General features: G+C 38.8%; 8 protein-coding genes across 11 annotated transcripts; 3 read left to right on the top strand and 5 right to left on the bottom strand.

Annotated features, from left to right (window-relative positions):
• The first annotated feature begins 490 nt into the window (after positions 1–490).
• cry-dash (cryptochrome DASH) lies at positions 491–7,663 on the top strand. The gene is made up of 14 exons (XM_008396200.3): positions 491–705; positions 2,302–2,474; positions 3,656–3,749; positions 3,954–4,084; positions 4,194–4,342; positions 4,623–4,711; positions 4,817–4,890; positions 4,991–5,080; positions 5,232–5,311; positions 5,399–5,458; positions 5,555–5,712; positions 5,869–5,988; positions 6,156–6,332; positions 6,886–7,663. The coding sequence occupies exons 1-14, from the start codon at positions 643–645 to the stop codon at positions 6,991–6,993; spliced, it is 1,566 nt and encodes a 521-aa protein (XP_008394422.1). The 5' UTR covers positions 491–642; the 3' UTR covers positions 6,994–7,663.
• A 178-nt stretch (positions 7,664–7,841) lies between these two features.
• On the top strand, positions 7,842–12,082 carry myd88 (MYD88 innate immune signal transduction adaptor). Its single transcript, XM_008396199.3, has 5 exons — positions 7,842–8,289; positions 9,100–9,231; positions 10,270–10,447; positions 10,719–10,810; positions 10,909–12,082. The coding sequence occupies exons 1-5, from the start codon at positions 7,980–7,982 to the stop codon at positions 11,061–11,063; spliced, it is 867 nt and encodes a 288-aa protein (XP_008394421.1). The 5' UTR covers positions 7,842–7,979; the 3' UTR covers positions 11,064–12,082.
• A 1,944-nt stretch (positions 12,083–14,026) lies between these two features.
• On the top strand, positions 14,027–59,291 carry oxsr1b (oxidative stress responsive kinase 1b). Of its 2 annotated transcripts, XM_008396197.3 has the most exons (20): positions 14,027–14,435; positions 26,620–26,732; positions 32,826–32,934; positions 39,162–39,303; positions 45,980–46,035; positions 46,246–46,355; positions 48,469–48,531; positions 48,749–48,808; positions 50,102–50,203; positions 50,298–50,431; positions 50,680–50,728; positions 51,282–51,347; positions 51,426–51,548; positions 53,886–53,921; positions 54,074–54,253; positions 54,739–54,794; positions 54,906–54,958; positions 55,165–55,233; positions 55,760–55,824; positions 56,133–59,291. In XM_008396197.3, the coding sequence occupies exons 1-20, from the start codon at positions 14,366–14,368 to the stop codon at positions 56,205–56,207; spliced, it is 1,731 nt and encodes a 576-aa protein (XP_008394419.1). In that variant the 5' UTR covers positions 14,027–14,365; the 3' UTR covers positions 56,208–59,291. The 2 variants fall into 2 exon arrangements, with proteins under 2 accessions (XP_008394419.1, XP_008394420.1); XM_008396198.3 differs by lacking the exons at positions 48,469–48,531; positions 48,749–48,808 and having other exon boundaries at positions 14,029–14,435.
• Positions 59,292–59,780: 489 nt separating this feature from the next.
• LOC103456561 (solute carrier family 22 member 13-like) lies at positions 59,781–65,702 on the bottom strand. The gene is made up of 10 exons (XM_008396195.3): positions 65,306–65,702; positions 64,227–64,330; positions 63,207–63,355; positions 62,876–63,047; positions 62,647–62,767; positions 62,455–62,549; positions 62,163–62,377; positions 61,959–62,067; positions 60,909–61,103; positions 59,781–60,798 (listed from the first exon to the last, which is right to left on the bottom strand). The coding sequence occupies exons 1-10, from the start codon at positions 65,699–65,701 to the stop codon at positions 60,735–60,737; spliced, it is 1,620 nt and encodes a 539-aa protein (XP_008394417.1). The 5' UTR covers position 65,702; the 3' UTR covers positions 59,781–60,734.
• A 781-nt stretch (positions 65,703–66,483) lies between these two features.
• Positions 66,484–72,687, bottom strand: LOC103456560 (solute carrier family 22 member 13-like). The gene is made up of 10 exons (XM_008396193.3): positions 71,519–72,687; positions 71,315–71,418; positions 69,983–70,137; positions 69,625–69,796; positions 69,423–69,543; positions 68,520–68,614; positions 68,216–68,430; positions 67,945–68,053; positions 66,666–66,860; positions 66,484–66,569 (listed from the first exon to the last, which is right to left on the bottom strand). Exons 1-10 carry the CDS (start codon positions 71,891–71,893, stop codon positions 66,506–66,508), a joined length of 1,605 nt encoding a protein of 534 aa, XP_008394415.1. The 5' UTR covers positions 71,894–72,687; the 3' UTR covers positions 66,484–66,505.
• A 3,713-nt stretch (positions 72,688–76,400) lies between these two features.
• On the bottom strand, positions 76,401–80,877 carry LOC103456559 (solute carrier family 22 member 13-like). Its single transcript, XM_008396192.3, has 10 exons — positions 80,437–80,877; positions 79,476–79,579; positions 79,223–79,377; positions 78,432–78,603; positions 77,829–77,949; positions 77,663–77,757; positions 77,375–77,589; positions 77,124–77,232; positions 76,825–77,019; positions 76,401–76,760 (listed from the first exon to the last, which is right to left on the bottom strand). The coding sequence occupies exons 1-10, from the start codon at positions 80,809–80,811 to the stop codon at positions 76,685–76,687; spliced, it is 1,617 nt and encodes a 538-aa protein (XP_008394414.1). The 5' UTR covers positions 80,812–80,877; the 3' UTR covers positions 76,401–76,684.
• Positions 80,878–84,449: 3,572 nt separating this feature from the next.
• Positions 84,450–95,696, bottom strand: LOC145547520 (LIM domain-containing protein 2-like). Of its 3 annotated transcripts, XM_081601643.1 has the most exons (6): positions 95,533–95,696; positions 93,604–93,755; positions 92,928–92,975; positions 86,127–86,260; positions 85,109–85,273; positions 84,450–84,967 (listed from the first exon to the last, which is right to left on the bottom strand). In XM_081601643.1, exons 2-6 carry the CDS (start codon positions 93,670–93,672, stop codon positions 84,964–84,966), a joined length of 420 nt encoding a protein of 139 aa, XP_081457769.1. In that variant the 5' UTR covers positions 93,673–93,755; positions 95,533–95,696; the 3' UTR covers positions 84,450–84,963. The 3 variants fall into 3 exon arrangements, with proteins under 3 accessions (XP_081457769.1, XP_081457768.1, XP_081457767.1); XM_081601642.1 differs by lacking the exons at positions 84,450–84,967; positions 85,109–85,273; positions 86,127–86,260 and adding exons at positions 86,285–92,059; positions 94,740–94,798 and having other exon boundaries at positions 95,533–95,693; XM_081601641.1 differs by lacking the exons at positions 84,450–84,967; positions 85,109–85,273; positions 86,127–86,260 and adding an exon at positions 86,285–92,059 and having other exon boundaries at positions 95,533–95,693.
• On the bottom strand, positions 94,785–98,531 carry LOC103456558 (uncharacterized). The gene is made up of 5 exons (XM_081602019.1): positions 98,070–98,531; positions 97,887–97,974; positions 97,431–97,790; positions 96,261–96,339; positions 94,785–94,798 (listed from the first exon to the last, which is right to left on the bottom strand). The coding sequence occupies exons 1-5, from the start codon at positions 98,195–98,197 to the stop codon at positions 94,785–94,787; spliced, it is 669 nt and encodes a 222-aa protein (XP_081458145.1). The 5' UTR covers positions 98,198–98,531.
• Positions 98,532–123,614: the final 25,083 nt, after the last annotated feature.

Here is a 123,614-nt window from a genome sequence, read left to right on the forward strand (position 1 = left end):
TTTTCTGATCTCCCAGGACGCGGAATCCTGGACGCCCAGCCTTATGACTGAAACTTTTGTGGATCCGCTTGAACGGACTGCCATACAACGTATTAATGCGCAAAAAAGAGCTGTATTTGTAGATGTTTTGTTTAATTTCATTTAAATAAAAACCTGTTTCACCCGTCTGATAATGTTTCATTCTTACAAATACCTCTGTATTTAAAACAGGATGTTATCATAAAAAGATTAGTGCAAACATCTGTGATAGCTTTTCATTTTAAACGGATAGGATATTCTGATGAAGGAAGAGATATTTTGTCTCCATCTCAGAATTGAGATTAAAGTCAGATTTTCCAGTTGCCCTAATCCTCTTCCGCACGTTAGTCTTAAGAACACAATCAATAAACAAATATCAAAGACAGAGTATTACAAAGGCAATTTATATTGAACTGCGCCAACAATGATGCTCCTCAGCAGCTGTTAGAAAACCGTCTTATAAAACCTGAGGTTTTGTAACGTCGTGCCTGAAAACGTGACGTGAACGCAACAGCAGCCACAGCAACACCGAGAAGTCAAACACGGACGAAGCGCTTCCAGTCAGTTACTGGAGTTTTATTACTTTTCATGTAAAACTTCTGTCCGTCTGTAAACTAAACTACAATGTCAACCCCTCGTACTGTAATATGTTTACTGAGAAACGACCTGCGGCTTCACGACAATGAGGTAGGAATGTAAACTTGCAAATAAACGTGTGGTAATGTTTTGTTCGGACTTGAATGATTAAACTGTGGAGCAAAATTAAATGCTAGCAAATATATGGCATTTATATTTGCCATATTTACCGATGAGTTTACAAATCTACACATTTAAGACGGCATCAAATTGCACAAGGACTTCAAATTTTTTCTTTACTTCCGGCACAATTTCCTTCAGAATAAAAGCCTCAACTTCAGAGTAAAATCAAGATAATTTTTTTCTATCAGCGAAACTGCCTTTATAATTCGTCACTTATAGAACAACCTATCATTCTGCTAATTTGATATGTCAAGATGAAGTCCAACAACTCAAAAATAAGCCTCCACACACCTTAAGAAATCCTGTTGGTCATCTATTACCCTGCTGTTTTTTTTATTATTATCAAGTTTCCTTTATTATTCACTTTTTTCAATTTTTACAAAATTTGTATGAAAAATAAAATAAAACAAAAATCAACAGGCATTCTAAATCAACAGGCATTAATCTAATAAATTCTAGATGATGACATTTTATGTATGAATTCTTCTGATATTTTGGTTTGGATGTTTCCTTTTAATAACTGCACATTAAGGATAAACATGATGCAACGTAAACCTAACATGGCTACGGAGTGAATATTTTTCAATTATTTTAATTGAAAAACATTAAAGCTTCAACTATGATACCAAAAGAAATGTATCATTAAAAGTCAGCGTTTGTTTTCCCTCGACTGGGTTATTTAAACCACCATATTGAAGTAGTATTTCATGCTGCAAAATGATTCAATATTTTGATAATTTCTATTTTAATTAGGTATAACCTAAGTTGGACTTACGTAAAATTACATAGTTACATTTAATACTAATGCAATTAGGTCTTCTTCATTTGCCATAATGTTTTTCATAACATTTAGCAATTATTTCAATACATAGACTTAAACAAAAACTATATTAAAAAACTACTACTATGCAGTATCTCTATGTATTTTTGCTGTTCTCCCTCTGCATGCAGGGTTCTCTCCTGGGAGTCTGACTTTTTCCTACAGTCCAGAAACTTGACTGTTTAGTTAACTGATTACTCTAATTTTCCATTGCACGTGTATGGATCTTCTGCTCTCCACAAAGCAACATTTGTAAAATTATTACTTGACACTCGCTGGATAATTTGAGCAGCTATGTCACTGTAGGTAGTCAGCTAACAAACATGCTGATCATAGCATGCTGACTGACTAGAAACAGCCGTTTTGAGAGTGTTGGGTGGCACTCCATTAGTGTCCATCACATGTGTGCGTTTTTTTGTTTGTTTGTTTGTTTGTTTTTTTTAAAGATGGAAAATAGTTCCTAATAATCAGTCAGTTTGTCTCTCTTGGAAGTAGTGCACATATGTAATATCCTCCTTTCAAACATCCAACAACCTGTCTGAAATGGGAAAAAAATTAAATAATTCTAGATTTTGTGTTTTAAATACCAGCAGACAACATGATTTAATTACATTTGTGGTTTTTATGTTTTTTTTTTTTTTTTTTTTATGTTGCTCTTTTCCCGGATTTATAACAATCCTGACATTGTGCTCTTTGATTTCCAGCTTTTCCACTGGGCTCAGAGAAATGCCGAACACATAGTCCCTCTGTACTGCTTCGACCCCAGACACTATGTGGGTACGTACAACTTCAACCTGCCAAAGACGGGACCTTTCCGTCTGCGCTTCTTACTGGAGAGCGTCCAAGACCTCAGAAACATGCTGCTCAGCAAGGGCAGGTTGGCTATTCATTTTATAGCTTTATATGATTTATATGGGCTGGAGATTTGACTCAGGGTTCCCAAACAGTCTGGAAAAGTATGGAAATATAAAATAAGTGCACAGAAAAGTCCATGTATTTCCAGTCTTTAATCCCTATCCCAGAAATGTCCAAACTTTTTGTCACATGGGCTGAAATCATCACGTTGAAAGTTTTTAAAGGCCATAAAAATGTGATTTTTTTTTTTTATTTGTATAAAACTTTTCCTGTCTCTTCTTAACAACACCAGGATATGGATCACTGTTTCTTTTAAAACTTTTGTTCTTAGTTTTTAGGAGTTTTATAAATCAAAATAAAATGAGGTCTTTCTGAGTAAAAGTTGATGGACATTTTTGGTTCTACGTGCTCAAACCAGATTGAAAACAAAATCCGTGATCATAGAACATAAATAATTTGTGTTGAACCTAAAATTTTCCTTCTGGAAAAAATGTGTCTGTAAAAAATTTCCATCTACATTAATTGTGTTGTGCTGGCCAGCCAAATATACCATTCTTCATTTGTGGTTGTTTCTTTTTTTCTTGTTTCCTTCTTTAATTGGTTCCATAATTAAGTCCTTGTGTCTGTTGTTCCTTTCTTTCCATCCATGTGTTCTAAATACCTTCTTACATGTTTTTCCATTCTTTGTGTCCCTACTTACTTTCCTTCTGTTTCTCCTTTCTTCTTTTCCTCCTTGTGCTGTTCCTTGCCTACTTCATACCTCAAGTACCCTTCTGTTTTTTCTTGTTTTGAGTTTTTCTAGGTTTCACATTCATTCATTACTTTAGAACTATCTGCCGTACATTCATAGTCAAGTTGAGTATTTTCAGTTTGAAAATGAGCTCAAAGAACTGAGAATCCCGGAATGTTGAATCTGGAAAAGTCTAGTACTTTTTACACCAAACATTTGGCAGAACCCTGCTCTCTTGATTTGAGGATATATTCCAAGTCACACAGTGTGCAGAAAATGTTTTTTAGCTTTCTAGGACTACATTAACTCGTTTGTAACAGGATCAGGATACATCTGGGTCTAACATTGCTGCTGCACACATTGTTCCCGTAACTTTTTCCGCCCAGCGATCCCTCTGCCCAGGATGCAGCTGCGTGGTATTATGCCAACTGCGAGTCGTGTGTGTTTGTTTATTTTTTTTGTGTGTGTGACAGCAATCTGGTGGTGAGGAAGGGTAAGCCGGAGGAGGTGGTCGCTGACCTCATCAAGCAGCTCGGCTCCGTTAGCAGCGTGGCTTTCCATGAAGAGGTACTTTGATGTTCTCTTCATCTTTAATGTATTTTATTGTGATTTTATGTGGTAGACCAACATAAAGTAGTGCATATTTAGGTAGAAAGTGTCTGTTTTTTCTTATTTATTTTCTTTTTTACATAGGAATTGCAGTATGTATGTGGATGAATACCTTGTGTAAGGCATGAAAACATATTTTTACCTCCATGTACTCACATCCAGGTCGCTTCTGAAGAGCTGAACGTGGAGAAAAAGGTGAAGGAAGTCTGTGCTCAGCTGAAGGTGAAAGTTCACACCTGCTGGGGCTCCACGCTGTTCCACAGGGAAGACCTGCCATTCCACCACATGTCCAGGTGTGGGGAGGATGCTGCTCGGCTGAGCATAAAACAAATCGGATTCCTGCTGTAGAAGCTACTTCAGGAGAAAGAGATTCTAGGAATGTTGTTTAATTCTTGCTTGCAGGCTGCCTGATGTGTACACTGAGTTCAGAAAGGCGGTGGAGAGCCAGAGCAGGGTGAGGCCTGTGCTGCAAACCCCCGAGAGGCTGAACCCCCTTCCCCCGGGGCTGGAAGAAGGAGCCATTCCCACAGCGGAGGACCTGCAGCAGCCTGGTGAATGTTCAAAGAGAAGAGCTTCATTCCAGTGCTTTCCCCTCTACGTCTTCATATTCTTCCTTTCAAACTAGCCTGGACTCCTAAAGTTCCACAGTCTTGCATATTTACCATGCGTACGCAAACTAAATCCACTTCTCCACATCAAACTTCAGTAGAAAATGGTTGAGCATGAATCTCTTCACTAAAACCTCAGCTTTTGTTTAGCCGGATCCCAGTATATAGTTGAGCCTTTATGAGTCATTGTGTTTCATTGTTTTTGTGCTGTTTAATCATCCAGAGCCTGTGACTGACCCTCGCTCAGCTTTCCCTTGCACCGGTGGAGAAAGTAGCGCCCTTGCAAGACTCAAACGCTATTTCTGGGACACCGTGAGTGCAACCTGCATTACAGAAATATACAAACTTCGTTTTATTTACTGTTGATCAAAAAAAAATTTTTGAAGGAAATATAAAGGGTCCTGAATAATTTTCTAGGATGCTGTGGCGACTTACAAAGAAACTCGTAACGGCTTGATCGGGGTGGATTACTCAACAAAATTTTCACCTTGGCGAGTTCTTCTTTTAAATATCATTTTCACTGTGGATTATTTCTCAGATGTTCCCCTTCTTGTTGCTTCTCTAACATGTTTCTATGATACCGCATTGCAGGCTGGCTTTGGGATGCATTTCTCCGAGGTACATTTACCATCAGATCAAAAAGTACGAGAGGGAGCGGACAGCGAATCAGAGCACCTACTGGTCAGTATTCGTACCGGTATCAGTGCCTCTTGTTAAGAAGTTAATACACAATCTTTTTTGTAATTGTAATGTGACAAAATATTGAAATGTTAAAAAGGTGCACCCAGAAAACAATCTGGTCACCATTGTTTGAAATTTGCTTGTGTTGCAGGGTCATTTTTGAGCTCTTGTGGAGGGACTACTTCAAGTTTGTGGGCATTAAGTACGGAAACAAAATATTTCAGGTCAAAGGTAATGTTAGAAATTTTTTTATCTGTTGTTAATGTTGTAAATATAGTGTATAGATCTAAAAAATTCAGTGTTGCAATTTAAATTCAGGTCTTCAAGGAAAGTCTGTTCCATGGAAGATGGACACGAAGCTGTTTGATGCATGGAAAGGTTGGAGTTCATGGCATGCAGTCGATCATAAATTAGTCTCACACTAGAATAAAATTCATGTAAGTCTTGGTTTGTTTGTGACCTTTGCACTTACAGAGGGCCGTACAGGGGTGCCCTTCGTGGACGCTAACATGAGAGAGCTGGCGCTGACAGGCTTCATGTCCAACAGGGGGCGGCAAAACGTTGCAAGTTTCCTCACAAAGGATCTGGGCCTTGACTGGAGACTTGGAGCTGAGTGGTTTGAATATCTGCTGGTATGATGTGGAGACATTCAGTATATTACTGATCAGTTTATTTAACTGCACACACACAAAAAAAAGCCCATCCTAATGATTTTATTTTTGACAGGATTTATTTATTTATTTTTTTTACATTTCTGCATGTTTACCTTGATTCTTTTTCTTGCAAAGATTGATCATGATGTCTGCAGCAATTATGGGAACTGGCTGTACAGCGCTGGCATAGGAAATGACCCCAGAGAAAACAGGAAGTTCAACATGATCAAACAAGCTCTCGACTATGACAACAATGTACGTTTAAAAAAATAAAATAAAAAAATTAAGCTTATCTTATTCACCTTCTGTATTTGTCTGGATCTGGAAACAAAGTATCTGAGTCACACTTTGCTTTACGGTCACAAGTATAGATTTGTGAAAACCTACTGATGCGTAAACGTGGGCTCATGCTTCTGCTTCAGGGGGAGTACGTGCGTCGGTGGGTTCCAGAGTTGGGCGCCATAAGAGGGGCAGACGTTCACACACCCTGGAACCTGAGCTCTGCCGCACTGTCGCACGCTGGCGTGTCGCTCGGTGAGACTTACCCAAACCCCATTGTCACGGCGCCCGAATGGAGTCGACACTTAAGCAAGAAACCGGTAGGTGTTTTAGAGAAAAGGGAAGTGAAAACTTAAAGGGAATGGTGCTTTTTTTCTATAACAGCTGCAAACAATGGTGAGAGAAAGGGAATGCATTCCCTGAATCATTACATATAAGTAGAGTTTACTTATAGTTTTTATTAAGGGGAAGGAATATTTCATGAATTAGGTGTTGAATAATATAACTTACTATTTTTTTTTTGTTTTTATCTTAATGTCTCATATTTCTAATTAAATAGGATTCAGTATCAAGGTTCCTACTCTTCTGAAATGGTCTAAGTTATAATCAAAACTTCATCTTATGGTAAATTTTTAATATGCATGAATTATTTAATCATTTTACTGTAAAGAACATCAATTTTGGTTTGAAATTGTAAGAAACTGCAGTTTATTTTCAGTCCTGTTTTGCGTGTGTGTGTGTGTGTGTGCGTGCGTGCGTGCGTGCGTGCGTGTGTGTGTGTGTGTGTGTTTTCTTTACACTCTTCAATGTCGAACTATCTATGATAAAATCGATTCATACAAGTCAACGTTTGTTGACCTTTTTTTTATGCAGGGCGGTGCAGGACCATCACCAAGAGGAAAAAAAGGCCCGTCTCACACCCCCAAGCAGCATCGAGATAAAGGCATCGACTTCTATTTCTCCAGAAGTAAAAACCTGTGAAATGTCTTACTGCAGAGGATGGATGGTCTTTCAATCTAAAGACTGAGTCCAGCTGCAAATTCGGAGTTACATCTGCTGTAAATGTTTACACAATTACATAGGGAAGTTGTCTGAAGAGAATGTTGGTTTGTTTGCTACTGAAAGCTGAACTGATACCATCATGCCTCACAAAAGCATTCACACCCCTCAAACTTTTTCACATCAATGTATTTTATTGTTTATGTTGACAAACTAACACAAAATTTGCTTAAAATTGGACATATGAAAAATGTGGTAGTTGCAGTTGAAGTTACAGTACAATATAATTCTACAAAGTATCTCATGAATGAAAATGCATGCCATGCTTCTAAGAATTGTGTCAGCCCACCACATAAAATACATTTTTGCTTGTCATGTGACAGAGTGAAATAGTTCAGGGCGTAAATACTTTTGCAAGACACTTCATGTGCCTCATATACTCTTTTCACTGGGTCTCACAGCTGCACTTCCTGTTCTGCAGATGCGGCAGCTGAACCACTGAGAACTGTTCTCATTTTTATTTTTCATCCATCTTGTCGCCATGACTGTTACAACCAGAAGGACAATACGGGTTATTTTATCTACTTAATTTTGGTGCTGCAATGTCTTTGTTTGAATAAATCTGGATAATAAAGTTGGTTTTTCAAAACTCCACAGGAACAAAAAAAAAAGTGTCTTAAAGCTTTATTTTTTTACATATTTATATGAATGAGAACCTTAAGCAGTTCTGCCAACATTAGATTTTAAACATTTCTCTGCAGACGGATGAGCATATGAATCTGACTGAGGTAACTTCCTCCCAGATGTGACGCAGTCGGCCGCAAACACTTCCTTGTTCCACTAAAAGCCAGGTGGGCTGTGCCTAACTACACAGCCAGCCTTCAAAATCGCACAAGTCGCCACCAGAGGTTGTTTTCCTCTCATTTTAAACACGATCCAGATCGTGGGGAAACAAAACAATTTTCAACATGGACGGTACCGATTCCAAAGTCAATCTCGGTTCGATCCCTCTGGTTGCGCTTAATGTGACCGTAAGGAAAAAGTTGGGATTTTATCTGAACCCCAAACACACGGTGGCTGCCGACTGGACGGCTGTTGCGGAGACCATGGGCTTCTCTTACCTGGAGATAAAGAACTACGAGACTTCCAGGAACCCCACCAAGACCGTCCTAGACGACTGGGCGGCTCGGAACTCGGAGGCTTCGGTCGGGAAGTTGGTTTCTATTCTGGAGGAGGTGGAGAGGAAAGACATCGTGGAAGATCTCCAACCTTTGATAGGTGCGCAACTTGTACAAAATGTTAAAACACAGTGATGCAATTGACGTGATTTGGTAGACTAACAGAGCCGACCCACAGTTGTACGGGGCCAAAGGCAGAATGTGATTTGGGGGTTCATTTTTAACTAAGGCCAGATGCACAGATTAACGTTTTCGTAGTCGGTCTAACTTCCGGTTTTCTCTGGGGTTTGATCTCCCGATTAAAGTTTGGACACCTGTAATAAAGCAGAACAAATAATGGGCTGCAGGTTTCTTTGCAGGGTCATTAGTTCTGAATCCAGTCGAAAATGAAGCGAGCATGAGAGTATCCCCCGTTTTTGCTACCAACTACATCCTAATTTCATCTGATTCTTATTCTGTCCATCTAGTGTGTGAATTATTGCTCAACAGTATGTCACTAAAACTTAAAAACAATTGTCAATATGTTTTTTTTCCCCTAATCTAGATATGCAAATGGATTACAGTTAGTCATATCTACTTTATTAGATTATATATTTAAAAAAACAGCAAAAACATCAACAAACCTCTCACTTTATTCTTTATTATGACGCGTGACTTGGGGGTGGGGGAGGCATATTGCAAGAACTGATGGTTGCCCATTCTGCCTCCGGATTTTCTTCTTGAGAGACAAATTTATGGTTCCATCTCTTATGACAAGTGATTCAGGTCCTAAAACAGCAAATGTGTGTTAGTTCACTAAATGGTTGATTTCACCTTAGAACTGGGACATTTACTTTTTCACATTGAAGTTGCTTTTGACAGCTTTTTGTGTCTTCCCTATTTCCATATACATGTATGTTTTTGACACCAGACGAGGATGTCAGGAAATACCTTGAGACCCAAAAGAAGAAAGCAGAACCGCCAGTCCAGGTTCCTGAGGTCGACAGCTGTGTCCCTCGCACACCAGAGAGGTCTGGAATCACCGTGGACGACGTCCCAGGAAGTTTGTCTTTCTCTAAAGTCACTATTACACTTTTTCTCTGAGTAAAATATTTACAACAAAGATGTATTTGACACAGTCTAGATCAGCTGAGATGCTTGATACAAGAAGTGTCTTAGCTTGTCGTTTCAGATTCAGTGATCAGTTTGCAGGATGCCTTTTGTTCGTCACTATAGAGGCTTCATGTTGCTTATCTTGTACTGAGATGCTCAGCCACCCTACATAAGGAAAACCTTTCATCTAATAAAAAAGACAAGTGCATGTGCCCTTACAGAGTATCCATACTCCTTCAAGTTCTTCATTTTTATACATTACAACTACAAATTAATATATTTTTTATGTGTTATATGATAAAGTTGTCCCAAAATGTAAAGTGAAAGAAAAATTAAGCTTTTTTTTTAATATACTTTTTTTACAGATGAAGTTGGAAAAGTGAAACGTCTTGTCACAGACTCTGTGTGATTTCTGACTGTCGCCTTCTGACACATGAACATGCTTTTTTATGGAATATACCAACCCGAAAGCATGATGCTGCGACAGCCATGTTTCATTGTGCGGACGGTGTATGGCGTGTTACGCACCGTTTGTTTACTACCACCCAAAGCACTTTGAAAAAAGCTTAGAAAAAGTTTTGTGTTTTTCATCCCTATTTCATTCTTTATGCACTATAAAATCCTTCCTATTAGAGCTACTTGTTTCTATGTTCTCAAAAGAATAATTGTAGTAGTTCAAGTCTAACCATTGCTTCTGAGCAAAGCATCAACACAGGAAAAGCGCCAAGTTATCTCAGACTGATGCCTTATCAGAAAGTTTGTATCGCTCTCACTTTCGTGCACAGCCTCGTGGGTTTTCACGTTTTGCACATCAGTCATAAATGCAACAAACAGCTTTGGACTTCTGTGGAAATCTTTTTTTTTTTTTTTTGTCCATGATTGTGTGGGCGAACGTCTTGCATTCTGGTTGCATTTAATGTCTCTTTTTTTTTTCTTTTTACCCTAAATTAAAGTTTTGCTGAAACTAATCGAAATGCATTGACCCCAGGTATCACGGAGATGTTTGACGCCTTCATCTGCTACTGCCAGAGCGACTTTGAGTTTGTCCTCGAGATGATCAAGGAGTTGGAGCAGACGGAGTACAACTTGAAACTCTGCGTGTTTGACAGGAATGTGCTCCCAGGCTCGTGTGTGTGGACCATCACCAGTGAGCTGATTGAGAGAAGGTGGGCGTTGTGTTACCGATACAATGCTCTTTGTTTGTTTCCTAACTCTTAATTACTTAACTTTTTTTTTTTTTACAGCAAGATTCAACTTTCGGTGATTGTGGAGACTTAATTAGGCTCAAACAAGTTGAATTGTTAGTGTTTAAACATAAAAATGAGAAAAACAAAAAAAACAAAAACTTTTCACCTGCAGAAAGTCTTCAGATTTCCCCACTTTCCTTTTGTGTCACATTCAGGTCATGACCTGTATTGTGTGTGTTCATGTGTGCAGGTGTAAGAGGATGGTGGTGGTGATTTCTGACGAATATCTGGACAGCGATGCCTGTGATTTTCAGACCAAGTTCGCTCTCAGCCTCTGCCCTGGTAAATAGGATTTTTATTTTCTATTTCTTGCCAGTTTAAAACGGCGCACATTTGTATTTTGCAACAAACTCCGCAACTAAACCGTAAACATTTTCCAGGGGCTCGAAGCAAACGTCTCATTCCGGTGGTCTACAAGTCGATGACAAAACCGTTTCCCAGCATCCTGCGTTTCTTGACAGTATGCGACTACACCCGGCGCTGCACCCAGGCTTGGTTCTGGGTTCGGCTCGCCAAAGCGCTCGCATTGCCCTAACCGCAGCGCAAGGAGTGGATTTGTATCTGTGGGTGCCTTTTACTTTTACTGCATTGTAAGTTTTATGTTGGACAATGATCAGATCATATGCATTGTCTCCACATATATTGGCATGTCTGCTGAAGACGTGTGAAAAACCTTAAACTATGACCACACACTGAAAATTTTTTAGAAACATCAGACCTTCATTTTTTATATGTTGGATTGGTGAGGAAAAAGGCTGGAGGAAATGGACATTTTTCTTTTGTTTTGTTTTTTTTTAACCACTCCTCTGTGCTATTTCCAAGACGGTGTCATCTTTCAGTATTTGCCTGTGTTTCAGTATTAATTTATTTTGAATACATTATCAGCTTGAAGGGCAAAACAAACATTCAAAATCCCATGTGTGCTATAATAAGATATATCTCTGTAAATCAGTGTGAGATTTGCTACTGCGAAAAAAAAAAAAAAAATCAAATAAATATTTTAAGGCTTTTTACACATATTTACCAGGGATGCCAATAGATATTGTCGTCACTTTCTCCCTCTCTTTATGTGTGTACTGTCCTAGCACTGGAACACGCTAAGGATTTTAGCAAATTTTAATTTACTTCCCCTTACACTTCCATCATCATTCATTTCATGTGGCGCAACATTAAAGTTCTCAATATGTTACTAAAGTATGAAAGTTACATTGCTTGTTACTTTCCAAGTGTGGTATATCTTTTCAGATGCAGGGCAGGATGTGCTACGTTTTCCGTAAAAGTTTTTTTTTAAGTGTCTTATTTACTTCCTCTGTTGAGTCAACATTAAGACGAGATTGGAGCTGAACAGGAAGTGAAATTGTGACTGTAATTATTGCACAAGCTTAGCAGATCTTTGCCTCTTGCTTTTTATGTTTCAGATTAATATGTCTACAATTTTTTTTATTTTTTTTTAGAACTATTTAATTATAAATGAGTGCGTATTTTACCTGTATAAATGTTTAGAAAATGATTGTTTGAAATAATTATAAATAAAACCACTTTTTTTTTCTTCTATGCGGAGTTTTTGTTTTGAAAAAGTACGTGGGAACATCTGAAAGCACGGGATGCTCTGGAGTTACGCTTAATTCAGTGTGATTGTGAAATAAAAATACATTTCCAGCAGATGGCGCTGTTGAACCCTAAAATTACAAAGGGAGAGCTCACATGAAAGCTGTTCTTTCCTTGGCTTTTTTTTTCTTTAAGCTTTTTACCCGTGCTGGAAATTCGCCCTTTCGCTCTGCCGAGCCTTTTATGTTAAACAGAGAGTAGAAAGACGTTGAACATATTCTTATTTATTTCAGTCGAAAGGTTGATTCACAAAGTTCTTCGCAAATCCGAAGTTGGCCTCCGTTTCGGCACCTTCTTTTCGTTGAAATAAGGGAAGTTTCACTGTTAATCGAATCTGCAGCACCTTTCCACTGCTGTTGTTTAAAGTGTGAAATTGAATTAGATGTCAAAGTGTGGGAGCTGTCCGCTGGCTGAGATAAGGTCTATCCCTTATTCGTTGCTTAAAATACACACATTTTCTGAATGTAACTTATTCTGATTCCAAAGAAAGAAAAAAAAAAGATTACATGTTCTTTGTTACATTGTGAATTGGAAGTAGGTGAACAAATATGGACCTAATCCATCAAAAGGGTGAAATGGCCCTTAAAACATGAGTCTAACAAATAAGAGACCGACTTTATTGTTGTAACTCACATCCTCCTTTCAACTGCAGAAAAGTCAACAATAAGAACGAGCCGTGCTATAATCGGGACATATTCTACAATCTCCCTGTTTGTGTGAGGCAGACACTGACACTTATCGGCCCTTCCTGGAGTGTTTTCTCGGCACAGCTTTGCTAAGTGATGCTTATTTATTTGAGCCATGTAGTGTCGCACTTCCGCGTTTAAGGCAGTCCCGAGATGAATCAGCTCTGTTTCTTCCAAAAAAAAAAAAAAAAAAAAAAAAGAGAAAACAGATTTCTTTAGCGTAATCTCGGATTTACGGTGTGACGTTTGACTCATATGCCACATATGCCCACTGGTGGATGCCACACAAACTGGGGGTCCTGCGTGGGCAGATGACGTCCCCGGTTTTTACGCATATGTGTCACATCAGCTGCAGTTCTTAATATCACCAGAAAGCCCTGCTCTATACCAGGTTGTTACATAATCACAGTTTCGCACTTCATAATAGTTACAAATATATAAAGAACGGATGCAAATTTATCTAAGAGAAAAGTAACTGGACATACGTCAATAGTGTGCGTTATGTCAATGTGATGTTCAGATTAATTTGGAGAATTCTGTTGATGCAGGATAAATAGAAGCTGTCCTGCCTATGTAAAGTTAAAATAAATGTTTTTACTTTATTTTCTTCTTACTTTTGTACTAGTCGAATATTATTAAGAACTTTTCCGTCCAGCCACCGTAAGGCAAACTAGAAGTTTTAATTAAAGGAAAAAGAGCCTATGATCTAAAATATTTGTAAGAACTTTAATGCTGAAGAAATAAATTAAGATGAGTTTATATGGTAGCTACTACTTTTTCCACATTTTTACAATATTTCACAAAGAACAACTTCTAACTTCTAACTCAATGGGAAAATTAGAAACTTTAGAGAAAATTAGGAGAAATAAAAGAAAACCCATAAATCAATAGTTCACTTTTAAGTAAACGTCTTTTTTTTTTCAGTTTAGCATTACAAAAATCACCCTGAGCTCACAAAAAACATTAAAAAAAAACGTATAATCGGGTCGTCCATACATACAAGTACTGCTATTCTTGGCCTTTGTTGAAATGTGATATTAGTTAAATACCAAAAAATATATATTTATCGTCAACATGCACTGTACTTTAGGCATATCATGCAATAAAAAAAAATACATTGAAGAAAATAATAACTATAACAAATGATGAGGAAAAAAAATCTAATTTTCTTATCCCTCCACTTCTCTGATCTCACTTTAAGACGTACCGACTTCAACGCAGCACGCACGGAAAGTCCAGCCAATCATAACATGTAACCTCATCTTGAAGCGCAGGACCCCGGCTTGATCTGGCAGGCCGAGCCGAACCTATCTGGTAGCTGCAACCGCCACGAAGGTCCAGTATTTGCACGGGAGGAATGCGGTAGGCGGGGCCGCGCTCGGCTGGTGTCAAACTTTGGGAATGACAGGAGTGCTGCGGGATTCGCAAAGAAGGGGAAGTGTCGCCCTTGCTGGCTCTGTTTGGATTACTTTGACTTGTTCTCAGTTGCAGTTTCTGGCGGATTTAGCACCTTTTCCACAGATAGTAACAGACTCTCTCAGCCATGTCCGAGGACCCGAGCTCCCAACCCTGGTCCATCAACAAAGATGATTACGAGCTCCTGGAGGTGATTGGTATGTGATCATTAGCTTGTTAGCATGCTGTTAACCGGCAGTTTGGAAATGTCTCACTATTAGCTCACCCAAAGCGGAACTTACAGCGCTGAACTCTAGCTTAGATAGCCGGAAAACGAAAAGACAAGCAATAGGCTTTTATTTTTCTCCACCTAGATTGAGGTGAAGGCACCGAGAGAGTTGGCCAATCTAGCTGTGTTTTGACTTGGACACGGAATAATTTACGAGGCTGTAAACAGGCATTTTCACCGTTAACGTGCAGCCAGGATCAGACTATTTGCTGGAAAATAACCGCTTTCGTTTGTCCTCGTGATACTTTCTTAAAGGTCCTTTTATGTGCTCCATGCTAAATCAATTAGAGAAACCCGAAACAAGAGTTTTCTGCCCGACCTGGCCGTAAAAGTGAGCAACCACTGTTACACAGGGAAGGACGTTGCATTTTAAAGCTTCTGTATCAGCCGTGTCGTTAGTGCTGCATGATAAGACAGTAACTTAAACTGTGTTCACGCCCATCCCACTCATCGGGGGAAAAACCCGATTCACATGTTTCTAAGTTGGGAGTAGCTACGTGACTGAAAACAAAATGTACAACTTAATTAAGTAAAATAATATACACTAGCCAGTATAATTTTTTAAAAAAAAAAAACGGTATAAAAATGTAAGCACTATCTAAGTTACAACGCATGATCACATATTCCCAAAGTGAGGATCGTGATCCCACTGTGGGTCGTGAAATATCCCGTGGATGGTCTTCAGATGAAGTCACATAAAAGTCAAAGATGGTTGTTACAAGAGATTAGACGCACTGGCTATTATAAGAGAGCATATGCGGCTAGTGATTGAATGTTTTGGGTTCACAAAGAAGCTAATTTTTAAATGAAAACTGAAAATGCCAATATGTTTTTGTTTTTTTGTGTGCTTTTTTTTTTAACCACTGGCTTAAATGTTTTCAAAGATCACAAACTTAATTCTAAGGTGGTCCTAATTCAAGAAAAGCAAATAAATGTAATAAATCTCAAAGTTTTTTTTTTTTTTTTTTTTTTTTTTTTTTTAAGAATCTGTATTTGCTTTAGAATGATTCATTTCAGGTTTAACCCATCTAAGCAATTAGGATTTTGAAGTAGACGTGATTGAATACGGTCCAGACTCATTAAAAAATGCTCAAACACATCACTTTAGCACTAATGGGAAGCCATGCAGCAGATGCTAACTTTAGCATTGTTGATATTAACAGTTAATCAGCCATAGGTTTCTCACACTCTGGCTTGAGCCATTAGATTTCTTTTCCTACCAGTTGCAGATGGATAAAAATAATGTCATAGTTTGTCTCAACAATTAAGATCTTTTTTTAATTGTCATATTAGCAATACTTCAGGACTACAATTAATTACTCTTGAGATCTCAAATCAACAGCAAAAATCAATCAACAGTAATTTATTTTGAAGCACAAAATTCCGGAATTTTGTGCTTCAAAATTTTGGATTTACTGCTATGGTGCTGATGTGTTGTATAGCCAAGAATGATCTGTTTGTTAGCATTGGTTGACAGCCAAAATATTTTATTAGTTTAGCATTCAAATGCTTATTGCATGTTTTCTATCTAACATACTCTTATCTTTTTCTGAGAATACTTCTTCCAGGAGTTGTCAACTTGCATCTCTGAAGCTGCATGGGGCTCTTAATAACTTTAGAAAATACATTTTGTAGTGTTTTTATACATATAAACTGATATATAAGCTACTTTTAGCATATTCTTGGTTTCATTAAATATCTCTATAGAATTTTAAGATGGTGTCAGAAAGCGTTTTTTGTTCAGACGTTTTTATTTGTAATTTGGCCACAAGCTATTCTTCTTCTTCATCTTTTTTCCAAAAATACAGACTAGCCCATTAAAAACATTGATGTTTTTATTTGATGAGAAAACCTAGAGATAACTGTTTTCTAACTATGAAATAAAATGTATATAAGCAAGACATATTAATGCTGCACAATAACTCATAACGGTGTCGGTGAATGCAGCATTGCAATTGGAAAGGACTGCTTGGATGCAATATTTGGTGTTTCAATTGTCATGCATTCATATTCTGCATGATGATGACATATTTACTTAACTTGATAGACTCTAGTTGTCCCTTAATGTCCAAAGAAGATCAGAGGATGGCTGTAAAGATTGAAAGCTTACTGTAATATGTTTATCTTTCCTGATATCTATTATAGCCTCTGAGTTCTTCCCCACAATAGATTTTATGAATTGATGGAACCTCTTTGATGACAAACTGAGGAAAACTTTTCTATTGAAAACAGAATATTAGTTGACATATTGACACCTGACTCTGTCTTCTAAATGTGTGTTTTTAAAAGTTCTCCAGAAATATTTGGTTGCTCCATACGGACCAGTTGTGTTGTTTTCACAGAGCCCATAAACCGAACTTCCTGTATGTAGGTATTAGAGTTCAGATTATTGAACCGCTGCTTGAAATAAGCCAGTTAAGTCAGAGCATTTTTTGAATTTGCTAATCTGTGAAATGGAGCTTTAACCTGACTGGAAGGAATCATTTGACACTGAAAATTGAAATCATGAATGAGGCTTGATTTTAAAGTGTTTTACATTTTGAATGTCGTCTTTTCCTTTTTTCTTGAGAATACATGGCACATAGCAGATTATTTTCCTTCAAACTGCTGATCTTTCTCGCTTTTTAGACTGAGAGGAGAATAAAAGTAACGTATAAGAAAAGTGCTGTCCTCTAAAATGAAATAATTTGTGCCCTCTTATGCAGTTTACCTAACCGGCACATACTTCCTTTACAGAGGGTGAGTATGTTTTCTATAAAGGGTGCTTTTTCCAAGTCCTAGGTCTTTGCGAGTTTTAAATGCTTGTAATTTTTCCTTATACTTTCTTGGAAAATTCAAGCCCCTCAAGATAACAGCTTAAACTTTTAGCTTGCGCTCAGAGATAAAGACTCTCTTGTACAGAAACCGGTTCTGTGGCATTTTCCTGTGCTGCGTTAAGCACGACTTGCCCATATAGGTTTGAAGCTGCAGAGACTGTTGCAACTTTGGACATGTAGCATGCCGAGTTTAAGAAATATTTAGGGATAGGAATCACTGTTTTAATGCAGAGGTTTAGAAATGATTAGGGCAGTTAGCCTAGATTCTATTTTATTTTACGGATATGCTAAAACTAGCCAGAATTTGTTCCCTAAATGTAAAGAAGGTGGTTTGGTTTATATTTAATCTAAACGGGCACAGATCAGTTTGGCAATCTCCCTAAACTGGATTCAATTCTTGAATCTTGCAACCAGAGTTCTGAATCTCTCACAGATTTAGCTCCATTGTTCAACTTTCTAGTATTTTGAGAAGCGTATCATAATTAATTTAATGACTCAGTCCTACATGTCAATGCAGGGTTTCCCAGCTGCTTGTGTGTTTGAGGCTAAACTGAAAAAGTTGAAATTTCACTAAAGCATTATGTGCTTTACCTTAAATCAGGGACAATTTTACACATCATATCTACTCATAAAAAAAAACTAGATGTGAAGAAATAATTAAAAGACAAAAGTGGTAGATTCATTAACAAAGCTGAAGGCTAATGCTTATGATTTTAGCCTTTTAAGAGGCAGTCAAGTGCAAATGGTAAAGTTGAGCAACTTTCCTGTAATAAACTTCCAGTGCTCAGTTCTAGCAGCCTGAAAGATCAGATGACATGTCTCTGTAGAAATTTCTCCATTTCAGAAGGACTTTTGCGCTCCTGACTTTATTCTTTTATATTTAAATTTTTTTTAAAACTTTTTTGCTCAGTAATTATTTCTGCACTGAAGACTGTTGTCGCCAGTACCACGTGGTAGTGGTAGTTCATTTATCAGTGCATCTCCATTTTTAGTTTGTATATGTTTACAAAAAAATAAATAAATGTTAGAAACATGCCCACAATTACTGTCTAGAACCAGAAAATATTATTTAATGTATTTAAAAAAAATCTCTTGTTTTCTAGATTTTTAACAATACTTTAAGGTTTTCTTGAAGGAATACACAGCGTTCATGTGGGCATTGTTTTTAAGACAGCTAAACTACAATAAAAGTTTAGACATTTCTTACATTCCATCCCATCTCTCCACACATCTTCTTACTAAAGGCAACTCGCCTGCTTGGAGTTTGCCTTCTTGTGTGTGTGCAAGTGTTGGATTTGAGGATGACTTTGTGACCAGCAGAGCTATTGTTTTGGTAACTTCCCGAGGGAAAAGGGGGACTTGTTATTACACGGTTCACGCCCACTCTTTTTCACCCCACTGAGCTCCGGATCATAGCCGGACAGAGCTCATTGGAAAATAGCAGAGCTGTCTCTTCAATCCTGAATCATACTTTGCATCGTTGGTCTTGGCAAATCTGCTGTGGAAACTTTATGCTCCCACTGTTTGTATCCACTGGCAACCAAGTCTCCTCCCTGTTCTGTACTTGGCCCTCCTTATGGTTTTATAAAAGCCACAGCAAAAGGACTTGTGCTCTAATGCGACGGTTCAGGCCACATCAGGTTTTAACACACCGCATCCTGCGCAATCGAGGAACACGTGCTGTAAATCAGCGGGTGCTGGTGTGGTTGGTTGTTTTACATTTGGACACCATTTGGAAACTGAGGTCAGGTGTCTGAGATCGTATAATATGAAAGACGCATGACTGTCAAGCTCTAAACTGGCTTGGGGGTGAGGGGGAAAGAAACTAAAAAGCTGCTGCTTGTTGCTTATCTTGGAGGAAGCTCACACATGAGGCACAAAGTTCACTGCAAGTGTAATAAATAAAAGACCAGAGAAATCTGATATTATTATTTTAGTGGATTGATTGGGTGAATTTCCATTATGTGACTTGTGAGCTTTTTCTTTTTTTTTTTTTTTTTTTTTTTGTCGCTGTACATTATTTCCAGAAACCTTGTTTGTCAGTCAATAGCGTGTTTCTGCTTTGGGGTCCACAACGGAGCTTTTTACTTAAATCATGTCCTCTGACACTAAGAGGGTCCTCCTGAAAAAGTGTCACTGAGCTGGAAACTATGGCTGGAAACCGCTGCAACAAACCAGTGAGTCCAGCACGCAATTAAAAACGGTGAAATTAGACCAACGTACCATTAACATTAGCAGTTATGTGCAGAAATGTGCTTTTAAATCGGCTGCTTGGATCCTGACTCCCAAGCGCTTCCCATTAACAGCAATGAAACTTAAATGATTGTTTCACGAAAAATGACCCTAGAACTTATGTAGAGTCATTATAAAAGTTATGGAAACTTTAAAGTAATTTTGCCATAACCATCTGTGTTTACTTGACTTTCGTGGGTGATTAAAAGAAAGCTCAGTCAGAGATTACAATTGGGTGTGCTAAAGTCAAAGTTTTAAGTTATTTCACAGTGGTTGCATATGAAACCGAATCAAAATCACTCCTAGTCAAGAGGACCCATCCATCCATCCATTTTCTTCCGCTTATCCGGGGTCGGGTCGCGGGGGCAGCAGCTTCAGAAGGGAGGCCCAGACTTCCCTCTCCTCAGCCACTTCTTCCAGCTCCTCCGGAGGAATCCCAAGGCATTCCCAGGCCAGCCGAGAGACATAGTCCCTCCAGCGTGTCCTGGGTCTTCCCCGAGGCCTCCTCCCGATGGGACGTGCCCGGAACACCTCACCAGGGAGGCGTCCAGGAGGTATCCTGACCAGATGCCCGAGCCACATCAACTGGCTCCTCTCGACGTGGAGGAGCAGCGGCTCTACTCTGAGTCCCTCCCGGATGACCGAGCTTCTCACCCTATCTCTAAGGGAGAGCCCAGCCACCCTGCGGAGGAAACCCATTTCGGCCGCTTGTGTCCGTGATCTCGTTCTTTCGGTCATGACCCAAAGCTCATGACCATAGATGAGGGTGGGAACGTAGATCGACCGGTAAATCGAGAGCTTCGCTTTTTGACTCTGCTCTCTCTTCACCACGACAGACCGGTACAGCGCCCGCTTCACGGCAGACGCTGCCCCAATCCGCCTGTCGACCCCCTGCTCCCTTCTTCCCTCATTTGTGAACAAGATCCCCAGATACTTAAACTCCTCCACTTGAGGCAGGACGACCCCCCTGACCCAGATAAGGTATTCTACCCTTTTCCGGCTCAAGACCATGGCCTCAGATTTGGAGGCACCAAGCCTCATCCCGGCCGCTTCACACTTGGCCGCGAACCGCTCCAGCGAGAGCTGCAGATCACGTTCCGGTGTAGCCAACAGGACCACATCATCCGCAAAAAGCAGAGATGCGATCCTAAGGCCACCAAAACGGATCCCCTCAACACCTCGGCTGCGCCTAGAAATTCTGTCCATAAAAGTAATTAACAGAATCTGTGATAAAGGGCAGCCTTGGCAGAGTCCAACTTTCACCGGAAACGAGACCGACTTACTGCCGGCAATGCGGACCAGACTCTGACACCGGTCATACAGGGACCTGACAGCCCATATCAAAGGGCCCGGTACCCCATACTCTCAGAGTACCCCCCACAAGGCCTCCTTGAAGCTTTAATAATGTGCTGCAACAAAGCATAAAGTCTGTAAATTGTCACAGCGTTACTTTTTTTGTTCTCTAAAAATGGTTTTGATGAGCTCATTGTGGTATGTGCTTTTTATTACATTTTTATTGGGTATGCTACTTGGATGTTTTAATCTATTTGAGTACAAGCACCGTAAAACACTGATGAATGACATTAAAATCTAAACGATAGCAGTTGCTCCTGTTGTGCAGTGATTTAAAAAAAAATAAAAAATTGCTTTTGAAAATAGAATCTGAAGAAGAGTTTGATCTGAGAGGTGGCTAGAAAGTGCTCAGCTAATAGGAGTTATTTTACATCTTTCCATAACACAACTACAAGTGCATAAAAGTTACAGGCAAGGAACAAATTTTGCTACTTGAAAATAAATAAAATATGTGTCTTTTTAATAAACTCTAAATATTGATTATTGCAGCCTTTAATTCAGCAAATGACTATCCCAAAGGCAATATAACTATTTAAATTATGAAATTGGCCTAAGTTCTTCTACATTATTAATCCATCCATGGTCTTGCTCCCTGTCTCCAGCTGGCGTGCCGGGGTACACCCTGGACAGGTCGCCAGTCTGTCGCAGGGCAACACAGAGACACACAGGACACACAACCATGCACACACACACTCACACCTAGGGACAATTTGGAGAGGCCAATTAACCTGACAGTCATGTTTTTGGACTGTGGGAGGAAACCGGAGAACCTGGAGAAAACCCACTCATGCACAGGGAGAACATGCAAACTCCATACAGAAAGACCGGGAATCGAACCCAGAGCCTTCTTGCTGCAAGGCAACAGCTCTACCAACTGTGCCACTGTGCAGCCCTCTACATTATTAATCAATATGCATTATTAGAACACAGTGTGCGACTCTAGGTTAAAATATGAAACATGCATCAACAAAGTAGCAAGTAAAAGAATCATTTATTGTAGCCAATTGAAAATAACATTGAAACACTGAAGCTTTATTATTGGTCCAAAAATGTTGTCCTGATTATAAATCTTGCAGGATTTGACCTGCCTAGCCCTTCAAGGCTCTGTATTTGATCTGTACTGCAAAGTGCTAAAGATGTTCCCATGACTTTTGTGCCAGGAAAAATGAGTCAAGCTGCAGAGTTAAAGTCATAGAAAGTGAATACTGATCCATTTTGGTTCGCCTCACACTGTTTAATATAAGTGACAAAAATACTCATTATGCGTCATCCAATACATACTAAAGTTTCCCTGTAAGAAGAGTCATCTGCAGCTTTGCCAACCACTTGTCTTTCTTACACAGAACCTTTGAGTCAGATTAGAAATGTCTATTATATTTCATCATTGTGAGCCAAATTACAGAGTCTGGGCCGGCGACAGATGTTTTTCTAGACTTAAGTTGCGTTTTGTGTGCGGAGTGGAGCACATTGCTCTGACCAACAATGCTGTTGTCACTCAGCTTTTTAAAATAATGCTGCCTCATTCTGTTTAGGTGCGCTGATGTGACGCCAACCTGCCTCCTCTTTTTGGTCTGTGTGAAAAAGGCCATTGTTGCTCTAACTCCCTTATCTTACGGGCCATCTCTTCAGGTTTATCATTCTGATTTCCTTTCATTGATCTCTATCAGTGCTTTGCAGCAAGACTGCAGCTCTTAAATGCACAGACCTTGCAACACCTACAGTGCAGACCACTTTTGTTGGCATTAAAATAATGCAGGTTTTGATATATATATATAGCTGTAGCATAATAAGAAAATCCAACTTCTCATTTACATGCATTTTTCTGCTAGTAAAAAGCTGCAATTATTGGAAAAACATAAGTCACTGGTGGTGCGTTGATTTTTATTCTAGACTTTTCAAGATGTTCCCTTTTGGACAGAGGCTTGTGTGTGTTGCTATAGAGTTCTGGTTCATCCTGTGTTTCACACCTGAATTTTGCTCTAGACCTTTCTGAGCATTGCTGAGCAATATCACTGTAAGTGTGTGTGTCTGTGTGTGTGTGGGGTGGGATTTCTTGTGGTGAAAATTACTGTGTGAACTTGTGTGTGCTTTGCAATCCTCCCATGAAATTCTATCTCTTATAATAGTCTTTAAGTGCCTCCTTTGAATGTGTTTGCTGAGCCAGTATATTAAGATTTTATTCTGTTCATTATTCCTTTGGGTTATGCTGTTTACCCGGACAATAGGCGGCGTACAAAAAAAAAAAAAAGCAGAATAACAGGACCGCAAACTGACGACTCCCCAAACACCAAACACGTTAGCTGGGTTAAGCCCTCACCAGAGGGCACTGAGGTTGAAACCGTTAAGAACATTGTGGCTGTTGTGCACCAATCATGCAATGCCAGGTTATGATACAATGTTCTCTATAGGGTTGCCATGCCAAGCACGATTTGTTTGGGGAATAATTTGCTTACAGAAAACATCGACTGCTTTTTGAAAAGATCACGATTGTTTTGGCAATGTTTCTCCAATAGAGTTGTACACGTTGTTCACATGATCTGGAACCTTTTATTTTTTTATTTTTTTCCTGAATATCTGCACGTGAGGCAGGTTTTGGCAAAATTTGAAAAAAAAATTATTAATGGTAAAATTTGAAAACAAAATACCTAATTTGGCAACTACTCTTTCTTGTCCGTTATCACATATTTTTAAACTCTTAAAAATAATTTATTTTATTCTATTTTTTAAAGTAAAAATAAGAAATTGGCCTTCCACTTTGCTAATTACATATAACTAAATCAAAACAGAGTGGAAGCTTTGTGTTGTGACCTTGCAGAAAGAAAGAAAAAAAGTTTACCAGGGCGGGGTGGGTGGGGGGTGATGTGATTTTCGTCAGGCATCTGCAACAATGAGCACTGATTTCGGGAGTTCGGCTCAACTATGCAGAGTCATTTAAGCCCAACATTCCCATTCATTGTTGTGAAGGATTTTTTACTACCGGTGCTACAGGGAAACGGGCTCACGGTGGTTCTGCCCCATCAGCGGCCCGTCTCCAGGTGCTCGTTTGGTTTATTTGGTCCTGAGTAAAAAGGTGCTGAAGCTGGCAGATAAATTTACAGCCCATTAGTTCTTGTCTTGATAATCCTGTTGAATGCTGCCCCGTCAGAATCAGGAGAATGCCCGGATCACCTCACCAGGGAGAGGTCCAGGAGGCATCCTGACCAGATGCATTGATGGTAGATGTGATCTTGGGAAATAGGTTTTTAGATTTTTCAGATGTTGTTGGGGTTAAATAAATTATGCTTACTCTTTGGATCTTCCAAGGAAATTGCCGTTTTATTAGATTATTTGAATCAGCAAGCATTTCTTTTTACCCCCTGCCTTTTATTTATTTATTCTTTAAATAACGTTGGCCTCTTTTTTTTTTTTTTTCTTCCACTCTGCTGTCTTATTGCCTGGAGTCGTATTTAATTTGATTAAAAAAAGCTGGATTAAAATGGTACATATCTACAGGGACAGCTTTATTATTTCATTAAGATCTGCAGGCTTTTTTTAACTCCTCTTTTAAACCTCACTCCATTTTTGGACCAATTAAATCCTTCAAAAACAATGAGCACTTTGTAAATGTTTGGCTATCGCAGTTATGAAGTTAGGAAAAGCTTACTCTTGACAGTGAAGGGAGCCTCCTGGCACATTTCTACCAGAGATCCAGTGAAAACAGCCTTAAGCTCATGGTGTTAAATAAGAGCCATGAGGGGGAAGTTAAATGACCTCACACGAAGCAGAAACAACAGGCATGCCTCTCCTGCAGAGGGTTTTTATCAGCTTTTAACTCTATCAGACGGCGCTCCAAACCGAAGATCCCGCTCTTGCAGGATTTACAAAAAGCTTCCTTCAAATAATGTTGTCATCCTTTTGTTTTGCAGCTGTAACTCCCCATGATCACTTTTTCTGTTTAAACTTCATCAATCTTTCACCACAGTGTGGAGGAGTTTTGGCCTATCTCCTATTTGCATCATTTGTTTTCTTTCTTTTTTTTTTTTGTTCAAGATTTTCAGGCATTCTTTTCTGCACAGCTCCCTAAAGACCTCACCACAGCAGTACGATCAGATAGAGGTCTGACCACCTTGATTCTTTTCCTTGTCAGCCATTTTGTTGTGGACTTGCTGCTGTGTTTGGCATCTCATTGTTGACTCAAATTGAGCCACATTGGAATTCTTTATTAACTTGAGAGGGAAATAATGATGTTGCGGTATTTTAGTTTAAACATCCATCTGGGATGTAGAGATTTGACTGAGATGCAAGTAGAAATGACACTTGATTAAATGAATAAAACTGTTTCATGTTAGCAAAATGACATTGAGGACGCTTGGACTTTGGCTGGAGGAATATAGATCGATAGCTAGCCGGGGTTTGCTGTGATGTCTTGTGGTGCATCCTGTTGAATTAACTGAAGGAGCTCCTGTTATTGGCCATAATTTTTGTTATTAATTAAAATGTAATAATAGCTTTAATGAAGGTTGTTTTTACTGCTCGGCAATAAAATTAAACGCACACAATTTAATTAAACTGCTTATACAGAGGTGGTCAGCCCTCATGATCTGCCATTCAAGTACATTTAATAATCAGAACAAGACCAACACCCTGCCAACCAAATATGTAATTGATGTGCCATCAGACACTTAAGGATATATATATTGGAGGCATGTGACATATATTTATTATTTTTTCAACTGAAAATTTGAAGTTGGGGCGGAAAGATCTGACCTTGAGCCTCAGACCAAAACCTTCGGGCTCCGTCTTTGATTTAGCGGAGTCACGCCTCAATCTTTATGAAATAGGACTTGGAAGTGGCGCAGTTGGTAGAGCTGTTGCCTTGCAGCAAGAAGGTTCTGGGTTCGATTCCCGGCCCTGGTCTTTCTGCATGGAGTTTGCATGTTCTCCCTGTGTATGACTTCATCAACTGAAGTCAGATGAACTGTGGACAGAATTTGTGTGAACCCAAGCAACAACTATGTAGGAAAGCAAAATTATTCAACGGGTGTTTCTTATTTTTAACAATTCGCAGGATATTTGGAAACTTAAAGCTCTTTTACATTTTACAAAGGGGGTTTGCGTTTACCTGCAAGACAAACCAGCGACGCTACTAGATATCACTTTGGTTCAATGTCACGGCGATACTGTTTTTAGGAGAGACCGTGCATAAATATGCAGTCTGTTAAGGAATGCACAGACTGACTGCATGGATTAAAAAGGATCATTAGTGTGCCTACAGTGCGTTATAGGTTTTAGCCTTATTTACTCAATGAAAAGTTGTATTCTAGTGTCATTCTTTGCTTCTGTATACTTTTCTAACTTTACCTTTCGTTCCCTAGTTTGCCACATTAGTGGCGATGTTTGAGTTTAAAGACAGAGGTTGCAAACAAATATTATTATTATTTTTTTAAGAGAAAATAGTTTGAGAAAATGATGCAAAGGGGGATTCTAGGGCTCAAACACCTAAGACTCACCAATCATCAGAAGCATCAGTGCGTCTTACTGTGGTCTGGATCTTGTCACCTCTCTCAGCTGATGTGGAAATCTCACTTTCACTGAGCTACAGCGTCTTATATTAAGTGTTGGAATAAAGCCGTTAAAAGTTTTCATGAGATCCCGTACCGTATTTGTATTAAACAACTCTGCTGGAATAAAAGTAAGTGAAGAATTATAAGGTTGTTATGTTTTTCCCCCCAGGGAGTGGAGCCACAGCAGTGGTCCAGGCAGCCTACTGTACACCCCGAAAGGAGAAGGTCGCCATCAAACGCATCAACCTAGAGAAGTGCCAGACCAGTATGGATGAACTCCTTGTAAGTTGGTCCTTTTTTCTTAAGTCCAATTTTAGTTTTAGATTCAAGAAATCTGTATTCTTGGTACGCGTGTGGAATTTATTCTACCCCTGCTTCTCATTACTCACTTTCTCTGGGCATGCCTCCAATCGATCCTGTCACTTTAGACACTATTCCAGTTGTTCCCTTAAAGTGGGGCTCCACTTACAGACGGGGAAACTGCTGCAGCAGCCTCTCACAGCAGCGCCTCGTTGCGTCTTCATCCCAGGCAGTTCAAACCAGTGTTGCACTGCGGGTAAAGGCGTATTTTTACTGAACGACATGCGGCTGATTTAGCTCCAGAGGGGGTGACATTACGTCCCATTTCGTAAACGCTCTTTTGCACTTAAAAATAATCGGATGCTTGTTTGTGGCTCCGGTTCATAAACAGCAGGTGGTTTCATCTGTATTTGTCAAACCGTCATGCAATTAATTTCGTTGGCTCAAAAGAGTCTTTTCTATTCAAAATTAATCTTTTTTTATCACTTATGACTGTCAACATACAGTGTGATGCTTTAATTGAAATAGGTTTGGTTTGAGGCATTATAATGCAGTAGACATTAGATTTACCCTTTTCTTTCAGAGAAGGATGAGTAATGTGCTTTTACAGCCCTTCCAGGTACTCATCCAGAAATCCGAGATAGGATCTCGCAGGAAATAAATATTGTGTAAGCCTACACGCATCCTTCGAAGATCACGGCCGGACAAAACCGGCACCCAATGCTGCTCAATGCTCACCGGCAACACTAAACCCTTCCCCACCCCCTTGAATCCTGCAGAATGAATCAGGGGAATGTTGCTCCCAGATTCTCGGTGGAGGAGGTCACATGGAGTACTGCGCGATCGGATTTCCTGCTTGTGGTTTTCCTCCCACAGCTCCACAGTGCGCTGGGTGCCCACTTAAAAGGCGAGGATGCACGAAATTGAAGCCAGATTGTCCCTTCCAAGAACTCCGCTTTTAAAGCTAGGTTGCAGAAAGTTTTTGCCAGAGCTTGCAAGGTATTTAGCCTCGTCTCTGAAATTCATTGATGGTAGAGAAGCAATAGTGCACCGTCTCTCTGGGTCTACTTTTGTAGTTTTTCCCTTTATATGATAGCTTCCAGGCAGTGCTCCGGAGGGATGCAGTAGAGCAGATATTATGGGCACTTCTTTTAAAATGTAAGGTGGCAATATTTAAATATCCTCTTGCATTTATGGTACCCGGCAAAACTTTTATTCTTTCAATCACGTTAAAATCACAAGTTTGAATGAATTTTCTTGGATGTTATGTAATAAACCAACACAGAGTAGTGGATGATTTTGAAGTGGGGAAAAAAAAGGACACATGCGTTTAAAGTTTCTGAACCCAGATTAACTTCTCAGAAGTGTGATGTGCTTTGATGTCGGTAAATAAAAAGTGCAACTGTTCACCTTCAAAACTCAGCTACGTCAGTCCAACTGTGTGTTTTTTTATTTTGGTATAAATCCAGCTGTTCTCTGAAGGCCTGAGAGGTTTGTTAGAGAACATTAGTGAACAAACGGCATCACGAAGATCAGGGAACACGGCAGACAAGCTGTGTTGAAATTTAAAGCAGGTTCAACTCTAAACAGTATGCCAAACTTTGAACATTTCAGAGCACAGTTCCATTCTTTGTCTGGTGGATATGCAGAGATTCACAACTCGGGTGTTGACAGGACAGCGATTGCAAGTCACTGTATTACAGTTTTTTCAATAGAATTTAAAATGAGTTATGAGATAAAATGCAAAAAAAAAAAAGTAAAAAATCATACTTGAGGTGAGATCAAAAGATGAATAATTAGAAATGAAAGGTGGTTGTTTAACCTGAACAAGTCTCAGTTCTCATAAAATGATTAGTCAGCATTAAAGTTGCACTTGAGTATTAGGGCTACAGAGTAAAAATATTGTCCTTTATTACAATTTTTCTCTCCAAGTCCTTATTATTGTCCGACTATAAAAAATTGCTTCTCCATTTGAACACAAAGCGGAAGCAAATCAGGCGCTCTTTGAATCACTAATCTGAGTCAGAGGTTGCCTAGACTACTGATGACTTGGCGTTGATGTTTTAATTTTGCCTGAAGGGCCAAATCTACTGACACAATGCCAACCAGAATTGCCAGTTCTGCTTGAGTGTTTATTCTGGTCATTTGGTTTTCCTGATGCTGAGCGCACTCGCTTCACCGGGAGGAAATCCAACTGTGGGCGCCAAGCAGACGCCCGTGTTACAGGCACACATGTTTGTCCTTTAGTCTGACGCTCTTCAATGTGCTACCAGCAACTGTAGTGGTCAGGGGCTTCATTACTGGCAGTCAATCTGTGGTTGGTGACAATCTCTTGGTGATGACATGCCTTTATATTGCATCGCTCTCTTGCTTTGTTCAAATGATGGACAGAAAAGCAACACTGTGTTCCTATTTTTAATCAGTGATGTTTTTTTTTTTATTATCATTTAAAAACCTCTGGGCTATCTTCAGAACGATTAATCTGTGTTCGATTTTGTTTGTAATTATATGATTATATATAGTCAGTACACATTTAAATATTTTTGCAGTACAGCACCTTCTTCGTTTCCAAATAGTTTTTGTGTGTGCATGTGTGGAAGCTGCAGAGGGATTGAGTCATAGTGGATGTGAGGCACTCTGAGTAACCAGAGGTGATGTAATACTGCTTCTATAGAGGCCTCTCTGTGTGTGTGCCATCTCTATGGTTCTGTTGCACCAGTTTGTGACCCTGCACTCTATTCAGTTTGCTACAATAGGTCATTTATTTTCCGCTCACTTTCAAAGTTCTCAGACGTGGCAGCTTTTTAATAGATCTAAAGAGCTCTGCTGTAAAAAAAAAAAAATAGAAGTGGGAAGATTTTTTTATATTTTTTTTTTAGGTTAAACTGGCTCAAAGGCTGTGTTATCGTGCACAACACGATGTTGCAACGATTGGTCAGTTTCAGTTCTGTTTATGAAAATAAACACATCTCACACACATTCAGCCCTGCTAATACTATTGTAAATATATATAAAAAAAGCTGATTATTTTCTTGCATTTGTCCCTTCAGATCACATGGAACTGGAATTTTGGCTAGAAAAATATTATTAACAGTGAATAGTGTTTCTGTGTAGGATGGATGTCTGGAAATGATTGTGAAAGATTTGGTAGGGGCTGACTTTTAGCATGACCTCTCTCTTTCTCAACTGGAAACTACGAGTTTTATTATTGAAGTCATTGATATCGTAGCAGTCAGGTGATCTGTCATATAGAAATAAACATACAAGAAGCACAATAATAAAATAAATGCTACAGACATATAGAGGAGGAAGGTTTATGTAATAAATAAAGGATGAAATAACAAAAATTAATTAAATAAAACATTTTTGTAATGTCACAATAGGGGTTTTCTATAGGTTTAAAATGAGACACTTTTGTGGATAACTTTTCAGCAGCAAGGCAACTGAAACAGCATTACATGATTAGAAAGTAAATAAAACGACAAATAAGCAGTTGTCTGAGTTCTTATGAAGACCTGTGAAGACACTGATGCAACATGTGGTGGAGTTTCTCGAGATCTTGGAACGTTTTTCAGGTGATGGAAGGCTGATTTGGTAATTATCTTTATGTGTCTCTGGAGGTTTAGAGTATCGCTACACCCAGATTTCAGGTCTGATCGCTAGTTTCTTAGGTCTAAAGATGATGATTTAAGTTTTTATTGAAAAACGCATAAAATAAAAATAATTGATATACTTTAATGGAATCAAATGTTCTGTTTTTCTTTAAAAATACTTTTTTTGTGTGTCTAGATTGACAACAAAAGTGGGACACAGTTGGTCATTTTACTCTGTCCTGATGGCCTTCGGGTTACACAGGTTAATGAATGACTTTAAGTCCATAATTTAATCAAAAGATAAGAAAACTGTTTGCGGTGTGGACGTCTTTGTGTGCAGAGACGGAGAGGTGTGTCTGGTCTACTTTCAAAGTTAGATGAATGGGGGAAAACAACTGCTGAGAATGCCTGTGTTAGTATTCAGAGCAGTTGTTGCAGCACCCACCCATCAAACAAAAGCTGCGTAAAAAAAAACCAGATAAGATGTGTGGGAACATGTGTTATTGTAATAAAATGTTTATTGTTTTAATACACTGTCAGAACATCAGATTATAATGTAGGACATTTTGATAAAAAAATATTATTTCCATAATTGTTTTGTACTTGTTTAAAAAATAAATGTGTTTTAATTTGACAGAATTTGTCCCATTCTCAGTGTGTATGTAAAAAGATTGGGAACTCTGCCGAATAAGCTCCTTGTTATTCCATATTTAATTTTTCCGGGTTCTTCTCCTCTCACAGCTGTCCCTTTACAGCTGTGTGCGGGGTAGACGGAGAGGTCATGGTGATTTAAGAGAGAAAAGTTCAGCTTGTACTCAACCTTATTTTGTCTTGCTCCAACTTGTAGCACTCTTTAGTGCTGAATGTACTCTGAATCATGAAGTTATCTTGCTGAAGGGATTCCTTATTGAAGCACCAGACTGAGAGCCACAGATTCAATAGTGATGACTCTGCAGCAGAACCGCTCTGCAGCTAATGCACGATGTGTGAGCTAAGCATTTATGCTGATGGAGTATCTGACTTTGATTACATGCAGTTTTTGTTTTCCGGAGACGTCTATTGACTGATGTCTTTAACAAGTCTGCTTAGCTTGAGAGTTAAAATGCCTCTCAGGCCTTCAGTGCACCTGTTATGTTAAATTAATTATTTGGCCAAAAAAAAAAAAAAATTCTGATATTAGGAAAAATGTGGTAATGCATGGATCCATCAGTAATAAATAATATAAAACCAAAATATATTTACTCATTAATAAAGTTAATGTTATTTTATGTACACGGCTGGTGACACTGCTTTGTAGCATTGTTTCTTTCATCTAAAAAGGTTCTGAACTTGATTTTTATTTAGGGAATAGAAAGTGAAACACAGGAAGTAGCAGCATCACGCTGTGTGTTTTTACTCATGGAGGATCTGGTACACTTTAGAAAATAGATGGGCAACTTGAGTAAAAATTTCTGTAAAAAAAAAAAAAAAAAATCAAAGCAGCATCTCACCCAGAAGTTAATGGCTGGAGACTATTGGGTCTTTCAAATGAACACTGATGCTAAGCATGTCACCAGATTAGTCTAAAATTAGCTCAAGGACAGTAAAATCTTTGTTTTAGTGCCAGTGGTCTGCAGACCAGTTCTGTCCGTCGTTATTGTGGCCTTAAAATAAACAGTGTATATAAACCATCTAATTTCACCACCTGTGTTTTTTCTTTAGCCATGAGATCCATCATGTCTAAGTATTCCGGCACACAAACAAAAAAACAAAACCTCTTCAAATCAGTGATCCTACTGCCAAAAGTCAGCTGTGTTTTCTGTCTCAAAGGGAGCTCGTCTCTCCGTGAACAACTTTTGGTTTGGTGGCAAAGTGACGAATTAGTCCTCTATGCCAGAATTACCTCAGCTCTGCTGCTTTCCAGGCAGACACACACTCACACACACACACGCGCACACACACACACACACACACACACACACACACACACACACACACACACACACACACACACACACACACACACACACACACACACACACACACAACCCACGTACCAACACAGGCGATAACAAAGCTTTAAATCTGTTTAAAGAGCCAAGTGCTGGCAGTGTTTTTTATGCCTCTGCATAGCTGTGCATTGCAGTGACATAGCAGGTTTCTTTTGCTTACTGATGTCACATTAATCCCAAACATCACATGAAAGAAAAGCGGAAGCTTTGGTTTATTTCTCTCTTGCGGTAGTCTTACAGTGCAAAAATAAAAGTTTCCGCATCTGCTCTGTTCGCCTCCGCCCCCCGTATTTTATTTTTTAAAGTATTTTAGCATAATGCCCTGATTACATTAGGTGTCATTTTCTGTACACTGTGAGAAATGTTCAGATTAAGGATCGTCTCTGATTTCACAATGTAAATAACTGAATGATGACTGTCTTATGCCAAGACATTTCAGATTACTTATGGGGTTTCTTTGAACATGGATTTCTTTGTGTTTCCTCTAACAGAAAGAGATTCAGGCCATGAGCCAGTGCCACCACCCCAACATTGTGTCTTACTACACATCCTTTGTTGTGAAGGATGAACTGTGGCTGGTTATGAAGCTGCTCAGTGGGGGTAAGTGAACATCATTTGTCATCTCATATCTGCCAAATCAAAGTTCTTGCTACTCCAAATAATGTCTACATTATATATAATAATAAATAAATAAATGAATAATATATATAATCTATATATATATACAAAAAAAGCAGGATGAGGATGGTTCACTTTGCGTCGCTGGTTTTAATGTGATGATTCTTTTAGATGTCGTTCTCGTGACGATGGGGTGCCAGCCAGAGGAGCGGGTTGACTTGCTGCCTGTGATTTAACTGTTATTACAGGAAATGTGACGACACACGTTTTCATTGTGTTCCCTATGAGCTGCAGCTCTCTGTGGTCTTTAACTTGTTTCAGTGCTAATGACAGTGCAGAGGTAATAACAGCCCACATGGCAACCATGTGGCAGTGCTGCAATTACCAAGTAAAAGGAGCGTGAAGAGGAGGCCCCTGTAAGGAAGAGATCATCAAAATCAGACAGTTCCATCTATTTGCATCATTTAGTTCTGCTTTTATTTATTACATTTATAACATATGAGGGATATGAATCTAGTTGTGTTTTTTTTTTTGTTTTTTTCCCAAACTTGTGAAATACACTTTTTTTTTTTCCGATTTTAATTGATGATAGTCAATGGCCCTTTTATTTTTTTTTACACATTTTCTCATGTTATAAACACAAATTAAGTATAAATTATCTGTGTTTTATGTGATGGATCAAGACAGAGTAGCGCATACTAATGAAGCAGAACTAAATCGAGACATCCTTTAAGACTTTGCAATAACTAAAAGTCTGAAAGTGAATACAAAATGTCAAATTTCATTTGAAAAAAGATGAATGCTAATTCCCTCCTGCTTATTCACCACTTTGGTTTTGTCTGTCACACAAACTCCAAAACAAAGCACGTGCGATCGTACTGCTGATGTATGAAAACTGTTGCTGGCGTTCTCAGCCCCTCCCTGCGTTAACTTTGCCCCGCTCCAACGGCTCATGCCCAGGTGGCGCACCAGGCTTTCTCACATACAAGCCCCTTGGCAGCCGCTCCGCAGCTGGGCTCGGGGCGCCGTGCCCACCAAGCGACGCTTGAGCCGACAGCCAGCCTCACAGCAGGGGCAGACGCAGCCTAAGATGGCCTCGTTCCCTCTTATCCCCGTTAAACAGAAGCTCTTGATGTTGAGCTTTATTGAGTGGAGTAATTAAATGATGGCCGTGGCGACGTCTGCCATGGAAACGGACCTCGTTGAGGTCGAGTTTATAGAGCATCACTCCACAGGGTAGAGCATACCAGACTAGAGGGAGAACAGCCCCTGCCTGATTGTCCACCCTCCGACCCCATCCCGGCTTCTGTCTTTTGCTTTTTTTTTTTTTTGAAAAACAGCTCAACGGTTAGCCAGACATTGCCCAGACATTTTTTTTTTTTAATATTGAGAATGGCAGAAAGGAGCATTCCTTCAGGTCTGATTTCCGATTTTAAAAAAGAAAGGGAAAAAGAAAAAGAGTTGAACTGCATTTAGATTAGCTTTAATTTTTGCACAGATGAGTACAAGTTGAGACTCATCAAAATACCTCATCTTGCCTCAAAACTTGCAGTTTCTTAGAACAAATGCTGCCCACTTCACTCTTTTGAATTCTTCTTCATCAAAAAAATAAAAAAAATGTAATCTGTTTTTCTTTTTGCCCAGTTATATTTTCTTTTCTTTTCTTTTACTTTTTCTTGTCGGCATGTGGTGCCAATTTTTCCTCAAATTTCCACCATCTCTGCTGGAGAGAATCTTTTTATTTTTATTTTACTTGCTAATCTTTTGAACTGGTGTTGTATTAAGTGTTGATGCTGAACAGACCGAGTATCTCTGTGGGCTGAGACTAACACACTATTCATTCAAATCAGTCAGCACTACCTGGACTGACCTGCTGTCTGAACAAACTCATTCAAGTCAAAACCTGCAGAGCTGAATTTCGAAATAGGCGCACTGAGGCTTTTCAGGAAATTCCTGTTGTGAATGTGACATGTAAACAATAGTTTCATCAGAAGGCTCCAGAGCACCTCCACTGTGTGAATTCACATCTGAGATGTAGTCACTGAATCACCCACAGAGACTGATTATGAGTCACCGAAGCAAATGCATGCATTTCCTGGAGATCACAGGCGGCTTCTCTTGACCTTCTACCTTCTTTTTCAGAGATCAGTCGGATGCCTGTTTGGAAGGATTTCAATGAAAACACATGATCCTCAGCTATTTCAAAAATTCTGACTGGTGGCTTTCACTGTAAGAGTAACTGTAAAGATCTGGGTGTTTTAAACAGCGAGAATGTCCTGGTGATCAGAATAACGTTAAGACACTTTTACAATGGCTGCTTTTTTTTTTTGTACGCAATGATGCTGCCTTTGGAAGAGCTGAAAAGACCTTGAATCATCCAAACAATTTTGGCCGTGTATTTGCTCTCTTAGGGTTAAGCAATCAATACTCCAAATAGGCGCACTGCACATTTTAGTGATATCCTTGCAAATGATAGATTTAATGTTGATATTCTAAATTGCATAGACATAAATAACAAGATAAGCATATCCCTCCTGGAAGCGTGCCACAGTTGGTTTTAACACTGTTTTTGCTTCATTTCCATTTCTAGATCTTTGACTCGATATGCCGATGTCTTTTTTTTTTTTTTTTTCAGAACTAAGCTGTTGCACTTTTTAATGGCTCATTTAAAAGAGGAACCATTAAAAGTCAAACTCAGTTTTGATAAAGTATTCATCGTGCATACACTTTGTCCTCCCTGAGTAGCTTTTAGTGGTGCACATTATAAAGCAGAAACTCAAAGCTGTCGGCTGCTTTACACAACCGCAGAAATTGAATGTGATTTTGCTGTCTTCTCAATACATTCCTCCTGACGTGATCGCAAAAGTTAATTTTCCACTTTTAGACGGTGGCAAATAGAATTAGCCTTTTTTTCCCCTTTATTGGTTATTGCCATTTATCTCCTGGGTTTCAGACTGAATACAAATGCTAAGCTAATGAAAATAATCTTTGCATTCTCCTGCAGTACATCGGTCTCACCCCCTCAGAAAATGATGCAACTTCACCAGAGGCTTCCTTCAGTCTGAGCCAACAATGATATTTTTACACCCTCCACGCCTTGCTGCAGTTCCTCCAATGCCCCACCCTCACTTTCCTCCTACAGCTTCACTTGGCATTCCACAAAGGCCTTTAGCACAGTTGGCACCAGGTTTCATGTCCTTCATCTACTTCCTCATCCTCCCCTCACACCCCACACATTTTCCCTTTGTTTCACAGCTGCCGCTCTGTTTAAAAGAACAAAACAGCTAGGAGGCGATGTTCCCGAATGAAGCTAGAAGTTCTGCCCAGTTGGAGTTTGCTTAAAATTCAAAGAAACCAAAATATTTGCCTAATCCGCCATGTAACTGAAACTATGATTTGACATTTTCCAGAGTAATTTGCATGCTCTACGCCGCTCTGCCCTGTCAGGACTTAATTTGCTTGATGTGATTTATATAAACTCTTCCTCAAGGTTTTCGAAAGGCAGCTTTCAAATTAGGCTTGCGGGTGTCTTGCCTTTCCCATGCTGAATGAACCTTTCCACTGTTAACCCGTCGGTACGTGTCAGCTCGCTGAAACAGCCTAATGAGGCATGAGGAGTTCGATCAGATGAGTTTAATTTGAAGAGGGCTGACAAGGCTGGCATTTAGTGAGACTCCAAAACCTGCGTCATGCTGCGTATGCTTCTGCCACTGTAAAGGGGACGTCGCCGTTTACAGTCGGAAAAAAAGAAAAGAAAAAGTGTTTAGCCCGCAGAATGGCTCCTTGTTTACAGTGCCTTGTGAAAGTATCGCTTTTTTTCACATTATGTCCCATCAGAGTGAAAAGACTTCATTCAATTTCTCCAGGATGTTGCGATGTTTTTTTGGTGTTTTTTTTGTGATTGTTGTCGGCTAAAATACTACCCCAGTTTTGTGACATTCTTTTGAGAAGTTGCAGTCATAGTTGCACAATTTTAAGTTTCATTTTTGCCGTTACATCGTCTTACAAAAAAGTTTAAATTGCTGCCCTTAACTTTTCTGAATACAAACCTGATTGTAACATGGTTAATATTTAAAATGCAGGTAACATTCAAGTACCTTCTTGAAAAAGGACACTTCATGCAATTAAAATCATGTCCAGAGGAGTTGTCAAAGTGCACAAGAAGAATCCCATTTAGGTCATTAAAGTTAACATGAACATTATAAGCAGTGTAATCAAATTCTACAGAATATGTTCAAATGTTTTGTTTTGTTTTTTTTTTTGCAAAAAAAACCCCAAAACAATGTTGATTTATTAGTTTTTCTTGCCACACTTGGCATAAAGTAAAATTTACATTTCTCGTGTCATCTCACTATAGCTCATTTTCCACTGTTGTTGTTGCTTTGCCCCTACGTTTTCCTCCACAACGGAAGAGATATGTGGAGTACATGACTAGACATCATTCTCGGAGGAGTTTAAATACCTTGGCACCACACTGAGTTGGAGATGGACAAACAGATTGGAGCTTTATGTGCAGTAATGCTGGCGCTACTCAGATATGTTGCGATTAAGACAGAGATGGGATGCCACAAAGCAAAGCTCTCCATTTACCCGTCCATCTGCCTTTCAGCTCTCACCTGCGGTCTGGAGATGTCAACCGTGCCTGAAAGCATGAGATTATTCAAACATTGTTAAACATCTAGACTTCTCCTTCTACATTCACCACTTTAGTTCCTCTGATTAAAATAGACAGAAGGTTATAGTTAAAACAAGTTCACGAGGTGTGAATATGTCTGCAGGCCACTGTAGGGTTTCCTCAGCCTCTCCTTGTGTCTGGCTCAAAGAATGCCAGATCATGAAGAATTCATTAAACTCCCCTCTAGTTTCTCTTGTTTGGTTTGTGGCCCTGCAGTGACACTATCCAGTCTCAGGTGTCCTGGCATTAATGATGCTGTAAGTGCTCAATTCTGTGCTGAAGGTCAGGACATCCTAAAATATTTAAAATAAATTGAAATCTTCAAACTCTGAGCCAGACATTGTTGGTTTAACAAAAAAAAAAAAAAAAAACACAGTAAATTTGATCCTGGAGTTTTGTCGCCTCTGGCTCATTTCCAGGTGGTGTTTGTCTGTGCTGCAGACAAACACCAGGCAGACAAATGAGGCAGCAGTCGGTGTGATGTTTATGCAGTTGTCTCAATGCAGCAACATAAAGCTGGTCAGGCAATTCACATTCATTTCGATTTCTCTGCTTTGTCTCTGTTCACCAGTGTTGCACAGTTTTCTGCAAATAGTGGACCTCTCATCAGGGGCTTCCCGTTTGTTTGCTCGGAAAGGTGCACAAAGGAAATGGCCAACTGACTTTTCAGTGGGAGTTTTCCTTTGTGAAGCTGGAGCCGGGGCGGGAGAGACATGACGACAGGTTTAGTCAGCAGAGCCCCCCCAGACCCCCACCCGACTCTGCATTCAGTGAAGACAAAGACATCAGTTCCATTTGTAAACACAAATCTTAACCCAGAATTTAACTCACTCATTCATTCATTCATTCATTCATTACTTTTAATCTGAGTCTTGTAAATGGATTTTAGATATTATTAGCAGGAAACTTGAAAGTGACTATTACACAGTTCACATCGGTGTTTGAAATACTTTCATATAATGATTTCAATTATGTGTTTTTAAGGTTTGGAAAGTGCTTGATTTCTGTATAAAGTCCTTGAACGTGCTTGATGTTCAACTGGCGCTGTTTTTGCACATAGTGCAATGTGACACTTGAATAAGCCTAAATTTGCAAAATCTCGTTTACAGTTGAAACCAGATATTTTCTAGGCAGGTCGGCTGAGATGCAGAGTGTCGTCACCATAAAAGTCTCCAAAACCACCGAAAGAAACTCGCGAGGCTCATCACTTGTTGTTCTTTTGAAAAAATAAAATAAAATCGCTAGAGGAGTGTCAGAGGATAAGTAGAGAACAGTGCTTCTTTCATACCTACAGTTCGCCATGTCTCTTTGCTCTGCCCACTTTGGTGGAATTTTTCTGAATTTGCCAGCGGCGGGGTTTAGCTTCCAAAGCGAGTTTAGTTGATCTTGAATCTAGCACTTACTAAAATGCATTGTTCTAAAATATCCAATTTTTTCACAGTGACATCTGTGACATCAACTAAAAATCATTACAGTGACATCAACAAAAAATCTTTGCAAGTCGAGTTATGTTTTTGTGTCGTCTGCTGACCAGGCTCGGTGCTGGACGTGATCAAGCACATCATCTCACGTGGCGAGCACAAGAACGGCGTCCTGGACGAGGCCAGCATAGCTACCGTGTTGAAAGACGTGCTGGAGGGATTGGAGTACCTGCACAAGAACGGCCAGATCCACAGGTAGGCCCACCTCCGGCGTCGGTGCCACGATAAACGTGACGCAGCGGCCTTTCGGCATTTACTTCTGTCCGTTTTATTGGACTTCACCTTAGGGGATTTCAAGGAAAGTAATTCGTTCAACTGATCAATACTTCTCTATTCATCCATCTATTCTTTCATCCTATTGAAGAAGTCTTGCTTTCATCCATTAGTTTGCCTCTCATTAACATTTTTTTAAGGTGCATTTATCTGTTTACACATAAGACTGAAAGCTGTAATTTCTGTGTAGATTAGTATTGAAATCAAACATGAAGAAGGCATATTAATGCTGTTTATGGACTATCTGCTGATGCTGTATCTGTCTTCGCATGTTGCTGCATCTCACTGTTACAAAGCACACAGCATTTAAATGTTTTCTCTTGAGACTTTGTGGCGGCTCTACAGTGCCGTCAGAAAGACAACATTTGCTCATGCTCTTAATATAAATATTTTAATTAAAATGCAATTTTTTTTTTGCAATTAAAGGTGTTTACAGTAATATGTTATTGTGAAGTTTGAGGCAATTAAGGATAGGGTCAATTCAAAATTAAATAGTTATTGACTGGAAAAACTGCATTTTTCTTCATGAGATAAAACAAAATAAATATCAAAAATGTTTTTTAATGGGAATCTTATTTTGTCATTTACAGTTTTGTCATTTTTTGCAGGATTTATTTAATTTAGAAATCATTTAAATATATAAACATGAAATAAAGTAGCATATTTTTGAAGAGTTAAAGTAATTATTTTACAAAATAAAAACATATATGAAATAGATGCATACATTGTGAAATAAATAAATAAAGGTAAGTTGTGACAGACAAAAAAAAAAGCTTCCTCTCAAATTTCTTTAAATTTTTTTTTTATTTCATGGAAACACATTTATTATTTGCCTGTTTGACTTGCTGCCTCAGGGAGGCGCTACAGGTGCATCAAAACAAAAATGGACTCAAAAACCGTTTCTTCTCAAATGCAATTAACACCATTAACACTCTCATGCGCTAATCATATGGTGGCTATATATGTATGAAAATTTAACTGGTTTAATATTATAAATAATTGTACTGTCACCATATTTATGTTTATATTGTATATATTTCCTACATTGCTTGCACTGTTGGAGCTGACCTTAATGTCATTGTACATGTGTTCAGTGACAAACGATAAATTCCAAATTCTGTTTATTTTATGTTAACAGTATTTTTATTTTATTTTTTTAATTTAATTTTGAATGAAACAGCTCTGCATAGTGTCTTACTGCTATTAGGAACAACTAACAGCAGTAAGTTATATCTGAACAAACAAAGTTAGTTTTTATATCACTTTGACTAACGAGTAACTACAGTCTGACTACAGTCAGTGTCTGACAGCGTGAGGGTTGAAGAGGAGTTGAAATAATTATGCAGAGCTTGAAAGTTGTGACTCATATTTTCTTTTTAAATGTTGTTTCTGTGCTGGTTTCATTGATTGTCTGTGAAATACAAGAGCAGACCGAGCAATTTCAAGCTGAACATTTGCTGCATAATTACTAGAATTAAGCAAAGTGACTCTGCTGGCTTCGGAAGAAACAGGTGGCTGAGAGAGTGGTGAATTATGAGTCACTCCGATGCGTCTCTAAAACTGATGCTTTATGAAATTCTGTCAGAGGGACATTAAAAAGTGTCCTTGATTTAAAACTAATTGCTATTAATCATTCTTAATTTCCAGGAATATTAGGTAATTTGGCAGAGACGGTGCCTATCTTTAGTGATTCCCTTTAATGATTTATTCAAACTGCTTCAGAAAATTTTCTTCTCTATTATCCTTATTGTTTCTGAAACGTTTTTTTTGTTTGTTTGAAGAAATTCAAAGTAATAATATGAAATGTACTAAGTAGGAGGTTAGAAATGCCCGCTCTCCTCTGTGGCGATGTAAGGAATATCGGTGTCGGCAGCATTTAAATTGGAAGGAAAACTGAAGGGAAGATTCTCTGCAGGATGCTTCCGCCTCTGGACGAATGGTTTCCAAATCTGTGGCAATAAGCTTACATTGGGAACCAAATGAAACAAATAAAAAAAGGCCAAATGAAAACAGTATTGTTGCTCTTTTTTTTTTTTTTTTTAAATAATAAATTGGGGAAATGTCAAAAGATCATGTCTTCAGCAGAGCTCTTTATCCCCAGGCACTTGCATGTAGCTCTGATTCATGAGAAAGAAAAGTTGGGGCTGTCCCACAGAACTGAATAAGAATTTACATTCTAGCCAAGGAGGGGGCCTGTGTTAGTTAAATATGTTCCCGAGTGTTTAATCTCATATGGCGACGGAGCCTCGGCATAGGGATGAGGAAGAGCTCAGGGACTGAGGTTCCACGGCAACAAGGAGACGGGGGAGACGATGTCACATGACTTGCTCAGTCCGATGCTGGACAGCCGGAAAGCAATTAGAGCCTCACCGCCTCGGATGGAGGTATTTACCACAAGGCGGTGAAGGGTTTCACCTCCTCAACATTCTCAGCAGCTTGGAAAGTCATTACTGGGGGGGGGCGAAATGTTGACAGCAGGTGGACGTTATGTTACATGTATGAGAGCAAGAGCAGATTATTTGAGTTAAATTGAAGAAAATCACCTCAACATTCTGTCATGTTACATCCACAAACTCCAGTGTAGTTTGGGTGATTTTTTTATTTTTTTTAATGTAATAACCAACACAAGGTAGCACATAATTGTGAAGCAGAAGGAGAATGATGCAAGGCTTTGTCATAAAATACAAAAGAAATGTTGCATACGTTGAGAACAGCTTGAAATGTTTCAATACTCCTTAGTGAAATAGAACAGTTAGTTGTCTTCAGAAGTCATCAGGAAGTTTGCAGTTTTATTTCACTGATGAATTCATCGTTTCTATGATAGAGAATATAAGAGAGGAAATAAAACCCCACATAAACACTGTGGAGCAAAGCAGATAGGTCAGAATGTCAATCTCTTGATGTGCAAAGTTTGTACAGGCACAGCCTGAATTGGAAAAAATAAAATAAAATCCAGAAAACCATTCATCATTTTCCTCCTCCTTCACAGTTATGCAAGACTTTGTGTTGATCTATCAAACAAAATCCAATTAAAACATGTTTGAATTGCTGTCGCTGTAACGTGCCAAAAGTGTAATCTTTCGTACTGTGCCTGAAAGATATTCGAACAAATTACTGATATTCACTGTCTGTTAGAAGAGATGCTTTAGATGAATCTGTGTTAACACTGAAGTGAGTACAAGGAAAGAAATCCAGCAGAATGAAAAGATCTATCAAAATGTAGTTCCAGAGGAAAGATCATTTTACGGTCATGGGGGTTATTCTTAAACAGGGGTGAGGATTGAAAAGGTTATTTTATGCCCATATATGGCCCACAAAGCATCCAATAAAGCCCCTTTTACAGCCCTGTTAGGAACACGGTGAGCCTGGCACTGGGATGTAATGTCTTAGGAGGTGACCTGTTGGTGCTGCAAGGTGCACGGCTGCCAGATGAGAATGATAAATCTCCCCGACAGTTTCATACCACGGCTGTTCCCACCTGGCCGCTAGCTGGCTAATATTTCACTGTGTCATACCTTTATGAGGGCACCACTCACGTGCTGTTCAGTTTTCACCTTCTCAATTCGGGTCAAACGTAAGGATTCAGATTTAATTTGCATCAGCACATTAAAATCAATACCATCCAGCAACTGCTGTTGGAATAACTTGGTGCGGAAAGATTGTTTTTTTTTTGTTGTTTTTTTTTTAATTCATCTGCTCCAGCTTTTCTTTGAACTTACATGGTGCATTGTGTCAGCACCTCCTCCTCCATCCTCCTTTTCCTCTTCTGTGAATGTTAATGACTGCACATAGTCTGCACTCTGCAGCCTTTCTCTGAGCATTATGATCTGCTGCAGTGAACCATCGGCGCCATGGATTTTAAATGAGTGCACCAAGATTGGGTTGATCACTCTTCATAAATTATGTTTGTTCCCCCCCCCATTTACTGTAGCATGGAGTTATAAAGCTTGAATGCACATTAAAGTAATGGTTTGTATCTGCAGCATTCCTTTTCAATGAATTTTAACAAGCTAAGAAGAAGCAATTTACCATTATAGAGAGTGGACTTGTCAAATAAAGATGTCGGTAAAAAAAAAAAAAAAAAAAAAAATCATACCGAGCTTAGAAAACTTTTTGTAGTCACTGACATAACTTCAAAACATCACACAATGTGTCTGAGCAATATGAGTGTTGTAGGTGTGACAACTATTGTTGGCTGGTCCCACCTTGTTCTGGCCAGGAATACCACAAAAGCAGCTCATCGAAACGGTTTCCCTCCCTAAATACATCAACAGTAACCCAACATTTTTAGCAGATTAACTCAACTTTGCTAAGCTTGGTTGGTTTCTTCTTGATTAGTGTCAATGACATTTTTCTAAAGATAATGTGAAGGAACGTCGGACCTGTAACAAGTACAGTAGCACATCGTTACGCATGTATGTAGCAAATGTCTAAAACGTGCATATGCACCAACTCACAAGTAGTTTTCCTGTCACAGACTTTATCATCAAACCAAACTGAGAAATATTATAATCTAAAGCATTTAGATCCCAAAAAACTAAGCAGATGTTATCTATAAGGGGGCAAATACTTTTCATGATGCAAATACTGCATCATGACGTTTGGCACTTTGTTTCAAGCTACTCCAACATTAGCTACGGTAATGAATCTAAGTATTTTCCTCCTTCTGTTGTCTGTCATAATTCATCATTTATATTCATATTTGCATTGATACACTACCATCTTACTCTTCACTTAACCTCTAGGTCTGTTTTAGCATCAGATAAGGTATGTCTTGCTCTACATGATGTGTTCAATTACCATACATTTGCTCTTAAGATGATGCTAATTATACAGCCTCAACAACATTCTCAATATCATACCAGGGTCACTCAATGACGTGGCATTGGAATTAATCCATTTTACATCAGTTTTTTGTTGACGTATAGGTTTTAAAATGTAAATGTGTGAACTTGGATATACCTTTTGAATTATATACAGATCAAGATCGCCTCAACCCATCAAGTAAATTGTAGATTTCCTCCATCTAATGAATGACTGACTGACTTTAAAACTACATTCACTAAGAAACTACATACATTAAGCATTCACTAACCCCAACCCTGCCTTTAAACCAGGATGTTTTTCCTCTGGAGTCATTTTCTGAGGTGGTGTCCTAAATGACCTGCTTTTACTTGTTACTGAGGGCTACGTGTGCTCGTATCCAGAACGTGCAAAAATCTGAAAGATAATGCAACCTGGTATCACCCAGCCGCAAAGTGACAGACTGACACACTGCAAATATTTCGAGCTCAGACGTCTATTTCACAGCTCGGTCTGTGGTTTTACAAGCCACTTGCGCCGAATATCTTGTCTTCTCATTTTGCTCATCCGTATCCCCTTTCTTCTGAATCATCGTTGTCACCATCATGACAGCTGTGTAATTAAAGTTGTCTAGACATAAATGCTCATCAAAGTTGCATCACACGTAGGACATAATCAGCTTTTTTTTTTTTTTCATAAACTAGATCCTTGAAGGCAACTATCTACAGAAAGCATTGTAGCATTCCCTGTCTGCCTATTCCTTAACATGGGAATTCCCTTTTTTTTTGGCTGTTAGGAACATTAGCTGCCTTCATCCCCTTGGTGATTGCCACTCCTTGTCGCTTTTAGACACGTTTTGGTTGTGTGCTAATTTATTGAAGCCCTTCTTAGTGAAAATAGCCTCTTCACTCAAGCATACAGCAGCATTTAAACTGGGATCTGAGCTCTTTGTGAACATCTCTTCAGTAAATTATGTCCGATTGGTAGCTTTTATGTGGAGATTACCTTTAATCTTTCTTTGTAATTTGTTTACATGAAGACATCTACTTTTCCAGATGATGTAGATTCTGTAATAATATATTTTCTTCAATATTTATTTATAATGTGTCCTGGAATACTAGCACAGATTTTTTTTTTTTTCTTTTCTGAAGCAGCAGAAGGATCAATTTTCTTGTTCCAGCGCCCCCATCTGGTGGCAATATAAAATTGCTTTATGGTTTAGATTTCTTTTCAGTCATTGTTTTTTCTAATGGTGTACTTTTAAGTCCGTTCAGGACAGATGCTTGTATAAACCAGAACAGCTGGATGTTGTTTCTGAAATGCTCTGCGACGGTTTGTTCTCTGCGCCCTGCGCAGTATTCATTCCTCTTTCTGTCCTAAATGCTGGATAGCAGAGACGCGCGTCGATAGTGACACTTGTGCTTTCCTCACTATTACATCCTCGCCTTTTACTTGACCGTCGGCCTCTATCTCTAAAAGTCTGTTGCTATGACGACACTGTCTGGCTGGCGAGATGGCAGTGTTCGCTGCGTGTGGCAGTCAGACAGCTGTCCCTGCTGAATCCTCTTATCACCAACAGGGGAGGCAGAGCAGGGATGAAAAATTTAACGGCAGACTATGCAAGAAATAAGAGAGCTGCAGCGTATGCGATTCAGAGCTTATGTGCCATTTTAAGACGAAGAAGAAAAAGAAAAATAGCAATTGTCAGTGATTTCTGATGTCAACCAAATGTCAGCTTCTTATGCTACTGTGTTGTAAGACATTTACTAAAATGAGGTTTTACTTACTTTTGCAGAGATCTCAAAGCTGGAAACATTCTCCTTGGAGATGATGGTTCTGTGCAAATTGCAGGTATTTTTTCCCCCAACAAAACATTTTTCATCTGCCTCTACTTGTAACACGTTATTTATAAAGAAACTCTTTATCTTCCTCCAGTAGCTTTTGGCAACTTTAACAAATATTTACGGTCATAGAAAAATTATCTGTCTTGACAATACTACTATTTCCTGCTTACTTTTGATTCTTCATTATTATTATTATTTTTGTTTCCTGTCTCTCTAGACTTTGGCGTCAGTGCCTTTCTAGCTACAGGTGGTGACATGACCCGAAACAAAGTGCGCAAGACGTTTGTGGGAACGCCGTGCTGGATGGCCCCAGAGGTTATGGAGCAGGTCAGTACTGTTTAGAATAAAAACGGGCAGTAAACCGAAAACTGTTCTTCAGGAAGTAAAGCAATCTGTGACAAAGCAACCATTTAGTAAGTATTAAATAACTTGAATGCAGTCTTTCCTTTTCGCAGTATTTATCACAGCAAAGGCTACTATTTGTGAATTGTCTGCAGTTTAAAGCTAAAGAATAACTTTTGACTATTTTGACGTTGTGAAATGTAGGAAATCTGAAACCTTTTTTATTAGCAAAAGGAAATTGTAAACACAATTTTTAATAATTGCATCATTTAAATATGAAGGTAATTTTGAATTTGAATTGAAACAACACAGTAACAATAGTCGGTAAAAGTTCTGGGAGCAGAAGAAACTGGTTCCTGAAGTTTTTAGCAGGGAATGTTACAATTGGGTTTCTGGCTCATCAACAATCCTGAATCTTAATTGATGATTTCACATTGTTCCAAATCTTTTTTTGTTGTTGTTGAGAAGTGTGGACTGCAGGAAGACTCTGCTGCTACAATGCCCAGTATTGCTGTTTAGCATAATCTTCCTAGGCTCCTAAAATCTGAATATAATCTGTATGCGTAAAAGTGCCATACTGCAACTCTCGTATGCATCCCGGCTCTAAAACACTTGAATCATTAGCATGTCATGCAACTCTGCAGAGGCCTGATAAATCATTCTATCAAGGTAAGTTGGAGAAATGGATGCATCTAAAACTTGAAGAATAGCAACTCTCAAGAACTGGACTTGGCTATTTCTGCCTTAGGCACAAATGCACCTCATGCTGTCACAGATTCAGGGTTTTGACCTCTGTGCTCCTAACAGGTTTGAAGAGTATGGTGACACCTGTAATTTTCTGTCTGATCTAAAGTTGAGCTATGGCTCGGAGAACGCAGTGGAAGCATCATCTTCCCCTTCCATGCCAGAACTTTATTTTGAATTTATGGATTACTCAGTAAATTAGGTTCACAAACGTTGGAGATGTTCCTGAGCCTACACAGCAACTTCTGCAGCAGAATTAAACCAGTTTTTTAACGTGCCTCTGAATCCAACGATCAAAGACTGCCATTAAATATCAACTTTTGGTTTGGCTCTTTTCCCAGATTTTTCAGATTCTTGAAATCTGGTTATGGTACTGTGAACAGCAGATGATGGGATATTTAAAGTCTTCCCTAGTATTTTATTGAGAAACATCACTCTGAAATCATCTCACCTTTATTTTTACTGCATTTGTTGCTGACTTGTGAACCTCTTCCCATCTAAGATCGTTTTGCACCTGTAGCTATTGACGTAGGAACCGGGTGGGGAATGCGTCCCATCCAAGAACTTCACCGCAGTGGAGAAAAATACTTGATTTTGAAATCTTCGACTCTCGTGCTTTTATTTTGAAGGTGCAACACAGCATCATGTCGGAGCCCTTTTGTGAAGGCTCTGAATGTTTTGAATGAGGTTAAACTTGTCTGTCGGGAATTTCACCAATATGACTTGTTTACAACGCCTAGTCTACTTTCTTGTATAGAAACCAAAATCATTTTGGTTCACTCATCTTAATCCTGCGAGGGTAGAGTAATGTCAGTGCAAGCAATGGCTAAACAAATCAGGTGTTGCCCTGATCGAGGATGATCAGGGCAACACCTGATCATCCTCGACTATTTATCAAGATGTATGACTATTATATTCCATATAATACCTAATAATGTCTAATCAGGAGAATGATAGAACACAGAGTAGTGATGCAGTTGAAGAAAAGTAATGTGGAGACACTGAGGTGAGCTCTTAAATTAGTTGAGTGAAATATGTATTAACCTGTTATTACTTTTTAAATATTATTTTATCACGAGAATAACTGGTTCACAGAAGAGATAGGAGAACCAGGTGGAGCTTCAGGGTGTGAGACAAGGTATGAAAATCATACTTAACATAATAGACCCAGAAAGGAGAACAGGTGAGGACTCATGTCAGGTTTATTTATTTATTTATTTATTTATTTATTTATTTATTTATTTATTTATTTATTTATTTATTTATTTATTTATTTATTTATTTATTTTAACCGCCATTGTACTCAGGAGCTGTACCTTAGATATGCATCTGTGAAGCCATTTTGTATGTCTAGGAGCAGCAGTACAGCAGCAGTAGTAAGGAGACAAGAAAAGGAGAAGAAGGTACAGGGCTTGAGGTGAGGTCTTAAAATAATGAGTGAAAACATTTAATGTATGGTTAAGTTATGCTATAAGAAGAGTAGGCAGAACAGAGATGTATAATGCAAATCAGTTATTAAAAATTCTCATTCTGTATGATAAACCCCCCCCCCCTTTTTTAGCTTTTGTAAGTCGCAAGCTGGTACTTTACATTACACTATGTAATGTGTTTACAAATACATTAATGTCATTCAGGGACATCAGGGGCTTCAGTCAGGAAGTCAAAGTGAGGGAGAGACAGGAGCAGAGCAGGAGGTAAGAGCGAGCAACACATAGCAGTCTAAAAAGATTTTGGCTCTTTTGCCTCAGAGATTTTCAACCTTTTGTGCCACAGTTCATGTTTGGCAAATTATTGAATGCTGAAAAGTGAGACAGCACACTGAATTCCCAGTGAGACATTAAGCTTGACTGTTTAGGTGTGAGAGGTATCATTTATTTATTTTTTGTTGCCAAACTTGCATCGTTCTAAACAGTTGTTGGAAAAGAATAAAGCTTCTTTTTTTTTTTTTTTTTTTTTACACTTTCTCGTTGGTGAAACTGCTGTTTTGAGTTTAAGGGTGCATTCATACCAGCCATGTTTAGTCAGCTTTAATTGAACTCTGGTTGTTTGTCTAGGCAACCGGTTCATTCTGGGAAGGGTGAATACGCAATCAAACTGATGCAGACCAAAAAAACAAAAAAAACAAATCTACCTTTTCTAAAAAAACAACAATCTTAGTCTCAGTTTTAGTGAAATCTGGTGCAGTTAGAATGCATATGTGGATCCCAAAAACACCGGACTGCTTGTCAAGCGAGCTATAGCGCCCACATTCCGGGTAAATACAACCTAAACAAACGCAAGAATCTAATGGTAGAGGGAAAAATAGGTTGGGGTCTTTTTCCAAAGAGAAACCCTAAAATCTGGCACCACGTCATTTGTGAATAAGGAAGTTGTGCTCATGACTTCTTCAGAGGTTTTGTGTCATTTCCTTTAGGAGCCGTTGGTGCAGCACCACCACAGGTGAAGGGGTGAACAGATTTTTCAAAGGGCTTGAATTGTTTGACACAGTGACATGAAAAAAAGTCACAGCGGACTGTAAAAAAGGTTTACAACAAACAGCAATTCATATTGGTTCACGGGAACCGAAAAACATTATATATACAGCAAAAAAACTTCAGTTATTATTCTTATTATTCTTCGTTGTGTTAATGTTTGTGTCATTTCATTCAAAGAAATTGCAATCTGAACATCAGCAGTTAGAGAGTAAGTCTATTTGGGGATCAATTGGTAGTGCCAGCTTCCTTCACTAGGGGGCTTCCATGCTCTCTATTCAAAGCAGTAATTTCTCATTATTTTGTCTCTTCTATTTTCAAGGGTGTATCAAGAGCACTTTTGTCACCAACACAGAGGGTATAGTGAACCTTCATACCACTCGAAATAGTGGTTTTATGTTCAGTTAGAAGACACGTGTCTCTCTCCTCCTTTTGTTTTACTTTTTTTTTGTCTCTGCGGAGCACTACGCATTTTTTCAGTTACAGTTTTACTGAGTACTTCATTTGCTTTCTCAGGTGAGGGGATATGATTTCAAAGCCGACATTTGGAGTTTCGGGATCACAGCTATTGAGCTTGCCACTGGAGCCGCACCTTATCATAAATACCCACCAATGAAGGTCAGAACACTGCTGGGATGTCTGTTTATAGAAAAAATCAATTTAAAACAAAGACAAGAATATTGGTCGTTAAAAACATTTCTGGTGTTTTCAGGTCTTGATGCTGACACTGCAGAATGACCCACCATCTCTGGAGACTGGTGTGACAGATAAGGAGGTGGTGAAGAAATATGGCAAATCTTTCAGGAAGATGATCTCCCAGTGTCTACAGAAGGAACCAGAGAAACGGTGTGTTGCCTTGTGAGGAAGTCATATATAACACACACTTCTTTAGAGAAGCTTTCAGTCCACATCCGTCTGTTTTTGCGGTGTTCTAGTTAGCTCTTTTATAAAGCAGTGGTAGTTGGTTAACAGTGGATTTACTCTGGCTTGTACATAATTGTCATTTTCTTACTTTTGAATTTACTGGTTTTATATGTCATAGTATTTTACAGAGCTGTCCGTAGGTCTTTATTCTTACATATCGTGTTTTTCAGGCCAACGTCATCAGAGCTGTTGAAGCATAAATTCTTTCAGAAAGCAAAAGTAAGTGTTTCATTTTTTTAAACTCCAAGTAAAAGCAGGGAACCTGTACTTTGTTGGGATCATTCAAATCTAAAATAAGATAAAGGAAGTTGATTCTTACGGCACATATGGTTTCTTCTTTTTTATTCTTTTCATAACTCTTGCTTTGTTATTTTAGATCAGCTGCATTTTTTTTCTTACTGGAATTTCAGGCCTTTTAAAGACATCCCAGTCTAGAAACAACAAATTCATTGACTAGTTTTGCTGCATCAACTTGCTTTCACCTATTTCTAATTTTGGCTGTGATGACTGGGTGGAAAAGGGATGCCCTAGATACATGTTTTTAATGAGAGCATTTCTTCTTCTGGGATTATTTCAGACGGAAGAAAACAAATGTGATTCTTGTCTCCATAACTGTGAGAAGTTCATTTGCATAACAAAAAAATTCAGTCCAAATACAACCTGGGGGACTTTGTTAGATGCAATTCTCGGCTGAAGAATCTTGTGCGAACAGTAGATGTCAGGCTTTGTCATTCATTATGTTAAAGAAAATGGCAATTCTCTCTCCTTTCAGACCCATGAATACCTGCACGAGAAGTTGATCCTAAGGGCTCCTACAATAACAGAGCGATCTAAAAGGGTAAGGCAAAGCAACGGATATGCTGCGTGCGCTTTCTGAAATCATCAGAAGGCAAGCTCAGTTGCGCTGTCGCGTCAGGTACGACGAGTGCCTGGTTCCAGCGGCCGGCTCCATAAAACGGAGGACGGCGAATGGGAATGGAGCGACGACGAGCTCGACGAAGAAAGCGAGGAAGGCAAAGCGGCTGTCGCAGCTTTAAGAGTGAGCTAAACCCTCCCTCCCTCTCTGTCACAGGCACACATTAACACTTTTTGTTACTCCGCGTGCCGTGTCTCTTGATCGCTGTACTCTGATGAAGTTGTCGTCCTCGTGTCTGTGCAGCAGCATGTTCGTCCATTGTCTCTCCACTGAGCCTCTCTGTATGTTGTCTTTGACGCAAAGGAGCAGCAGGTGAAGCCTGTTAGCGCCCCGAGGCGACAAGTGCGCTTCGCCCACCCGCTCGAGCTGCCTACATCCAGGGTTGTTCACTTGTCACAGAAATACAGATGGCATTGCCCTAACAAGGAAGGACTCTCGCATGTTGGCCCTCACAGCTAAGAAAGACAGTCGACTGCCATTAGTGTGAGATAGCTGTGCAGGTGTCTTGACCTGTCAGACTTTTTGTTGTCCTTTTAAAGTATTTCATTGGGCTTCAAGTTAGCAATTTAATTGAAAGCTTGTATTTGATTCTCTAAGTCTCTAAGTTTGATTACTGTTGTGAAGTGGTTGTTTAGTTATGTGGCATTTATAAACAAAAGCAAAAGTAAATGCTTAGCCATTGGTTCATCCCTGGATTGTGTGGGGAGGGGGAGAAAAACTACTTAAACAATCAGATTGGACAGTGCATTTTCTGCTGGTCATCCTGAAAATGTAGTTTTACTTCTGTTCAACAAACACATTTCTTTTGGTTCTTCCAGAAATGCCAGCAGGCTCTGAACTCTTTACAATTAATTCCAGCAATAGAGTGAAGAATAGATTGAACAGTTTGCCAGTGAGAGATTCCTGTCCTGGAAGCCATCTGTATTTCTACTTCTTTTTCTCTTCCATCACTGTTGTTTTTACACTGCCTAAATTTAATGAGAGCAGCAAATTACTTATCTTTGCAGTGCTCCTTAAGCAAAACATTGACCTCTGACCAATTTATTCCCAATAAATCTTTATTTGTGGTCCCATGTTGGCACACTGGAATTTCTGCCATTTATTTTAAGTTTAATGTTAGATCTGCATCCTTTTACAGTGTTCCCAAAAGTCAAATCAGTTTGCCTTCATTTAGCCCACAATGCTTTTTTTTTACCTCCTGACTCCTTTCAGTTTGATTAACCTTTGAGGCACCTTTTAGTAATATTTATTTCTTTATTTCATGTCTTATTACTTTTGCTTTCTATGACTCAAAAGTCTGTCACCTGTCAAACATGTCTTTTAGCTTAGCCACATTCACTCCACTTTTTATATCGAGGCCAAAACTTACAATTTATGAAAAATATGTGGTTACATTGGGCGTCAATTGAAGTTTGCAAAAATGTTTTTTTTTTTTTTTTTTTTGAGCCTCAAGGTGCCTCATAGGTTCAACTGGACTTTTTTTTTTTTTTCAAAAAATCAATTTGAACCTATATCCATCACTTTTTTGCTTCTTCAATCCCACTTAACACTTCTGCTCTGCTTCTTCTACTAAATCTAATTGTGCAAGATGTGCCGTCACTCGTTTACAGTTGTAGTCATATGTTATGAATTGATTCCTCAGGAGAATGTCTTGTTTAAAAACAAAAAAAGCCATATTCTAATGTGATAGGATAAACTCAGATTAGGTTAATTGGCATCAAAGAGATTAAAGAATATCTGGGTCGCAGCAAATCCAAAACAGTAAGTCCTGGTGGACTCGGAAATCTCAAAATATTCACCCATCTGTCGAAAGAACTGAAATATTATCCACTGACGCACCAACCGTGAATTTAGAAGGTGATATTTTGGTGCTTCATAACACAACGTTTGAAATGCTGCACTTAACGAACTTCACTTCATTAGTCCCAAGTTGTGGCTGATCAATGTTTTTTATCTACAGAAGTAATTTTGAAGATTTTGTTCAACAAAATAAAACAACTTCCTCATTTTCCAGATTATCATCCACCAGACCTTATCGGTGTCAATAACTTGTAAATTAAATCCATATTTGGTTGATTTATTTACATCATCTTTAGTTCCCCTAATATCAAGTCGAAGTAAGTGTCATTCATTCGTCTCTCACCACTGGCTCATTTTCAGACCCTGACCCTGGTTTGGATTTTCAAGTAGAAAATTAAATCAAATAAAAGTTATTAGAAAGGATTTCAACTATAAAATAAACAAATCCTTTAATTTTTGGCAATAAAATCTCTGTAGCCAACAATAAATCTTCACTTGACTTCACTGTAGCTGGAAAATGGAGCTGTAAGGCCAATGGACACGTCCTTGAGGAAAGTAAACGAGTGATCCGTTTTAATGCGTTTTATTAGTTAGTGTTGCCGTTCTGAAAATCTGTCTCCATAAATTCCTTCTGACGTTTCTTCCGTCTGTCATCAACAGTCGCCAAGAGTGAAGGAAGGCCCCCAGAATTCAGAGGTAAGTTTCAAAAGATTTATTTGAGCTTTCACGGGAAAATGGAGGAAATCTTTACGTTTTATCTGCTAAAGTCAATATGTTTTGAGTCGGTAAAAAAAAAAAAAAAAAAAAAAAATGTTTTTGAGAGGCTCAACCAAATGAACCTTTTTCAGATTTTCCGGACTCCTGAGCCTTTAAGTAGTCACCTCCAGCCAATGCCTCCAGGTCAGGCTGAACTACCTCAGGCTGCAGGCCAACATCTACTGCAACCCACACAAGTCAACACTCAACCCCCGGCCCAGGCTGCATCCCCCTCACTCAGTGTTCCTGCTCCTGCTGGTGTTCCCACTCAGGTCAGTCTCCCCCCAACTCACCATTGTGAGTTTATTCTTTGCAACTTTGTTTTTGTGCAGTTGAAACAAGACATTTATTCTGCGGGGACAAAAAAAAAGACATTTTATTCTCACTGTCTGACAATAAATGAGAATTTCTTTTGAGCATTACCAGTTAATTTTAAATGAGATGCTTTCATTTATTTATTTTTTTTTGTACTTTCTTTACTACTTTCTTCGAATTTACGACTTTACATTTACTTCTTACTAACTAGCACTGCTTTCAAACTGTTAGACTTGGAGCAAACATTTGGATAACCTTCCAGAAGTTGGAATTTTGGTCCAGTCCTCCTTATTGACTCTGTCGCTATGCTTCCATCTATTTGTCAGGAGAATTTTGAGGAAACTTTTAAAATGTCGCCAAAAGAACAAAAAAGTGAATTAGATGGGTTTCCATCTACTTGCTTAGTTTTACTCAAATTAATTTGTTAAATTTGTTTCAACAGATCCCGGCTGCCTCAGGAGATATTAACACTCCTATTAGTTTGGTATTAAGGTTAAGGTACATCTTTTAAACTCATTCTAGGGGGCATATATTTGTATCTAACATCTTGTGAATACTTTTTCTTTTTTCCACCTGATTTTTTTTTTTTTATCATTTGTTTCTCATCAGAAATTCAAAGAAGGAGCTGAATGACATCCGCTTTGAATTTATGCCGGGAAGAGGTAAGTGTGGTTTATTTTTGCAAACGACTCAGAGAAGCTAGACTCCTGTCTGATTGTGTTTCCTTTATATTGTAGAAATCTCTTTCTTTAGTCATGTCCTTGTTGACTCCCTCCTACGAGTGTCACAAGATGTTCCTCTCTGTGCTGCATCAATACCCTCACGCTAAGCAGTGTGGGAATTGCCTAATGTTATGGCTTTTTCCCAGACACAGCAGATGGAGTGTCCCAGGAGCTGGTGTCAGCGGGTCTGGTGGACGGGAGGGACTTAGTAATAGGTGAGTGCGGCAACATTTTCTGTCTTTGGTTATCAAATTAGCTTTTGACCTGCTTTAAACCAGGTTCTTTTGTATGCTGTCACTAAGCCTTCTGCAGATAGAGCTATCACTTATTTCAAATTATTTTTTAAATTTATTTAACTTTTCTTGAATTATAACAGTGCAGAAGTTGGTCTCTGATTCAGGAGTGTGGCTAAAGGCCACTTAACTGGTTCCTCTTCCTTTAGACCTTTTCAGATCAAGGTTTTGAACTTGACCTGCAATCTAGAAAGATGTCAAATTTTGTAAAAAAAAACTTAACGGACGTGTACAAGTAAAAACCAGCAAACCCTGAATAGCTTTGTTTTGTATGTGTAATGCAAGTCCACCATAGCCAGGCTTTTTACACAGTCTTAAAGTATAGAATTTTATTCATTATTTCCACACTTTATTCTTTAAAAATGGCAGTGAAGCCATTCTACATCTACATTCTCTTCCAAGATTATTTTATCCATTTCTTTGTACTGAAACGTAATTTCTCTTTCAGTTGCTGCGAATTTGCAGAAGATAGTCGATGAGCCTCAAGCCCATAAAAATGTAACATTCAAACTGGTGAGTGAAACCTTTTTCCCATGTGGGTCATATTATTAATTGCAATATTACAGTAACTGTACTTCATTCATCCAACAAGGAGAATTTTTTTCCCTCCCAGATTTTCCAAGAATAGGAGTTTAAACCTCCTGCTTTGTGACAAACTTTACTGCTGTTAAAACCTTATCAATATATTTTGAAACATAGTGGGAATATTACAAATCTTCCCTCTGAGTTTTTTTCTTCCAAGGAGCACACACATGTACTTATTAAAACAGAAATAATCCAACTTGGTGAATATTTCCTGACTGATTTCGATCTCTTCACAGGCTTCTGGGGTGGAGGAATCTGAAATACCAGATGACAACAAGCTGATGGGCTTTGCTCAGCTCAGCATTAGTTAAACTGTTGTTCTACCTGGAACCGTGACTTGCCTAAAAAATGTGAAAATTAAAAAAAAAATTAAAAAAAATAGTTTAATGCATTTTTTTTCCTCTTTCCATGGCTGTAAAGAAACCACTACTGCCAAAGAAAATAGTACCATTTTGCTACCCATAGGATTATACAATACCACCTTGTTGAATTAGGTGGTCAGCCGTAGTATCAGAACGTACAGTGTGAGAATCGCTCAAAGTTTACAGTGTATATGTAGAAGGATTCGAGCATTTACAAGACAAATGTTTTCATCTAACATTCTGGTTCCTTCGTCCTGTTGTTCTCTCGTTAATATGTGACGCATTTGCACAATCTGATCCAACACCCTCAAATCCCGATGATCCTGATAAGTGTAACAATGCCTTATAACCATAAAAACTACTGAATGCACGTTTTGGAGACGCCTCCTCTTCCCGCATTGTGTCGTTTGAAATGCACAAACGTGGCTTCAAGTGCTGATGCCAAACTTTTTACCTTAATTTTTTTTTGAGTGCTGATGAGATGGAAAATAAAGTAATGCCAAAATATGATTTTTTTTTTTTTTTTTTTTCAGTCTTTAATTTGTTTTACTGATTATAGCACCATTGTCTTTAGGTGATTATTAGCTCTAAACTCTCTCTCTTCTTAATAGTATAAAATTATGGTGTCATTTTTCAAAAACAGGTGATATGGGAACAAATTTGGGCCTGGCATATTTTGAACATGTAATTCTAGCTTTGTAGCTATGTGAAATATTGTTCCATATATTTTTGGTATCATTATATTTTTTTTGCATTATGTTTCTTTAAAACTCGCATCCCATCTGTATGAACTGTTTGAGTTATAAATGTAAGCGTTACTGCCTCAGTGGCGCCTCAAACGGATTGAAAAGTGATCAATCAAAATGGCCAAAAAGGAAATATTTCATTAGCTTAACTCTCTAGCTAGCTACATTTGCGTCTGCATTCCTATTATCAGTGTAAGGAGTAAATTAACAAATATTTTGCTGCAAGAATTTTTATCTATTTATGCAAAATTGATCCTCAAAAGTTGCAAATGATGAATGTCATTTAATTTCTGCAATTCTTACTTCCTCTAGAATTAGAATGCAAAATCTTTCGTTTGGAGCCCTTTCCAAAATGACATGCAATGGTTACGACTTTGCTACTCTGAAAACACCCGCGCAAATTTAAAAGCGGGTATACTTTTGAGAAACTGACTTTAGGTTGTGCAGATTTAGGTTTGAAATTATTTTAAGTAGACCAAGACGCTTGTTCCTGATGAGAAACGAGGCAGCCATGTCTCGAGAGCTTTGGAAGTATATATAACTGCTACTATTTACATTTTAAAAACGGTACGTCAAAAATGATTTATGCAGTCCATCTCATTTTCATGCTATATATGAAAATGAAAAAGATTCATAGTCACCTCCACAGTTGAAGCGTATGCAGAACTCTGGGGATTTTCAGTGCAGCAAAACAACCCGGTTCTGTTTGCAATTTCAGCTCAACAGGCTCATGCAAATGGGTAATGCGCAGTTTTAATATGTTTATTTCTCAGGAACTTTGTGTCACAGCGTTACAAAACTGGATTTAAAGGTATAAAATATTTTTGTCCTAAACATGTGCCCATAAGGAGGACTTATTTTTTCAAAGTTCAAAGCGCTGTTTCTTTTGGGTTTTTTTTAAACATATATATATATATATATATATATCAAACACTCAGAGTGTGAGCGCATGTTTTGACTGTTTTAAGCAATGGACTTTATACATCAGATTAACTTAAGCTGTGTATAATAATTGAAGGCTTTATGGTTTACATGAATCTTGATGAACTCTTGATACTTTGCTTAATTATTTGATTATTAAGGTCACTGGATAAATAAACATGCAAATTCTCAACTAACATACAAGTGTTTGTTTAAAATTAAACACTGTGCTGAGTTAGTGATGGTTCTTGCACAAATGGCAGCCTGGGCAATCTCCCTCTTTTCCAACCAACTGAAATGAAAGCATCCATCATCAGTCTTAGTGCACGATATGAGACAAAGAACAAAACCCATTACTGCTATCCTCAGCATCAATGGGGGCCAACCAACTTCGCATTGACTTAATATGTATAAAAGCAATAGAAAACTTGTTTAGGGTGCAACTGACAGATAAGTTATGTTTTTTTTCATATATTTTTTATCTGATGCCCCCTTTCTATTGCTCCCATGGGCAACTGCCCATATGGCTCAAATTAAAGATAAAAATGTACAATGGCTCTTCTGTTTTGGCTTTTTCGCATTCAAATGAGTTGATTTATTCTTCTGATATTTAAAACTGTGCTCTGGAAAAACTCCAGTTAATTCAGACTATCACCAGAAAAAAAATAAATAAAAAAATCCAAAAGCCTTCTTGACATTTTTTTTGTTTTGTTCTATTTAGTTGGAAGTAAAAGTGCAACAGCTGAACTCTTCTCACTGTCTGGTATTAGTTTCTGAATTTAACATTTAATTTTTAACAGGGCTGAAAATAAGTACTTGACTTAAACCTGAGGATGTAAATAATGTCATTTGGTTTTTATTTTGATGCCGTTTCACTCTGCATTGTGTTTCTGTCTCACGACATGATTGTAGGTTCCTCAAAATGTGGCGATTGGTTCTTTGAAGGCCTTTGATGTCAGCAACAATTTGTCAAGTTCTGATGTTTGTTCATAATTTCCTGTTGGAAAAATGTTAATGTCCTTGAAGATTTTGAACATAAGTTCTAAATCACTTTGAGTTTCCAAAATCTTAAAAGAATTGTCAACGTCGCTCATTAAACCCCAGGTGGGGGCCGTTTACAGTCACTCTCACATGCTTTCTCATTTTTGTTTCTTACAGCTGATAAATAAAAACTTAATTGTAAACAGTTGGACAAGCCCCATTTTTCTTGCAAATTTTTGCATCATTGACCCAGTCTGAGGAACTTGTGTATTGCATATAAAACAGTTAGGACTCTAGTGTGGTTTATCTATTTATTTAGATGATGATGTATTGTCACAACTCTCCAGATGCCATTTTTGGATGCCATCAAAAAAAAAAAAAACAATCTAAGAGAAAAGCTTTGTATTTTGCCTGTGAAGATGTAAACCTATGTGCAAGCCTTAAATCACAAATGACCAAGTGTATTTTTTTTTTATCTCTATTTTCTATTTTTTTATTTTTTAGCAGGGATTTAGGAGGTAATTTTGATTTAGATGTGCGTCCTAGTACATATAAAAAGTCCTGCAAGAAACTTGAGCAGGTGAAACGACAAAAAGCAGTGATCCTGTCTTTCATCACTTGCTGATGGTGTCAGATTGAGCCCTGCTAAAGGTGGTCAGGACTTTTATGATCGAGCCTTATGAGATTGTTTTGGTGTGTGTGCTTTGTGTAGACCGAGTCTGGCTTTAAATGGAGATAATCTTGTGGCTTTGTTCTTTTCTCGATCTTCTGTCCTTTTTTCCACACCGTCTAACAAAACTGTAGCAACTGAACAGGTAAAAGAGTAAAACAATCTTTGTCTGGGACTTAATTGAGGTCGTTATATGATTTGCTTTTCTGTTTATGTTCAGTATTTCCATTTCTTTTTGATTATTTTGGAGTTCAGGCATGTTTCTCTTATTTTTATTCATTAAATAATTAGTACATCTGCATCTTAGACTTTTGTCTTTTTTAAAAATTATTTAAGACTGGCGCTTGTGCTGCATTGCAGTTACCTGGGAAGTGGGAACTCTGCTCAGACCGGAGGTACCGGCGTTCTAGTTAAAAAGTCGGGATTGCAACACGGCAACGCCCATTAATATTCTTTACAGTACTTCTTACAAATATTTTTAGCTTACACCATTTTTAATTTGTTCGGCTTAGAGTTGTAGGCACTACATGTAACTGATTTAAGACGGACTCTCTTGTGTGTCTTGTAAGATAAATATGAATTCATCACATCTTACTACTGTTGATGTGATGAACGGCCATATTGGAGTGTGCGGTCCACCTCATGAGTCGTAACGGGGGGTAATTGGAGTTGCTCCCAGATTCCCAGTGGGCAAATTTTATTAGGGCTTTCCAGTTGAATTGTTTTGACTGGATAGTTGAAATTTCCCAGTTCCGAGCACAACTTGAACACAGCATTAAACTGCATATAAAGACAGTCCCTTGAAGAAGTATTTGTATCACTTTGACTTTCGAATGTTTTCTCACAATATTCATGTTTTTAATGAGATTTAGGAAGTAGGCCACAGTTACTTAACGGAAGAAAAGGTTTTTAGGAATTTTTCTAACAAATCAAAAAAGGGCGACATTTTTATCTAGCCCCCTTCTACTGTAGTCTCACAAATTAATAACCAACAAAATGCTTTAAAGTCACCAGTATAAATCCAGCTGCTCTGTGAAGACCTCAGAGGTTTGTTGGAGAACTTTATTGAACAATCACAAAGGCAAAGAAACCGTAGACAGTGGAGAAGCTTACAGCATGGTGAGGCTGGCATAAGACAACCAAGATAAACATTACAGTTTATGAACTCTTGACAGTGTCTTCAGTGCAACGTTGGTCCTCCAGTGGTCCACTTATTCTACGTCTACAAAAAAAACAACAACAAAAAAACAGGAAAGGAGCACATGCCACGAAGTTAGTCTTTAATGTATCAATTGCATTACCTAAAAAAATTAGTTGTTGTATTCAGCTTACCCGATCACAGTGACCTCCTGAAATTCAACATTGAGTGTTTCAGGCAGCAGCAAGCAGAAACCCCCAGCAGCCAATGGGACGATGCCGTACACCACCATGGGAACACTATAATGGTAGACCTCCAATAGCCTGACCAGTGGTGAGAGTATGCCAGCCACACGAGCACACATGGCGTTGAAGCCGACACCGCTGTGTCTACAAAAAAAAAAAAAAAGAACAATTGGACCAAATCAAAGCTGTTTACAGCTCTGCATTACTAAGCTCCACATATTGAAAGATGTTCAGAATAATTGTAATTCGGAACATTTGTAATAAAATAATTCTACTTATATTTAGGTGGCTAAGACAACTACTGAAACCATTCTTGCTTTATTGGTTTTTAGAATGAGTTATTGTTTCAATTGGTTGAGCTCTGAGAACAAAAAATACCTTTAAGGTCACAGCGCCCTGGCACAGCTGCTTAAATATTTATGACTGAAAACTTTTCCTTGATATCAAAGCAATAGATGACAAAGAATAAAACGTGTCTTCGTTTGTATGCCTGGCCTTTAATTGCCTTCCTTATTTTAATTGCCATCTCTCAAACTATAATATAGAAGGAATGCAGTTTAAGTACTACAGCTGCATTGCTGTAGTGGCTATACACCCTCGCGGATAAAATGCGCACCGATTGCAACACGTATGGAAAATTGAGACTTTCGTCTGCTTCCATTCACTGCTGCTATGTTTTATGCCAACTCTGCACGTCTCCCTCACAAAGTATTCAGAGGGTTTAGCTAATTGAAGAGGTGGGGAATGTGCATTAGAGTGACAGTTCTGGTAATAATAATAATAATAATTATTATTATTATTATTATTATGACATCTCCCTAAATATTCTTGGAATTTTATTTTATTGAATTGCAACTGTGAAGAATTATTTTGCATCTCCATCTTCCTTGGTGTACATGATGGCATTAGAAACGGAGGCCCAAACAGGCTGAAAGATATGCTTCATCACTGTCCTGGTTATTATAGATTGTGGAGCAAAGGCAGAAGGAAGAAAGTTACCTTAAATCTGTAGGATATAATTCAGCTGTGTAGACGTGGGCTGTGCTGCAGGCAGCCGTAGCAGCAAACTTTCCCAGCATTGCTATGACAGTCACCACCACTGGAAGATCTGATTGGTACAAGATACAAAGCATAGAGGTGCAAAACTGTTTTACACTTTACAGCAACAACAAATTATATACATAGACATGACTTTAAAGTTACCTTTTGGGACAACAGTGGCCACCAAACAAGAAACCCCACCAAAGAACAGGAAACCTGCTTCGCATATTCTCCTCCCAAAGCGCTGAATCAGAGTCAAGCCGGCCAAGTTGGCAGGAATCTCAATGAAGCCGAAGATGAGCTGCGTGAGGTAGATGTTTAGGCCGAAACTTCCGATATTTAGGCTCAGTCCGTAAAACAGAAAAGTTGCCGCAAACCTGGAATCAGATGCATTTAGTTTCCATGTCTGTTTGGTAGCGCTTAAAGATATGAACCATTTTTAAATGGGGCACACCAGTTAAGGGCCATGACTGCGGTATTCTTTCTTAAGTAGGCTATTCGGAAAATGTCCACCATGTTCTTTCTGTTCGGAGAAGGCTCTAAGTTCATCTAAAAAAAATGAGAAAAGAGTTGGTGGAAATTGTTCACATCAATTCAAAGACTTTCTAAATCTGGTTTTGTCAAAAGTCTAATTGTGGACGAAGACCTTATCAAGCAGATCCACTGTTACATTTCTCTTGTTAGCTTTGGCGGCCCTTTGGAGCTCCTTCAGAGCCGCCTGCTTGTTGCCCTGAGACACGAGCCATCGGGCTGACTCTGGAAGAAAACTGGGAGAAAAAAAACAACCATTTGTTCAGTTTGAACCCTAAATTTCCTTGAATTGAATTTTATGGTGTAAAATCTGTTTCTTTAAGAATAATATACCATCTGCTCACCATAACATGGTCACCAGGACAATGGCAAGAGGGCTAAAGAGCACCAGTTGCATGATCTTCCAGTTTGTTATCAAATAAGCAATCCCAGACAAAATGATCTGTCCGACTGAAAAGAAGCTCATAATGGACATCGTGCAGAGAGCCGATTTTGAAGGATCTGTCCATTCCACCACTGGAAAGTGGTAAAATAGGCTCGATGTTACATTTTTAAGTCCCCAAGGTTTGATACTTTAAAAACAAAACAAAAAAACTTGCCAACATTGCTGCTTCTGATATTAGGGCACAGAACAATACTCTTGAACATAAAGGAGAAACAAAACGATGAACCTACCCATCACAAATGTGGTCATGATAACGACACCAGTTCCACATAAAAATTTGAGAGTCATGTAAACGTAGATGTTTGGTGAGAAAGCCGTGCTGACGCTGAACAGCAGCAGGATGAAAACGGAAAGAAGGATCCCGAATCTTCTGCCAAACCTAAGGAGAGGAACATTAGATTTGAACACTTTCTACATTAGCTTGGTTGTGCTCTACTTTTTAATATGACAAATGCAATACATCCATTATTTTGCCAGAATCATCTTCAAGTGATTTAAAAGAACTCTGTATTTTGGCTGTTTCACAGTGCTCTGCAAGTTTGTTTCAGGTTTGTGAAGCATAAAAATCGAATACTGCTTCTTCAAATTTCGTTCAGATCTTGACGATGCGGAGCCGACTAGAATCAAAAGCACTCTCAGTCCAGAAGACAATGAACTGAGAGGAAGGCAAGCTGTAATTCGATACGGACTCAAGTCCACGTCTGAATCGAGACACAATCTTGACAATTTCAAATTCAAAAAACTGAGGCAATATGTAAAGGTAATGTTACATGTGATTTCTGGAATGCAGAAATCAACACTGTTGAAGAAACAGTCCAGAGAAACAGTCTGAAAGAAAAGTATTCAATGCAAGTCAAACAAATGTAAGTTTTGTATCTTCTTTTCAGCTGGCAATCTGGCTTAAACAACAACAAATGCAGCATAGCTTTGAAGGACGTGGACTTAATGAGGTCTTCAGGATGAACTGCAATGGTGTTCTTATTAAATACCCACTGAAGACCTTTGCTCAGCTTATCTAATCTGAGATTAGTTCGCAGGTTCAGATACTTGTTTTTCTCAGGTAAGATATTGTCTGCTGGTCACAACTCTGTAGAAACAACCTTTTCATTTTTAGCTCGTGTTCATTAATCAGAACCCTGTTTGAGATTTTTAAAGAACGCAACATAATTTGGTTTGGATGCGGAATGATGTTAAATTTGTAAAGCCTGCTCTGGCAACAGTTCTGCTGATGTTTAAAGGAAAAGTAATACCTGTCAGAAATCGCCCCAAACGTCAGCGAACCGACCAGAACACCAGCCATGTAGATGGACTGTGATGCCTCAATTAAACCACTTTTGTCACAAACCAGATTAAACTGCAAAAAGGAGCAATCGTTACAGAGACAATATAAAGATAGACATGAATAACCTGCAAAGTACGCAAGAGAAACACAGAAATACTGTTGAAGCCAGATATTTGAATAAACAATGAAAAAAACCCACATAATCAATCGCCTTTAACTTCCTTTTTTGTCTCACTGTATCTTCAGTAATTAAGGTTTCCTTCCTACGTGTATCTGCACTATAGTGTAGCTCTTATGCTGCTTTGGAGTATCTCCTTTCTTCAATGAAGAGGGGTCTTTTGACTGCAAGCTAAGACTTGTAAGGTCCAAACTTTTTGGCCCGCGAGCCAAAATTGTCAGGTTGAATCTACTCACAGGACACCTGCACATGAGAAAACTAAACATGCCATATTTCATTGTCTGATTTTTGTAGAACAAATATTAATAAAACAAATTTGAAAACCATTTTGTCTACTCACTAAGAAGGTTCAAGTGCATGATTTCTGAACCTCTTCAGAAATTCATAAATTTGTTTTTTCAGATTCGTTGATCCAAATATGGGGACATTGTTGTCCCCAAATATGGGGACAATTTTGTCCCCATATATGGGGACATTGTTGTCCCCATATATGGGGACATTGTTGTCCCCATATAAAAAAAAAAAGAAAAAAAGATTCCTTTCTGCTTGTGCTGTTGAGTCAAGTTTTCACTAGAAGGGTGGCTCCTTTTTACTGGTAAGGAGCCACACAAAATCCCTCAGTGGACAGCAAATGACCCTCAGGCCTTACATTGGGCATGCCTGCTGAAGATAATGATACTCTTCTTTCAACTTTTGGTGGAGGTTGATGCCCTCATTTTACAAAACAAGTTCCAAAACCAAAGTAAGTTCATCTCTTAGATCTAACCTTTGAAAATCCCAGCAGACATATTAATGGACATTTAAACAACAAATTTAAATAACTGGCTTCAACTGCACATTGTTATTTTTGTTTTTATTTTATTTTTTACCTCTGTCACAATGTTGGAAACACCAGGTTGGACCTCATAGTCCCAGCCACTGATGCACCCCGTTGTCCCGTTCAGGCCATACTTTTCAATCGTTTCCAAATCCAGATCCACAGGGGTGAACATTTTGCAACTTTCAAATCTTCCGTTCTCATCCACGGGGATGGTGAGATTCCTCTGCCTCTCTTTGGTTAGGTTTGGTCCACGCTCCAAAATCCAGTCAGTGTTACAGTGATGTGGGAAACCCATTCCAGTAAACACCTGGCTTGTCACGTCAAAAGCTGGGAAAATGCTGGGTATGCACAGCGCAACGAGTAAGCTTTTCTGAAACAAACCGAACGCCCCGACCTCCTTCAGGACGTCTCCGAAGCTGCTCATCTTGGCATGTGGCTCATCCATTAGCAGGTTGAGAATCTGAAGAAGGAGTAGAGACACTAAAGCCACTATTAAGCACGTTTAATAATTAACCAAGCACAGCTAAGATAAGCTCAAAAGAAGTAATGGTATGTCCTCAGTTCTTATTACTTCATGATCGCTCCAAGGACAATAAAATGCAACACAGCCAAACTGTTAGAATGGTTGATAACACTGATAACATTGATAAGTGTTATAGAAATAACTCTTCTGCAAACAATGCAAGTGAAGAGTTCAAACAAAATGGAGTTAAACAGATCATAAACTGCATTTAGTGTGAAATGATCTTGTCCAGAATTCATAAACTATAGACGTAGCGCATTTTAAATATAGCCGAGCTAAAGTACTCTCGTTGCTAAAACAAGAACAAATAAGCCATAAAAAACAATATTTTATATCACATTCAACTTCCGCTTAAAGGCAACCTATAAAAACACAAAGGTTAATATTTTTTGATGATCTATCCAAATGAAAACAAAAATGAATTTTAAAAGTCTTGGGAAGCCTAGCATTGGTTTCCTAAGTTTATTAAATGTACAAATGTGGAAAAGTTTGGATTTTTGTCAACAGAAAATCATTTAATTAAAATCAAATGAACTTATAAACTATAAAACACATTTTTAAAAGATAAAGCTGCCTTGGATGCTGCGCAACAGTCATTAAATGAGAACATACCACATTAAACATATTTAAACAGTTCCTCCTAAAATGTTTTTTTTTTTAGTTAGATCTGTTACAAATGTTAATAAATGATTAAGAAATGCAACAAATTATAGTTTATATTCAGATTTATAGTTTCTCCTCCATCCCTTCATCGCAGCGTTGGCTCCCCTCTGGTGCATTTGTGGATTTTCTATTTCAAAAACACAAACAAGCGACACGCGTATTAATTACGGTGCAATGCAGTGAAAATAACACATGTTGCTATTAGTCGCAGTGCTCAGCCTACTTCAGTTCAATGTGGTCTTGGAGTTCGACATTGAGTGTTTCAGGGAGCAACAGGCTGAAACAACCAGCAGCCATCGGGATGATGCCGTAAATCACCATGGGAACGCTATAGTGGTAGGCCTGCAAGAGCTTGACTAGTGGTGAGAGGATGCCCGCCACCCGAGCACACATAGAGTTCACACCCATACCGCTATGTCTGCAAGACAGCACAGCCAGAGCTAAAATGAGTTTGGTTACAATAGTCAATATGACTCTAATTAAATATGTACTTAACTCTACACAAGAAATAAACAAAGCTTTATTTGGTTGATCATTCCTTTTGTGGAAATAATATTTATGTCACTCCTAAGAAAAACCTGTTTATTTCTATTTTAAATGATGCAATACTTGCATGGGAAATTCATTTGTGAGTTGAGCACTAATGCCAAACAACTCTTCTCTACACAACCAAATATGTAACGTAAAATATGACATTCACAGATATTTGATTCTGTAAATAGCTCTTATTTACAGCCTCCTACCTACCCAGCCATTAGAATTGGATTAAATTTTCAACACCAAAACTTCAACTATCACATTTTTTCTCATTTTACATTTGTATATTGCAATATAATATTTTGAAAGAAGCTTGGTGACACACTACATGACTGTCACAGTTTTCAGAGATTTTGGAAAAGACAAATTTTAGTGCCTTGACTTGGTTATCTCAGAAGATAAAAGGGTTTTTAGGCCAGTGCATCAAAACTTGTCTAGGATGAAAGTAAGGAACAAATTTACCACTAGGTGGCGGTAATGTTACTTCCCTAGAAAATGAAAGAAAATGCTGTTTAAAATAAGATAACGGACAAGTTAATATGATTTGGACAATGTTGTCTGTATTCTTTGTTACACTTATGGTGAGAGTTTGCAATGTGAATTTGAAAGTTTGTTTATTGAGTTTGGAATGTTGGCTGGCATCTAAAAATGTAAATATTTCTATCTGAACAGCTAATGTTATGTTTGGGCTGCATTGCACACATACACATTAAGAAGCCTTAATAAATATCCTATTCTATGTGGAAACATGTAATTTAGAAATGTTTCAAATATAGTTATAACGATGCAAACATACAAATTAGTTAGTTGTTTGTATTGTACTGTATTGCCGGGAAATAAGTGAAAGTTGCGTCTGCTTTTTAATTGGGTGTTTATTTCAATGCATATTTTAACCAAATCAGCTTTTTTTCTTCTTTTCTAGACTTCACAGTGTATTTAGTTTTTTAAGGAATAAGCAGTAATACCTTATATCAGTAGGATATAATTCAGCTGTATAGACATAGGCTGTACTGAAGGCAGCTGTAGCAGAAAATTTTCCCATCATAGCAATGACTGTCACCAGCCAAGGTAGGGCTGGTGGGTATAAAACAAATGTGATTAGCATATTTAAAAAATAAATAAATAAATAAATAAATAAATAAATAAATAAATAAATAAATAAATAAATAAATAAATAAATAAATAAATAAATAAAGTGTAAGAAAACCGCCAACAACAAACAGCTAATATGGTTACCTCTTGGGACCGCAGTGGCAACCAAACAAGAGATTCCTCCAAGGAAAAGGAAGCCTGCCTGACATATTCTCCTCCCAAAACGCTGAATCATAGTCAAACAAGCCACATTGGCAGGAATTTCAACAGTGCCAAAGATGAGCTGGGTGAGGTAGATATTTAGGCCGAAACTCCCTATATTTAGGCTCAGTCCATAAAACAGGAAGCTGGATGCAAACCTGAAATCAGATGCACCATTAGCTTGACTACTGTCATATATCTGCACATGGTAACTTTTTAAAGCAAATGGATTCTTAAGGAGACAAACCAGTTAAAGCTCATTATTAGAGTGCGTTTCCTCAAATATGATATGCGGAGGATGTCCGTCATGTTCTTTCTGTCCGGGATAGTTTCCAAATGTACCTGAAATGTTGAAAATGAACTTCAGGAAAATTTACACAAAAATACAGTTATAGACATTTTAGTGTTTATGGCGTTATTTAGACAGTGCATCATCCTAACCTAAAACATTGTTATGAAAGACGTGTATGTTATAAAAAACAGACGAAATTTCACTTTGCCTTTTATCTGATGCTTTGAAATTGGCCTCTGTCTCTTTAATTCTCCCACAGGAGGAAAAAGGAAATGACATTGCTGGAAATAGGGGATCTGGTGGGCTTGTCCCATCAGATCATCAATTTATGAAACCATACAAAAAAAATAAAAAAATCAAACCTTGTAAAAACGCACATGGCGTCAGTGTGACCCTGCCAGACCCCACACAATTTAAAAACTCATGCATGAACTCATGCAGCTCTTACTTTAATAACATTGCAACATGATATAAGCTAAAAAAAAAAGTCAATTATACCTAATACTCTCCACCTCCTTTAAGTACTTCACTTACGTGACTTCAGATTGCTTGTTTTAAGTTAATATAATCCCGCTTGATTCTGATGAAGTGAAAGATCAGCCCAAAATAGTTTTGGTCTTTGCTCTGACAATGAAATCCTAAACTGATTGTCTTTTCTTTGCTTCAAATGAAACAATTCAGGCCAAGAAATCAAGCTTAGTTGGCTGTATTTTGTAATGTCACAGAAAAACTTTTTATATTTAAAGACGCATGCGAAAACATAAAACTGTGGATTCAAAACCATCCAGGCAAATATATTAATATCAGGTCTGAGGAAGACATTCGAGGTTTCTGAAGTTTGACATGTGGATGGGAAACCTTTTCTAGCAGATCTCCTGGTACTCTTCGTTTGTTAACTTTGGCTGCCCGGCGGAGCTCCTTCACGGCCTCCTCCTTCCTGTCGTGCGTCATCAGCCATCGAGATGATTCTGGGAGAAACCTGTCGAGAAAAGACCTCCAATGCAACTAAAGACTGCAAAAGCAACGTTTTAGTTGGCGATGCAATTTTTCTGCTACGAACCAGAAGAAGAGCAACAGGATTACAATAAGAGGGCTGAAGAGCACAAGTTGCAGGATCCTCCAGTTTCTGATCAAATATGCAACACCGGACAGAATCATCTGTCCGATTGAAAAGAAAGCGATGATGGTCGTTGTGCAAAGAGCAGACTTTGAAACGTCAGACCACTCCACCGCTGGAAACCAGATTAGGAGAAAAGTCACTTATGGTCATAATTATGTGACACTGGTGAAGAGTAAGAGATTAAAACGTTTGTAATGTTAAAACTGTACCTTCATACTGTGCTTAGAGTGAAATACATAAGATCTGTGTAAGTCAGGGTTCAAGCAAAACAAAACAAAACAAGAAAACACTGACCTACCCATGACACATGTGTTCAGAATAATGACACCACCCGAAGACCCACATAAAAATTTAAAGATTATGTAAACGTAGATGTTTGGTGAGAAAGCCGTAATCACTCCAAACAACAGTAGAAGGAGAATTGAAAGCAGGACTGCAAGTCTTCTACCAAACCTAGAAAAGAAAACAGAGCTTTATTAGAGGGCAAAATTGAAAAAAGAACGCAAAGAAATCACACATAATTCTTGATTTGATTTTTTTTTTAATCATAAAACTCAACATTAAATTTAACATTAAGTTACAGATGGCCTTCAGGCATATCAGCTGATCTGAAGTGCTTTGCATATTACATTCCCAGTACTTGTTTCACAAATTAAAATATTTAATAGTGCACGAGTAAGGATTCCTAACCCCATTTTGTCTGTAAATAACAATTTCCATATTTCTATGTAAATGTCTAATGCAGCCTCATAAGCACCTTTGATGTTTTGAGATTAGAGTTGCTATAAGATGGTAGAAGTCCACTTTACTCATGTGTGCTATCAGACATTCATTCCTGCACATTTTAAATTTTACAGGTAAAGGCTTTTCCAGTCAGATTCCTTCATTTCTTTCATCACCGATTATAAAATTCTGAATATTTAAGGCTAAAACTTTCACCTTTGGCTTTATTTTCTGCAAGTTCTACAAACTACAAAAAAAAAACAAAACAAACACAATGCCGTCAAAGTGGCTTCCGATGAGGCTGTGATGTAAAGAGCTATTTCACATTTTATTATTTGTTTATTGTGATTTGGTATCAGAACAAACAAATACCAAAAATCAAAAAATGACATCATGCCCATCAAATACCAGACCTGATCGCCCACCACTAAGTCACGGTCCTTCAAATTTTATAAATATTTGTCATAAAATTCAAGGTGTGCTGTGGAAAATCAAAAGAATAAGTAATTTAGATATAAATTAAGATAAAAAAAGCGCCTCTTTTCTTTTTCAGTTAAAATAAATATAGACACAATCTTTTAAATTGGGGAGTAAGAAGTGAAGTCTGTAAATTCGGTTATTTTTCCCACAGTTCCACCCAAACTTAGTCAAACCTGGAATATGACCAAAAGAACTTCCAGACTTTTCCAAACTTCTCAGGACTGTGCAGAAACCCCGAAATAGTCTAATATCCGATAAATCTAACATCACATTACACTAAAATGAAAAACAGTCTCAGTATATTGACTAAGATAAAAAAATAAAAGCGTTATTTCCCACAATCGGTTAACCTGGAAATAATAGCACAGGGTTGATATTAGTACCATGAGTTCTTCCCAAAATGGTGAGGTAAAAGGAAAAGTATTACCTGTCAGAAATAGCCCCAAACACCAAACATCCAACGAGAATACCTGCCATGAAGATGGACTGCGATGCCTCGATTAACCCACTTTTGCCGCAAACTAGATCAAACTGTAAACAAAAGCAACTGTTATTACAGAAGAAGATAAAAATGCACTAAGAATTCCAAGGAGAAAGCAAGACTGTAAGAAAATAATGGATTTTTGCTGACGTCTGTGACAAGGCTCGACGCTCCTTGTTGAACCTCGTAGTCCCAGCCACTGATGCATTCTGTTGTCCCGTTGAGGCCATGTGCTTCAATAGTCTCCAAATCCAGATCCACGGGGGTGAACATGACACACGTTTCAAATCTCCCATCCCGGTCCACCGGGATGGTGAGGTTTCTTTGTCTCTCTTTTGTCAAGTTTGCACCTCTCTCCAAGATCCAGTCCGTGTTGCAGCAGTGAGAGAAGCTCAGTCCCGCGAACACCTGACTGCTGACATCGAAAGCCGGGAAAATGCTGGGTATGCATAAAGCAACAAGCAAGCTTTTCTGAAACAAGCCAAACTCCCCGACCTCCTTCAGGACGTCTCCGAAGCTGCTCATCTTGGCATGTGGCACGTTTGACAGAGTTCTCCTCGTAGATGTGCACAGTAGAGACAGGTTTAATATTTAACTAAGCACAAATAAGATAGTCCTTGTCACTGCCTTTGTAGCTCTTTTGAGGGGAACAATGGGTATTACGACAGCAATAAAATGTCAGATAGAGATAAAAACCATGTTATCATAAAGCTGTGTTATGAGTGAAAAAAACCGGAATCAATAAATTAAAAAGGCATTATTAATCAGTTTTACAAGCGCGCAACAGGATGATCAAAATCTGATGATATTCAGCTCAATATTTACAGCTGTATATCATCTGAATATATACAGCTTTCTGTAAATATTCAGATTTGCAGGAAGGTGTAAATCTGAATATTTCCATGGCGACACGTAAGTTTAAACTTTGTTTCATCATTGGCTGGACCTACACGAAAGGCAGATTTTATGACTTCACCTGCAGCGTTTTGCCATCAGATATTCATACAAATTATAGGTTTCTTCTAAAGCACTTGGTATTCTAACATTTTTATCACTTTTATCCAAACAATAAAGTCAAAAGAAGTAATTTATGCAAACTATTGGGTGAACATTATTTATGACTAATCATAAAGAATTACAGAACATTATTTAAATCTCTTATTCATCATATCTACTGTGTTGTTCACACACACATATGGCTTAATAATCAGTCATAATAAAACCAATAATTAGTTTAAACTGATTTATTTGGATTCCTTCAAATCCAAATAACATACAGCCACAAGACCTTTTTTTCCAATGTAATAGCACAATAAATACTAATTTACAAATTATGAATAGAAAGAAATTATGTTGTAGCTTTTTCATTAACAGTGCATATATGTAGCACTTGTGCTACACCAATAATTTATGCAGAGGGTCTTCCAGTACAGATTTAAAATATTTTCAGAATACATTATAGTGTCCAAGGTGTTCACATTTTCCTATTTCAATAAATAGCCGTGCATGTATTTGATTTATTTATAGTAACAGTATGTATTTTGTCAAAAAAAATAATGCACTCCTTGGCGAAGACAATGATGAAATTCTGAAAGATGCAGCAGGATAAAATATGTCATATATAGACGTGCATATCTGGTTTTGAGAGCTGAACTCAAAACACTTTTCTGTGTATTCATGCTTCATACTCTGAAGATTTCTGGTTTTACTGGCTCCAAAATATTATATTTTGTTTTTAAACATGAATGTGTGCACCTCTCCCTAACTAAAGAACCAGACATTTAGCATGCAAGTAGTAGTTAATGTCACACAATGTGCTATCAGCACCAGTTTGTGACACAGCCACAAACTGGTGTATAAATGTTTGTGTGTGATCACATGAAAACTTTGGTCACCTGAGTCTTTTTAACTTGTATAGTAGACCAGAAGGCCACCAAAAGTCATGATGACGAGAACTAGAGTAACATTTCTTTATGAACGTAAACATGCGAACGGGTAAGCACACAGCAGACCTTGGAAAAACAAACGGGATTGACTCGGCATGTTTTCCAATTCAATGACCACAGCAGGTAGAGTCAGCTTCAAAAATCTAAATGAACTTTACACAGAAGAGAAAATGAACTCACCCGTAAACCACCCTGTCGATCTGTACAGCCCCTGCAATGCAGTGGTTTTTTTGGGGTTTTTTTTCCCACTTACAATCATTAATAAACTTTAAGTTTTTAGTTAATGATTACGTCTCGAAACAAACAGGATTACAATACTGTGAGACTCAATAAGATTATACTTCTATCTTTTAGAAGCTAATGCGTTCATATCAGTATTTAGCTCCTATGTGTCATCAGCTTTCCCAGGTTGGGTTTTAAGTACCAGGTATGTGTGAGTTCAGGTGAAATTTGAGTCACTGTGAAGTAATTATCCATGCCTGGGAAGCTATTGATTTTGCTCATGTTTGTTCTTCAAATGTCATTGTATCTTGCTGCAGTTTTGTTTATCTGTCATCTGTGGTATTTGGCGCCTTCGCTCTAGTAGTTCACAGTTCATGAACATTTTTCCATGGCACACCTACAGTGTATCGATTGATCATTAACTCTTCCCTTTAAAGAACATAATAAGATAAGCAGTAAGGTAAGATGAAAGTCATTATGTTTATGAACTTTTTTGATGAGGTTAAAGGTGTGGGATATGTTACACACGCATTATATTGTGTGTAATATGTATAGATACAAATTGCAGAGGATTAAGATGTGAAGATTATCATCATAAAAAAAATCCACAACAAATGAAAGACTACTTTGTTTACTCAATTCTCTAATTAATTGGTAATTTGATTTGATAGCTAAAATTATCTTTCAACAGAGCATTTTGTTAGGAAGTGTCACAAAATGTCCCAGCCAGGATCCCTTAATCTCACAACTGGAGCGTAACTAAAGGACGTGTGAGATGATAGAAGATTTAATAGGCTCAGGTTTGAATTATAATTAATACTATTTAATCCTTTTGCTATTCCACCATAATTTGATTTAATTTCCACATCCTGGGTGGGTATCTTCTTCTAGTTGCTTGTAACAAGGTGGGGTTTTTTTTTATAGCTGAATCTACAGTGGAGATGAAGGATTAGGCAAATTAATAACAAATCTTCCAACAGGGACAAAAATCAGAAGCATGGACTGCGTTGAGGTTTCAAACAACTGGATCTGATTAATGTTTGTCTGTGACGAATGTAATGCACCAACTCGATTGTGAAAAAAGTTACGCTATGAAGTCAAGCTATAAAATCATTTGGTCTGCCATACAGTATGTCAGTGTTGCACAAAGCTGCAATAATTAGACAATTATAGTAATAATGAATACATTTGAATATTCAAAAGTTACTCTGTTTTCTTAACTCAGTTCACTTAGTGACTAATTACACAAAGACCGACGTTTTAAGCCTTTCAAGACGGTTTAAGACTAATTTTCAACTTGTACTTAATGAAACCATGACTTAATTTCTTAGATGATCAGAGTATTTATCAAACCAGTTAACATTTTTCATACAGAAATGTGTGCATGTTTAAATACATGATTAAAGGTTATTTTCAAAAAGTGACAAACAAGCCTCACTGCAACCCACAGTTTAATCATCTGTTAATAATAACTGTATAATACCACCCAGTCTAGGTCTCTGTGCCAGTAATAAAAGTTTCATTTAGCAGAAAATTAGCTTTGAAGCATTAAGATTTTTCTTGTCATTAAGAAACAGCAACTAAGGTGTTTCTTTGCCAAAACAGCAGATGCAGTCAGAGACAACTGCTTTCAGTACAACCATGTTGCTGAAGTAAGGAACTTGAGCTTAATTTACTCATAATTTGGAATTGGGTCATTTATTCTGGATTTGTTTGGTTTGCTACTGTATGTGGAGCGAATGTGCAGATTAGCCCTGTAGTTTTTTGAATTTTCTCTGCCATAAGTTGTCAACTTCATTGCAGACCCTTTAGAGTGAAGTTCAGTTGGTTCAGTCACAGGAGGCACTGTGGGCTTGTCAACTGCTGCAAGTGAAGCTCGAGCATTATTAATGTTTTTGTTCATGATTTCCGCAAAGAATGTTTTTGTGCTGAATGATAACTTCACAGTCTTTCTTTGTAGATCTCATAAACCAGTGAGTTTTTGAAATGCTTCCTTTCACCATCCAACTGCTAACTTGGCCTCCAGGATCAGGATCAGATGCTCTCTTCATTTCTGACATGATGAGAGCTACAGATGCACAGCGGCGGGGAGCGCTAACTGAACTAGTAGTTGCACTATAAACCTACAGCACTAATCACAAACATTAGTTCCACTAATGCAAATGTGCTATGCTTACATAGTATTTAACAGGAAATAGATTTGATCTTATCTAACAACTACTTTTTGCAATTTTATTCCTGAGGTCAGAGTCACTAAAAGGAACCATCAGTCAGCGTGAGTGTGTCAGGGAGGTAGGACCATTGTTTTTTTTTTTGTTGTTGTTTGTTTTTTTCACTGTATTTTTTGGTTTTTATATTGATAATTAATAATATTACAATTACAGGTGATAAAAATATATTTACCTTTTTGGTTGTTTGTTTTTGACTGTATACAGTGAATAGCTTGCAAATCCACCTATCAATATAAGATCTAGTTATTATAAAATAGGTCACTTCGGAATAATAGTTAAATTAAGTGATGCAAATAAATAAATAAATAAACAAGCAGCACACAATGATTGTATTCAATCATATGTTCACATATTATTATATTGATATAGCTTATTCTGTCGTGGAATCAACTTGGAAAAAACTGTTCACATATAGCAAAATTAACAATCCAAACGGTACTGTTAGTGTTTAGGACTTGCAAATATCAGTTATATGTGTCATAATCAATCATAATATCTCACGATAACGGTTTTCTTCTGATAACAACTAAATGATTAATGTCAAAATAATTGCTCCATCTCTTCTTAATGGTTTACAATACATATATATGCTAATAATAAAACACATATGTAGACCTGTTTAGGACCTAAATATATCACACAGGCAGACAGAATTTGTTTTATTTTCACTGCTTTTCTGCACATAACTGTCAAAGACGCATACTAACATTTACATATCATTAAAAAGAAAAGGGAAAAAGGTACTAAAAGTACTATAATTTATTAGTGACCCATTGTCTTTGGAATGTCAAAAAAATAAGATTGTAACAACTAATAAAATGTGACACATAATTCAAATGATAAACTCTACAGTTAACTCAATAAAAACATATAACTATTACATCAGATAGTCATAATGCCAGTCACCTCCGAAACAATCACAGTTTTGTGCTCTTTTCTTCTTTATCTTCTTGAGCACAGGATCCTTTCTCTGTGATTTCATCAGATGATTTTCTGAAACTATAAACAGAAGCGAGTGATTAGCAAGCAGCATAAGCCAACTGGTGGGTTAACTCACTCGTTTTCAGCAAGGTCCTGCAGCTCGGCGTTGCGAGTTTCAGGCAGCAGCACACAGAGACCACCAGCCACGATGGGGACAATGCCATAAATCAACATGGGGATGGTATAATGGTAAACATCCAAGAGACGGATCAGGGGAGCAAGGATTCCTGCCACTCGGGCACACATGGAGTTCAGACCCACACCGTTCTGCCTGTTGGGACAGAAGATCAAGTGGTCAGCTGTCTCATCGCTTCAATAAAGCTAAAATGATAAAGATGGATCCTTAGTTTTGCCTTCAGGTCATTACTTTCTTACCTCAGAATGGTGGGGTATAGCTCTGCTGTATAAACGTAAACTGTGGCAAAACTGGCAGTGGCTGCAAATTTACCCAGAACGGCTATAACTGTGATCACAATGGGAAGATCTGACGAGCAAACGAATTATATTTCTGTAATGAGGGCTGGACTTTTTATAGACATAACCATTAGATGACCTAATGGCAAAATAATTGAAGGGTGATTGTGATTTTTTTTAAATCGAACATTTCAAAGCCAAGATTGTGTTACCTTTTGGTATAACAAGGATGCTAAGGCAAGCCACGCCTCCAAACAGCAGGACTCCTCCTTGGCAAATTTTCCTTCCAAAATACTGTAAGAATGGCAAAATACCCACACGAGCAGGAACCTCCACTATGCCAAAGATGAACTGTGTGAGGTAAATATCCAGACCAAAGTTGCCAACATTGAGACTTAGTCCGTAGTACATCAGACTTGTCGCAAACCTGTTAAGTCATGACAAAGACATTAAGTGACCTCATAAAGTTAAAGCTACTAAAGTGCCAGCTGGATACGTACCAGACAGTGCTCATGATGAGAGCCCGTTTTCTCAAGTACGATAACCTGAAGATGTCCAGCATGGTCCCCTTTTTGTTCGCACCCATGTCATCCAGCTGAAAAATTGTGGGTGTGATTAGTGAGCTAGGTTTCTGGTAGAGGTCAGAGTGTGATTGGTGGGACTCACTTTCTCTAGCAGCTCCTCTGGCACTTTTCTCTTGTTCACTTTAGCGGCTCTCCGTACTTCCTTTATGGCCTCCTCCTTCCTGCCCTGTGTAATGAGCCAGCGAGCTGACTCTGGAAGAATCCTGCTTGACAAATAAGTCTGGATCACAAACCGTGCTGTTTGTTTTTATTGTTTTTTGTGGCTGTTTTCAGCTGCATGACGTGTTGAAAGATACAGCATATTTCTATTAGTCACCAAAAAAAGAGTTTGCGGTTTTTAAACATATTGGTCACAGTCATTTTTGTTGTTTCATTCTCTTGAGGGAAGAAATTTGTCTGCCTCCATCCCCTCTGCCTGCCTTATGTAAAAGACAGTCATGGTGTGGTGGAAACTAAAGAAGTTCCACCCATCAGTTTTTATTGAGGTCACTCGTTTTCAGCAACTTCAACTGTTTTAAAGTTGAAGTTGAGAAGCTGTTTCAAATTAAATAATCTGGTCAAGTTATTTTAAATCATGTTAACATGTTGATAAGTCATAAAATCCCACTTTTTTTTTTTTACTCAGGTTAATACTGTGGAAATCCTACCTGTGCCTACTTTTAGAGGCAGTCATACAAATACTAACCAGTAGAAGATTCCCAGTACGAGGATAAGGGGGCTGAAGAGCACCAACTGCAGGATCCTCCAGTTGCGGATGAAAAAAGCAGCTCCAGAAAGTATCATCAGTCCAAGAGGAAAAAATGCATGGCAGATGATGGTGCAGAGAGCAAACTTTGAAGAATCACTCCATTCTCCGCCTTTAAAGGAATATTACAAGAAGTGTGAAATCAATTATCTATGCGGCGTAATTTCCAGACTATAAGTTGCCGCTTCTTCACGCGCTTTGAACACTGCAATGTGACTACTGTAACGCTTTTCCCCAGGTTTTCAAAAGGCTGGAGTGCTGCCTGATGAAGAGGACAGCACAAGCTTACGAGTGAAACGAAAGTGACATTGAGAGCAACAAAAGAAGAGAGACTGAGGGAGTGTGAGTGAGGCTGTTCAATTCCGACACTGAAGAAGACTACTTTGGTGGTTCTAGTGTGCAGGAGGAAGATGTGATCAGGGGCTTTTTCTGGTCAGCCCCTGAAGTTTCTTGCTTTTTAAGCAGCTGTGTTACAGACACTGTTATGGATAAAGCATGTAGGGTATGTAAAAAAAAATAAAAATCTTTCTGTGTAAATATCTCGTGTTACAACATCGACATCTGCAGCTTATAGGCAGATATGGCCTATGTATGTACACTTTTTTGCCTCTTAAAGTCAGTTGGTGAGGCTTACATTCAGGTTTTCTCAATAGTCTGGAAATTACGGTATTGATTGGTATAGATTGTGCACTCGAACTAAAGTTCCCATTAAATTCAGCTGTGAAACCTGCCAATGACGAAGGCATTTGCGACAATTCCAGATGTTGAGAAGCCGCAAACAAACTTGAGAGCGACGTAAACGTAGATGTTGGGTGAGAAACTGAGTCCTACTCCAAACACAAATAAGATGAGGAGCGACAGCAGGACCACAAAGCGTCGGCCGAACCTACAGAGAGGAAGGCTGAAACGTTACACATGTCCCTAAAGGTTAATTTTGCTAGTTAACTGTTCCCTAGTTAATGGTTGGACACAAATGGTCATCACCTGTCAGCCATCTGTCCCAGAACGAAGGCTCCAACCAGCAGACCGGCCATGTAAATAGACTGAGATGCCTCAATGAAACTGCTTCTGTCGCACACAAGGTCAAACTGACAACAACATTGAAGAGACATAAAGAAAAAATGAGTTATACTTCATTTCTCTAAGTTTTTTTTATCCTTTTGCTTCAGCTACTTTGATATATCCTACTTTTTGGATGCATTAATTTGTTATGAACATGGTTACGCAACACTTCTTTTCAAAAGTTATTATACATCTTGAAACAGTAAGAAATGTGATGTGAAAGAAGTTTCTCTGATCAGAAGAAACAACAACTAAACTTTTGAGCCTACATGTAAAAAGCTATGGGTGAAGGAAAACCACTGCTTCCACTGTCTTCATCATGTTGCTGCATGCCTCTTTGATGTCCTTAGGTACACCTCATATAATGTGTTTTCGTCATTTCCCTTTTTATTCCAGATATCTCAAGTACCAAGAGCTTAAAGCAATGAGATGGATGGAATCTCCAGTCTTTAGACTCTGAGCCTCCCTCCACTGTTTAACATCTTGTAATCTGTTCAAAGGTTTTTACATGTATTCTGTCATTTAAAAAAAATGTATTATATGTATTTAATGCCTTAAAGTACCTTTAATTGTGTATTGTTGTTTTTTGAAAGTGACATTTATAAATCTAGCACTCACCAGTCTGTAAAACCTCTTGTAATCAATATGTGCAATTATATTTTTAGCCATTTGTTCTGTTTTACTATCAAGTCAAATAATTAAAAAAAAACATGTCAACTAACTTTAAAGTACTTTGTGTCATAATTATGCACTTTCAGCAGATCAGCGTTCCAAGGTCAGCACTTATTTAGCGTCAGTCAATCATTCAGTGACAATTATGTGGCATTTTGCAGACTCTCAAAAGTTATCTCTCTCTCTGTCGAGCTGCTCAAGATTTCCTTACCTCTGTCACAATGCTGGAGGCATGGTTGGGCTTCTCAAATTCTGATCCGTTTATGCATCTCGTTGTTTCGTTAAGTCCGTACCTTTCAATGGTTTCCAGGTCCAAACTTACAGGTGTGAACATTCTACAGCTGTCAAACTTCCCCTCGCCGTTAGTGGGTATGGTGAGGTTTCTTTGTCTTTCATCAGTCAGGTTGGGTCCCCGCTCCAAGATCCAGTCGGTGTTACACCGGTGCGGAAAGTTCATACCTGTAAACACCTGGCCGATCACATCGAACCCCAGAAATATGCTGGGTATGCATAATGCAGCCACCAAGCGTTTCTGAAAGAAGCCAAATTCCCCGATCTCCTTCAAGATTTGCCCAAAGTTGCTCATAATGGTCTCCTAAAGTCCTCAGCAAGTAATGAAGACAAGGGACAGCTGTGGTTTCAAGAAAAGAGAATGGGTCTCATCCTTTAAGTTAATGTTTAAACAAGCAATCAGTGTGCTTTTATGACCTGTCAAATTACTAACAGACCAGCAAGCAATATTGTCAGATATGAGCTATCAGGGTTTCTCCTTTAATTAACAGCACACATGGTTGGTAATAATATTTAACAGACTCCAATGAAACAACCAAAAAGTATTCTTCATTCTGTCCATGTAGACCTAAACTTAACATTGTGCCAAAACAAACAAACAAAAAAAGCTCCACATCAGGGCAACAGTTATACTTATAAACTCAAATGAGGGCTTATAAGTAAAATTAGCAACTGTTTGAATACAGACATGTTGGCGCTAACATGTAATACTCTTCTTTGGGTTTCATATTCTCTACTGTAAACTATCCACTACAACACCATGCACGGAAGTAATGAGTAAACCTTAGAGAAAATTCAAATGTTATTGCTAATTATTGGAGTTCTGGACTTGCACTTCGTCCTGATCTGTTAATTCTTTATTTCTATTTAGTGTTTGTCTTTAAATCTATTTTGATCAAATTTTCTTGTTTAATTTGAAGTCACCATTTTCATATTGTCATAACCTGACAGTAATTTTGATATGGATTAATATGGACAACTGTCCAGAAAAGCCTTACAGGAGAATGCACAAGATTAAATAATAATAATATATAAAAAAATAACTATCTTTCGTTTGTGTCTTGAACAACTTTAACTTTACTTTTATTCATGCATCCCTGCGTCTTGACGAAGTAGTCTCTTGGCTGCTGAGTATGGTGAGATTAGGCTCTTTCTGCTGCCAATCACACTGAGTACTACACTTAGTACTGATTGTGCATAAATGTGTAAATGTTATCATGGGAGGTCACAAAGTTTCCATATAAACATAAAATGTAACATGCAGAATAATTTTTCTTCTAAAGGCATCCACAATTAGTTACAATAGACTTTATTGGGGAAATATTTATTTTATATGTAAACAAAACAGTACAGTATTAATACTGTAGGCTGTTTAACCTTCCTCTGGTGTTAGCTTTCTCCTGCCATCTGTAGTGTTAGCGGGTCATTTTGGACCCGTGTATTAAATCAGCCATAAAATGCCCTAAAAACAATCTTTTATCATCCAATGTTTTTCTTAACTCTTGTTTAGCTGGTTGGGCTCCCTTATCCATGAAAAGATTGGTTTTAATATTTTTTTGTGGCCCCCTGGGCCTTTGTTTTAACAAAATACCCCTCGTTTTCAATGTCTAAAAAGTGGTCAAATGAACCTTAAGAGAAGAAGGCAACAAAATAATCAGTTGTTCTGTTACCTGAGTGTAACTGAGAGATATTAAAACACATTTCTTAAATGTTCAACAAAAAAAAGATTTTAATTTTAATATTATCAAATATAGCAACATCTATGGTGTTTCGGGTCATTTTGGACCCGTATATATTTACTTCAAGAAAAGGGCAAAAACAAGTCTTTTTTTCCCCACACAATAGAACTTTAATACAATATTTAACAATATGAAAAACAGAACAGTCATAAATAATAACAAATTACAATAAAACAAAGATTTGCAAGGTCAAATAAACAACCAATTGAGAAAATCACATCAAAAGAAATCAAGTACTTGTTCTATAAATACTCTGTGCAAAGAACATGCCTGTGTGTGTGTGTGTGTGTGTGTGTGTGTGTGTGTGTGTGTGTGTGTGCGTGTGTGTGTGTGTGTTTAGATGCATGTGTTGCAAAAAGTGACACTTTTAGTGTGTTCTTTACAGATATATTTGTTGCAGGTGAAGCACACTATGTAGGTTTTTCTGTCCATATTGCTAGGGCAGACCTGACACCTCTTTCTTTTTGAGCGAGGTGGTCTCACTGGCATTGTGGCTGTGGATGGAGCGCTTGAGGCAGGGCTGGCTGCTGAGGGGAAGGTGATGCTGATGCTCTTCTTGTTGCTGTGGATGTGGATGGCGTGTTTGGTGACCACTGCAGCTGTCTGACCAAGTCTGCAGCAGCTGGCTCTCGGGGCACCCGTTCCCGTTGCTCAATGTGCGGCTTGACAAGGGAATTCCCGAGCTCCTCAAGAAACATTCTCCGCTTGGTGTTTTGGGTTGAATTCCACCCTTGGTGAATTTGGGTCCACAACACAAATGCATTGTATGCAGACACATTGAGGATGTTGTAAAACACAACCATTGGCCATCTCCTGGTCATTCGCTGGCAAGTGTAGGTGGCAATCAGCTTGTCCAGATTGTCCACTCCTCCTTTGTTTTTGTTGTAGTCCAGGATGATTATGGGCTTTTTGTCACTTATCTCCATCGCTAAAATCCTGTGTGTCCTCTGCCTCATTTGCAGCAAAGATGTGATCCAAAGCTTCATTTACAGTGAATCTTCTCCTCATTGTTGCATCCTGTGAATTGGAGATGTGTACTCTGCAAGTCACCACGTCTACACTCAAATGGCTTGACAAGCCTGGAAATGTCTCCCTTTGTTTGTTCTCGCAAAAAGTCAAAGAGAAAAGCCCCTAAATGAACTTCAAGTGGTTGGAGGAAGAGGCTGTTGGTTGATTGTGTGTTTATGATTTAATTTTTGGCATTTTTTTATTGTTTTATAATCGAAAATTTTAACCGGGTCACAAATGACCCAAACACCACAAAAGTCATTTTTTTCACCAGAGCACTTTATAATTTAGTAAAAAAAAATAAATTTATTTTACTTTGTTTAAATCGAAGTCCCTGACAAAGTCAAAAAGTTTCAACGCAAAAAACAAATGTATGAAGTACTTTTATGCATGCTAAAACTCAAAACGGGTCCGTAGGGACCCTAACACCATAGGAAGGTTAATTTTTAGAAATTTTGATAAAATATTGACACAGAGACGTTGCCATGTTGTTTACTCTGCAATGCATTCTGGGTAAATGACATCCTTGGTCTGATTGCGCTACCTCAGTCCAGCCAAAACAGCCTTTTCCCTCTGAGTTCACAAAATGCTGCCAAACACATGACATGAACATGTGGTGGAAAGTTGTTTTTTTAATGCTTTTGTAATTATGTGCTGTTGATCAGCTCAATGAGAAGAACAACTTCCTGTCTTACTTCAAAATAAGAGTATTTTAACATTAGCTTGCATTTACTTGAAGGGAAAGTCTTGTACTGACGGTCAATGAGTAACCCTTTGTGGGAGAGATTTCAGTGTGATGGCAAACACTTAGGCACAATATTAATAATATCGTGTTATGTCTCAACACAAGCTTTCTTTGTACCCATATTGAAGATTATGTAACTGTTTTCAACATCTGGATGTTACAAAAAGTCAGGATATGCTTTTTTTAAAGATTGCAGATCTGTGAATCCACAGACCTCTACTACACAATAAATTACAGTAGACTGCTTGGCCAAGTGAAAGCTTGTAAAAAGTTGTAAAATATCAGCTGAGCCACGTCTCAAGACAGAACAATAAACCTGAAGGCACTGGGAGCAAAGTAACAAACCCAGTTTTAAACTGTGACAGAACTGCACAATGCAACTTAACACACTTAAACATTGAGGCAACAGTTCATAAAAGTCTCTTTGAACTGAAACACAAGGAAATTAAAATTAGATTTTATGTGGTAATTTTTTTTCTCTCTGCACCAAGTTGATAATGATTTACAGTGGTACAAAATAATCACTTTACAAAACACGTTTAACTTATTTATGAGCATTCTTCAGAAATTTGCAGAAGGAAATTAAATATGCAAAAAGTACAATGTCACTTTGGAAATCTTCGTACGTTCCCCTGATATTTTTATGTTGTTGATTATCTGGTAATTACAGGCAGTAATTGGTTTCTCCGTTATGCTCTTCCTTACTGCAATCTGCTGCTGTAGTTTTAAACCGAGAAAAGCACAATGAAACAGAATATAAAATGCATAACAGATTACAATTACATGTGTCTCAACACAATGCAAGACATTTAAAAAATAATTAGTAGATTTTATGATTTGTTGTCAAACATCAATTATTGTGCACTTTATACGCCTGTGCAATTCTGTTGCACGCCGTTGAACAAGCTGCCTCAAACATCTTCATTAGGATTTTCTGTGCTGTCATCGTCACTCATCAGCTGAGAAAACAAAGAGAGCACGGTTACAAAGATGATTACAGTGATTAACAACAAAAATGACTGAATTCATTAACACAAGCAATTAGGACCTTTTTTTTTTTTTGCCTTTTGTTGTTACTCATGTTCACATTGCAGACTCACGCCTCAGATTCATCATCCACTGCGCTGGATGAATTCTTGAACAGCCATCTGTTCTTGTGCTGAGTGTGTCCAAAGCCCTCATCGTAATTCCCCTTTCGTTTGAACAGTTGTTGGTAGTGAAATATGCAGTAGAATTCACCGTTCAAAGGTGTGTAAGTTTGCATGCTAAAAAGAAGTACAAGTTAGTAGCAAATCTAAATGCCCGCGCTACTTAGTGGTTAAAAACATTTTAACTGGAAGAGAAAACATTAAGGCGGGCAGAGTTCCCGCATGTGAAACATTGAAGTATAACATATGGTGAAGATTGCTTTAAAAAAAACAAAAAAAACATTCTTGTGAAGCATTGTGTTGTTTGCGATCTACATGACTCCTTTTCTGTTGTACTGTAATTAGCTCGCTGTAGCCTAAATGTGAACAACAGCACAGGATTTAGGGATATTTGTGTTGTTTTGCCTTTTTTCTATACAATGCTAAAGCTAACAACATTAGTTGCCATGGTATATAGTATCTGTTGCTTTTGGATACTATTTCCATCAGTCTCCCACTTATCATTGTATTGCTAAATCTGCATACAATTCAGAAGAAAGAAATGTCGTACCCCTGGCAGATTTAGGTTTAATCCTTCTGTAAAAAAAAATGCCGATTAAGAATTTTATTTTTTTTCATAAATATTTAATAAACAATATAGCATTCCAAAGAATCATTACCATACTCAATGATGAGTGGAAAACTGTTAATATCATTACACCAATCAAATGCTTATAATACATGCTGACCAGCTTTTTGACTGATGATGTATCTCCTTGCCCTCAGAGTTGAGACATTGGCCACACCAAAATCTTAATAGTATGTCCAGTTAGAAGAAACACGTCGGCTAAAATTGCATTAAACATAAACTGCCAAGGATACAACATTTGGCCTACCTGCAGTTAATGTTGGTAAAACATGGAATCAAAATAGGAAGAAGACCTGATTAAAACTGAAATAGATCCTGGTGAAACATATTTTGATATCCCACCTTAGTTTTTTCTTGCACTGTTTGCAGCAGAAGCACGTTTTGTGAAAAATATATTTGTCTGCTGTGACTTTTTCCATCTGATAAACTGGCTTCTGACAGGCCGAGCACATCTCTCGAGAAGTTGGTTGAAACTGCTAAGAAAAACGAGACTAGGTGTATTTCAAGATCGAGAGGGATTTTCACAAAAAGAATTTATTAGAAAGTTGCTGATAGAAATGTAAAAAGTACTAAAATTCAAATGCAAAGTAGAACAAAGAGAAATTGACATAATGTTGAAGCAGCAACAGTCAAAAACCTAAGAAATGCCTTCAGCAATAAACTCATAGATGATCAATCTATTTAGCACTCAAATAAGTACTTAGTAGATAAATGAATATGTTGTGAGAATATGAAAGGCAAACACTTATCTGTCCAGATACACCAAATCATTAACCTGATTTGCTGGCTGCTCAACCTCTGGATTACAACCTGACTTGTTTTGCTTTCTGGCTGCGTAGCAACGAAAGCAGAGGTTTTGATGTCTAAGACCTGTTACCAGAGTTATCTGTCCTCTCATAGTTTTCCACTGCTGTCCCTCTGATGCTGTTCCCTTCGCTGTCAGTTTGGACCTGGAGCACACTAAGCTCTCGATTTTGTTGGCTGTTAGAAGTCTGCTGCCGTCCTCCTTTCTTGGATTTTACTTTTTTACCTGGAGTGGGGCTGTTGCACGTCACTGTCTTTGTGGTTCTGAATTTTCCTTCTGGCCTCGGGTCCAACTGACACTTCATACAGATTAAAGTTTCTGGTGGCACAACCTCTGTTTCATCTGTTTTTCTTGCTGCCGACTGAATAGAAATGAATGCGGGTGAAGACGGAGGGCTTTGCCGTTGCTTTGTAGAAACCTGATCTGTGCAAGGAGCTGCTGCAGTGCCTATTGAACTGCTTCTTTGTAGAAAACAACTTTCTTCTGATTGTAGTGGCTTGGATGTGCTTAAATCAGTTTTGCTTATATTTCTAGAATGTGGTGATTCTTGCACAACCCCCAGGGATTCTTTGAGCAGATTTGATAAATTTGCGATATCTGAGTCAGACTTTAGTGTAGAAACAGAAAGAAGTGCTTTCTTAATTGTGTCCTCTATATCCTTAAGTCTAGCTAAAGTCTGCTCTTTAAGATGTATTATTTCCTCACTAGCACGCTCAAGATCTCCATAAACGTGCTCCATTGAGGACTTGCAATGTTTTTTGTCTGTTGATGACCGCGTCACTTTGTCTTTGTTTTCTGCTTTGACCTTCTTTCGCCCTGTTCTGTCCGTGTTGACGATCCAGTCAGGGACATTCTCAAACACTCTCCTGAGAGACGTCACATCGACCTCACTCGTGTCGCTTTCGATTTCTTCTACGCGACTCAGAATGCTTTGCAGTTGCTCTTGCTTTCTCAAGTGTTCAAAGATTTCCATTGCCGCAGTTACGTTTCCTCTCACAATCTCATCCATGTGTATAGACAGTCGCTGTCTGCGTTCATCATCCGTTTCCATTCTCGCTTTCTTCTCCCTCATCTCAACTTTGATGTCTTGCTTTGTGTCCTTGTAATGAGTATCTGCACTGTCAGCAGTTCTTTTACAGATGTTGGATGATAGATCAGCTCCAGTGTGGACAGTGCCATCTGCAGTGCATTCTCCTGTTGAGTGTTTTTGGGTTTTGTCACTGGACTGAAGATGTTTCACTCGTTTTGGCTTTACAGGGGCCGTCTTTTTTGATGGCACAACTTTGCCGCCGAATTTTTGCCGAGCCTCATGGAAGTTTATATGGGTTTCATCCGTTTCAGATATTATGTCAGGTGCAGATGCGTTTTGAGACATCTCTTTCTTTTCAATGTTTTCTATCTTTTGTTGTCCATTTATTTTTCTTATATCTGTTTCATTACTCTCTAAGAGCATGGTCAAACATTGCATGTCAGATTTTTCTTTTATTTGTTGCAACTTCTTTGTAGATTTGTCTACATTGTAGTTTTCATGATGATCCAATGACTTATTGGTAGTGTCTTCTTGACCTAAAAACAATGTTGTTGCTGATGGCTGGGAAACCTGACAAAACATTTCTTCAGTTCCCATAGCACTAATTTTGTGTTCCTCTGGATGCCTAGTAGCAGATGACTGACTTACTTCTTGTTTCTCTTTCAAATGTTCAGGTTTAGGTGGAATTGGTGGTTTGGGGCCAGTGACTCCTTTGCTTTTTGTGGACACAACACCTTGAGTAGGTCTGTTATGGGTTTTGATTGGATGTGGGGGATCTGCATTTGCCACATTTACTTCTTGGTTTAGTAATTCTTTAGTTAGGCATGGATGCTCTGCCTTTACCACATTCACTTGCAGCTTTGCTGGATCTTCAGTTGGATGTAGAGGCTCCACATTTGCCACAGTTGCTTCTTGGTTGAGTGGCTGTTTAGGTGGGTATGAAGGCTCCACATTTGCAACAGTGGCTTCTTGGTTGAGCAGCTCTTTAATTGGACATGGAGGCTCTGCATTTGACACAGTCACTTGTGTGTTCATTAGTTCTTCAGTTGGGTGTGGTGGTTCCACATTAACCACAGTTACTTCTTGCTTGGGTGGTTCTGTAGTTCGGTATGGAGGCTCTGCATTTGCCACAGTTACTTCTTGTGTTACTGGATCTTTAGTTGGGTATGGAGGCTCCACATTTGCCACAGTCATTTCTTGGTTTAGTGGTTCTTTAGGTGGGTGTGGATGCTCTGCATTCACTACAGTCTCTTCTAGGTTTAGTGTTTCCTTGGTTGGGTGTGAAGGCTCCACAGTCACTTCTTGGTTGAGTGGTTCTTTAGTTGGGCATGGAGGCTCTGCATTTGACACAGTCTTTTCTAGGTTTAGTGTTTCTTTGGATGGGTGTGGAAGCTCTGCCTCTGGCGAAGTCACTTCTAGGTTTAGTAGTTCTTTAGTTGGGCATGGAGGCTCTGCATTTGACACAGTCACTTGTGTGTTCATTAGTCCTTCAGCTGGGGGTGGAGGCTCCAAATTTGTCACAATTACTTTTTGTGTCTTTGGTTCTTTAACTGGGTGTGGAGGCTCTGCATTCACTACAGTCACTTCTAGGTTTAATGGTTCTTTAGCCAGGAGTGGAGACTTTGCATTCATTACATTCACGTCTACGTTTAGTGGTTCTTTAGTTGGGTGTGGAGGTTCTGCATCTAACAAAGTCACTTTTAGGTTTAGTGGTGATTCAGAGGGGTCAGAAGGCTCTGCGTTTGATGCAGTTACATGTAGGATTAGTGGGTCGTCAGTTAGGTGTAGAGGCTCAGTATTTGCTTTTTTTGGGTGTGGAGGCTCCACATTTGCCACTGTTACTTCTTGGTTGGGTGTTTCTGGCTTCTGTTGTCCTTGATTTGATTTAGGCTCAGCCGAAAAGCAAAAGTCTGTAGGACTGTGCTTTTGAACATAACTTTGTGAGTTTTTCTGATACAATTTGTTGGACTGTCTGTATATCATAGCTGCCCTAATGTCTCCTCTTGTCACATTAATATTAGACTTCTCCAAGGAATCCAATGCTGCTTGTATTGTGCCCTGACAACAAACCTCTTCTTGTTGTTCAGGTGCTGCTTCTGAAATTTGTTCAGGAACGAAAGAAATTTTAACATTTTCATTTTTAGCTAATTCTCTAAATCCTTCATTAATTTTGTTGCAAGTCTCAGAGGTATGCTCTTTCATAGAACTGGCCTCTTCACTGACCGTTTCTGTGTATTTGGGTAGCCAGTCTGATTCAGGTGCTGAGAAAATTCCTTCAACTAATGGAGATTTATTACTTTTTTCTAAGCATGATTCCACTTTTGTGCTTGAGATTTCTTGAGCTGATTCTGCTTCTGCTCTTGACAATGATACAATGGGTATTTCAAACAGTTCTTCTGTGTTGGCTTCTGCTATTTCAGCTTGTTGAACCCTGTTTTGATTCTGATGTTCAGAATTTGCCAGAACGTCTATAAGCCCTTGACCGAAGCAAGCATTACAACTATTGTTGGACTGTGGAAACAAGAATGCCCCCGTATTGCATTCTATAGGAGACTGACTTTTTCCAGATGACACTGCAGAAGATTTGACACATTTACAATGACTAGGACCTGTTCCTTCAGAGAACATGCCTTTTAGTCTTTTTACATCCACTTGGATACACTCTTCAGATGGATTACTTATATGGTGACAATGAGATTCATCATCCAGTCTGGCAGCTGCTTCACTTTGACTATGTTCAGTACTGTGAATGGTTTGTTCGTCATCATGAAGTGATCTTAAATACTCCAAGTCGCCCTTTTCGATGCAACTTTTGAACAATTTTACATTGGCCCTAATTGACCCTGACCTGGCTTGGTCTTGACTGCTCTTTGGAACTGAGACTGTTTCTGCCTCAGGTTCATCATGACCTGCACTGTTTGGAGGGCTGTAGCTCTTCACATCTTCTTCGTCAAAGTACTTGTAGAGGGAATAAACAATGACTTCTGCACCGTTTCTGGCGTCTTCTTGAATGATCACCCCTTTTCTCAGGGAGTTGTCCTGATTGAGGATATCCTCAACCAACTGAACTACATTGGCAGTTTTTAACTCAGCATCTTTGTTTGCACTGAATCTATGCTGGTGAGCCAGTGCATCCACCACTGTGGCCTCCATAAACCCTTTACTATCTTCCTTAAGGTAAATCATCTGAGGTTTTAGGTTTACCCGCGGTAGCAGCTGGACTATAAAATTTTGTGCACCACCTTCAGCCACTTTGTCGTATTTTATCTCAGGTCCCCTGTCCGACATTGTGAACTGTGACTTTTTAGCTATCATTGTCTCGTTAACCTCAATAATTGCCCCATCTGAGTGAATGGCTTTCACACAGTGGAGGAAATTTAACGTTTTTTTGATATTTTCCACCAGCGTCTCCATTTCATCCTGATTCTGATGTCTAATTTTATCAAATGGCATTGATTCAAACAGGTGTGCTCTGTTCTTTACGTTGGCAATCGGATAGTCTTCACTTACTGCAATGCTTTGATTTTGAGTGTTTGATGCATGGCTTAAAAAATTCTCTCTTTCTATGTTAGAGGAAATAAAGGGGTTATTTTGGACAAGTGCTGCGCTTGTTTTTATTATTTCTATTTTTCTTTCTGATTCAGTAAAACTTATGAAACTCCCCTCAAGTGGGAGACCTTTACAGGGAATTGCTGCTTCACTGCGAGAAAAGTCACTTTCTGTACTTTCACCAACAGCACCAACACACAGCTTTTGTTCTTCTAAATTCATGTCCCCACTTTTGTTATCGCCTTGTGTGCTGTGAGAAGAAGATATTTCAGGTGGTTGGTTCAAAACCATAGGAACATTCCCCTGAATCTCATCTGGCTTTACAGTGTGTGAATGTTTATTCTCAGATACCTTTCTGGTAGCCTTAACATCTATTTTTGCCACCTGTTCCTCTACTTCTTTATTATAATTTGATGTTAAGTCAGGAGATTTATCACTTGTCATCATCTCTTCACAACTCTTAGTGTAAAGTTCATCTTTTAGCCCTTCCAAAACATTTGATATTTTCCGATAATCCTGTCTTTCCACCGCTCCCTCTTCTAAATAGATATTTTTGGTGCTGTAGCTGCTGCCACGGTTTTCAAATATCAAGCATCTTGAAAGAACCTCTCCCTCATATCCGGTTTCCCCACCAGACTCTGATTTAGAGCTCAACACTTCAGCAAACTCCTCATTCACAACATCATCCAGCATCTTTATCTCTGGGCAGGTATGCTTCAGGAGCCGTCTCAGCTCGTTTTTCTGTCGTTGCTGGAATATCTTTTCCCTGGAGAGTTGGGAAGACATCAGCTGTTCAGAATGTCCCTCAGCGATGTCTTCAAGTCCCTTTTCAGGCTCTTCTTGGGGCTGTGGCGGATGGTCATCTTTTCTTTGTTCAGAGTCTTCATCCATCTTAGAGGAATAAAGTGCGGGTCTTACAAAAGCCATCTTTTTTGATAGCGATGACGATTAAATGAAAGCCATGCTCCAGAGGAAGGGTTAGGGAAAAGGCAAACATGTCACATAAAAGGGAGCTGCGTGTTATCACCGGATTCAGGCATGAATGCATACCATTCAACAAGCCAGGTGTCAATGGATTGGGAAAACTCCAACATAGGGGAAAAAAAAAACTTGCATTGCAATAACAAATGAAGCCACAGAAGGAATGAAGTGCTGATCAGCAATAACATTATGCCATCCAGATTAGTGGCATTATTGATTAGCCCATGCCGTCGTCTTTCATTACTCCTGATCCTGTTCTTGTTGGTGCTTCAGTGATGGACATGGATCAGAATAGGCAAGCTGACTGTTCTGCAGCTAAGCAGCCCCACACTCCAAACACTATGATGTGTATTTAGAGACCTTTCAATAAGCATTAGTGCTTGAAGGATTGGATGATGGATAGTCTTCTCTCCCCATGTGCATCAATGACCTTTGACCGCCCAGTCTTGCCATCACAATTTGGCCCTGGCTAAATTCACTGAAACCCTTGTACTTGCATGTTTTTCTAAATTAATTTAATCTCAGTTATCTTAATGTTATGCCTGGTCAGTGAACATATGCGGAGTGACTGACTTTCCAGATAATTTGTATTCAGTCAATTTGTATTCATTCAAAAGCAACTGTGCGATTTTCATCAGTCAGGTCAAGCAGTCGGCAGTCAGTAGGGAAAAATAACACTAGGGAATTGGATTGTTACTGTGACAATGTAAATGGACCAATTCCACCAACCACATCATCACACAACGACAACAAAACATCTGGCGATGGTCTGCTTTACCTTAGTTAGCTTGGTCCACTTTCCCGAATCTCGTGGTTGAGCATGATCCTGAAAGGAAACAACACTTATGTGTTAAACAAAACGATTCCTCTGCCAGATGTTACTTGTGACCATTGTACCCCAAGAAAACATTCGGTCATGGTTACTTGCCAGACACTCAACAACTTAAAAAATTATAGTATCAACTGCAAAATAGAGCTTCAATGATATTTCTTTTATAGAAATAGTTAGGATTCATCCCTACGGAACAAACTCACTCATAAAATTTTTTTTTTAAATGTCCTGACAGTCAGATGGTGGCAAAGTGTTTCGAATTATTATCCTTGGTATATCTTCACAGTAAGACTTGACACAGTTGTGACGATTTCTTGACTAAGGAATTTTACACATTTTCAACAGGATAGCCAAATTATTATTTTTGATTTTATTTTGTCATTCATTATGTCTTTTATAATGACAGTTTCCATAAATATGGAGTGAAATGTAGAATTTTGTGTTTCTTTCACAAAACTCTACATTTATGTCACATAAACATATAATGTTTTTAGGGAAGATATGCAAAACGACTGGATGATATTAAGCACAGAGTATGATGTTGATTCAGGTCTATGACTAAAACTAGTTTAGTCTGACCTGGATGAAAAAGAACAAACAAACATATAATTAACAGACTGACCTTTTCCACTTTAGAAGGCTTGTTTGCTGATTCCTTATTTTCCACTTTTGACATATAGAGAGCAGACATAGCTTTGACCGAGACAGACAGTATCTCTTGGGTTTGGTTGAAAGAGCTGTCTCTGAAGTCAGCAGCTGACCTCCTCTTTTCAACTGCAGAGACATTAGACGTGTAAGCTTGAAACTTTAACACACATTGTGCTTTGCATGAGGGGGGGGGGGGGGGGCAAAGGCCTGGTGAGCGATGCAATTGAGTAAAGAGGGTTTTAAACAGTGAGTCATCTGCTAACATAATGCTTAATTCTCCTGTGTTAATGTTCACGTCAGCACTGTGTTTGTTATCAGGTACTAATTTAGGGTCTTGCTCAGAGTTTTTTCCTGAGCTGATATTTACCAGCTGTCATGTGGCTGAGTTATAAATGTATACTTGTGGTGGAGCAGGAAAGATACCTGACTCCACTGATACACATACTGACAGTTAGAGCACGAGTGAATCCCCACAGCTAAACAAGGAGTGCAGGCTTATAGTAAATTCACTTTGTTAGGGTGAAAGCAATGAGGCTGTCCAAGCTCTCCAACCTCAAAGACTTGGAGCTGATTGCCAAAGATACATTTCCGGATAACCAGTAAAACATGAAAGAGACACAAATTATAAGAAGCTGTGATGCTAATAATTTTTTTCTATTGGAAATTGAGACATTTATAACTACTTTAACATGTTCATTTAAAAAAAAATCTGGCAAAAAAAAAGTATGTTTTTTTGGAACTGCTTTACATTATTTAATTATCTTTGGAGACAAACTTTTCTCATTTCTTGTCAGAAACAAACTTCTAGAGAAAAATGATTTTAAATCGAAATTGCCAAGTGGTGCGAATAGTTTTAGCCTAAACTATGCATATCACGCTATAGTGGATCCCTGCCTATTTGCAGTTCCTTATTCACAAATACACCTGTTTGTAGACCTTTTTGTGGAATGTATTGCTAAATTATTTGTGGAAAATTAGCCTATTTGCATAGTATTTTTGAGGAGCAAAAATATTCAAAACTAATGCCTAAACGGTGCTACTCGACAAATCACACACTCTCCTCCCCAACTCAGTTCCTCCAGACTAGCGGCAACAGCAATTAGCAAATACCTGGTGCAACTGTGCGTCCGCTGAGCTTGTCAGACAAACTGCTTCTCAGTGCCTCTCTCCTAAGGATGGTTGGAATTGGTTTAATGGACAACAAAGGATTATTTGCTGAAGGGGGGATTGCCACTGTAGGTCTAGGAAGATGTTAAAGGCACAGAGGCCAAGTCCAAGCCATCAGATGCAAAATCAAATTTCTTTTTAGTTTTTGGTACATGCAGCATTTTCATAACAACTGAAGGCAACATACTTATTTGATTGCAATATAAAATGGCTCCATGTTCCTGGAAAAATAAATAATACTCCCAAACCCCCAAACCTTTAAGCAAATGTGAGAAAAAGTTGTCTCTCCGAGAGTCTGCTGTTAAAAATATTTCAAAAGATCCCATTTAAAACTGGATATGTTTTGTATATAATCATTACAGGTTGCTACCTTGAGGTTGAGAGCTGTTTTTTGTGGTACTTTTCCCACATTTTATCCTGTTGAATCATATAGGTTATATTGAGGGCTTAGGCGGCAAGCCAGCATAAATTAGCTCATAAGTGTCACGTTGCGAGGAAATGATACATGGTCTTGAAAAATAAAAAATGGAGCAGTGTAGCGTGCATTTGTCTTCAGTCCTCTCTACTGTGTTTTTCCTATGTAAAACCCAGACCAACCATTTGCCTTCAATATTCAAGTCAGAGTTAAGTGGCCTAACAAACAAAACCAAAGGCAGATAATCTCCAAGTAAGTGATAATTAAAAGACTTAGGAATGCATGGAGATCTATTCAATAATAATAATGCTTCATACTCACAGAATATGAAGAAGGTGTGATTCCTTAGATCCTATCTTCTGAGTTTTTCTAGTAATCTGAATAAAATGTCCTAGATATATTTTTGCTTTGCGTTATCAAAGAAAGTGTCAGCCTGGCCGTGTCGCTCCTTCGTTCTGGGTCATCTGTCCTGGAGACAGCTGACCGTTTCACCCTCCTATACTTATTCAGGACTTGCTGCTTGGCAGCTATTTCTGTCCCACTCTGAAGTGACCCCGTGTTTTCCACACAAGGTTTAGTCAATCACAGCATTTGCGTAGTCACCGTGTGGATATCCCACATCTACATAGATGCATTCAGCTTCAAAGACATTTTTTTGTTTTAAATGGAAGTGGATTACTTCGGTGTCTGTGCATTTTGATTTAAATGGAGATGGAACACACCCACAATGCATGAGCAAACAATGTGAAAACCAATTTCTTTCTTATCAGCTGGATTTTGACCTGAGTGCGTAAATTATGCATCCGCTTGTCCGTGGTTTAATTGCAGTCATATGTAGGGTGTTGCTGAGTTTTGCTTTTTTGTTGTCAGCCTTTCTTTCATTCCTTTATCTTACACCTGATTAGCAAAGAGGTACAAGTTTGACCTCAGCTGCACCATTATGGGTAAAACACTTGGAACATTTTACTGATTTCTGGATTTACTGAGCTGGGGTTTTCATGGAGAAAACTTTGATAAATCCTAACAAAAAGATGTTATGTGAAACTCACCAGCTTCAGATGCTGCAAGCTTTTCAAAATCAATGCCCGCTATTGTTTTGTTCCTCTCTGTCTGGGTCTGATTCACCACCTGGAGAGAGAATAAAGAAAGCATCACTGCTAATAAGTGGCCTTCCAGTCTGTCTGGTGTCAAAACCAAAGCACTGCTGATTAACTGGATGTGTTATCATCTTTTTTAAGTCTAAAGAAATAGTTCCAGCCACGGCAGAAAGTAGAGCACTTTCTGAAAAGCTTCAAATGCATCTATGCATTAGCGACTATGTAGCAGTGTCTGCAAGCTGCTTTTGATATTTCCTAAGCTTAATCTTACTTGTTTGGAATAACCTACTGAGTACTTGCGCCACAATTAGCTTTATTTTGATAGGTTAACAAAAGGATTCAGGAACATTAAGTGGTTCATCTAGAGATCAGTCAATAATCCCTTGTTCAGCTCTGAACAGAGAAATGTGTTTTTTTAACTCCTAATATGTTAATTACATCGAAGCGGGAAAATTCAAATATTTTCAGTCTACAGATGCTTCAACAAACAGCCTGTATTTTGATGCTTGTTTTATGATGTTGATATTAGATAAATATGTGCTACTCTGCTCATTACTTTCTTTTCAGTTGGATTCAAAAGAATTTGCAGGACATGTTTCTCTTTTATATGTTGCAGTTCTTTGATATCAAAATCCTTTGGTCAGACACTCAACGTAAAGCTATTATCAGTATCAGAAGAGCTTGATTGGATCACTTATGACTTAAGTTTGTTGTTGCTTTATTCTTGCAAATTCTGCAAGCAAAGGTATTGACTGCCAGACAACAATGCAAAATATAACTCAAAATCCATCCCAAAGGTACAGTTATGCTCAATCCTTTCGTGGAAGGTCTTTTTTTTCTGGGACTGGAACCATCATTTGGTGAATATGTTATATTTCCTGACAGTTTTTTTTTAAAATTGCACCTACTCTTCTGTAACTTCATAAATATATCTGTGGGTGCAAAGCGAAGAAAGGACAGCTTTTACAAATGAAAGATGTATGTTTCTTAAACTTCCTAAATGTAACACACATAGCTTCATACACAAACCTAAACAAGAGGAATAAACCTAATTTAGCTGGATTTCTAATGGTAGTTAGAAACACGCACAACCAAAGAAACATAGCTGGGTTATGTAAATACCTTTTGAGTCAGAAAATCATCTTTTGGCTCCTTTTTAGTTTTCTTTTCAGCAGGTTTTTTCTGCGCCCCTGCAGCGCTCTGCACATCCTCAGCCTCTCCGTTCACCACTGGCTCGTCCACAGCGTGACCTAAAGCCACGTTTCCAGTTTTAAAACTGCTCTTAGGTTTCAGCTTTGCCGTCGCCTTCGACTCAAAAACAGCCTTCAAGGCCTCTATGGAGCTGCCAGTGGTGTTTTGGAGGCTACCCACTGATCTACTGCGGGTCAGGGTGGCAGTGGACCGAGCTCTCTCCCGCTCTTCATTTCTCTTCATCAGGGACTCCAGATGAGTCTCCCTACTGTGCAGGGGAGATGAAGTCATCTGAAAAAGATATTTACAAAAAACAAACAAAAAAAAAAAACAGCGGTTAGGACATGACTGAAGCAATTATTTTTCTCAAGTAAATCTCTAATTTACCTCCATTAGTGGTTTCTTTGTAATTCCTTCAACATTATTCTCTGCCGCAGGTTGACTTGATGTGCCTTTTTTCACTGTAGTTTGATACCTACACCATTATCAAATTTAAAATTCTTTTTTTAACATATCATTGCATGTTCAGTTATCACAGAGACAAAAAAGAGTTGATATTTTTTTTTATACCTGGCCACTAACTGGGACACAGATATTGTCCTGTCCTGCAGTCCTGCATCTGTCCAGATCGCCTGGTCAGACTGCGAGGGGAGACTCTTCAAAGACTGGCTGCGCCTTAGATCCTTTTCCCACTCCATAGTCGAGTCAAAGCTGGCCAGGTCTCTCCAATCGTATTCAAGCACTTGTCAAACAAAAAATGAATGATTTATCAGCAAAGCACCACATTTCTGCAGTAGTCAGAAAGTCTGCAGATAATTTGCTTCCACCGCCTCTCACCTTTAGTTTGCATTTTAAGTCTGTTTTCACGTCATTTTATGAAAAAATACAGCCACATTAATAATCTTAATCTCAAGAAAGAACATCATGCCATTTACCATGTTTTTCCAGAGGATATTTTTAATGAATGGTTTACCTTACAGATGTCATGTAGTGCCTGTTCCCCGCGACAGCCTGATAGAGATACTTCCGCAGCATCATAAGACCTGCACATGATAACAGGCGTTTTTGGAGCAAAGTCCTTTTACTTCCTTATTGCCTCTACCTGTGTAGATTGGATCTGTAAATCTGTAAATATGTACAACTTTGACCGGAAACTTCTGCAAAGTAGAGATAGACTAGCTTGTATGAACCAATATGGGCATTTTTTTTAATGATCTGCCTACATGTAAAGGTATGTGTACATATATAAATATTAAACTGTGAACAGCCATAGCTCTGGGTGTCGGCAATTGCTGCCAAAGGTGGATAAACAAATTACTAAGCAAAGGCTATAAATACATATGTAAACGTGTTTTGTTGGTTTTCTGTTTTTAATATATTTGCAAAAATCCCCCTAAAAAGATTTTTCCACATTCACTGTCTACAAAAGACAGATGGAAAGGTTTTGTGAAGAGGACCAGAGTGGAATAACGTCACCATGTCTTGGTGCAGGAGTTTGTTACTGGCTTCAGTTGGGATCTTTATGAGGTCTTTTAATTCCTTTTGTCTTTTTGTTTTGGGTTTGATTTGCATATTTCCCAACCAAAACCCTTTAATAACTGGAGAACCAGTCTACTTCCTGAATGATGCGAAGCCTGGACATTCTCATATTGTTTATACTAACATATAATTGCAAGCTGATTGTGCCACCTTCAGGCATGTGAAAATTATACCCGGTTGTACAATCCTTCTTGAGGTCTACCCTCCTATTGCTGGTGTTTTATTAGATTTCATTAGATTTTCCTGACAGCCAAAGTGTTCTGGGTGTTGCATTAACATACATCCATATGTGTGCTTTTATTTACCCCAAGTGTTAAAAGCTACGTTGTCTTTGTGCATGTAAACTTTTGATTCTACTATCAGCTTTTGCAGCCCTTCCTAAGATCAAAACAGATGTGTCATTGGACCACATGGCCTATAAAATCATTGCTGCTGTATGCAAAAAGTAAATGTGGAAATCTTTTCCTGCAATAAAATCTCTTCTAAGTAACTTTCTTGTAATAGATTTGACGATTTCAACAACCTCTCAAAGGGTTCCTAGTTCCAAAAGTACAGGACAAATGTCTGCGTCTGTTTCTGCAAGCAAGCAGCCAGGAGGAAGTTTCGTCTCCACCCTTTAATTCCAGGAGCTCTTTACCCCGAGGGGTGAAATAAGAACAAGAGGAAGGTCTGCTTCCTCATTTTGCCGACAGCAGACCAACTAACACATAAGAAAACATTGTACCCAGTGGAATCAGAAGCGAATTCAGCTGTAGTGGAACATCAGGTAAATTGTGTCTGGACAGGTAAAACCTCATCTCAGCCTTGCCTTCAAGATTGCATGACATGATTTTGATTTGCTTCCAAGAGAATTCCTCAGATTTGCTCTAATTTTCAAGGCGGGGATAAATCTTTTATTTTTATCTTGTCCCAAATGAGTTAATGTCCCAATACACATAATTCACCCCATACTTTAATAGCAAGCTATATTTATAACCCCTTTCTTTTTCACAGTGTAACGCTGAGTTAGACTAAACATTTTCCTCTTGAGGAGTGAATGCTGGAAGTCAGTGACCAGATGCAACCTGCTGGCCTTCCTTCCATAAAAACCTTTTTAACCAATTTCAATAACAGATTGAGCTTGACTGCATTTCTTGATAACTAGGATCAATTTGGAATAAATGTGCTTTATCTGAAATCTATTTTGTAACACGTCTTAAAACGTGGGAGGATTTGTCCTGACAGAACCGCAGTAGCAGGTTTGTCAACAGCAATGCTAGTAAACAACTTTTCACCTCTGCTTGCAACTTTTCTGCAGAATTGAGATAAGGGCTTTGTGAAGGTCACAGCAAAACACTGATTTTCTTGTCCTTAACTAATTTGATCACCGATTCAGTATCAGGGTCAATGTCCATTTGAAGACCCTTTTCCATGCGAGCCTCATCTTCCTTGTTGATGTAATGAAATGTTGTTTCAATATTTCCACATTATATATATTTTTTCTCATTGTGTAATCCGTTATGTGCATTAGCATCTCCTGCAGCAAAACATCCCCAAATCATGACACCACTGCACTTCAAAATTAAGGATGTGCATCAAAAATAAATCAAAATGCGAGTCACTTAACAAAAATTATTGTGATATGTATGTAAAAATATAACTTATGGCATTTAATGCATATGAATAATTTTGGAAACTTTAGAGCAGGGGTGTCAAACTCCAGTCCTGAAGGGCCGCTGTCCTGCAGTTTTTAGATGTGCCACAGGTACAAAACACCTGAATCAAATGGCTTAATTACCTCCTCAGTTCTCCAGAGCCTTGCTAATGACCTAATTATTCTATTCAGGTGTGGTGCAGCAGAGGCACTTCTAAAAGTTGCAGGACACCGGCCCTCGAGGACTGGAGTTTGACACCCCTGCTTTAGAGTGTAAAAAATGCCTATATGCTTATTTATACAGTTTACATACATATCTGTACTGAGGTGAGCGCATGAATATGAGTCAAATAAGTGACTAATGGTTTAACATGCAAGTACTGTTTTCTTGTTGATTTCAATGTTGTTCCATCACTTTGATGAAACAAGTCTTTTAATTTGGGGTTTCTTTCCACTTGAGGGCAGTAGAGCACCCTTAAAATGTATTAATTGTCATAATTTTATTATTTCCTCATGTTGATAAGATTTTAAATGTGCAATTTTTTTGCAGCAAGACATAATTCAGTTATGCATGATACGGCTCTCCAAATTCATGAATGAGAGATTTTGTTGTTGAAATTCAACCAACATCTTTCTGAGGCATTGCCAGCATTGTAGCACTTAAAGTAAGTGTATGTGCTTTTGTCTTTGGCACACAATATTTGTTACTCCCCTTTTGGTCCTTTTTGCTGTTAATCAGTCTTTAGACAAAGCGAGAGCGAGAGCAACAGTAGCAGTAGCAGCAGCAGCAGCAGCAGCAGCAGCAGCAGCAGCAGCAGCACACACCCCTGGGGCAAAAACCAAGAGAGTCAGCCTGGCTGCTTCCCCTCCCTCTCTCCTTCTTCCTCCCTCCTCTTCCTCCTCCTCCTCCATTCTCCTGCCCCTCCTTAAGCTTTTCAAACCAGCTCCCGTCTCTGTCTCTAAGGCACTGGTGAGATGAAAGGGAATATGCAATGCGCTCTGTCTGACTGTAAACTGGGCACCGTTATTAGGGGGAACTTTACAGGCCACGTCTGCATTTACAGCACAAGTCCTGTGTTTATGAAGAAGGTTAGTGGGGAGTCTGAGGGCAAGTTAAACAGCAGTAGATCTGACTCCAAGATTATGAAGAGTTGCATGAAGAAAAGCACAGTGTTTATGCCTCCTGCATGAGGATCCCTTTCTTGAGTGAATAACAATGAGGATAGAAGGGCCACCTTTTCCCCAGCAGGGGGCGATAGAGACCACTACAACAAGGCTTAGTGTTTTTTAACCACACTGGGGTTATGTGGGAACATTATGCTGAGGCTATCCAAGGCCAAATTATGTTCTTTAAAAGTTACCAAAATAACCCAGAACAGAGAGCAGTCAGAACACAGGCAGGGCGGTTAAGGATGATATTGTCAAAGTGCAGAGTGCAGTTCAAAACTTCTGAACGCAGGAACATTTTTTTTTAGGACTTTGGAGTAAATATTTAATAGTGTCTAAATGCTGCAGCATAGCAGTTTGTTTTTGACATTTAAAATAATACAGGAGGTAAAATAGGACGCCTGTTTGGCTTTTTCAGAACATGTGATGCTGGTTGGTTGGATGTGAGCAACAGAAACACACCTCACAAAGCCAGCAGTCATGAGGAGGTCGGAGTTGGACGTATGCATGCTTCGTGACACATGCACGGACAGTGGCTGCGTGACTCAGCAGCAGCACTGTGCATGCTTGTGTGTGTGTGTGTGTCTCTGTGTGTGCATGATTCACTCTGCTACTAAAAATGATACTGTCCAACATGTAATTGGGGTAATCTAGGTGGTGATCGTTCAGATCCTGTCTGAGATTAAATGAAAACAGGCTTGGTGTTGGTGAATGCAGTAGAAAAACATGATTCATTCAATAAGTTAGCGCTAGCTGCTAAACACTTTGTGACGCTATTCAGCTCACCTGCAGTTTAGAGGTCGCACATTATTTTTGGCACGTGAAGGAATATGTTATCCATTTATCGCACCTGTTCTGACCAGCTCACATGGATACCAGGAGGAAGCCACCATTGTTAAAATGTCCCAGACTAGACATTAACCTGCACAGGTTACATTTTAGCCACACTACTCCTCACTGTTTCTCAATTTTCTTTTCAGGTTTAAGATGATGACAATGCAAAATCCAACATGTGCCTTTTTATCCAGCATGCTCTCACCTTCATATTGTTATAGAATTTTGATATAGAATTTTATTTCAGGAATGTCTCAACAGCTTTGCAAAATTCTTCCTAACAACCCAGAGGGAGTAATGTCCAATATGCTGTACTTCTTAGGTTTTGGTTTTATTCGTTAAACAAGATAAGTTTATAGGACGTAACACAACACCATGTGTGAATCCAAAGTCAAGCAATAGTAGACGCATTCAGTTTCTCAAACCTTTTCACGTTTGTTCACATTGTGATGACAAAGTTAAATGTATTTTATTGAAATACTTATGTGATAGTCTGACAAAGTATTGCTTACGTGTGAAGATACACGGCTTTTCAAATTTTTATGAAAATAAAAAAATATAAAATGTGTGGTGTACATTTGTTTTTAGACCCCTTTACTCTAACAGCTCTAAATAAAACGGAGTACAATGGTCCCCATGGAGGTACATATACCTTCATGTTAATCTTTCCATTTCAGCCCTGGCTATATGTTCAGGCTTTGTCTCTTGTTGGAATGGGGTTCTACCCACAGCATGATGCTACCACTGCCGTGTCTTATGACAGCAGTGGCAGATTCTATTTAGTAATTAGTTAATTCTTGATGAAACCTGGTTGCACCAAAGTGGTTTAATGGACCTCTAATTAAAATGAACAACACACTTTAGATTATTTTAGCAAAAGATGTTGAAATTGTGTCTTCTTCGTTCCACTTCATAACCTTGCACATGTTTGTGTTGGTCTATTACATACGATTATGATAAAATGCATCAAAATTTGTGGTTCACATGACACAAAACAAACAAACAAACAAACAAACAAACAAACAAACAAACAAAAAAAATATATATAAATATATATATTATTATTTTTTGTTTGTTTGTTTGTGTCATTTGAACCACAAATTTTGATGCCTTTTATCATATATAAAAGGCATCAAAGTACTATATATATATATATATATATATATATAGTACTGTAAACCACCGTGTAATTAAAAACATCTATGCCTTTGGTTCAATTATGGCTGTTACATATTTGTGGCTACATAAGTACAAAGCACTGCAGAGTGGATTTGGAAAATTAGGTAAAAAAACATTTTTTCATGACATTCAGTGAACTCATTTACATGTACTGCTGCTTATGCCTGTGAAAGTTTCAGAGGATATTGTGGTTGCAGAGTCAGTATCTGACAGCGAGGTTTCAATGTCGCTTTTCACCTGAACTTGTAGGATGAAAAAGACAATTTGCAAAGTAGTTGGCTGTCGCAGTTTTGCTGAATAATCACTGAGCATCCAGACGGAAGTGTCAGATCAGATAAAGCCTGTAAAAGGAAAAAAGAAATCACTTGGTGCTTTTCTACACAGTTCGTTCAAGTAAGCAGTGAGAAATGCGTAAAAGTATACATTTAAGGAGAATTCTTCATGTCCTTCCTTTCCGTCTTCTTTCTCCACATGGCTTGTTCCTTAAGCAGAGAGAAGAAAAATGAGTGGGAGTAGAGTGAAAGCAGTGAGGAAAAGGTGTGTACATTTATTATTTAGCTAAATCAGGGGAGAACTTTGCAGAAGCCACGTTTTTGGAAGAAAATCACCAAGCTTAATTTGCACAATAAGCATCAACACTAATCATGCGGCCTGCTATAGAAGTATTCCAACCAAACTGTTTACGTTTGTCACATTATAACACAGGCTTCTTTTACATTTTATTAGGATTTTATAGACAAAAAAAAAATCGAGTGGTTGCACTAAACAAAGTTAAATGCAACTTTTTCCCCCCAGAGGTCAACCGTATTCATAAGCGGAGTTTAGCTGAGTGTTCTTTAATCTCCGTATAAAATTGTTCTGCGAATGCCTCAGGAGTTTGTTTGAGAATGTTAGTGTAAAAACTGCATCATGAAGTCCAATGAACGCAGCAACCAGGTCAGGGATGACGTGAAGGATGGTGAAACATGATTGTGTTTTAAAACAATGTCTTCTCACACCCTTTGTATTGGTCTGTCAACTGGAATCTAAACACATTTAATGATGTAACTTGACAACACATGGAAGAGCACATGATGTCAATAACAACAGATTGCATTGTGCGTGTACAAAGAAATGCTTTCCTGTTCTGCAGTCATTTCTACCACATTAGGTTGCTTTCCTTTGGTGTTCTAATTGGATGTGGCAGTTCACCCCGGCTACAAACTGTTTTGGAGAACGCTGAAGCAAAGTAAACAAAACGAAGAATTTTCTCATTTTGATTTGTGCCTGGGATTTAAATGGGAATCTGTGTGTCATAAGGAAAGTGCTCTGTTTCCAGCTCACAAAGTTCAGGAACGTGTTGTCAGCTTCTACCAACACATGGCTCTCATTTGCGAGAACGCTGGCCCCCACCCTCTCCGAAGGAAAGCATGACGAGCAGAGGAGCAGCAGCGCGTTGTGTGTGTGTGTGTGTGTCCTACATGCTTTTCTGCAGGTGTGTTTGTGCTCCAGAAAGAAAAAAAAACAAACAAAAAAAAAAAAAACAAAAAGCAAAAACGTGCTTCCATGCAGCTCGGTGGGAGGGACGGCGACCGGCTCTGTCCTCGTTGCTGTCCGCGAGAGTCTGCACAAGGCACGGGCCCGCCTACCTACCTCAGCGTGAACACGCACGGGGACCGGCCAGTGTGTGTCTGTGCGCCAGTCAGCAAGTACGTTTCACACGTGTGAAGCACAGTGGAGGGAGCTGGAGCTCCTAAGCTGCTTTGCAAAGCTTAGGAGGGCAGCCGCTCGCTGGCTGTTTGAAAAAAGGGCAGTGCTCTCTACATGCCTGGAGGGGCTGACAGCATAGCTGAGCGCTGGAGCTCGGTGCCCGGGGTTTCACATGACAGTGCCGGGTCAGCTGCGGCCCACAGAGGCCTTGCATTGCTCAGTGCACGGCCACAAGTACCGCTTTCTTCCTCCAGTCGATGAAACCAAATCCTTCTCCTGCTTGCTTCCTAATCACAAAGCACATCTCGCATAAGTGCATCATCTACATGCTCTGCTCTGGCGTTTCATTAACCGCTAAAAGGAGCAAGCTCGGCTCCGGTTTGCCACAGTTTAGTCGCGAGTGATTAATCGTGGTGCAGGGGAAGCACAACAGACGCACACGGATGCGTCGTCCTGTTCTGTGCAGAGTGTGTTCTGCGAGACTTAGTGTTCACAGCTGTCGATATCACAAACAGGCACACACTCTTCCCTCCCCTGCAGGCTCAGCACGAGCCGGGAGCTGGAATATCAGGTTTCCAGTCTGCGTGCACAGTTTGTACTCATCGCCTCAACCTTTGTTCCTTCTCCCTCAGCCGTGGCGGTGCTGCGTCGAGTCACTATCTACTGCTCTCTAAGGATGCGCCAGCCACACCACTGTCACCTTTGGGCTTAAGGAGCTGCTTGGAGATTATAATTGCAGGGAATTTCTGTCTCCTTTTGGATAATTGGTAGCATATGAGCAACAGAGAATCTTAAAATATATTTAATGAGCTTTCCTTTATTGCCGCTACTGTGATTCTGCTGCCCACGGATTTTTATGCCCCTTTTTTTTTTTGGCTGAGGTTAATTTATGACTTCACTGTATAAAAATGTTCAACCCTCATACGATACCTGTGTGGTACAAATGTAAGAAAGTCAACGAAATAAAAGAGTGGAAGGATTTCCACATAAAAGCTTATAATAAAACTCAAGAAACAGATGACAGGTGCATCTCTGTAATTTAAATATCAACGCAAAGTTAGTGTGTTTAGTTAGTTCAGTCCAAAACTAAAACTCATAAATCCATTACAGACAGAGAAATATGCTTTATGTTTCAAATTTGATGATTTTCGCTGAGAAAACATTAAAACCTGGAGTATCTCATCTTCCTCTTAACAATACTCCTCATAGCATAGAAAATAGATTCATATCTGAAAGATATGTACTTCATCCTGCCACATTTTTTCCTTCCACTAAACCTTTGATTAACATGCTTGGATGCAGCATTCTGCAAGCAGAAAGCTACTAATACATCAACTGTTTGTGGCTTCCTCTTTTTAGTGTCAGCGACTATCTGCTGAATATCTTTCAAGACTTCAGTTTTGATGATATTCTATTGATGGCCATATTCTATTTTCTGAGAAATTGCATTTATAATACTGTATACTTCTGTGTAGCCAGAAAGAAAAAAAAAAAGTTTAGTTTCCGTTTTAATTTCTAAAAAAAAAATGAATGTGCATTCCTTCCTCTATCTTAAGTATAAGCGAGACAGTTTTAGTTCATGTTTGCCGATAATTATCTGCAACCAGGAAGAGTTCATGTGGTTTTTCCTGCCTTCTGAAATGTGACACCTGTGTGTGAGACGTCACACTGCGTGGCTCCTGGAATGTCCTGCGCAGACAGAACAAACTCAGACAGAGACCAGGACTTATCTCTTATCACCGACTGTGACACTTTGTTCTGCAATACCGTCAGATTGGCTCATATCTGCAAAACCTATCGGAGAGGAGTCACAATATTTACATTTCGGATGCGTCTTTGTGAATGTTGCATGTTTTATGTTATTTTATTGTGTTGAAAATATCGAGATTTATTCTAGCAATTGCCTTGGAGAAGATTTCATTATGTATTTCTAAGAAGAAAATGAAAAGGGAAAAGCTTCAGCCGTTTAGAAAATATTTGTGTTATTTTGTGTCAACAGGAATAATTTTGGAGTCCAGTGAAGTTGCACATGCTGGGAAAAAACAATAAAACTTTGCAATACTAGGAGGTTAATCTGAGTCTTTATGACAGAGAGAGGCTCAAAGATTTGAAAGCACATGACCAAAAAACAACAACAACAACAAAAACTGTAAATCTAACTTTATTAGAACCAAATGGCTGGATGAACTCCAATTAAATGATTTTATTCTCATTTTGTAGCATTAGCAGCTGTTGCAAAAATCTCATTTAAAAAACTGGGTGAACTGAAAAATAAACTCATGTAATCCTATATAGTTTCCCCTTTAATTCTTTATTGCATTTTAATTTCCAGTCCATTTGCCCACGTCACTGTCCAAGTAACGTGATCACACCTACTTTCCAAGTTGTTGATCACACCGCTCTGGATCATCTGTTTTGGTTATTCCAGCCTCCACCACGAGGGGCGCTACTCCGCAAGCTCCAGAGCAATCCCTGCTTAGAGAAAATGATACTCCAGAAATATAATACAATTGTGGGGGGATACTGTTGCAGTTCTGCAGTTGATATTGCGCTTACATACGCATTCCTGTTCAGACGGTAAACTGAAAAGGAGCTTCAAAAGCAGATAAGAAGAGTGAAGAAAACAAGTCTGTCTTTAAAAAAAAACCTGTTATAGATAAAAGTCCAAACAAACAAACAAGCAAACAATAATATGCAGAGTTTAAAAGATTAAATGCATTTTGTGTAACTGTATGAATATACCTCGGGTTGCTCAGTTGCACATGTAATGCTTTGCAGCTGCACATGCAGAATCCCTCCTACTGGTTACACAAGGCAATCACTGGATGTGTGCATGTGTTTGTGTGTGTGATAGTGGCGAAGGGTTGGGAAACACATGACCGGGACAGAAATGATTAATTACTGCCTCTTGAACAGCAACCAAAACAAAAAGGGCATTTTAGTTGAAGAAATAGTATCTTTCTATTTTGTTTTAAGTGGGAATCACATATCTTAGATATTAGTTAACATGTTTTATGTTAATCTTTTTCTTCTGTGTGACGTTTAATCCACAGTGACCTTCCGGTAACCTTTTCAGTTACATTTTGCACACATAAATCTAACACAGCTGAGGGTTTATTTGCACATCTGTACTTTTTCAGGGATGATTCTTATTGTGCACTTGGGACTTTAGGGTTTTTCTTTGTGCAACGTCACTCCGACTCGGCGGAAGGATCTCTGACCCCTAGGATCAAAGTGATATCCCTCCCTGAGGTTGACCCTCGGAGCTTATCGCGTCGGATTGCATAATTGCCACATTGTTCAGAGTAATAGCATGAGATAATCTGAGTGAAAAGGTGGCTTAAATCACATCCGTTTTTTTGGATCAACTTTGCATCTGCGCGCTTGCACACAATGGAAAGACGCCCGAGTGTTTTGACATAAAGACTTCATTGTTGCAACTTGACTCTGAAGAGGGAATTTGGAGGAGAAATGATGGGCCTGCTGGTTGTGCGCAGTCCTGCTGGGTGCTGACTGTACGCTCCTCTGGCTCCTTCCTTCCCCACTCCACACCTCCACACCGTACTCTCTCCCACTGGTGAGGCACGACTCCGGTCACTGTGGATATTAATACACTGCTGTGCCACTGAGTGTGCTCAACACAGAAGTGAAAATATCTGACAGAGGCTATTTATAGAGCCTGCAGGCGGACAGGCGAATCCACAGCAACACGAGGCAGTCTATTCAGAAGTCTTGTTTCACAAAAATTGCCTCAGAAAATAGTCAGCTGTGAGGACCAGGGGCAGGAATGGCAACTTGCCCACAGAAGGGGTGCTTTTTTTTTGTTTTTCTTTTTATTAAACGGGGGAAAACTGTTGTGGATAAAAGCAGATGCAAGCAGAGCCAGTCCAAGAATGTATGGAGCCCTGGGCAGAAATCCTTTTGGGGCCCCAGTTCCAGCACTCTTCTCTCTCCAACCTAAATATATTTAAAAAAATGTTCCCCAAACACAAGCGAACCACACCTAAGTTTGTTTGAAAGCAAGACCGCATCAAAAATACTTTGCTTGAGTGTATTCACAACTGATCAATAAGTCTGGACCAATGGGGGAAATTATTTTAATGCAAACCAAAAGTGACAGGTGAGAATAAACTCTGTCTGAATAAAAAAGTCTCCATCTTTACCAATCAGCCACCACAACAATAACTTTGCCTAATTTTGTGTTGCGCACTCAGCGACCTTAAATTTTAAGCCAATTTAATTAACACCTTAATCCTTACAAAAACTGTATATTAAAAAGACAAAACAATTAAGTGGCCGTAAATAAAATCTGAAGACAAGGCTGAGTCTTTGACTTACTTCTTCAGTCAGTCAGTAGAAATTATCGACAGAATGGTGAACCAGTGACAAGTCATTATGACCGTCTACATTTATTTATTTTTGATCACCTCAAGTATCAGTAGGTCATAAACAACTTTAATCGTCATTAACAAAATACATGTACAATGCCAAAACAGTGGCCATATTTAAGAACCAAATATTTTCCACAGTTAGTTTTCCAATAGACATGAATAAAAGATCCTCTTGATTCGGTGTCAGATTTAGGTCAGCTGCATCCACTATCCATCGGTTTTGCCTTAAGGGATCACGTATCATCTTGAGGATTTGGACACGGGCAGAGAGGTGAGGATAAATGAATAATGAAAAGCAACTTGAGTGCATGCTGGCCTCTATCATCTGCTTGATTATGCAAATCTCAGTCAAAGCTGCGAGGATGAACAAGGAGAGGTGCAGCATCTCCTTCCCACTGCAGATCCACAACAGAGACCTGCGCAGGGTTGATTTTACCTCATTCATCACTGCTGACATTTTAATAAGAGCTTCTTGATACAGGCCTGCCTATTGTGTCCCATCATAACAATTTGATCTGGCTAATTGGGAATCTTCCTATCCTAAAACACGTCCATCTTTATCACCCGAAGCTGCCAGGAAGTGCCGGCAAATTTACGGCTCGCAGCTTTTATAGCCTGGTGATTCTTTGTGTAGCGAGGGGTGGGGGGGGCTAACAGCTTCCCTAAAAAAAGAGCAGGCTGACGCTCTGCTGCTCTTTTTTAGGGAAGCTGTGAACGTAAGAAGCCACAGAACAACAGTCACGGGGCAATTTCTCAGAGATAAACAGCGCCAATGATAAGCAGTGTCCTATTCCAGTACATGAAATAATTTTGAAATATAACAATTTCAGCATGTAATGAGAATGTAACTGCCTGTGGAAATGTTCTGTTACTGCTGTTAAATAGAGATGTGAAGATATATGTGGAAGTGGAAAACTTTCTGCTAACTGTCACTGAGACTCAATGAGGTGACGTGATTTTTTTTTTTTGCGATTGTATTACTCCTGTAACTTATAGTGCTGAACAATATAGCTACAGTGTAAACATAGCGCGATACATAACCTGCACAGTGATCCATTTGATGTGCAACATTATTCGAACCTGCTGCAGCAGCAACGGCTTTGTGTTGCTTGTCGGAGTGCAAACCTAATGATTAATGATTGGCTCTGTAGGGTTATGTCGCTCTGCTGTGAAGAAATATTAAGTTGTTCCTGTGTTTTTCATCCTTGTGTCCTCCGTCTGACATAAAAGCAAGAGACCGGGTGGGGGGGCGGGCGAGTTGAAGAATTATTACTATTACCAAATTCTCTTGAAGAATTTGGTCTTCCACCAATATGAGGACGTGTATCGACACAGGATTTGTAGACTGTGAAGACATCAAATATAGAGTTTATGGAGTTTTGATTAATAATGTTCAAGAAATGTCGACTTTACACCATAGTAAAAGGTACATAAAAGCTGTTAATGATTTTTAAAACCATTTGTACCACTTTCAATTTCATTAAATTATTGTAAATATACCAATTTCCTTTGAAACACTTGAAAGTCTTGATTAGAAATTTGTACATTTCCACAATTCTGTCTCTCCTCTTGATTTATTATTACAAAGAACGGCAGAAATAATTGTTTCATTCTACTCAGGGAAGGTATGTTTGGCATGTCTGTTTCTTTTAGTTTAGTACGCTGTGGAGCTGAGCCTCAGTGAGTGTATAAGAATGTGATACTTTTTAGTAAACTAAAAATCAGTTGAAGAAATTATGGTCCTTCCAGATCATTTCTTTCCTGCTTGGTTCCAAAATATTTTTCTACATCTTTTTCACGGCTTACTGTAAGGAAATGTGGTTTATCAATCTGATAAACAACAGGTGGCAGACGGAGGTTGCTCAGCGTTTTATGGTTTAATCATAAAGTTCAAAGTGTAGTGTGAACACAACAGAACCACAAACTATGAAAATGTGGTGTAGTATAACATCTTCTTAAAACAATGTAATTCCATTTTATCTAGATGTGACATTTGAATATTATCTGCCAGGAATAATTTGGTAATAGTTGTCTTCCACCAATATGAGGACGTCTTCATCTTCCTTCTTATTCACTATGACATGACACCTTTCAACCTCCAAGGTTGATGAAAAGAGCCTCACAGAAAGCCACCTAAAACTCCAAACTATCCCTTCAAGTTCAACATTTAAAAAAATTGCTTACAGAATCCAGATGTCATGAGGATCTAAAAGGGAACCTGCAGACACTCTGCATTCGCTCGCTGCCCATCTTTCAACCACTCCTGCTGCTTCGTCAAGCTCAACTCCTCCTGCTGCTTTATTGTCTCCTTCGCACTTTACAACACAAGCTGCGCTTGATGTTCACTGATTGTGACACGTCTTATAACCCCACCACTGCCTCCTCTAGCCCCCGCCCCACCCGGCCTCTTGCTCAAGGGCGGCTTTCTCTTCTTCTGACCTCCACAAAAACTGCACGGTTATTTATGTGTGCGCGTGTACGTGTGTCACAGCACGCTGAGAGGCAGACAGAGAGTGGTAAACAGACGGACTGGCAGACTGGTCATCTGCTTGTCGTCTTCCTAGACTTTCCAAACACAGTTTTTTTTGTTTTTTTGTTTTTTGACACTGTGTCGTGTTCTTGCAAGTTTTGAATGGAGGAGGGAGTGTTATCACTGAGCGTGTGCTGCCTGAGCATGTGGAGCGAGTCACATGTTCTCCGCCGTGCTTTCCAAGCCACTCACCTGGTGGTTGCCATGCGAACAGCCAGACATTGGCAGACTTTGCACCAGCCTCCTTAGGGGATTGAGAGAACAGAGAGGAGGTTTGAGGGGGAGGAATCTGTCCAAGTCTTTAAAAAAAAAAAAAAAAGCTCCAAACTTGGTGCTTTTTTTGGGGGTGGGGGGGGGGGGGATGGGGGGTTGTATTTTAAAGACCTTAATAATCTTGCTTGATTGCAAAGGGCTCTGTTCTTTTCTGTTAAGGCACAAAGTTATAAAACACCTCTTGACAACTGCTTTTGCATGAATATTCCTTTGTTTTCCTGCTGCCTTTGTTTTCCCTGAGGGAACTTTAGACAAAGGGAGTTATGTTTGTGCTCAATGATGTGTCAGACCTCTCCAATAGTATTAGTGATACACATCTGAACTTAAAACACACACGCTTTGTTATCACTGAATCTGATCATTTGCATTCCCACAAGAGAAGGGAAACAGGGTGGGGGGGATCCGGGGGGGCAACAGAACAGCACAGTTGTTCTTTTTTTTTTTTCCTGCTAAAGTCGATGCACAGCTGGGCTGAGGCACCGAGTGCTGCCGCAGCACTCAGCGGTTGTTCTTGCGGTTTTGGGGATTTTTTTTTTTTCCTCCTCCTCCTAATTGTGCCTCCAGTTTATTATGCTGACGCCTGAATAGCAAGATGTTCCTGGCTTTATCGCACCAGTTGCACACTTCTCTCCTTTGTGTTTTGCCAGCTGCCCTGAGAGAAGAAGGAGAGGAGGGGAGGGAGGTGGAGGGGGATGCAGGGAGGGGAGGTTGAGTCAAAGCTGAGCATTTGTGTGAGCGTTCGCTTTATGTCATGCATTTAACGTCTCATCGGAAATTACATTTGTAAAATATATTTCCAGCATTCGTACCAGTGCGTGTCTACTGGTACGGTGGCAGTTTTTTTGTTTTTTGTTCTCGCTGGATTATGCTTTGTTGCTACAATACTTTAGTGAAGATTTGCAGCAAGGTTTGAATTTTGCATTTATGTTTGATCTCCGCTATGTCTACGGGGAATAAGAGTTGGTGCTCCTGATCTGTCCTGCTCCTTTCCCACCTTTCCTATTCCTCCTCCTCCTCCTCCTGGTCTTTGGTTCCCCGCCACTTTCTCCTCCCCCCCTCATCCCCCATCCCAGCTGCAAGCCCTTACACCCTGCGGGTGAAATGGGAAGCAGTGGTATGAATGGAAGAAAAAAAAAATGAATGAGTAGATGCTGATAGGAGGAACAGCGAGGCAGACAGCAAACACTCAGAGAACGAGTGAGAGAGGGAGACAGATGATAAGTGCTCTGAGCCGGTACGGCCTGTGGCCTGGTCTGGCTGAGCCATGTGAGGCTGTCCAGCCGTCCCACAGGATGCTCGGAGACACTTACATAAAGCAGCGCCCGTTTTCCCCTCCGCCGACTCTCACATGGGGAAGCATGTGAGACAGGCACTCCAGTTCGCTGTTGCAGCTTTTAGTCTTTCTCACCCCTTTTTTTCACTGTCACTTTATCTGGACACCACAGCGAGGCAGGGCCGCCGGACTAACACCACGCTCTCGCTGCAGACGTTCGATGACCTCAAAAAGTTCTCGGTTCTCCAGCCTGGGTCCCTCGAGGTTTTCTGCAGGGTTCCAGGTGCTGGCCCTTTCCCTCCTGGGGCCCCACAGAGGTCAGTCTGTGATGTGCAGCTGTAGGGCAAAGGAGAAGAGGAAGAGGAGGGGCAGGGTGGGGGTAGAAAAAAAAAAAGTGCTGACTGCACTCAACGGCCACCCACATGACGTCACGTCACAGTTCCAGCTCGCAGCGTTGCGTTTGTGGCAGTCTCCCATGCTGCCTGTAGTGTGAGCAGAACATCCAACAAATATATTGGCTGTTCACTCTATTAAAATGGTATATAAAAACAAGAATTTGATTTTTCTGATCCTCAAAGCTCAAAATTTTGAATAATGGATCAATTATATACACTCCTCCTTACTAATATGTGGCTAAATGTCTTTAGGAACACTCTCACAAATTATTTCACTTTTTGCAATCATTATCAAATCTCTGTCAGTTCTCTTTGGAAAAAGTGGTTTTAAAAATCTTGAGGTGAAAACACTCAAGATAACTGTGAAGTGCAGGGGAGGTGTCGTGCAGAGAATCAGTTTCACTCTGTATTTGCTCATGGATTTAATAAGGAAGAAGGACGAGCGTCCCTCGATTGTTCAATCTGACCTCAAATCAACAGAGAGCCAATTGAAAGCTGGACACAGCTGTGTGTCCCAGTGATCCCAACCAAAACACAAACCAACTTGGGAATGGATTCACGTTCAACTTCATTAAAAATGACAGACACTTTTCATGGCATTTTATGACAATTTTGTTTTTCTATCAGTCATAAAATAGCTAAGGCCAGGCAGTTTAAATACATTCTTCCAACAGGAGTTATCAAATATCTAATATCTAATATATTATATAATATAAAAAGTTTTTTTAGGACAACAAACATTATGTGGCTCTTTGTTGTTTAAGTAGCCTGACAGAAAACAACTGTTATCAAAATTAACCACATGTACAACTACTTTATACAGGAAACAATTAACACATTTACAGAGTGATTATTTAGTAATTCGGGGTAAAAAGTAACATTACCAATTCTTGGAATATCTGAATGCGATAGTATTCATTGTCAAAGTAAATTCACATTTTTCAAGCGAGAAGGGAAGTTTTGTTGTTTTGTTGACAGAAGTAGTTTGTAAAGACTTTATCTCATGTTTAAGAACTGGTGTGTCAATCTTTTGGGTATTTGGATGAAAAGAAATGCAAACAGAGCAACAGATAAGTTGTAAATGATTTTTAAGCACTCTTAGGATACTAAATAAGCTGCAGCCACTAACACCAAAGTTAGCATCTGTTTTGAAGCCTTTAAAAGAAGAATGTTATTTATTTATTAATATTTTTGCGTTTTTACTGCATTTTGGTTATATAGTTTGGAACCAAAAACACACCAGTCAGAGTTGGGCTATAATATTTTACTCTTATCGCAGATTGTTTGAAACCATTTTTAGAATCTTTACTTGCAATGTGCAAGGAAGCTGGAATACTCAGGCAAAGCTCATGCTAAAACAAAACATATCTTCTTGCTGTAAAACAAAAGTGCTAATATTCACTCATGCTGCCATTTTTCACACCTTAGAGTTACTCTTTTTTTTGTTGGATTTTGTTTGTTCTATAATTCAACCAGTAATGTGCTGCAGAGTCCGGCGGCTGCGCTTAGAGGGGCCGTGGTGTCCAGCCTTACCACGATTTGCCCAGTGTGGTGGACTTTAGCTCAAACCTTCACTCTCCGAACCATTATGTACATCCAGACCAAGATAATCCTCGATTCTGGATGAAGATAAGCCGTACTGGCTCCCGTCACCTGTAGAGACACCACCCTGCAGCCCTCATTCAGTTTGCTGTGCAGGCAGCGGAAAAGATCTCTCAGATTGTTATCTATTTGTACACACACTCCGGGCAGGCTTCCCGGCTGGCGGCTCACCCTTGGCACTGCCACGCTTTGAGAACAGTGATGCCCTGTCCTTTGTCTACTTCGACGCAGCTTTGCTCCAGTGTGCAATCGGTGGCCAGAGGACAGAGGTTCCCAGGCAAACAAGCGTAGCACACAGTGAACTAGTAAGATTATGTCGGCCATGGGAAGAGATTGAGCCAGATTATCGCATAACAGTCCTCACCGTCACTATTTCGCTCCCTCTAGGGAACGCTGCAACCGGTCTTGCACTCGCACAGATTATTATCAGCAGAAAACAGAGGTAGCTCATTAGAAAATGGCTTCAACTAAAGGGATTGTTCCAGGCGTGCAATTTTGATGTTGTACACAGAAGATCGGCTGCTTATCTGTCTCTGACAAACTCCAGATTTATCAGACTGATAATCTAATATCTGGCTGTCAGACAAAAAAATGGCTGACTGGTGCAAAGCTATGAATAGGTAATGAAAGAGTAAATTAAAGCATCAGCATTTTCTGACTCACAAAGAACATCTGATATTAACGTCATTGGCTTCGCAAATCTTCAACACGGTCAGCATTTTTTTCTTTCTTGGTTACTGTGCCATTTATCTCAGGAGCATACATTTCATTGTGACTTCTATTGATAGCACATATTTATCTTACAGAATGATATATGGTATCCTGTTTTGTCGGAGATTTCAACAGTTTGCGACCTAATTCGTAAACAGCTATTTTTTTTAAAAGTGTTTTTTTAATAGTCTGGGGATTGATGATGAAAGAAAAGAATTTATATGACAATGTAAAAGCTGTCACAAAACGTGTTGCCTGCGTAACGAAGACAGAAACACAAATAATTACAAGTTTATCGGCCAAAAACACTTAAATCACCCTTTCAAACACCTCAGATTTAGGTGTTTGTTCTGTTTAATCCTGATTATTTATGAAAAACAATCAAAGCACAAGCATTAAAGTAGTGTTGCTTTCAGGCTTCAGTCTTTGAAGTTCAAAAACAGCTTGCCACTCCATCTTCTAATTAGTGCTCTGCATAGAGAAAACTATGTGAGTAAATTAGCCTTTCAGTCAAAGCGCACATACAACTTGTTCTTCTATTTTTACATACCATCTTCAGTTAGAACTGTAGCACAGCTCACTTCTTCAGGAAGTTAGAAAATAAATGGACTGAACGCAGTGCAAGACCACAAAAAAAAATAAAAATAAAAATCTCTACCTGAATTTAAATAGGTGTGAGTGTTCTATGTGCGATCCTATGGCATCAAGCGGAGAAAGCATCTAAGGAAATTGTGGAAACTATTAAAATTGGGTTGAGAACTGTCCAATGCATTACTGAAAGGATAGCGGGGAACCATTGTCTTTGAGGGAAAAGTTTTGTTTGGTTAGAGAAAAACCCAGAATGATCATAATCAGTGAGCACTTAAACTTTTGGTGAAGTCAAATCAAAGAAAAATAAAATTTATAACTCAGGGCTATGTTTAATAGTGGGAGTGAGAGAGTTTCCATGTGCACAACGTAAAGGGACGTCAAGAATAAGCGAGTCCAGATTTACCCTCTTCCAGAGTGATAGGCCACTCAGAGTAAGACGAGAGGCAGAGGAAAATTACTTCTTGGTACTTTTAATCAGACAAATGAGTCTCAATATAATGTGTATTATAATTTATGACTATATTACAGAGCATGCTGACGATATAGCTGCTAAGGTGATTTCCTCAACTATTCATACAATAATTGCTCAAAAGTTCCCCCTAAAAAAAAACACCTTTATATGAGTCCATGAATTAATTAATTTACTGTTATTATCTCTGTTTAAAATAAATAATCTGTGGATGTGTAATAGGCTAATTTTACTTTTTCTTACATCATGTTGCTATGTTTCTAAACTCAGGTACAAATACAGTACAGAGGCAGTAGTAGGATAATGGTGTCGAGGCCATATGGTTGTTGTTGAAACCATGACATAAAAGAAGGCAAAGTCGAGCATGAAAGCTGTAATGGGGTCGGGGGATTTGGGGTGGGGTAGTTGGTTGCTAGGTGATATGGAGTCAAGAAAGTCATAGGGCAGACGGCCAAGTCCTGTGAAGGGGGGGCTCGGTGAAGGATTGGTGAGATTATTTTCCTTCTGATTCTTAATGTGCTGCTCTCTGGTTTTAATCTTTCGGTGATAATGAAAGTCATGCTGAAACTTGCACTTTCAACATTGCGTTTAATATGAGTGTGCTGGCATTTAATTTCCTTAATGTGAGTAATGCTGCAGTCTTTAGAAAATTCAGACTTAAATAGCTGCTGAGTATCGAGGGCATAAGTTTGCAATTTTTGCCATTTGAGTCCAACAAAAGACTCCCTCAAAGGGAGTCTTTTGTTGGACTCAAATGGCAAAAATTGCAAACTTATGCCCTGTAAGTTCATTGTAATGCTTTATCAGATATTAAATGTATCTTTGCGTTTTCAGTTTTTTTATATCATTTCCCTATGTATCTCATACTCTCAAAGCCAGGAGGTATCAAGTTATTAGGCTTGAAGTAGACGGGCAATAAAGAAGCACAAATCACTCACTGACTGGGTCCTGCTCGGGATTTTTCCTGCTTCCGTGTATGGAACCAGGAAAGGAAAGAGAATCCTGTTCTAAAACAAACAAAAAAAACCAGACAAATTTGAATGCATTATTAATGAAGCTCTTTGAAGTCGAAAGCAAGTTATTTTATCAAATAAAGTCGCATTTTGTGAGTTTTAATGCAATTTGTCTGCTTCAGATATCCTAACTGTGTTTGGACAACTTTAAGCAGTCCTAACTACAACTACAGTCAAAGATATGGCAATAAAGATATGATCCATAGTTTTAACATTCGTCACTAAAATCAGCTTACAGAAAAATCAGTTTACAGAAATAAAGAATAAGGAAAGGGGAAGGCGACACTAAAAATATAAATGCTAAAGTGAAGAAAGTCGTACATTGGCAGACTTAACTGTTTCTACAAAATAGAACCAGAAAGTGAGGTAGTTTTTTTTTTTTATTTAATCAAGGCATCTATAATTTTATGAATCCATGATTTCCTGCTTCCCTCGGGAGTAATTGGGCACACAGAGGCCCTTCTGTTGTAGCCACTACGCTGGACAAGGACTCAAATTCATCTTCTCACACAGTGAGGAGGATTGTAAGGGAGTTAAATATTTCTTTTACAAAGCTCACTGTTAGAGAACTGCAGCACAGCGGCCTTTTGGCGTCACCCAGGCATCAGTTGTTTGGAAGAGAACAAGAAAAAAATTAAATAAAATTTGTCCCTTTCACGAACATAAACAAAGAGTTTGCTGAGCCATATAAGTGAAATGTATTCATTTATATATAAAATACTGAGTTTAAAACTGCTTGAATAGCAGCTAGATTTAATTATCTGTAGGCTCCATATTAAACATCAGCACATTAAAAGTGGTTTTCAATTTTTGGAACATCTGTGGCATCTGGATTAACTCAACCAACAAAATCACCTTTACTTGAGTCTAACTCTTAAAGCAGAATTTGCAAACTTTGGTGGCTTTATTTCATCAACAGAAATGACCAAAGAAGTAGTTTGGGTGCTTTGTTTGGTAATTTAGGCCTACATTAAAAACCACAGTTTCAGTTCAACCTCAATTTGAAGTGATTTAGAAATCAAACATGTAGTGAAAAGTGCCTTTTTTTTATTGCTGAATGAATTCATTTTTAGTCACAATGTAAAAAATGCAAAAGAAAAAAATATGTGTTGTGACAATTTATAACCACTGGATTTATTTAGCTTTTTTTTTTCCTGTAAAAAATGGAAGAAAGAAAACAGTGTGGAAAAGCAAGCAATTTCCCTTTTTTTTTGTTTCACGTAATTATCCAGACCAGGACAACAAGAGGAGAAGTTATTCCATGCTTTTCTGTGCTTTTCAATACTGAATAGGAGCCCTGGAAGTGTCCAGTACATTTCTGTCCTGCTAATCTAAATTTAACTTAGTAATGATGATGATGGTAAAACAGGAAGAAAATAATCACCATAGAAAATTACTAATGTTGATGGAAAAGGTTCCTGCAGTGGAAATGTGCTTATGGAAAGAACATGGTATTCTCTGAATAACCTGCCTTTGTTTTCTGACATTTGTGTTGCTGTTTGGAAAGACATTTTGTTTTGCAAATGTAGGGGGGGGGGGGGGGGGAACTGTGTTTTAGAAACTATATCTGGAGCAGAAATGCTTTCACCAGGTTTTCATTGAGCAATACCAATGAAAAAAATATGATATTTTTGCCTTGATAAGAAACATAAGTTGCTGTGAATCAACGCTATTTAAATTAAACTAAGCTGAAGAGAATTTAGTTGAGGTTTTGATTCCAACAAAATTATTATTATTTTTTTTTTTCAAATTAAGCACCAAAGCATTTGCCCCAAACCTTTAAAACTCATATAAAACTTGAAAAATTGAGAGTTTTTAACTTTTATGTGCTTAAAGCTCAGAAAAAAAAGTCTGATTTTTCAGAACCAGCTGATTTTGATCCTTCGCTTATTGATTGCCGCATCAATCATCTGATTAGTTAAATCCTCGATCCAACAAGCAGCAAGTGGGACTTAGGAACCTGTAGTTGAGCTCCAACATGTCAAGGCACAGATATCATGACTCAGCATGAGATCAGCTTCACTATAAAAAAAGTTTTTAAAAAAATGGATGATGAAGGTCCTCCGCTCTCACACTCTTCCTCTGGTAGAGTACGTGAGTCACGCTACAGGAAATGTGTGCCTCTGTGAATGCGGCGTGTTCAGAAACGCTCACTATTATTGACCTAATTGGAGAAGCAAATCAGGCACACGTCCACAGGGTCTGCTTATGTCTTTGACGAAAGCATTAGTCATAACAGAGCATCAGGAGACGTCTGCTCTGGTGCAAGCAAAAGTGATGCGTGCAGGTTGTTTGCTCGTCGATAGCCTGACAGTGATCCTCACTTTTATCTCTGGACGCTTCATGTTACGGAGTGACATCACTAACGTTAACATTTAGCTGCACGCGCTATTGCTGTCCGCTCTATTTGTAGTAGGATGAAATCAGCAGCACATGCTTCTCTCCCCCATATGTGGTAATAGATAAATAGAGTGAAGTTAAAAGAGGAAACAAGCTGCACCACTGAGGTAGATGGAGATACTTATGTCATCTCTATGTCCTCGGAATGAGCCTATTAATAGGAACTGATGCTTTTTATATCAATGCCAGCAACGGCAGACGTTTTTTTTTTTCTTTTTTTACTCGCAGCCAGAGCAGGACAGTGTTAGTTACTGCTTGTTGCTGCGGCTGGAACTCAGTGAGTCACGTACATGACCACAAAAACATGACTCCTAAATAAATAGGAAACAGTCTGAGCTCCAGCGGGCATGCTATAGCCACTGAACATTTACTGCAGCCATTTCAGAATCCCATGTAAAACTACTGAATCTTTACACATTTCTTATACCACAAACTTTAATATATTTTATTGGTGTTTTATGTGACGGGCCAACAAAAAACTACTGCATAATTGTAATGTTCACTCAGGATGACAGATGGTTTTCAAAATATTTTACAAATAAAAAAGAAAAATCTGGCACTGTGTCCATTTGCAATCAGTCCCTGTGAACAGTTCACCAAAGTCTGTGGAGGTTTGTAGTCTGTAGCAGTTTGCATTTCTACAGATCTATTTTTTTTATGTCAGTCTTTGTGTAAAGTTGCTCAAGATTAGTCAAAGTATCAGAAAACCACAACTTTTAAGTCTGACATAAGTGCCTCAGTTGGATTAAGGTTTAGACTTTGACTGAACCATTTTTACACAAAAACATGTTCTGACCTAAACCATCCCAAGCTTGCAACTTTTAACTTTTTTTTTTTCTGGGACTCACCTGTAACTACCTTAATCCATTTTCCATTCCTTGTGTCTCACAAAGAAAAACATTACAGTGTGATGCTTCTACCTCTATGTTTCACTGATAAGGATCAGCGTTACTCTACGCATGTAGGCCAAGCAGGTTTTCTTACCAGACCATTTTTCACCTACATGCCTTTATAGCAAACTTTAAATGCAACTTCTTCTGTTTTTCTTTTCCCCAAAAGTGGCTTCCTTCTTTCCAATCTTCCACAAAGACAAGATCCGTGGGGTCCGTGACGAAGATTGACAAATCATTTTACCTGAGCTGTAGGTCTGTGTAATTCTTTCAGAGTTGCCATGGGAGCCAGTGTTGCTCATCTGACGAACACTCCTCAGTTCAGTTGGACAGTCATGTCTTGTGCTTGATGATACTGTTTGTGCTCTCATTCTCCTGTTAGAGGACACGTGTATATCCAATTTTTATGATTTTTATTCCTAAAATAAAAGTAGAAATACTCTTTATCCTTTACTCGTGCATACAAATCAACACATATCATCATGCTAATTGTTGTTTTCTGCTTGGCAACAGGTAGAAACAGGTGGATTTTTATTTATCTTCCCCCAAATATGACAGAATCTAATAATGAGAATCACAACATAACTCCACAGAAGAAAGAGAAATGGAAACAAACCCTCCATCAGCGAAGAACTTTGGAAATGAGAGGTTTAGGCGAGGAGTGATTCTGTTTGGCCGAGACCTGTTGGATTGTTTTTGCTCTGAAATGTGATAGGCCCTTGGGACGCGCCACTCACTCCTCACCATCTATGGGGACTCCTTGGGAACAGAAGGGCAGCATCTGCAGAACAAACAGCATGTTCCCTTCAGTACTGAAATACCAACTTCCCTTTTTTGCTCATTAGGGAGAAAACTCTTTAAAAAAAAACACTGCTTTAGTTAGACAGCTTATCACAAATTTTCAGGTAACATAAATAAAGTATTAGGTACGTATAAAGCCACACAGAAGATACAGTTAAAAAAAAACAAAAAAACACTCCTTTTGTTCCTAACGATGCCAGGTGGGAGCAGAAGGTAAGGGGCTTTAACCTAATATAAGATACAAAAGCCTCAGCTGCTCCTGACTGATTGCTGCACCCTTTCTCCCCTCACCTACAGAAGCCCCCACCACTGTGAGAGTTGCACAACACTGCCTGGCTAGAGTGTCAATCCCCATGGAGATACTCCACGGAGTGACAAATATTGTTCAGGGGATTGCTCAAGGCTTTCTTTCTGCACTCTCTGCTTGTGGCTCTGAGCGGCCTTGACACAGATTGACCAGAGAGTCTCAGAGTGTTGCCAAAATGTAGGACATAGATCAAGCAGTTCACAGTTTCCACAGTAACTTCTGGTATGTTTTTTTGGATTAAACCGAGATGTTTGGTGAGGAACAAAAGCTCAGAGAATGGAAAGGCGGCGAAACGGTGTCACTCACTGTCCCTGGGTTTACTCTAAGTTCACACTCTGTCTGTTGCTGTAGCCAACTCGGTGGAACTAATGTATGCGTGACCCAAGACTGCCCGTCTTCTGTCTTTGCTTCTGCAGTATTTTGTCTCT

This window comes from Poecilia reticulata, chromosome 20 (assembly GCF_904066995.2).
Source record: "Poecilia reticulata chromosome 20, P_reticulata-male-v2, whole genome shotgun sequence".
NCBI lineage: Eukaryota > Metazoa > Chordata > Actinopteri > Cyprinodontiformes > Poeciliidae > Poecilia > Poecilia reticulata.

Bases quoted from the DNA above. Each gene is read 5' to 3' on its own strand.
- cry-dash (XM_008396200.3), top strand. From the start codon at position 643: ATGTCAACCCCTCGTACTGTAATATGTTTACTGAGAAACGACCTGCGG. The intron at 5,989-6,155 runs GTACGTTTAAAA...CTTCTGCTTCAG, and splicing joins CTCTCGACTATGACAACAAT to GGGGAGTACGTGCGTCGGTG. The intron at 6,333-6,885 runs GTAGGTGTTTTA...TTTTTTATGCAG, and splicing joins GACACTTAAGCAAGAAACCG to GGCGGTGCAGGACCATCACC.
- myd88 (XM_008396199.3), top strand. From the start codon at position 7,980: ATGGACGGTACCGATTCCAAAGTCAATCTCGGTTCGATCCCTCTGGTT. The intron at 8,290-9,099 runs GTGCGCAACTTG...TTTTGACACCAG, and splicing joins AGATCTCCAACCTTTGATAG to ACGAGGATGTCAGGAAATAC. The intron at 9,232-10,269 runs GTTTGTCTTTCT...CATTGACCCCAG, and splicing joins CGTGGACGACGTCCCAGGAA to GTATCACGGAGATGTTTGAC.
- oxsr1b (XM_008396197.3), top strand. From the start codon at position 14,366: ATGTCCGAGGACCCGAGCTCCCAACCCTGGTCCATCAACAAAGATGAT. The intron at 46,356-48,468 runs GTCAGTACTGTT...TTGTATGTCTAG, and splicing joins CCCCAGAGGTTATGGAGCAG to GAGCAGCAGTACAGCAGCAG. The intron at 48,532-48,748 runs GTGAGGTCTTAA...AATGTCATTCAG, and splicing joins AAGAAGGTACAGGGCTTGAG to GGACATCAGGGGCTTCAGTC.
- LOC103456561 (XM_008396195.3), bottom strand. From the start codon at position 65,701: ATGGATGAGCCACATGCCAAGATGAGCAGCTTCGGAGACGTCCTGAAG. The intron at 62,550-62,646 runs GTCTTCGTCCAC...CATTTTTTTTAG, and splicing joins CAGTGGATCTGCTTGATAAG to ATGAACTTAGAGCCTTCTCC. The intron at 61,104-61,958 runs GTAACTTTCTTC...TTTTTTTTGTAG, and splicing joins TTATATCCTACAGATTTAAG to ACACAGCGGTGTCGGCTTCA.
- LOC103456560 (XM_008396193.3), bottom strand. From the start codon at position 71,893: ATGAGCAGCTTCGGAGACGTCCTGAAGGAGGTCGGGGAGTTTGGCTTG. The intron at 68,615-69,422 runs GTTTCCCATCCA...TCAACATTTCAG, and splicing joins CAGGAGATCTGCTAGAAAAG to GTACATTTGGAAACTATCCC. The intron at 68,431-68,519 runs GTTTGTCTCCTT...ATCTGATTTCAG, and splicing joins CTAATAATGAGCTTTAACTG to GTTTGCATCCAGCTTCCTGT.
- LOC103456559 (XM_008396192.3), bottom strand. From the start codon at position 80,811: ATGAGCAACTTTGGGCAAATCTTGAAGGAGATCGGGGAATTTGGCTTC. The intron at 77,950-78,431 runs GTTAGTATTTGT...TTTGTCAAGCAG, and splicing joins GTACTGGGAATCTTCTACTG to GATTCTTCCAGAGTCAGCTC. The intron at 77,758-77,828 runs GTGAGTCCCACC...ACAATTTTTCAG, and splicing joins CAGAGGAGCTGCTAGAGAAA to CTGGATGACATGGGTGCGAA.
- LOC145547520 (XM_081601641.1), bottom strand. From the start codon at position 93,672: ATGTCTGCTCTCTATATGTCAAAAGTGGAAAATAAGGAATCAGCAAAC. The intron at 92,976-93,603 runs GTCAGTCTGTTA...GTTTCCTTTCAG, and splicing joins AGCCTTCTAAAGTGGAAAAG to GATCATGCTCAACCACGAGA. The intron at 92,060-92,927 runs GTAAAGCAGACC...TATTCCTCTAAG, and splicing joins AGTGGACCAAGCTAACTAAG to ATGGATGAAGACTCTGAACA.
- LOC103456558 (XM_081602019.1), bottom strand. From the start codon at position 98,197: ATGGAGTGGGAAAAGGATCTAAGGCGCAGCCAGTCTTTGAAGAGTCTC. The intron at 97,975-98,069 runs GTATAAAAAAAA...ATAATGGTGTAG, and splicing joins GTGTCCCAGTTAGTGGCCAG to GTATCAAACTACAGTGAAAA. The intron at 96,340-97,430 runs GTATTTACATAA...TTCTCTCTCCAG, and splicing joins ATGATTTTCTGACTCAAAAG to GTGGTGAATCAGACCCAGAC.